A 142,583-nucleotide genomic window follows, 5' to 3' on the forward strand; every position below is an offset into this window, starting at 1 on the left:
CACGTGTGAGTCCCGCCCAATTGGCTGATGGATACACAAGGATCACTCCTAGAGGGGGGAATGGCAGAGGGGAACTTTCTCTGCAACATCTTGGCAGACCTGTAGTTTTCACAAGAGTCTGATGCATCAGGAGCGTCCAGGGTCTCAGGCCCAGAGCACGCGGCTGCGAATGGACTGCTCTGCACCGAGTACCACCAGCCTTTTCTGCCCTGCACAGACCACAAGCAAGGCTGCGAGTCAGTCACAGCTTCTGTGATTTTACGAGACCTCTGCAACTCCAGCCCCGGGGGGCGGGGCTTGGGCTTCTGTGATTTATTGTTCACTGCCTGCATCTCGTCCCTGACTTTTACTAAAAATACCCCTCACAAAAAAACTTAGCTTTGGTGATGATCAGTCCCTGGCCACCAGGGGGCAGCAGGGGAGCAAACAGTGAGCACTGTATCGATGACACCTGGGCCCCTAACCAAATGGGGATTTTCACAACAAAGCAGAGCTCAGGACATGCCTTCTCTTATAGGTAGGGTTGCCAATTCCCGTATTCTCGTATTCCTGGAGGTTTTAGCACATGACAATTTTAAATTAAATGTTAATCTTTAAATCCTGGACACTCTAGGCCAACCCTGGAGGGTTGGCAACCCTAAATTCATAGGCCTTAGGTCACCCCTTCCAGTGCATGCAAGAGGCACATGCACCAACCGTTTGCAACAGCGCAAATCCAGGGGATGGCTCAGGCGCAAATCCAGGGGATGGCTCAGGGTATAAAGATCAGAGCTGAAATACCTTGAATCGCTAGCAATGTAAATGCCATCAGGGCTCATCCAGCTCCGCCTTCCCTGGCATTACTGTAAATTGCACTAGACTGATGAAGCAGTTGCATGTGGAGATTAAGGATCATCCAAACCAGGGTCAACTGCAAAGTTCATCTGTTTGGAGCAGTACCTGCAAACTGATAAATTTTGCCGTTGATCCCGGTTTCTAAAGTCAATGTCTCCAGCCCCCTTTTCCATGCCAGGAAAATTCACATGCAGCTGTGATCAGGCTAGTGTGACTCTTATTATCTGGCAGGACAAAGCCACTAGATGCATGAGTTACTGTAGCAAGCTAAGTAGCACAGATCTGCTTGTGTACACCTTGTGTACATTAACATACATGTGACTTGCTGTCTTCAGTCAGCAGTCTTGTTGGGGTGCTACAGGGAGCAGCAGCTGGAGGTTAGCTGCAAACCAATCATTCCCTCATCTGCATTCTATTGTGACATGGCCAGCAGGACGGCCTGTGCTCACCCACTGAAGAAGTAACGCAGATGGGAAGAGATGCTAAAATAAGCAGCAAGAGCCTCTGGCATGGAGCACATCAAGCATGTTGTTTATTTTAAAGGAAAACCAGCTCCATCCAAATGTGTCGGGGGAGGGAAGATTCCCCTATCAAGATCCAGCTTCTTTCCAAAGCTTCAATATACACCCATGTCCCCATTATCAGCTGGAAGAACTATAAATCAGTGAGGGATGTGATTATCTGCAGGCTGTGCATCCAGGATGAAGCAGCTACTAGTGTTAAGGTCCAGCTCCAACCTGCATTAACATTTAGATGACACAAAAAGAAACCCAGTTTTGTAGGAGCAGTGCTAGTCAGCCCTCTCCTTTTTCCTGTAGAGCAGCAAAAGGAATTGAGATTCAGTTTGCTGGTAGATCCAGCTGCTTTAATATTTGTACATAATAACCCAGCTCCGCTGCTAGTAGACTCCAGGGACTTCACATTACCCTACGCACGGAGCTTGTCTATTATATGATAGAGCAGAGTTAATTTTTGCATGCCTTCTGGAAGCCCATTCCTAGCAGGGCAGAGGGATTCACTAAGGCTGTCCACTCCCCCAGGGGTTCATTTGCAAGGAAGGAGTTCTTGTCTCAGCAGACTGTGATGGATTCCAGAGGGCTGAGTGTCGCTGGCTAGAGACATGCTGTTGAGAAGGGCACTGGCTAATAGTCTGATGGGCCGTGGTAGTATAATGCCTGGTAGAACTTGCTTCCTTGAAAATTTAAGCTGATGGATTGTGGGGGGGGGGGGGGAATGGAGGTTACCTAAAGAGAGCGCTATTGTGGGCCAGAGGCCAGCTACCCAAGTAGTGTAGAACATCCTAGCTCCATTAAGGTCAATAATAGATATACCAATGAGTGCCAGCTAAAGTCTGGCCCGAGATCTGTAAGAGGTGCTCAGATATTACAGGGCGGCGCTCATGTTTGTTACAGGACGTGCAGTGGCATGGAAGGCTCCCCACTAGTGCACACACAAAAAGCCGATCTTTTCATTCATACACAAGATACAACGCTTTTTTAGTGAGGTCTGTGTGTTTAATCAGACAAACTGCAAAGTATTTACACCAATATCAGAGTTTCAAAGAACCCCCGTGTCCCCCTCCACAAATCTGGGGACTTGAGGTTTTTCCAAAAAGTTTTATTATTTAAAAAAAAAAAAGGAGGGGGGGAAGAACTAGATAGTTAGACACTCAAAAGGCAGTGGGGTGGGGAGCAGGGAAGAGAGGCAGATCACTTTGTTCTCTGCATAGTCAGCAGCCGGAGATTTTACAAAACACTGTTAACAAGTTACAATAGCAGAAGAATACCTTCTACGGTGTTATTTATTTCCCTGAATCAATGCAAAAGAGCATCAGACTCATTAGGTAAAGAGATTCCTCTTCAGTTTATTGGCTTAAAAAGTAAAATTGGCAAAACACACTGGTGCGAGAGGACAGTCTCCCCATCCTGCTGTCTCCAGGGTATTAGTGGGTTCCAACGCCAGTATCCAGCCCTGAGACATGAGAGGACCTAGGGTTTGTCATGTCCACACATAGGAGAGTTACCCTGCTCTACCATACTCGAGATCATGCACAGTGGAGAAGGGTTTACTCTGAACCTGGGACAAAAAAAGAATTGAAGGAATCCTGCTCTATTCTTCTTCAAAGCTCGCCAAAGACAGGGAACAACAGCATCCCGTGTTCACTTACATTATTGATCGTCATTATTGCTACACCAGCTGTGGTAAAATCAGACAGAGCTGGAAACAACCAGTATTCAAGTCATTCTGTTCCCCCATCTTTCTTTGAAAAACGTACATATTGAAAAAAAGTCTTTTCGGGCTGTACAGCTGCCGTTGCCTCCCCTCCCCAGCTCCCGCCAGCCTGCTGGGTTTCAGCATATTCCAATTTTTGTTTCTGGAGCAACGATTTCTTCTTGGTGGTAGGTGTGTAAAGTTATATCAATTATACAAGCATCACTGGCACAACACACGCTTAATGTCCCCTCCCCCACATACACTTTCTCTGCATGTTAGAAACCTTACCAAAAATGGGGACGGGAACCTGATCTCGCTAGAAATGAGGATTTCTCCCCAACTGCTCAACGTCGGCAAAAAGACACAGAACCTGACAAAGGGAGCGAGAGTCCTGGCTCATGAATGCAGCAATCTCGCCACAGCAACTTTTATGCTGTGCAGAAAAACTAAAAGGTCCAAGTCCAAAATTCATTTAAAAGACTACAGAAGATTAACCTTCTTCCAACCAAGAAAGGTAGGAACTTTTCTTGGAGAGGAGTGGAAACTCAGCTTTTTCGAGAGAGAAGGAGAGAACCAGGTTTAATAAATTAAGAGTGAGATGCAGGGCTGGGTTTGCATTTTCATCAGTCCCATTTTCCCTGAGCTCCTAGGGGGGAAAAAAAAGAAAAAAAAATGCCTAAAAGGAAGATTCTTGTTTGGGTCACAGCATTTCTGGGAGAAAAGGAACCACCCCTTCCACCATGCCCAGGTTTGGAAGAGAATGGCCGTAAAGCTAAATTTCTAGCTGCATTTAAGGGGACAGGTTGGGAAGTCACAATGATCTCATCCCTCTGCACCTGCTTCTCCCCTGCTGGACTGGGAGGGTTTTATTCTGAGAGGCCAAGGCTGGGGCCACTTCAGTTAATGGGAGTTGTGTCCTGGATTTCCGTGGGGCCTGTACATGGCTGCAAGAGCTCAGGAGAAGGCGGCTTCCAAAAGAGTCTATAAGCCAGGGTGGAGTCACACGCCACCTAATTTTCTGACCCTAATGATTTTTAATCACAAAGTCATACCAGCAATACAGACCAGATACGTGAGTTAAAGATGATCTATAAATACCAGCACGGTTAGACTATCTCCCAAGGTTGCTTGCATTGTAGTATGACCAGCAGAGGTAGAGGGGACTGAAGGACAGATCCCATTGAAGCCAACAGGAGTTTTGGCACAGATGGCTGCAGAAGGAGGATTTAGCTCACATGCAGCCAGTCATCTCCATGAATGCCCCATGACACTTCTCTCACCCCACTAGCTCCACCTGGGGGATTCACCACTGCTGCTAAGACATTTCTGCAACTTGCGACTGTGATACACAAGGACCTGGCACATGGTGGTGGTTTGGCTCAATTGCCCTAAAGATGGGGAACAATCCCAACATTGGAAAAGCATTAGGGTCATGGAGGAAGAAAATGTATGGAAAAATACCAAACCCCATTTTGCTGCAGACCCCATCCTACAGGCTGGGGTGGTCGGGGGGGGGGGGGGCGGCACATCAGAATCAAATCACTTGCTTCCACTTCCAATGTCATGCGTAGCTGGGCCTCCTGCTTTTCAAGGTTTTTTTTTATCCCATGTGCTTCTGAGATTTCACTCTCCCCAGCTGGCATTTCTGCAGGGGAAGGATTTGTGCCTGCCCAGCACTCCTTACCACCCCCCCAGAAAAGAAGAAGTTCTCCTCCGCATCAAGAATGGGCATCTGAGCCAGACCAAACCCAGCCTTGGGCAGAATGGATCATTTCGAGCCATGATGCCAGCCTACAATTCTGGAGTCACTCTCAGCCAGCGTGCCAAAGCGCCCCACAGGGCAGATGCCACCTAAAGGAAGCAATTAGGAGAGCACCTGTTTGGGACAGCTAAACTCTTTGAATAATGCATGGACTAAGTGGGCCACACGTTGGGCTTAGAGCATGGTCCCTCAGTTGCCAAAGGGATTTGGTCCGTGGGGATTTTTGGCACACTGAAGAGCATCCAAAAATACAGACAAAAACGAGCGAGTGATGACAATAACCAAAGCCTTGCGGGCAAATGGCAAAGAATTCCAGTTACATCCAATTGCAGACACGAGCGTTACCTTAGAAAAAACACATGCAACTAATTCAACAGGCGAGTCGAGGGCTATGTACAAAACCAGGCTATTTTACAGCTCGTTAGACATTCTCCCTTTTAAGAAGCCATTACCCCACAGAAAGCTGCTGGGCTTCCCCAGTTGAACAGCGTAACTTTGCTACAAAGAGGCAATTGAAATAGGGCTTCGGTGGCTGCTTGGGTTTTCTAGTTTGTTTAAAGAATCACCCATTATGAGGGGAAGGCAGGAGCGAGATCGGTCATTGAAAACGGTCAAACTCAGAAGCATTTCCAGCCCCTGTATGTGGCATAGGAGAGGGCAGTCCTGCGGCCCCCTTCTGCCACCCCACCGAGCACCCTCCCTTCGAGAGGTTGGCCAAGCGCATCTCGGTCCTGCTCCAAGGACGGGCCCACACCACATGGGGCTTTATGACTGGAACTCATTTAGAACGAGGAAATCCTTAAGGAGAGAGCAGATGGGACCTCGCCTGGCGTATTTGGAGACCTGGGCCGAAGACCAGCCAGCTGTCTTGGCCAAGGATGGGGCAGTGTCTCTCGCATTCTCTCCTGTCTTTGGCACAGCACCTGCCCATTAATGACACTTTGCCCACATGGGCACCATTTGCTATTCCACCCACCTCCCCGTCTCTCTCATTCGGACATTCCAGGTCCACCTCAAAGAGGGATAAAAGCAGCGTGGAGCCTTTCTTCTGCAGCCAAATGAGAAGTGGGCCTGCTGTTCCTTTGGCAGGGCTTTGGCCTCACCTCCAAAACGGGGGTGCACGCTGCCAGCACGCAGCTGCATTAGGGCACCTTACTAACAGGGAGGGAGCCCCATGACATTCTGGAGTTCACGAGAGTTGAGGTTTCCTCCCTCCTTCCACCACTGAAGAGAGTGGTCCTTTTGCTTAGCACAGTCACTGAAAGGCCAGGCTCATTCTCCATTTTAACACTTCCCGCTGTAGATCTCAGCACAGCAGTCCTCCCTTGTCCATTTGGGACCAGTATCTGAGACACAGATCATTCATTTGCAGTGTTGTCCTAGAGTGCAACTAATGACCTGCATTCAAGTGCTGGGCCAGCCCAGCTCTTACTGCCCTGCATACAATCCATCCATCTGCCTGTCAGCTAAAAGCAGATGGAGAGTTATCTCTTGACCCGTGGCTACTGTAATCTCTCCTGCACCATGACTAACTTGGCTGTAAATAGCCTATTAGCTTCTCTGTCAGGGTAAGGGTCACCAGAAAACTCCCCTTGACAGCAGCTTGAGCTAGAACTGGTGTCTGAATCTGCCTTCCACCAGATCTCTCCACCTGAGGAGACAGCAGGAGAGAAGAGATGATCAGCAGTGATCTGGCAAGAAGGGATTCCTTAGAGATTTTAACAACTATATACACACAGGGCAAAGCTTGCAAACTTAAGTCTGCTGTTTATTCACAAGCCTGATGAAAAAATACAACCAGCCACTTGTGTGTTAGCTGCTGTCAAGGCAGCCTCTGCTACCTGGCTGCATAAATACAAGCATGGAAGCCACACATGCACCATCAGAGAGCGTTAACTGGGAGCAACAAGCTGTTTGCTGAAGAAAGTACATAGGATCCAATCCCACAGAGTGCTGAGCAACCTGAGCTCCCAAGGATTTCAGTGGGAAGTGAGGGCTCTTAGCACCTCACGGAATCAGGCCCTTCCTCCTCCCTTTCCCCACCAAGGCTTAGAATAGAGATTTTGCAGGATTTCTGCATTCAGGGGCCCAAGGCCAGCTTGCAGCAAGGGCACAACTAGGCCAGACACCAATACACAATGAGGCAAGGAGGTTGCTTCCCTACCTTACCATGCTGCACACAGAGCAGGTACAAAGATCTCACCAGGATTCCAGAAGATCTCAGCTCTAGCTGCTGAAGAATGGGGTTGAGTAGAAGCCCTGAACTAGTGATCTTCCCCATGGGAGCCCTTTCCCAGACCCTCACCTGCACCCAGAGAAAACAGCCATGGAAGCTGGGCTAAAGCAGGAGACTCCACAGTTTTAACTTTTAGGCAGGGTCTGGAGTTTAGGTGATGCCCCCTGTAGCTCAAGACCTATTATGGAGTGAAGATGGAGGGGAAGGCCCCTCTGCTCTCAGGCAGAATGGAGACTTCACCTCTACCCCAAATGCATCCATAAGTAGTTCTTGAAACCATGCCCCCATGGAATGGGTGATGCTCTCCCAAGCTCAGCAGCCTGCGGAGGATAAGACAATGGGGCATGGCCAGGGCCCCAATTCCCTAGGTAAGCCAGCTCCACATCAGGCCTTGATTCAGACAAAAAGAGCCCTTTGCTGGGCAGAGGCTTTCCTGACTGTGGCAGAGCTGGCATGAACACCAAAGTGTCCCAAGAGTGACCGACCCTGCTTCTCTGGCACTATAAACCTTGGAGTAAACTAAGATGCAACTGAATGAGTGGAATGAGGAGAGGTAGGGAGGGTCTGGCTAGGTGTTCTCCACATGTGCTGCTTAGGGTGGTGGCTGGAAGACCAGGGGTACTTCATTGAAGAATACCCCTCAAACAATAGGGGGTTGGCAGCAAGGGTAGGAAGAAGGAGGGGTATCCTGCCCCATTGGCATTTGCCTTAGTGTGTCTCTAAGAAGTAGTCATCTAGATTAAAGGTTCCCTTTGCTGGGTCAGATGAGACTGGAAGACAGAAACCTGCAGCTCATGATCTAACATGGTCCTGAAACAAGTCAGAAGTCACTAGCACCATGAGCAGCAACACTGAACCCCAGTGCAGCTGCATGTGCAACTCAGCCATGAAGTCCTTCTAGCTCTCCAGTAGAACCTCGCCCAGGGAGAAAAAGTCACCTCAAGAGCCTCCAGGTCTATATGGCACAGTCAGCATCCCTGATCCAAACTCACTTGTGCCTGGGACCTGCAGCAAGGCAAGGGGGCTGGGGCTGGTGTCTCAATGCCACAGCCCTGCACACCAGCAGGATGGGGCAGTGGAGACTGAGTCATGCGAGCACTGAAATGTGAATGTCCTCTCTGGAAGAGTCTCTCAGTCTGAAACCACAAACACTCCTGTACCGAACTGCAGCCAAGTCTGCTCTGGGAACAGGCGTAGGGAGCAGAGAGGTATGGGGGAACCTTGTGCTGGTTTAAAAGAAAAAAGAGAAAGGCTGGAAGCTGCATGATCGGAGATTGAAAGGTGTCCATCTGTAGCACTAGCATCCAGTCCCAGCAGATCCAAGCGTTCCAGTGAGGAAGTCTAGGTCATTGTTAGACAGAGGTTGTCTAATGCCTTTCATTGCACTTCAGAACTACTAGGAGGAAGACCCCTGAAGGTCCCTCCAGCTTCTGCACAAACCTTCCCTCCTGGGTTTCTTCTGGAAAGGCTCCTTCTTCAACCCCCAGTCACTGCACACAGCCAATTCCCTTCAGACTCATCTCCAGGTCAAATGACCACACTTTGTTAAACACAGACCATAAATCAGTAATTAGTGATCAGGAGAACCCAGCCCCCCTCCACCTTGCGGGGCTAAAAAGCACCTAGTGCCACCCTCTGGGAGAAGGGCTAGTCACCAGAACCAGACTCTGCAAGGAGTTCCTGAGATGCCGCGTGTCTTGTGACATGTGCGTGGACACACCAGGAGGAGAGCAAGGTCTTTGGCACCAGGAGCCATCCCCAGGTCTATAGGTTCTCGCCTGGCTGGTACTGGGGCTCTGTCGACGTGAAGTAGTCCTCCAAGAAAGCCTGCAGGTACTCGAAGGTGGGCCTTTCCTCTGGGTCCTTCCTCCAACACTGGCACATCAGATCGTGCAGCGATTCGGGGCACTCTGGAGGACAGGGCATCCGGTAGCCACGTTCCACCTGGTCCAGCACTTCCCGGTTAACCATACCTGATAGCCAAGAGAGGGAATAGTGAGACATACCAAGGCTAGCTGACTTGACTAAAATCATGTAGCTAGTCTGTGACAGAGCTAGGAACTGAACCTTGATCTTCTGCTAGCTAGATCTTCCTCAGCCCTAAATACAGCCAGTCACTCACTCCAAGCATGAATGGGAGGAGAACTTGATCCAAGGCAGGAGGTGTGGGGCTTGACTCAAGGCTCAGAGAACGTCTTCTTCCAAGTACAAGATCCCCTCAGGTCTTTCCCACCATGGGGAAGGCCTCATTATCCACCCCCATCCCTAATCAGTGGCAGAAACCCCACAGCAAGTTTCTCCATTGAGGAGAGGAGCCTAGGAGTCACCATGGCAACTTAGACAGAACACTACTCCATAGATCAGCTGGGATCTGCCACAGCCGGAGCGGATATCAGAGCCTGCAGTGGCCAGCGACTGCATAGGACCTCTTGGTGTCTACAGTCGGTACCTACTCTTACCTGGGTATGGCACTCTGCCCTTAGTGGTCAGCTCAGTCAAGAGGATTCCAAAGGACCAGACATCTGACTTGATCGTAAACCTGCCATACAAAGCAGCTTCTGGGGCTGTCCACTTAATGGGGAACTTGGCACCTAAGCAACAGAGATAGAAAATAAGATTCAGATGCAATCACCCTGTATGTCCACTAGAGGAGCCTACACGTGGAGAACGGAGGGATAGTGATACCACAATGGGTGTGAGCTGAGAGCTACTCTAGGTGGGAGGTTTCACCAGCCGGACTTGCAGACCTCCGTTCAGAGGACTAGGCTACAGAACTAGCACTGGAGAAAAGTAATGTCTGCCCCATCTGCAGTCCGTGGCACTAGTGATTGTGATTGCTTCCCCTCTCACCCCTTACAGGGACAGCAAGTACCTTATTAAGTTTCATACCTAGGCGGGGACAGAGCCTGCATCAGGAGTAAGTCTGAGCATAAGATGGGGTCCCAAGTCCCATCCCCTTCACTTTTCAATAGCACCAGCAGGGAAGGGTGGGTAGAAGCAGGTGAACGGGAGTTAAAGTGCTGGTTTAAAAGTACACAGTATGGAGCAGCAGGGTCACACCATACACATCCGAGTACAGGAGTGAGACTGCAGACTCCTGAGGAGTGCTGGATCAAGAGCCCTGCACAGCTGTGTCCCTCAACACCTGCAGTCTGAGCTGTAGCTGTGCAGACTCCCTCACCGGCTTGGGACAAGGGATACTTCAGCCTTCATGCCCTGTTTAAGTACTTGGCACCTCTGCAGAGGCCACCCGTGCCAATGGGGCAATCTGCAGGGAACCAGACAGGCCCACAAACAGTGGCTGGAAGGAAACAATTTTGAGTCATTCCTGAGCTGGGCTGGGCTGGACTTGAACCTAGGAGCACATACCAATGGCTTGTGCCACCTTGCGCTCACCTGCCCTGCTCTGCAATGCTAAGCAGTTTGGGCCTCACTCATTTCCATTTTCCACAGCTTCCTTTGACACCCGCACATAAAGGCAATGCGCACCCTCCCACTCCCCATACCTTGCCTGGCTGTGTATTCGTTGTCCTCAATCAGCCGGGCCAAGCCGAAGTCGGCTACCTTGCACACCAGGTTTTCCCCCACCAGGATGTTGGCAGCTCGGAGATCCCGATGGACGTAGTTCATCCTCTCCACATATGCCATTCCAGATGCGATCTGTAGCCCACACATGGGACAGTGCGCAGAGAACGTTAGATGCTACAGGACACAGTTTGCCCAAACACTAGACCTCACAACTGTGCTCATGTGAATGCAGAGCTGCTTGCAGCTGCGCTCTGGGCATGGTAAACAGTTGGCACTCCAGCAGCATCCTGGGAGGCTCTGGCTGAGGTGGAATGGAGGTGGTAAAGTGGCAACCCAACATCAGCCCGGGGGCTGGGCCACACTGAGCTGATAGGACTTGGAAGGGTCTTGGAGTTATTTTGCAACACTTCGTCAGGCCAATGCAGGTTTGTGGCCATAAATAAGACACCGATGGGGGAGAAACAAAAGCCTGGCAGTGATGAGGGATTTTCTTCTCCGAGATTCTATGTGAAATACCGCACAGAGCCCCAGACTAGGGTCCTTTTCTATAGCAGCCTTTTCTATAGCAGGTCAGGGCACTAAAACCTGATAGGACCGGTCCAGTGGCAGGAGCCAAGCTAGGGACGATAGCTGCTTTTTGTTTCTGTGTATGCACCATAGACTCAGGGCTACAGATCTAGCACAGGATCCCTCACAGTTTTCCGGAGTACATCTCTAATTTGGTGACCCTCCAGAGCCCTATAAATCTGCTTAGGGCAGGCTGCTATTGACCTTTCACCACGGAGGTTGCCATAACACCAACAGCTGCTGGCAAAGACCCCAGAAGGTAGGCGATCCAAAGTCTAGCACTTTATGGCTCTGGCTGTGCCCTGACCAGCCAGTTCCCAGGCCTCGCTTGAGAGCGCAATTGTGGCAGAGAAACAGAAAGGAGATAAGGGCAAGTGGGACAGAGGCCCTCCCATTCTGAACAGATTCTTCCTCTCTTCCCCGCCCACCCTGCCCCCATGGGATTGCTGGCTTTGGATCAGGTTATCCCCAAATTCAGAGGACAAGGACATCTGAGGCAGCGCCTCAAACTCTGGAGGGCATTTCACTTTGGTGCTAGTAGATTCCTGTTGGCCTTGGATCGCACTCATGAAGGCTAGTATGATGGTCCTGTCCTCTCTGGCAGCTGGAGCCCCACACCCTACCCAGACCAGGCCCGAAGTCCAAGGGCCACAGCAGCCAAGAAGATAAAAGGGAAATTCAAACTGCAGCTCTCCATTGAGCCAGACCCACCTGAGCTGCCATGTCCACCAGCTGGGGCAGCCGCAGATACTTGCCCATCTCCCCCTTCAGGAAATCCAGTAAGCTCCCTAGGGTGGAAAGGCACAACCATCAGCTGCAGTTAGGAAGGAGCAGACACCAGACTCTCGGCCACTTGATGGTGTTTGAGCAGAATAGCAAAGAGGTGTCCTCATGCAGCTGCCCTTGGAGTTAGGAGATGATGGGAAGGGGGCGGGGTGAGGAGTCTTGTGCTAAGCCAACCTGTAGCCACCTGGGATTTCATTGCTCTACATCCACTTGGAACACCATGGCAACAGTAAGGGCAGAATCCAAATTCTCCTGCTCCAAAAAGCACAGTCCCCTGCCTGCTGAGCTGAAGACCAATCTGTTAGCGGGATGGGGCCTATGACACATTGAGCAGCTCCGGTTCCATCCAGGAGAGGGCAGCAGAGTGGGAACATTGTGAGGCAGGAAGTTCCAGCCCAGAACTGGGTGTGGTTATTCCTCTCTTCACAACCTGTGCCCTCCCCCTCCTCAGTCAGCTCCCAAGCAGGCCGTTTCCTTACCCCTCTGCGCTCTAGTGGGCCCCAGCTCCCTTAACTCTATCCCTTCTAGTCGGGAACACTGCACATTGCCCATGGCAGGTGCCGCCAGTAAATCTCCAACACGCCTCCTATGGAGGAATGGGTAAGACTGCTCAGCTGGCTAGGTCTCCACCTCCGCCCACTAGGATCCGGCTTTCCATGTATGGGAGCACTATGGAATCAGTCTTAGGGGAGAGATTCCTTCCAGCTCCCTCAGGTGGCTGCATCTTGCTGCTGCCGGTGGCCAGTGCAGCTTGCCCTACGCGCTTCTCTCTGCTCACACAGTAGGTTCAGTTTCAAATAGGAAGCAGTTCCTCAGTTATCAGAGCCTATGACTGCCCCAGCCCTATCCCCTGGGTGCCAGGCACTGACCTTTGCTCATGTACTCCGTTACAATGTAAATGGGCTCCTCTGACACCACCGCATACAGCTGAACCAGCTTCTCATGTCGGAGTTTCTTCATCACCTGGGCCTCCTGCAGAAATGCCTCTGGAGACATGGTGCCGGGTTTCAGAGTCTTTATGGCCACCCGGGTGGTGCCATTCCAGGTCCCTGGAGCAGAAGCCAGAGACAGTTTATGAAGCAGCCCCTGGCGGATTAGGCGCTGCCTTTACAGGCGCTCACCTAGCACCCCGCCTTCAGGGGCGTGGTGCCCAGCACCCAGTCACCCCGGCACAGCCGGATTATGCCATGACACACTATCAACAGGATGTGCAGGGATGATGCTGCACCAGGCGTGGAAGCCCAAGTGCATGAGCCTGACTAGCACAGGGAGAGCTGCGGACTTCACCGCGCCCCACCCGACTTCCGACACATCAGCATTCCTTGGCCAATGCTCAGTGCACTGGCCACAATCCACGGGTCTCTGCCGGTGCTAGAAGTTATTCCCTCCCATCCCATTTATACGGCCTATTTGGTGGGCAGAGATGCTCCCTCAGAGTGCCCTGGGGGGCACTTTCAGCGCTGGGGAAGCTTTGCATCACTCCAATGGTGGGAGACACCAGCCAGGAAGGAGAGATTACTCAAATCGCTGCAAGGAATAACGAAGGCTGAAATGCCTATTCTCTCATCCAGCCCTGGCTGTCAGAAATCCAGCTGGCTCATTAAGAAGTCAAGATGAGCAGACACTCCATGGCCCAGGCACCTGCTGCCACTGCCGTAGGCGTGTGTGTTTGGAGGAATCCTTACCCATCCACACTTCTCCAAAGCAGCCTTGCCCCAGTTTCACCTCCAGTCGCAGAGACTCCCTGGGGATTTCCCAAGCATCCTTAGCAAGTCCTTGAGTTTGGGGCTTGGCAGTTGGGCACACGTTTGTGAGACGGTGGCACAAGCCATCAGCATGTTCTGGCAAGGGGGAAGATAGACAGGCATCGGGGGAGTTTAGATAGACGACATCTTCACCAGAAGTCCTGCCAGCCTCAAAAGCTGCAGAGTCTGTTCTGATCATCATCCCTTTCCTTCTTACTTAAAATCCCATTATTTGGCTCTTCTCCATTTTATTTCAGTGGGAAGGGTGCCTGGGACCCTTTTGCCTAAAGTGCTACAATCCATGTGGAAGACAACATCCCCTGCCCACTTCAAATGGGGCCTGCCATTCACTGCTTACCTGCTAGGCATTTAGGCCATAGGTCTCTAGGGGGTTGTTCTCTGCATTGCAGATGGGAGGGAGAAAACGGTCTTCCTTCCTTGATAATTTCCCTCCTAACATCTAGTATCCGTCTCCCCTGCTGAGATGCGCCATCTCCTTAGGAGACAAGGGCTAGAGAGGAGGGAGCCTCACGTTTACTCATTCTATCTAAAATCACCAAGTCTCCTGGCATCCTGTATGTTTTCAGGGAAGTGGAAACAGACCTTTGGCTTCTCTTTTTGATTGCTCGACCTGCCAAAATGAAGGCCCAGGCCTCTCACCCCTACCACAATGCAGCCCTAGGGCTTTCTACACTGGGGATTTTTTTATTGGCAAAGTTACCCATCATTGCTAACAATGGTGCAGCTGCGTCAGTGGTAGCTTGGAAGGAAGCACTAAGATAGAAGAGATCAGCAGCCCGGTCTAAAAAACCTGATCAGAGCAAGTCTAGAGTGACACAGTGTTGAATACCAGAAGCTGCAGGAGCCTTGTCCACACCAGGGTCCCACCACTGCAGCCACTTAGGGAGCTGCACCAATCTTCTCCCCCCTCCCCATTGCCAAGAGGGAGGCAGACAGAGCCTCAATTCACATGCAAGGCGTACATCTCTGTGCCTCCGTACACCCCCCTCGGATGTCTCTATCTCCTTCTCCCACTCTCAATGCTGTGCTTTTACCAGGCTGTTCCACAGGTCCCATACACTCGCCCTAACCTCCAGCAGCCTCTCTCCCCTCCTTCAAACCCAACTCTTGGGGCAATACACCCTCTCCTCCATCACTACTAACCCACAGGCCCTGGTTTTCCTGAGTGGCTGTCCCAGGCCTGGCTACACTTTACTTTGCATAGGCCATAAAGGAATGCAGGGCAGGGAATGGGTTCAGCTGCATTCTGTACAAATGCAGGGCGCAAATACTGATCTCTCGACACCTACTGGAGTAATACGCCACCAGCTGCTGCAGGTTGTTGAACTGCGTGCGAGAGGTGATGTAGAAGCCACCACTGTCCAGCTTGCGGATCTTGTAGTGTTTCACGTTGAGCCCCTTGGCGTTGTCAAAGTCAGAGACCGAGAGGCAGTAGGCACCTGTGGGGAGAGCAAGTGCACCTCAGTCCTCCTGCCCTGGTTATGCCCAGGCCCTTGAGGGAACACTCCAAGAGCAGCGGGAAAATGACTGAGTAGGGTACATTAAAAGCGCATGTCTCCTTCCTCTGAGGTTTATAGAAAGGGAATGGTGGGGTCGGGGCCTGGGCAGGGGCACTCATGCTCTTTAGAGATGTAACTCGGTTGATGTGTCATTCTAAGACTGGGACAAGTTGAATAACTCTAAGGTAGCCAGTGTGACAGAGTAAGACAAGGGGAGAACCAATGCAAACAACTATTGGTTGCACGTTGCTTTCTCCCTGGTGCTGTACAGCCGCAGGGCATGGGAATACACACAGCCTTGCGTACAGTCCCATCCCGCTGGGAAGCCTTGATCCTGTGTCCCTGGAAGAGATTCTGGACATGCCAGTGCAACAGGACGGCAACTTCACAGCAGGACCATGGGGAGGGTTGGGGGAAATCGAAGTGTAGAGGCATCATGTCCTTTGAACAAAGCAGCAGGCAAGGCCAACTCCAGTTATGTTTGCTGAAGCAGTGAGGCTGTCAAGCGCCATAAGCTAACCAGTGTGGGATCAAGAGAATACTTGGAGATGGGAGACCACCACAGAACACCTAGACACTAAGGCAGTGATGCTGGTGATTTACTGCCCTGTCAGTGCCAAGCCAGTGTCCCAGCGTGGTGCTAGGATGCACTGTGGGGCTTGTCAGAGATGTCATGGATGAAACATAAGACCTGGCATTACGCCATCACAGGAGGTCCAACGGCAGTATAAGATGGGGTTATTCACCCTCAGTGTCTTGGGAGAAGTGTCAATTCGTGTGTTTACATTCCACCTCCCTAAATTCCCCCCTGCAGTTTCTCCTGGATACTGTTCCCTCACTTCCAGCAGTACTATACAGCAGTTTAGGAAAGGTGTTCCCAGATAGCACATTCCACCCCAGAGTTCCACAAGATCACACGTATCCATCACACCTACTCATATAGGTGTACCCCTGACTACTTCTCTGGCCCATACAGCACGTAATCTTTGTGGATTGGCTTAAGGCAGCAAAATGAGACTGGAGGGGAAGAAACGTGAAATGAGTAGCACCAAAATGAGGAGTACACAAAAGGGCAGGCACAAAAACCAGCCACTTCCCTTGAAATGGGGACATTGCTCTTCAGTGGAACGTACAGGGAGATGCACACTATTTTGGTGAGGTGTCTAGGATCAGCTGGCCCTGCCATCACCTCCCTGTGGGGAAGTGAGAGTAAGAGGAAAAAGGTGCCTCCCTGTGTGATTCCTGGATGCGGTATGAATAGGAAGAGACCCTGCTGGCTTACAGGAGCAAAGCTGCGAGGGGAAACAGCTGGCAAAAGGGAACATGACCTCTGGAGTCTTGCTAGGGCTGGTTGGGTTGGCAACAGGGCAAGCAGCCATGTGAGAGGAGCAAAGATGAATGCACGACTGGGGAAGGCTCCAGATAACAACAAAAGCAACAAAGGAGGAATCTGCCTCGGCAGGAACCAGCCGAGTCCCAATCACCAAAGAGGGGAATAGCTGGATTGTGGGAGCTGGAAGGGTGGGGAGGAGAGCAAGCAACCGGAGGGCTCCAAGCCCCCTCTTTCTGAGAGGAAGTAAGAATGTGCTGCGCTGCCATAGTACCTCAGATGGGTCATTGCTAGATACGAGCGTGACAGACCCCTCAGGCTAAAAATCATGTTTAAAGCCAATCTCAATTTTCTTCATCAGCTTCTCAAAGGAAGGGCCCAGATTAATTCCCAAACCCCAACCCCCTCCAGCTTTGGAGGGCATTGGATTCTGGAGCTCAGTGGGGGCTCCAGCTCAGCTCTTCATGCACCGGCCCAGCACTGCCATGTTTAGGCTGCCAACGCTTCAGGGGATGGCTGGTGCTTTATTCATATAAACTGTTTTCACTGGAATAAAAAAAAAGAAAAAGAAAAAGAAAAAGATCATGCTGATTCTAAGAATTATTGAAGTGTTTTCAGGAGCTCCCAGACCTCCATTTGGGGTGAAAATTTGACCAGTGTCCTGTTCATTAACAGAAGCACCAACCCAAGTGTTCAAAAATGATGACTCAGCCCCCCCCGCAAGCCATAACATTTTTAAAAATAAAAAGAACCAAAAATCTATATGCCTTCTGATTCTTGAACCTTTGGGGGTGGGTGGACAGGTGGAACGGAGAGGAATCACATTTTCCAGTTTTTCTCCACAACCAGGAAGGGCTAATAAAACCACAAATGTTTAAACAAAATAACAACACCACATGACTCCAGGAGCTGGAGCTTCATTGTGAGTCTTGCAAGGGTGGGGCCTCAGGGCAGAGCAGGGGTGGAGTATCCACCCAGACAGGAGGAAGTCAGTGCCTGCGTTTCTTCTCACGCACTCCTACAAACAAGCCTGTGAATTAATCAAGCTATTATGGCTCCTATGGCCTGAGAGGGGAGAGTGTGCACGTGTTATTTCTATTTTTAAATGTCAGGGGGAAACGGGGGCTCCACCAGCACCCAGAATAGATGCGGGCACTCTAGGCAGGCAAGCAGGGTCAGTCCTGGCGAGGGAGCGGTTTGGACTCATTTCAGGGCAGAGAGGCCTCCACACACAAAAATAAAATTCGCAACTTGCATGACCTAGTGAGCTACTGGCAACCTGCTCAACAGACTTGTGCCATTGTGGAGCATCGAAAATCTGCCTCAACACAATCCAAACCAAGACGACTCTCAAGCAGTGAAATGTTCCAGGCTTCCTCTTTTTATTGGTTTAAATGGATTTTTTGCAGCAAGAGTCAGACAGACAGACTCCCTAGAGCAGGGGTGGGCAAACTACGGCCCACGGGCCGGATCCGGCCCCTCAGGGCTTTGGATCTGGCCTGTGGGATTGCCCCCCATGGTCCCTGGGGCTCCCGGAGCGGAGCGGCAAAGCATGGGGCCCCGGCAGGCAGATAGGGAGCCTGCCCTGGCCCTGGTGCGCGCCGCTGCCACCCTGGAGCCGCTTTAGGTAAGTGGCGCCGGGTTGGAGCCCGAACCCCTCCTGCACCCTGCCCCCCCAACTCCCTGCCCTAAGCCCCCTGCTGCACCCTGCACCCCAACCCCCTGCCCTGAGTCCCCGCTGCACCCCTCCTGCACCCCAACTCTCTGCCCTGAGCCCCATCACACCCTGCACCCTAACCACCTGCCCTGAGCCCCCTCCTCTGCCCCAATCCCTTGCCTGCACACTGCACCCCTTCCCACACCCCGCACTCCCTCCTGCACCCCAACCCCCTGCCCCGGACCTGCATACGATTTCCCCACCCAGATGTGGCCCGCAGCCCAAAAAGTTTGCCCACCCCTGCCCTAGAGCCCTGGCCTAATCCTTATTTGGGTGGTGACCCTCTGTTCACATAGGTTCTCCCGGTCGTTGAAGTGGGGGAAGTTAGTCTGAACTTCCCCTCCTGAACATGCTTTCCTGGAACTTGGGAGATGCAGAGCCAGGAACTGAGCTGCTGCAGACATCTCATGTGACCTTGATCAACTCCCTGGGCCTCAGTTCTGACTCTGCAAAATGGGGATAATCTCCCTTCTTCTAATTCTTTAAAGGCTAAAGCCTTCCCATGTTGTTTGTACAATGCCTGCCACACAGCCCTTGTGCAAGGCTTGGGCAAGATCTCGAGGCACTACAAGCATGACGACTGCGTAGCATTGCCACCTTCCACCCCAGAGATGAATGCACAACGGAGGAGGGGGAAGGGAGCCTGCTACACATAGGCTGACTTGGGCTACGCCGCGAAGAAAAGCCATGGAGATGTTGCAGCTCTGGCAGGAGATCGGGCTTTGAAGCCTAGGGATGGGGGTAGCTCCAGCCCACGTCTACACAGTTAATTTTTAATTCAGTGACCTGACCCCCCACGAGCCAGAGTCTGACCCAGGCTCCGAGACTCTCTGTGTAGACTCTCGCTGAGCTAGCTGCAGCAGCACAAGCAGCAATGAGCAGTGGCACGGGCTAGCTGCGAGGGGGACAAACCCGCTCCGGACCCCATGGGTACGAACTCAGGGCAGCTCGCCCGTGTTTCCACGGCTACACTACTTCTCGCGCACTAGCTCAATGAGAGCCAGGGTGAGCATGTCGACGCGCCCAGCTCCAAGCACGGACGGAGCCTACACCTGAAGCACATGGGACTCCATCTAGATGGGAGGTTGCTACGTAAGTTACTATATACCCCTTTTATACCAGTCCTAAACTTCACCATCCCACCCACCATCTTCAGAACATCTCACGTCAGCATGCAGAGAGCTGTTTGGGGCCTTGGATTGCACGCTCCAAACCAGCTTGGAGACAGCACCAGAATCCACTCATGTCAGAGACACAACATTCAGCCCCCCCTCCCCAGTTATCTTAACTAAATACCCCACCCCCAAGTCTCAATCTCTGTCTGACTCAGAGCAATTATGCTGCTTGCACTGAGTGCACCCAGGTCAGAGCAAAGCTGATGAAATCTTAGCAAGCACAAGCATGCAGGGCAGATGTAATTCACAGCCAGGCTCTCTGCCGATGCAGAGGCCACTGCTGCCCGGATATAGGCTAGCCTGCTCCGCCCCGCAGCCAGGTCCTCACACAGTATCCATGAAGCAGCTCAAGCTCAACAGCCCCTGGCACTATAGGAAGGAGGGAACGGCAGAGTTCCCCGTTGCTATTGGTTACCCAGCTATTCCCAGCTCAGTGACCCAGTTTCTGCACAGTTCTCCTGGAGGGGAAAAAAAATAAAAGAGGCGAGCACAAGATCGGAGATTGTTTACACCAGACTTTTCAATCCCACCCAGCTCTCAGCCAATCGGCTGGGGAAAGAGTCGGGGGAACCGCCCATTGGAACAGGCTGGCTGAGCAGGGACAAATTAAAAGCGCAAGGGTTAAAAGCAAGGTGGTCACCGATTAAGGGTCACCTTGATACAGGACAAGGATTCTGGGTGTACTGCAGACAGGCTGCCCCTCCAGGCATAGGATAGGGGGCACTTTAGGGGTTGTGCGCACAGAGAAGTGGGGGCCTCTCAGCAACTCCAGCTAGCATCTCCTCATTCTATCTTTGTGAGAGGAAGCGCAGAGCCTGGGGAGACGCCTGGACCCAGCAGACTGGCCACCCCACTGCCTTGTGCCTCCAGATCCTGACAGGAGCACCGTATAGGGATGGTTCTCCAAGACTTAACCACCCCATAGGCCTTCATCATGGACCTAAGCGCCTGCCGGGGATCCAGTTACCTTTGGTGGTTTCACTCTCCCTGACCAGGAAGGTTCCTCGGGGGTTCTCAGAATTGAGCAGGAGCCGCTCCGACTCCCGGCGAGTGATCTTGCCAAAATACCACCTGGAAGAGCAAGCAACAGATCAGCACAAGGAAAACCCCCTGGATTTAGACCCTCTTCATTAGTGCTACCACGTTTTAAAGAGGGATGCCCCAACATCCCCTCCCCCACAGCACTGATTGCTAGAACCAAGGGTTGCATTAACAGCCAGAGGCATTCGTCAGAGTTCTCAAATCCCAACAGCCAGGGATCTATTCGGAAAGATATAATTAGGTAAACAGCAAAAGCCTCTCCCCTCCCACCCCTCCAGAGCAATTCTGTGTCATAGGCAGTCACTTGTCTTTTTTAATTCAGGCGTCCCCCAGGCATCCCAGCCTAGTGTTACTCCAAGAACTCTGCCCCCCCGCCAGATGTGGAGCAGAAAGCGGGTGTTATTTTCACAGCACAGTGCAGGCTGCATGAGTGCCTGCAGCAGTGTTCAGATGGGAGTCTGTGTGATTTGGGGTTAGCCCTGTCTAGCCTTCCAGCATGGTGCGTGCAACCCGTCAGGGTAGATTTACATAAAAATTAGTGGTGCAGCCAATTGCACATGCCTAATTTGCACAGACCACGAGCGTGATTGCATACACAAATAGGGCCACTGCGGGTGCAAATGTGCCTATTGGCATGCTGCCCCTAATTTGCATAAGCAAATTAGTCAACATCTTGCATATGCAATTAAATGCCTATTTGGTCTAGGAAAAAAAAAAAAATCAGATTCTTTAGGGCCACATCTACTACACAGGCCATCCCTGGGCAGTTGCTCAAGACGGGTTTCACTGTATATGGCACAAAAACATATCTAGTCTTAACATTTGGCTTTGAGCATGTCTGAGGAAAACAACAAAATGTTTAACAGAGTGGCAACCTCAGAAAGCCCAAAGGCCTTTAGGAGGCTACAAAACATGTCGGAAAAAAATATACTTGGCAGGCTGTTTGCATTGTTCTTTTAAAGCATCTAAAAAGATTTCAATTACTCTTCAGCCTGGATGGAGTCTGAGGGTGCGACATAGTTACTGGGGATGTAGCCCGTTTGTCCTGTCGTGAGGGAGTGAGCCAGCCACCAGTCTCCTTCCCTGGAAGAGAAATAAAGAGAGACAGACATTCAGAAAGAGGAACTTCTCTAGCATCTGTCAACCAAGAGTGGACTCCCTAGGCTGGAGGTATTGCCAACAGGCAACCCAGCCCTTTCAGGGAGGTCACTGGCACCAGGGTTATTTCCAAGCTAGTTCTTCTGGATTGTTTTGCTTAGGTCACTGTTGGGTGCCCACAGCTTTACTGAACTGGGAGATGTTCAGAGACCCAAAGCTACAATCAGATTGGATTGAAACTGGATTTAGAGTCAACAGGGCAAGGGACAAGCTCTCGAAGGTTCAGGGCGAGTTAGTTCAGGTTGGGGGCTGGGGGCTGTGAGCCCTACTATATGTCCACCTTCCCATGTTTCCTGTGGTCATTAGTAGGGTTGCCGAGTCTCCAGGATTGTCCTGGAGTCTCCAGGAATTAAAGATGAATCTTTTTAATTAAAGATTGTTGTGTGATGAAACCTCCAGGAATACATCCAACCAAAACTGGCAACCCTACATTACAGATGAGCAGAGGAATTTGTTAGGCCACAGAAAGCATCACTCTTTGCTCTCAATATTATTTTTACCATCAACTACAACTGCTCCCCATGACAGTCACTAGAAATTCACCTTGAAGTACCCTCTCCAAGGGACCATTAGAACCCCGGGGGGCAATAGCCAAGCTGGCAGGGGAACTAATAACGGAGCTTTGCTCACAAAGGGCTGAGTCTAAGGTGCCGAGCACCTGCAATTCCCATCAACACGGGCGGGCGGGGGGGGAAGAGGATTTACAGTTGCTCAGCACCTTGATTTGGCCCTTGTTCTTTTGGGCTTGGATTTACTGCACGAAGCAAGAGGCAGAGTGCAGAACCCTCAACAGGCAGAGCTTTGGAAAGGGGTCTGTCCCTCCACAGCCACAAGAATCTAAGCATTTGCTTAGATATAGTCACTGACCATCATGACAGCCATGGCACCAAGTGCTCTAGGAAATATATTGGCAACAAGGGTCAAATTGCTCCGGTATCAGGGCACCCTAAGTTAATTCAGAAATGCCATTTGACCAGAGATTCCAGTGCGGATACCACGTTGATCCCATAAGGCATGCGATGGCCACGGTCACTGTGCGATCACTCTCACATACACACTCCACAGGTAATAGCCTTTTAAATAAGGAAACTCCTTACTTAAAAAGGCACATCAGATACCCATTGAAAATACCTTTGGAGCCATCTGAATTTGAACCAATTCTGTCTGAAGTGTGAAGCATTGGAAATCCCAGAGAGCAGAAAGAACAGGGAAGCAGAGAAGGAAAAGAAAAAGAAAAAGAAAAAAGCAGAATGACTGTGATAATAAAAAAAAAGTGTGCCAGAAAAGACGGCCAAACAAAGGAGACTTGTTTGTTATATGCAAATCACATAAAAGCAACAAGGAGGAAGAGAGGAAAAAAGGGGAGGGACAGAGCATGAAAAATAAATGATTGAGGCATGAACGTCACTTAGCAGGGCTTGAATGGCACTGCCATTTATTTTGGCGGCAAAACTCCTTTTGAATTCAGTGGGGAAAGGACGGTCATGATTGGCGTCAGGTTTCATGTAATCTCTCCCTATCAGTGATCCTGTATGAGGCGCTTACATGATTGGGTGAGGGGCTCTTCCAGCAGAAGTGGATCCAGGCACAGGTGCCGACTCTGTTCTGTGGGGAGAACCCACGGAAAAAATAGAGGGTGCTCAGCACCCACCAGCCACAGCTGTTTGGCACAAGATTGGCAGCTTGGGGAAGGGCAGAGAACAGCAAGCTGGGGCCAGGAAAAAGCGGAGCGAGGGCAGGGATGGAGCAGGGGATGTGGCCTCGTGGGAGGGGCCGGAGCAACCCTGGGGAAAAGTAAAAGTCGGTGCCTATGGATCCATGCTTAAGTATTGGGCTGCACGGGGAGCTCAGAGCTACTGCGGTGTTATCCCAGGAGTCACCTTAAGAAGCTGTCTCGGAGCTCAGTTATTCATGTGGCCGTGCACAAGTTGCTGGTGCAGCCCTGGTGAGATGCAGTACCCTAAGCTTTATGTGAAGTGAGCAAGAGGGAAGAGGTGAGGAGCAGGCTCCTGCTCCATGTGGTACGCGCTCCTCTCTCTCTAAAGAACTAACCCTGAAAGCACTCCAAATGTCAAGGTGGTTTGGAATGTCTTTATCTTGCAGAATTTCACAAGTGAAGCCACGGCTGCTGGGTAGGCAAACCCTCCATGTGGATTTGAGAATACATTTCCTCAGAACAGAGGTGTCTCAGACTCCACCAAGCTGTTTCATAGACTGCGATGACAGCACGAACTCCCCCAAAAGACCACCTCCCTGCACTTTGAAAGGAACGAGTGTGTGTACCCTTAACACAGTGTATACACAGATCAGATGGCACATGGCAGCCTTGGAAAATGGACAGGAAAATTTTCCAATCCAGACACAAAGCTCAAATGTTCCTAACTGCATGAGCAAAAGTGCATCATTTGCCCATGGGATTATGCATAGACATTTACACGTACAATTACTGCTACAGTGCACACAGGCTTAGTGACTAGATGTAGAAGTTGTTAAAATCTATTTTAAAAAGTGTACTTGCTCATCTGCACCAGGAGGATTGATCCAATGTATATGCCCACAAAAGTGTTACTTGCCCCAAGTACAATTTTACAAGGCTGGAATTTGAGAAGAGTCTATACAGATTGTTCTGGTTCATCACTTTAGGGTCTAAGCACATCTAGGGGCTCTGAGACGGATAACGGGATAGTCAAGCCCACCATCTTGTCACAATAAAGTACGGCTGTCACTTCCATTAGCAGCGATCTCTTGGGATAAGCAGACTGGTGAAGTGAGAAAACAAATCCAGGGCAACGACTTTGTCGCACCAGTTCCCAGATTTTCACTGGGGTGTCTCGGGGGATTCTTGTAAGTGGGTCACAAGCAGAAAGGAGTGCCCGAAGACTGGGGAAGTTTTGTTCTATGGGAGATGGCAGTCATATATTACAGAGACTGTTCTATCAGAGTCAGATGGGAGAGAGGAAGGAAGAGCCTGCGTCTAATTTACTGTGACTGCAGGATAAACAAATCTACAAAGAACTCTGCAGATTCCTGATAAGGGTCTTGAGATACTTTACCAGAGGATTCATATTTTCAGAACAAATAAATAAATATTTAGTTTCAAATAAATGGATAACTTCAGGGTTTTTTTAAAGGCACATTTTAAGAGATGGTCTGAGCTTAACAAAAAGACACCCAACCACACATCTTCCAGATCTGAACTCTCTGCCTCAAACCCTGGGGAAATTCAGATCCCCTGCTAGTCCCTCCCTGCACAATGGCCTAACCCAAAACCTGGATCCAGATCCCTCAGCCTTTGGTAGCTCAGGCCATCTCATGACCCATTTTACAGGTGTTTTCACTCTGTATAATGGGGAAATATTGTGCACCTGCAGATGCACCAATACTGCCCCATTAGCAAGCACATCTATTTAGAAGGCCAATGTAGTGCACGCTTCCCAATGAGATCTTGGGCAAGTCACTTTCTCTCTGTGCCCCACCTGCAAAATGGGGAGATTAGCACTGCCCTGTCTCTCAGGGGTGTGGCATACACATACACTGAAGGTTGTGAGGGGCTTGGATAACACTGGAATGGGGGCCAAATAAGTAACTAAGATAGATACCAACAGTGCATTCTGGGAAACTCAGGTCAACTATGCCATCCTGCCTCAGCAGAGGCTACAGTGCCAGAGGAGATGCATGTAGAGCAAGACAGGGGACAATGCATTTTGGGAGCTCTTTCTAAAGAGAGCTGGGAGGCCCAGGCAAACTGCTTACACACCCGTGATCGGGATCCTGTCTCCGCTGCAACACTAGGACGTTGGCAGATGGTGGCATCCTACCAAACTGTTGCCTAAGTAGGTAGGTATGCTGCCAGTGGGCCACTCTGAAGAGAGATCCCTCTCCATGGAAAGGCATGGGGAATAGCTCAAGGGATTCCACAGCTCCCCCTGTGCTAAGCTGATGCGCCAGCCATGGGTCCGTGCTGTACTGAATCCATTACAGAGGGGACAGACACTGGGGAACAAGGATGAACAAGAGCTGGCTGAAAAGAGAAACTGAGACGGGAAATTCTGAGCTTTCAAAATCTGGTTTCATCCCACATTGGGACAAACAAACCAACCCACCCCAAAATCTGATTTTTAACTCCCCATGAAACAAAAATATCCCAAAATGTTTAATTTCGATAAAGGTTGAAATGTGTTTTTTATTGTTTCAATTATATGATAGTTTGAGTAAAAATGTTTAAATCTAAATAAAATATTTAGATGTTGTTTTTTTTGTTAGTTTCCCTGTCAAAAAACATTTTGCAAGAGCGATTCGATTTCATCGACTCGGCATTTTCCAATGGAGAACTGTTCCGTCAGATAAATTTTTGACCAGCTCTAACAAATGAGCAGGGTAAACCTCAATCTTTCCAGCCTAGCCAATGTGACAGGAAAGTCCAGCTTTGCTGTCTGTCTGTCATGGAGACAATGATGTCAAGTGATTCTAGCTGTATCAAGGTTCCTTAACTGGGCCCCTGTCCCAGGTTACGCCTTGGGTATGCTGCAGCCAAGATTCCTAGAAGTGACTTCTCCTCATGAAGGCCTCAATATCTGAGGCAGATCAGAGGTGTGACTTTTCAGGAAGTGCTGAGCTCCCACCCTCTGAAAACTTTACGAACGTCTTCCTCCCCCCTCCCTCCAAAAATGGAGGCAGCCAAAGTCCCTAGCCACTTTTGTAAATCTTGGCCTATTAATTTAAGCTGCCTTGTAACCAGGTTAGGGATGACAGTGTCATCAGTTATAGCCATGGTACAGAATGGGGCCTGAGTCTCAGAGACCTGCAGCTGAACTGTGAGGTGCTGGCGATCCTGATCGGTAGGTTTGGTTCAGCTCACTATACAGTTAGATTGGAAGCTCCTTGGGGCAGGGGCTCTGTTTGTTGTGTGTTTGTACAGCACCTAGCACAACAGGTCCATGGACAGGGCTCCTAGGTGCTATGAGAACACAAATTATTCTGGCAGTTCTGAACCGGGGCGGATTTCTAACCACATCAAGTTTGGGAGATCCAATTATTCATATGGGGGTGGGGGTGGGGGGTTGTTTGGGGGCCATCTCTACAGTGCGTATCATGAGCATTTTAAATGGTCCAGTCAGCCCTGACATTAGCCTCTCATTGGGGTGTGAGAAGTGGAGCGGGGCAGCTCTCGTTACCAAGTTGCTGTGCTATTCCCCAGTGACTTTGACGGACCCGCACACCTTTTATATGAGCTTTGGCTATAGGCCACCAAAGCTCAGGAGACAGAGGAGAGGCCTTGCCACTTACCACCTTCCCAGCTTTGCAAAGGTGTAGTCACCTCCTGGCTCGCCACCCGAGTCCCTCCTCTTTAACCGAAGGATGGGAGACACTTGGCTGTTTCATTCCACAGAGGTCTACGCAATAGTTCTCTCTCACTCCAAGCCTATGGCTCCTTCTCAAGTTTAACTGAGTCGAAACAAGATCAGCGACTCCAGAAGAAAAGTGCTGAAGACACTGAGCTCTGTGTGGTTTCGAAGCAAACCCATAAACCAACTCAGATTGACTCAAAACCAGGCGTGGGCGGGAGTTTGTAACCTACCTCAACCAGAAGCATTTCCTGAGAGGTTACATGACTCTAGTTCCAATACCAAAGGGCCTGGATGTATCGCTAGGCAGGATTTTCCATCTGCCACATATTTCTCTAATGATACTTCGCAAAAGGAAAACAAAATGACTAGGTTTTGGGCTAACTGCATTCAGAACATGTGGCTAGAATGCCAGCTCCACTGCATGGTCAGCGAGAACGCATGACAAGGTGGGTGGTTATCCCAGGAATGTCTGCACATCTCAGTGTGTTAGGCAGAAGATTAAGTGTTTTCAATCATTCAACACGTGTAGGTTAGTCACTCCCAGGGGTGAAAGTGAGCCAGTACGGGCCGATACTGTGTACCAGTAAGAACCAGCACCACATTAAAGTGCTGCCCTTTTGCCTCCCCTGTCGGCGGCCCCGCTGGTAGGAGGCGGAGGGGGGAGGGAAGGGGCAGCGATGTTAAATCTTTAACGTCGCTGCCCCTTCCCCCACCCTGTCAGCAGCCCTGCCAGTAGTGTCCGTACTGGCAGGGCCGCCTACAGGGGAGGCAAAAGTGGCAGGGACATTAAAGCGTTGCCACGGCAAAGGGCCATGCAGCACTTTAACGTCCCTGCCCCTTTTGCCCCCTGGCCACCGACGGGCGGGGGGGGCCCCAAAGGGAGCACCTACCCTGGGGCCGGCGATTTAAAAGGGCCCAGGGCCCCAGACGCTGCTACTGCGGCAGCGGCATCCGGAGCCCTGGGCCCTTTAAATCAACACGGGAGCCCTGGGCAGCATGGGCCAGGCAGCCCCTTCCGCTGGAGGCCCCGCCCCTTCTGGGGGCCAGAGCCACCCCAGCCCTGTACTGGTAAGTGTCCTCAGTTACTTTCACCCCTGGTCACTCCCCTAACAGCACTGCATGAAGCTGCTTTCTAAAGATGGTTTTTTCCTCTGATAAAGTGAAGGTCACAGCAATGCGGTTACACTGGATACTGTGGGGTATGTAGCTTGAAACGGAGATCTTTTCTCCTGCATAGTGCACCTTAGGATTTCCAAGCACTCTACCTGGCCTGCAGAGATAGCCATTTTGTTCTCAGAGTCCCTGCAGCATGTACAAAGGAGACACACATACTTTGGAATAGTGAGCAAATGTAATTCAGATGGAAAGCAGAGTTGCCTTTTGTGCACGGGAGTAGGGGGAACCTCTCTCAGACATTTGCACAATCCAAAATCCCCAATAGGCAGATTCCTCCTTTTAGGGTACTCATTAGAAACCAAAGCTAGCATTAGTACAAAATTAAGATTCCAAAAGTCAAACGTTCAAAAAGGGGTCAGGAAACTCCCAAAGTTGAGGTTTCTTCTGCAACACTGAACTTAGCCACTTCACACATTAGAGAGAGATTTTATGGCTTGAGTTAATAACCAAAAACACACAGGAGTTGGGAACTGAAAAATTCCATTTGGGCAACACCACACAAGTAACATAGCAGTAGAAACCTCACAGTCAGGGAGTTATTGGACCTGCCAGTGCTTGATGTTGCAATCTTTAAGTGTTTCCTTCACATTTTAAATTTCCTTAGTTTTAAGAAAGTGGCAGGGGAAAGTGTAAGAACCCGGACAGATGTGTCTCCCACAGCACAACCTTTGCCAGAAGAGCATGCACATTCCTTGAAGCATGGCTATTTGGTCGGCGCACCGTAAGAGCTCTGAAACGTATCTACTGATAAGCTTGTCTGTGCATGCACACTTATTAAAAAGCACACACTTGGTTCCAACGAAGAACAAATTCAACACCTCTCCTTCTGCAGCCCTTTGCACTATCCTACTTCCAACTGCATGCGACATGCAGTGTAAAGAGCTGGCAAGAATGCCACTGGGGGAGCTGAGGAGATGAAGGGGTGCAGCACCAGGAATTTCAGAGAGGCAGGGTGGAAGCAGTCCCCACTCTGTCCTGCCTGCCTCCCCCATTGCCATTAGAAAGATTGGTGCACTGGTGGCTTGGATGAATGGGAGAAACAAAAAAGGGGGAGAGAAAACAAACAGGTAGGAAGTGCTTTGTTGGGAAGGGATGGGGGAAGAAGGTGCCAGACCTGGATGAGAAGAGGGGACTGAATTCAGACCACCGCAGTATTGGCACACAGATCTAGGCAGGGCTATTCAGTAGTTAGAAGATGAACCTATAAAAGCTCCACTGGGGGGAAAAACAAAACAAAGGGATCCAAGTGCAACTGTGACCAGGGACCATAAATGGACCACGAAGCAACCCCCTCCCCAGCTGCCCTTTAGCCCACCCGGGAAGGAAGTTGGCTTTAAACAAAAAAGTAAAAACAGATACACACCTGACATCCACTTTTCTCCTAAATGAAAGCATGTTGTGCAGGAGAGAAAGAGACAGGGCTTAGATTAGAGGTACTACACAGGCGCCGGTGCTGCTGAACTGGGAAAGAAGTGTGCGTGGAGAGATCTCACAAGGCAATCAAAAAGGATTTGAGATCCTGTGGCCTCAGTTGAGGCTGTCAGCCAGAAGCAGGGAAGCACAATAAACCCCCGAGAGGTGTGATTTATTTAAAGACTGGGGAGGCTGATGCCACTAGGCAGAGGAGAGATTTGGCAGCCAAGGGGCACCACGAGTAACAGGACAATACTTCCCAATGGGGGTTTGTTTTGGGGAGTGGTGGTGGTGGTGGTGGGGCAGATTCACCCTAGAGAGAACCCTCTGGTTCACCCTAGAGCCTGGCCCCAACACTAGGTCAAACTAAAGGTGATCCTGACGATGCATCTTTCAATAAGAACCTCTAGGTCTGGCTCACCCCAGGAAGCATCTAACCTTTCGCTCTGCCACAGACACCTTAGATGCTCCGAGCAGCCAGAGAAACAACCAACAATCCCTCTCCACAGCGTCAACAGCAGAGGGCCGTTTCCTAGCTTACGGAGGGGAACTGTGAAGTGATCCGAGCACAGAACTCGGAGCCAGGGACTCCCGAGTCAGATGCCTGCTCCCTCTGTGGCCCTGGGCACGTCACTTAACCTCTGTGTGTCTCGCTTTGAGGGGACTGCAGTGACTTTAGTGATAGTTCTAAGGGGAGACGCCACTTGCATTCAACCAGGGGGCCCTTTGCATGCTCGCTGCTCACCTCCCGGTGCTTCCCAGCACCCTTTTGCTGGTCCCCTCCTGGACCTTCCCAGAGCTCAGACTGCCTGAACATCTCACAGCTCAAGATAGGCCTCCTCTAGCTCCAGAACACCAACCCCGCCCTAGCACTGGGGAGAGCAGGCCAGATGCAGGACCCAGCTCTAGTAAGAGAGGGGGACTAACTCAGTAACCCCCAGGATTTCCCAAATGCCTCATTCTGCTGCCCAGCTCCCGCAGCGCAGGCTGCCTGGGTAAATGCAGTTCCCTTGGCACCTAAACCCCGGAAGGCGTCACATCAAGACACAGAGGGCTTCACAATCTTCCCAGTGGATCCTCCGGCAGGGCGAGCAGGTGTCTGTTACCCACTTCCATGGGAGATCCTCTGCATGGACCGTAGGATGCCTGTCAAACCATCTGAGGTGCATTCACTGCCTCTGCCCCGAGATACACATCACATCCAGTCCTCAAGGGGTGGGCAGGACGCTGGGGACTGAGACCCAGCGGCACCATTATGTCACAGAGCAGGGGAGAACCCACCACATGACTCCAGTCACAGGTATGCTCCTTAGAGCAGGTCAGCTTCCCTTCACTACCTCCTTGAAGGGAGGGACTGGAGCCTCTCTAGCGCTCTGGGCAGCGCTGCAGGGAACCATACCAGCCCTCCCCAGTCCTGGGACGGAGGGCTAGGGAGGTAAGAAGGGAGGCTGCTTGAATGGGGCAAGTTGGAGGATCCCACTAGCTGCCCCTCACCACCTAGTGCTGCATGGGCTGCTCCATGGCCCCGAAGCTCCCTATCTGGCAGCAGCCCCAGAGGCAGAGACAGCAGCTCGTGGTACTCTTGATAAATCCCCTGGGTCTAGCTCAGGGGCCCTTCGCTGGCACAGGAGGCACAGCCCACCCCTCTGCAGCTGGACAGGCAGACAGCCACACTACCAGGCTTTGGGAAGGGAAGGATCCCAGAGGAACCACGTGCAAACCCCAGGCAACAGACATGACCAGTCGGGGCTTAAACATAGAAGAAAGAGGAGAAGCAAGAGGGAGAAGAGCAGTTTTGAGGCAGGAATGTTACCAGCGGGGCTCCCCTGAGCAGGAAGGGTCGGAACCTCTCCAAGGGAGATGCCAGCCCAAGCAGCAGAGGTGTCCCCAGCCCAGCGAGCAGGCAGACGCACTTACGTGTTGTTGACAATTTGGAGGCGCTCCCCTTTCTTGAAGGAAAGGTCTGTTTCCGTCCGTGACTCGTAGTCGTAGAGGGCCACAAAGGTGGTGACTCCGCCTGAAACAGACCCAAACTCATCCTGTTAGCCACACTCCCGCTCCAGGAAGCATTTGCTCCCCCATGGCAATTAGCCATGAGCCGTGCTCGGCACAGCCTCTGCTTTCCTCATGGCATTTGCAAGGCTGGATTCTCCACTGCAGCCTTCCTCACAGCTGGCAAAAATGGCACCGACCCGTCATACGGCCCCCACCAGCCTAAGGCTCAGGGTCCAGCACTCCCGCGAGACAGTTCTTCCTCATCTAGCACATGGCTCCCTTCTAACAGCCTCCCTCCCCCAGAACCTCCAGCTGCTCCTCCCACTCTGGCAGGTCAGAGCTGACGTCATACTGACCAGCTAAAGCCCCCGAGCGCTGCGGGGACGTGACTGTGTCGGACGTATTGAAGCCTCCGAAGAGCTTTGGCTCAGCAGCCATGCTCCCGAAGGAGCGGGTGGGGGTCCGATGGGGGTCGGGGACAGGCGTCTTGCTGGGTGTTTGAGAGGAAGGGTAGCCGCCATGGTGGGCATTCTCAGCAGATTCCAGGCTGCGTCTCCTCTGGCTGGGGTCTTTGGGTTTGCTCTTGCTGCTCCCCATGGTCCAAAACTGGAGGAGAAGACAGTGGGGTTAAGCAGATCCCTGTGGTCTGGGTGACACAAACGTCTACCCGCTAGGGTCTGGACGGACTCCTCCAGACCCCTTGTGTACTGGCCAACCAACCACTGTTCAGCTGGCAAACCTCCCATCACGACCACCCGGGGATGGGCTCCACCTCATTATATTCAGGTACAGTCTCCCACTTCTCTGTATTAGCTAGTGAAATAGACTCAATGCACTTAGTAAGCGATATTTCAAGTACCAAAGAGAAGCACACTCAATAGCATTGCAGTAGAATGAATTATGCAGAGCACGTGCCTTTCACAAGTAACCAACTAGACAGACTAGCCTAGCCACAAAGATCAGGTCCAGAGTCCAGAAGCGTTCCGACTCCTCTGTACTACATGGAGATCATTCTCCACCCAACACTGCCAAGCAGCCATCTCTAGGGGGGATGATGCATCAGCAAACACAGAAGAACGCTACAGAAGATCCAATTTCACACTGCAGCAAGCACTTCGACTAAGCTGAACGTACTTACCAGAGTTCAAATTTGGCCCGTGCAATAATAGGACTAGGCACCCCAGGAATTTTATGGGAAATTTAAGGCCTACAAGCAATCAGGACCTCAGGTAGAGGATCCGAAGACCATCTGCCCTAGCTCAGCTAAGGGAAAAAACAAGTGCTGGGCTCCAACATTAGACAGCTCTGAACTCTGCTGCTCCCCTCGGACCACCCCCACTCAGCGTGAAGTGTTCAGACACCAACTCCCTTGTGGGCCCACTTTCCCGAGTGCATCCCCTCACACACACGCCCAGCAGAGGGCCTGCGGGTCCCATCATGGTTGTGCATTACTCTTTGGGAAAACTGGACATTGGGAGCAGATTCAGAATGGTCAGCTGATGTCTAAGGTTCACCATTTCCTTTGGGGGCAGGTAGGATAGCCAGCGCCCACTGCTCATAGGGTACCAGACAGGCACTGGGGAGGTGCGTCTCTAAATCCTAGAGCCATTCAAGATGTGCTACCACCATTGGCTTCCAAAATAAGCCTTTTCCATAATCCTCCTTTGACTTTCCTCTCCCACAAAAAGAAAAGGAGGACTAGTGGCACCTTAGAGACGAACCAATTTAGTTGAACATAAGCTTTTGATGAAGCGAGCTGTAGCTCATGAAAGCTTATGCTCAAACAAATTGGTTCGTCTCTAAGGTGCCACTAGTCCTCCTTTTCTTTTTGCGAATACAGACTAACACAGCTGCTACCCTGAAACCTCTCCCACAAAGGTCGTCTGAACAGCAAGGAAGTTTCCGTTTCAGAGAGGCAGCCCAGCATTCTGAAAGCAGGACTCACAAGACCACGGGGGCGTCACTGACACTTCACCAGGACGACAGCCACCCCACATTGCAACAGCCGCCTTGTGATCCGACAAGAACGTTACGTGGGACACAGCAGAGGGAAGTAATCGCATCCAGCAGGAGACTGTTGCATACAAACACTACATTCAGTGTCCCTATTAGGGGACAGGCAGGAGCAGGCTGGAACAATTTGTATGATGGGGGTGCTGAGAGCCATGGAACCAAACTGTAAACCCTGTATATGATGGAAACCACTTCAAGCCAGGGGGTGTGGAGCACCCCCAGCGCTTTTTGTTCCAGCACCTATGGGCAGGAAGAGAGGAGTCAGATCATCTTACACAAGTTATAACCACATCAGAAGTTCAGACACAAGTGCTGGATCATCACTGGAAAGATGGGATTTTAAACATCCCGAAAGATTGTGGGAGACACCCTACTACCCATAAGTAGCCCATGGGATGCAACAGTTGAGTATTAACACACACACTGCATGTAGATGTGGTTGCCCCATCTCAAAGATATATTGGAATTGGAAAAGGTTCAGAAAAGGGCAACAAAAATGATTAGGGGTATGGAACAGCTGCCATATGAGGAGAGATTAACAAGACTGGTACTTTTCAGCTTGGAAAAGAGAGACAACTGGGGGGGGGGGATATGCTTGAGGTCTATAAAATCATGACTGGTGTGGAGAAAGTAAATAAGGAAGAGTTATTTAATCCTTCTCATAGCACAAGAACTAGGGGTCACCAAATAAAATTGATAAGCAGTAGGTTTAAAACAAACAAAAGGAAATATTTTTTTCACACAATGCACAGTCAACCTGTGGAACTCCTCGCCAGAGGATGTTGTGAAGGCCAAGACTATAACAGGGTTCAAAAAAGAACTAGATGAATTCATGGAGGATAGGTCCATCAATGGCTATTAGCTAGGATGGGCAGGGATGGTATCCCTAGCCTCTGTTTGCCAGAAGCTGGGTATGGGCAACAAGGAACGGATCACTTGATGATTACCTGTTCTGTTCATTCCCTCTGGGGCACCTGTCATTGGCCACTGTCAGAAGACAGGATACTAGGCTAGATGGACCTTTGGTCTGACCCAGTATGGCCATTCTTATATTCTTATGCAACACACACAGAGTTCCGATTCTGAGCATTTTAGGTAGTTAGTAGCTAAGCTCCGTGTGTGTGTGATATATTTATATATATAAAAATAATATTGTGTGTGATATTATATATATATATAAATAAATACAACATTTTTCAACTCAAGATCACATTCTATAAATACGTTCTAAATAGCGATATACATGAAAGAAGGGAATTATTTTGGTCTCTGAAGATGGCAGGATACATAGCAATGTCCTGAAGCTACAGAAGGAAGTATTTAGGCTAGTTCATTTTGGGGGAGAGGGGCAGTTCTTAATAAGTTGAGCAGTTGTGCAAGGGCCAGAGAAGATGGCAGATACACGTGTGGGGCAGAAATCTGAGAGCAGGTTAGATGAAGCAGTGCAGGAGGAAGTTGCAAGGGATTCTGCAAAATGCACGGGGCCAGGTTGGAAGCTCAGAATGATCTTTTCTGAGCAAACTTCTCTCTGACAGAAGCTTAAAGGGTGTGAGCCAACAAGTTCAAGTCTACACTGTGATGGTCATGTCAAGACAGAGAAATTAGATAAAAACAAAAATACTCTGGCTGGAAGGTTGCAACGTAACACTACTTTATTTCTTAGAATTCAGAAATAACGCTCAAGAACCTAAACAGAGAAAACGGGCTACTCCCTCAAGGTAGCCACGCACAACTCAGTGCACCTTGCTTTAAAACAGACTGATGCCAATCAGCTGCACCTTTGCAGTCACATGCTTTGCTACAGAGCTCCCTAACCTGCAAGCAGGGTCAGGAACCCTGTCCATCTCCCTTCTCTTAAAGTGACAGCTTGCAATTCCAGCACTGTCTGGAATACACCACACACCTATACAGAGCCAAGGAGGTTCTGAGACAGTGTTCCAGTTGAGGAACCTCATCTCCACTTATGATTTCTGCAAAGTGGGATCAGATAGGCGTGGGTGTATGGGCCTTTGCTTTAGGGAGCTACCTACCCCTTAAATGGAAAACCCTTCCTCCTAATGGAATGAGTTCTGCTTCTGTAAGCCCCATGTCTTTATTATTAGATCTTGTCTTCAAAATAAACTCCTTTGTTTCTGAAAAAGCTGAGGTCATCTGCTCACTTCCAACCTCTAGATCCAGGGAGCATAATTGTTTTTCTACAAAACCAAAAACCACTCACTTACACATTATTAACCTTTACTATCCTGAATAGCTCCATTGAAATCAATGGAGCTACTCCAATGGAGCTACTCAGGGTAGTAAAGTGGAGCGTACATGTAAACATTTGCAGGATCGGGGCCCTCATCCATAGCTAAAGAACCAGGAGTCAGGAGACCAGAGTTTTCTTTTGGACTCGGACACTGGGAGACCTTGGGCAGGTCACTTCTCCTCAGTTTTTCCTCCCCATCTGGGAAGTGAGGGTAGTATTTCTTTACTTCAAACATTAAGCTGTGCAAAGTGCTTGGACCCCTCAGGCTGAAGGCACAACAGGAACACAAAACAGAATCCTTGGGCAGGCCAAGAGACTTCCGTGGCAATGGCATCTCACAAGGGAGGCAAAGTCATGGCTTGCCTGTGCATGGAGGAAAAACAGGAGCCAGAGACCAAGGGAATAAGGGTCTTTTAAAAATAAATCATGCAGAAGAGCAATACAGAAAATATGATCTAGGAGACTGCTGTTCCTCATACTCTGGAATACTTGTTAATAACAATCGGACAGGGAAAGACAGAAACATTCCCTCTTGCCCCCAGTTCAGCCTTTTATTTTTTCCTACCTTTGTCTCAGGTGATTCAGGTCTCCCGCCACGTGTTCCCGTTACTAGATTCTGCCCTGCTAAATTCCATCTATGCGCAAAGGGAGGAGACGACACGCGCAATGCAGGACAGGGACTAACCACACGGCTCGTTTTCCACCATTACATGGGCAGTCACAGTACCCAAGTCAGCTCAGAATTTCCCCTGGAAACAACACTTCCCCAAACGGAAAAAGACAGAGTCTCGTAACATGGTCTGTGCATAAGAGCAGGGATTTTTCCTAATCATTCTGAGTCACTTTCTTTTGGCCTGGTGAGCGAGCAGGCGAGCATCTGAAAGACAGACATAATGGGCCTAACTTAACCGTGCCGTAATGCAATGCAGTGTCCCCTTTTCAGAGTCCCATAAGAGCCTAGTGTCAGAGTATTTCACTAGGACTTCCCCAGATCAGTGTGTAGTGGGAGGAGAAGACAGACAATGGGCCAAATTCTCTCTTCCTCTGCTGAAATCACTTACACTAGCTGTGAACTTGGTCCAGAGAGAATGACTCCTGGGAAAGACAATGGGCAACGGGTGTAGGAGGTGGGACTGACACTGTACTGCTCACACAGCAATTGGGTCCCCACAGGCGCTTATGGGTACAACATCACCACAACTCATTGAAATGGGTTTCAGAAAAGGGCCAGGCTTTTTACATGAGTAAGATCCGCCCCTGCAGTTGCACTAGTTAAAATACAGTTGAACAAGACCAATCATCCCCTTGCTTCAGGAGCCAACCCCCCACCTTGCGTCAGAGAACTGGTGTATGGGGGGGGGGGCGTGGAGAGGGGAAAGAGGCAGGTCTTCGTCTAAAGCACCCAGCAATGGCCACTCCGACACGTTAGACCCACGGTTACTTGTCACCTCTTGAGACACTTTCTGATCTGCTTAGGCCCCAAACAGGCAGCAGGAGTTTTGATGCCCTTGTTTCAGACTCCTGGGGGTGTTTCTCCTCCACCCCATCCATTCACAAGTGGGGCACACTACAGCAACCTTACTCTCAAGAGAGTCCTTGTCTATCTTCAGGGACTTCATTGGGAGAGAGTCCCCCCGAACTTTCCCTTCCCACACCCACTTTGAACCACTGCCCCCACATCACGAGCCCCGCCAGCAGGCTCCAGCTGAGAAAGCCGCCATGCTGGGCTGGCGTACCTTGGAGCCTATGTCAGGAAGTTGCCTAGGAGAGCAAGAAGCTAGCTGCAGCACACTAGCCAGTGTGGAAGGGTATCCGGCGTCTCCAAGTCAGGGACTATCCAGGCCAAGAGTCTAGGACACAAATTAGCCTCTAGAGGGAGGGCTCCACCCCGAGCACCTTTCACAAGTGCACAGTTTGTGCCTTGGCTTAGAGTCCTAAGTGCTGGAAACCCCCATCCCTCCACGGGTTTACCCCTTTGAAAAAGGGGTCCCACAGACTCGTGCTGAACCACAGCCGGCACTGCTTTGATGAGGCCTAATTTGGCCTCGCGCTCATGTGGGCTTCTAGGGCTTTGGCTGCAGAGACAGGACGCACAGACCAAAAAAGGAAGGGTCGTAGGGCTCTGCCTTTCGTTCTACTGCTCGGCTGGAGAGAGGCAAACAACGGCACATACGGGGCCACTGGCCAGGAGGCACAGAAGAAAAGTCAGTCAGACAGCAGGCTCAGAGTGGGGCAGAATTCAGTGGTGTGGTGGGGGAGAGGTGAACAGCTCAGACCTGTCCTGGGTCCTTCTTCCTTTACTTACACTACATACTTCCCAAGGTCTCCTCTGCCCCGTGTTCGATCCCATCCCCCATGCCACCAGCTCAACTCCCCTTACAGCTAGCCCACCCTCCCATCCCCCATTCCTCTCCTCCCAAGAAACCTCCACCAGTTACACTCTGTAGGATCACAGCATAGATAGGGAAGGGCCATCAGATCAAAGTACCAGCAGCAACTGATACAGTGAGCCTCAACATTCCTTGGATGCCCACTGGCTTCTAAGCAGGCCCAGTGCCCACTGTAAGGTAGTGCCCCAACGTCACTCTTCCCTGCTGGAGATGCTGCCAAAAACATTTTTCTTCCTTCCCTCCCTGTGCGAAATAGAAGTCATGCTGAGTCATTGAATCAACCTTTGGAGAAAGAGCTGTGCCTCTGAAAGAGCGAGAGGCAACACCCACCCTCCAGCTAATGGTGGCCCACCAAGAGCTGGCTGTGGGCAATCAGTAGCCACACTGGCAGAAACCTGACTGCCAATAGCTGGAGGTAGCCACGCTTCCACGCTCAGGCAAAGACAGGGTTAAAATTCCAACCTCTGCCTACAATCCAGGAGGAAGCAGCAGCAGTGTTGTGAAAGCCAGCTGTACAAGGAGATCTCCAGCCACCCCCTTCTGATAAAACCAGGAGGGTCAATGCCTATTCATTAGTCTAGCAAAGGAATTTGTATTGCTAAAAAGAGTGGCACAGGGGAGGCCTGGGGGAAAGGAGTTATTAATGACCTGTCAGGGAATGTGCTGTGTGCAAAGGTCTCGGAGTTAAGGAGAGATCAGACACACTCTGCCAGGCGGGGGAGAGAAAGAATGAGCCACGAAAGAGAAGGGAGTAAAGACAGGCTGCAGGGAGGAAGGAGAGAATACAGTTGAATCTACTGCCGGTTAGCCTAGAGCCTCCCGGAGGCTGGCTCCTCCGCTCCCTCCCACAGCTAGTTCCAGCTCTTCTAGCCTTGTTAAATGAGTTACTGGGCTTAAAGGAAGCTACCAAGCTGAGAAGCTTGTAATATCAGCCCCAGCAGGAAACAGATATTGGACACTTCCCTGGAGAGCCTTTAGTCCTAGCCACAAGATCAGAACTGTGCCAACTTCAGTGTGGTTGCAGCTAAACATGGCTGCTTTCACCTCATGAGAGAGGCCTTTTGCCTTGTGAGTATGGCAGGAGACAAACATCTGCACAGCACCACGGTCTCTGCACTGGTATCAGTAGTTTTCCAGGCTCCCACTACGCTACGAAGGAGATCTGCTTGGAACATGGGTCCAAGCTTCAGGTGCAAGAAGGAAGCTGCCTAAATCATCATCCCCAAAGCCGTTACTACAGCCTACCTGTATTGTGGTAGCACCTTGGAGTCCCAATCCTGACGCGGAGCCCAGTGCACACTGCATCGTACCACATATGAACAAAAAAGATGGTTCCTACCCCAGAGAATTACAGCCTGTCTCATATGGGTTCCAAACCACGTGCAGAGCCATACAATAAGGACACAGAGAAGCAGATTGTGTGGGGAGAGAGGGAACAAAGTGTTGTCACTTTTCAGGAGAGGGACCAGAATCTGTTGACTTGTACATTTCCTGCCTCTCACGCCCATCCTCCCCCAAAACAAAAACCCTCTTGCTTTTCACATCATTTCCCCCAGTTTAAAAAAACAAAACAAACAATGGTAGCGCTACATTGTCATGGGGAAAAACGTATTTGTGGTTCCAGTTCACATCTGGTTTGTGAGCAATTAGGATCTCACAGAATCTTTAATGTGAAAGCCCCCCATCCCCTCTCCATACAAAGGTGAAGTGCAAAAGCAGCCAGCATTCGCAAACGCTTGCTCCTGGCTGATTAGACACGGTAGAATAAGGCAGGCTTTTCCGCAGCTGGATTAGCACAGAAGGCAAGTTCAGGCCTGCTGGAGCTCTCTGATGATTTCAGCTCAAGGGAAGAAATCACAATGGATGAGTTTGAGGCCATTGGTGGGATGAGTTTAAGGCCTCAGCTGTGTCTCCAACAGGCCAGTTAGAACTAAAAGCATCATGCCCAGTTTAGCACAGTCAGTCATGTCTGCTCTGGAAGCACCAGCTGATATGAAGACAAACCAAACCAATAGCTGCACTTTTCTCCACACAGCTTCCATAGGGCAGCAGCCCATTGCACTCGGCACCGAACCACACATATTACTCTGGCAGGACCGGGTTATGTGCGTCATTCCCACGCACGCTGCACTGTACCTGACCTGGGACCTAGCTAAAGTCCACCCCGCTAAAGGTGCCTATTGCCTCGGGATCTAAGTGCCTCTAAGTAGAAGATTTTGCTTTCACTTTGTGATCTGTTCAACAGTCACTGCAGAACTCTCAGACCCTCTTCTCCCCTCTGCCCAAAAAGGAAAAGGGTCTTACCTCAATGTGTCCAGCTACAGCCTTTCTACAGGGGTGGAGTGGCTGTATGTGAAGTCACCTCAGCTCTTCAGGAATCTGAGACACAAATAAAGTGAAAGGTTACCACAGAGTTCTCAACATGCTGCTCACTGCATGCCCCATAGGCAGTGATGCTTCCTGGGCACCTTCCCAGCACAGATAGCCCCAAGCTTGCAGCTTTCAGTACTCCAGCTTGAGATCAGTTTCACACCTCCTCCCTTCACCCCCGCCCTCCCATGAAGGGGGCTTCCCATCAGCCTCCCCATCTGGCCAAGAGGAGCTTATGGGAAGGGCTAATCAAAGCCAGGGAGGCTGTGATCTCCACCCTCCTCACCTTCCCCAAGAACTTTCTAGCTTGGTGGGTCTCTGAAGTCCACAACAGCCAGCCAACTTCTGCCTCTCTGATCAGTCATGTGTAAAGAGGGGACGATTCTCCGCTCCACTTCATCAAGATCAACAGGGTAAGGAAGGGGAGGTTGTCTGTGGCAGCCCAGGGCTACCCAACGCAAGCGTCTGCCTGAATGGGTGTCTGCATTGTCACCAGTGTAAGAAACTGCTCCCTGCATGAGCCAGGTGGGCCAGCGCAGTACCCAGAGCTGCTGGGTCTCTTCAGAGGAACTGTGGGTTTCATCTCAGAGCGTTTAGACACAGATCCGACCCCACCCCGCAACTAGCCTACACAGAGCAGCCTGAGCAGCCCTGTGCACGGATGCAGGTTTCCTACTGGGCAGGCTGGGCAAGGACATCATAGTGCTTGTGAGAGATGCTGCAAGTCCTGCCCCCAGAGAGAGCACAGGTAGCAGCAGAGCAGATAGGCCCAATATGCCATCCCAAACCCCTGGATGAACTGGAGGCTCAGGTCTTAACTGGTTTCTACCACCTAGCTTCCATTTGTTGACCATGCTCAGGCTCTTGGACCCCTTTCGGCTGAATTTATTCTAGTTTGAAAGCAAATCCTTTCAGAAGTGTCACCAGTACTCTCACAGACATGGTGTGTGTCCAATCTCATCATTTCCACAAAGGTCACTCCCTGGAGTAGTCATTAGTTGGAATTCCACTTTCAGGGAGTTATTCCTCTAATCCTCACCCCCCAACAGGGGCACAAAGAGTTAAAAAAATAAATAAATCCACAAGTCACTCATTTTGTACTTCTATAGCAGCTTTCAGAAGATCTCAAAGCACCACACACCTCTTCAATCCACAGGAGAGGAGGGGGGATATACAGAGAATATTTAAGCTACCCTGAAATGCAGCCACTTCTGGGGTGAACACAGCAGCTATAACAATGCTCAACAATTTAAAACTTAGTGGAGGTACAACACCACTACCTATATGAAAATTTAGGGGAAACTCAGACTATAACTACTGAATTTGGGGTTTAGCTAGGGCAACATCTTTACTCAAAGTGCTATGGGATCTTTTGCCATGAGAAAATGGCCAGGCCCATGATTTCACATTTCATCCAAATGACAAAACCTGTATAAAAAAAACTAGTGTAGACAAAGCCAGGAAGTGCCATTGATGTTAGCAATGGCGAGTGCACTAGAATAGATCAAGTCACTGGTGTATTTAACTTGGCTCAGAGCTGGGCTCAATACCAGTGGCTGCCTGTATGTTTTACCTGGGAACTCCCACTTGCAGAGCTGCACAGGTCAAAGGTTTTAGAAAGAATCAGTGTAGACAAGGACCAAATGAGAGCACACAGTGATCCTGAGCATCTAAGATTGCCTTTGAGATCTTCCATAAAAGACCTGACCCAGCCCCCGCTTAGCTGGAGAATTAAAAGGATCCCAAGACAAGGGGGTATGGCAAAGGCTAAAGTCGGGGGATTTTTGTTTTTGTTTTTTAATATTCTGTTGCACTGGGGTGGATATGAAAAAAAAAAAAAGGATTTTATTGCCAGGATCTATGCAGACCCAGCCAACCAAACATCTCCTCCCAGTCCCACTGGGGTATTTTGGCTGGCAGTTTGAGTACGTTGGTTAACATGCTGCAGATGCTCTACAGTGCAGTTTGATATCTCTCCCTTCTCCCTGCTAATAAGTTTTGACACTATTTTTAGTGAGGTTGATTAGGATAACAAGCAGCATTTGATTGACAGCTCTCTAAGACAAGAACAGTTTGTAATTTGTACTTGACTAATATTTGCTAGAAATAATTGCACAGCAGGATGCATGGATTTCAAGTTAGTGTCTCAACTCAGGATTGCAGTACATACAAATAAGATTCCCTTCCCACATCCATACTCCACTGCAGTTGACAGGTCTTCGGAGGCTGCATCCCTTGGCTCTGTCCGATTCCGTTAGAGCCACAGTGAAGTTCTGGAAAGGGAAACTTCCTAGTTGCACTTTTTTTGGCTGATGCTTAGTATTTTATTTTTAAAGACAGTATTACAGTTTCACTGTATTTAGCAAGATGGTTGACTAGTCTGAATCACATTACAAAAAACCCTCATGGCTTGAGCTGATCAGCGTGTCGGATCTGATGACGTGCCACCAGTGAATGAGGTGATATTAAAAAAATTCCACCAAGACACCGAAGAAAAAGCATCCATGGGAAAAGAGATGGATTACAGGTCTGGTCGGGAAGATAGGCAAGGTAGTAACAATTCAGGCACTGGACTAGGACTCTAAAGATTTGGAGTGAAGTCCTAGCGCCACTGAAGTCAGTTGGGCCAGGATTTCATCCTGGGTTCTATACCCATCTCTGCCACTGACCTGCTGTGTGACCTCTTGCAAGTTACTTCCCCTCAGTTTCATACCCTCCTACCCTGCGTCTCTTGTCTGGATTGGTAACTCTTTGGGGCAGGGGCTGCCCCACACCAAGTCCATTCAGTGCCTCTAGGTGCTCCTGTGGTACACAATATTACTAAGGGTGAGAGGACGGCAAAGGAAGGAAAAAAGTTACAGTAGATAATATTGAAAACCCTAGACGAGCTGAACAACACCTCCCACCCCAGCACTGCTGAAGCCTCTACATGAGTACATAAGTATTGCCTACACTAGCTTTCCATGGTCTCTCTTTGTTTGGCATCAGCCACAGTGGGAAGTGTTTGCGAAGTTTGTCTAGCATAGACCAGGCTAATCATGTTCTGGAAGCGGACATCCTTAGTGCCTCTAACTCCTGGGTTAGGTGGGCTCACTCCAGGGCAGATGGTAACACCTTTTCAGAATTTCCCTCTTACTAGCATTGCACTGTCCACTCTTTACAGGTCAGGTTGGAGGTGTGGAAACAAATTTTTGCACCATCCTGTCTGGGGATTTCGAGAAATTATGGACTCTTCTTTAGGCTCAGAGGAAGCCAGTGTACAGAATATTGCTTTGTGTATCTATGGTGCCAAGTGACAAAAGCCCATCCCAAGATCTCAAAGCACTGGAAAAAGTTCCCCCTCCCCCTTTTTTTAAAAAACAGAAGGGGAAACAGAGGCAGTGAAATGACTTGCCCAAGGTCACACACTACATCAATGGCAGAGTTGGGTTCAGATCAGCACCCACGGCCCTTGAATTCAGCCCAGCAGCTGTCCACCAGACCATGCCACAGATGTAAACTGGTCTATGTTGAACTTGAAAGACCTCCATTCTAATTAGGGATGGTTGATAGGCAGAGCAATACTAACAAATAATGCACGCACGTCCCTAGCACCTTCCACCCAAGGATCTTAAGCACTTCAAACTAGCGGATTAGTCACCACCACCAGGTTTAAGCACGATCCACATTTTACACAGAAATCTACTGAGGCACAGACAGGTTAAGAGACTTGCCCAATATCACAGTAAAGCAGTGATGGCGCCGGGATTAGAACAGGCAGTAGCCCAACTTGAGTCTCATGCTCTAACCAGACAGACAACCATGCTACCATCCTGCCTGGCATTAAGACATCAGAGCCTGCTCTGCCCATCTTTACTCTGCCAAACAGTGGCAGCTTGCAATCCCCTATTCAAGAGGCTTAAAACGGCCAGCTCCCATAGACACTGTTGGAGGAGCAGGAGGGAAGCGAGATACCAAGTAGCGAAGGAGTTCATGATCCATGAGAATTGCCCTTTCCTTGGAGCTCTGTAGCATTTTCCAGCAGCCAAGAGGAACATTTCCCTAACGTCCAGTTCCAGGTTTTCACCACAGCTCTTCCCTCCATCCACTACCCTCCGCCCACCCCAAGCTGTGGCACTGATTAAGACCAAACAGGGGGGAGGGAGCTGGAGGGGGAAGCAATGGATAAGCTGAGACATGCAATTCCTGCCCTCAGGAGACAGACCAAGACAGATCTTAGCAAATGGCCTCCACGCCCCCCCCAAAAAAAGCAATTAAAAACAAGGCACTCCACTGCGTAGTTCAGCTTGGTTCAGATCATGGTGCTTAGACAGCACTTCCTCCTGCCCTCCCCCTGGCTTCATCCATGGCAAATCTGGAAGGCTGTGGGGTTGTTAATTGAATGAGCCACAGGACGTGAAAAGAAAGCGTTGGCATATGGAGAGTAAAAATTAACTGTCTGGGAACGCCTCCAGACCTGGCCAGCGCTGCTTCCACTCCTTTGGATCGGCCAGCCCAGAGGCCCCGGAGCGGCTGGCGTTTCGGTTTGTGCTCTGCATCCCATCTGCAAGCCCATCACCGCATTTGTTCTAGAGAGATTCCGTACATGTGGCATGGAGCTTCCCGCCAAGGAGATGGACGCACTGAGCTGTATTGTGCGCTCCCCTCCGACAGGCTATGGGAGCAATGGTTATAGCCCCAGGAAGGAGAAATGGTGGAGAGGGTGAGAAAAAGAGCACTTTGAAGTGAAGATCTCACTAGCAAATCCATGGCCATTAGCTAGGTGTGTTGTGGTAGCACTTAGGAGCCTCAGTCATGGTCCAGGACCTGCACAAACATGAACAAGGCAGTCTCCACCCCAGAGAGCTTGCAAGAGACCCCAGGTGGATGCAGACACAGCGGAACCTAGAAGTTCTGGTGTGCAGCATGCGGATAACGGTCACCAGTGGGGTCAAAGCTTCCTGCTCCAAAGCAGTACCCCTGCCACCTGAACCTAGGGGAATCTCCACTAGCTGGTAACAGAATGGGGCCTATGGCACAGTCAAGAGGGCAGCAGTCTGCACTCACACACTACAGCATGTATTCATCATGGGGCGAGAGGCTGGCTAGGTGCCTACGGGTCTCATCTGGTGCCTCCTACAGAGCCCACAGGGAAGAGAGAATTTCCCGTACAAGTTGAGAGCCACCCCACGGTGGAGCAATGAAAGGGAGAGTCTCCCAGCAGTTTATACTGACCCAGGATCTCCTGCCCTGAATTTCCCCTGGAGCTGCTACTCCACGAGTTTAAAAGGGGCAAGAGAATGACCCCAGTGACTTACATCTCCCTTGGCAGAGTGACACTTCACCAGCTGCAGCCCGAGGAAATCCAGCTGCATTGAAGCCAGCCTGTCTCCTTGAGAAAGACTCGCCCGCCCACCACTCCCAAGTAGAGAGGCTCCTTGTACCCAAATATCTCAAGGCCAGAGTGCTATCAGTGTGGCTTTTACAGCTTTCCAGACTGGTGGTGGAGGGGAAACAGTCTCCTTTCCAGAAGGGCTAAGGAGGAGAGAGAGAGAGAGACAGACAGACCATGTTACCAGACCAAGATCTGGAGATACCACATTCTTGTTTCTCTTACAGGAAAGCAGAGGCCTTGGGAAATAGTGTCATCAAAGCAAAAGTCCCAAAGCACTAGGAATGGTGGGGATTAGGCCCCATAAAGGATGGAATCATGCTCCTCCCTTTGGGGTACTGTACCTAGAGCAGCTAAGCTTACTGTACCTAAGAGGCCGGGGGCGTGAATCCTAGCACTAAAAGAAAAGGAGGACTTGTGGCACCTTAGAGACTAACCAATTTATTTGAGCATGAGCTTTCGTGAGCTACAGCATCCGATGAAGTGAGCTGTAGCTCACGAAAGCTCATGCTCAAATAAATTGGTTAGTCTCTAAGGTGCCACAAGTCCTCCTGTTCTTTTTGCGAATACAGACTAACACGGCTGTTACTCTGAATCCTAGCACTAGTATGCGGATCCTATGCATAACATGAAAACCCTCTCCCCTCATTACTGGCAAGTGCAACCTGTGCCTTCAGCCTATGCAGAACTGAAGCTTTCTGCTAACCAAAAGTCCATGTTTCTAGCCCCCAAGGGTTGCCAGGGACACTTTATATATGGGAGCCAGGTGTGAACGGATGTAGCATTGCCTTCCTGAATCAGCAGATAAGCAGCTCTAGTGCCTCTACTGCAGCCTGGGAAAGCTCTGAGCAGCAGCAGAGTGAAACCTTACCAATGTCTTGCTGTTGTCATGGCTGCTATTCAGAAGAACCCTGTAGGCAAAGGGTCAGTTCCACTTGAAACTAAACACCCAGCAGTAGCTAAAGCAGGCACTGGAGATGACCTCTAAAATGCCACGGCATTAGCAAAGACACCGCCTATTACAGCAGCCAGGGAGTGCAAAATAGAGATGGAGAAACCCTCTGCCCTCCCCAGGGCTGAGGAGATCAGGGAATGAGACCACTCTCAACCTTTCCAGTTGTTGGGAGACAGTGGGCGGAGAGGAAGTTTTTGAGTTAGCACACACTTGCTAGCCCCGAAGAGGATGGAGCCCCCAGTCAGGGTCCAGGGCCAGCACCCTGGTAAGAACTGCAGCATCTCCAGAGGTGAAAGTAAGCCGGAATGCCCCGGCACAGCGTACCGGTAAGAGCCCGTGCGCCGTACCGGGACCGCCTTTCCCAGAGGGCAGTTTAAAGCCCTGGGGTAGCAGCGGTGGCAGCGGCGCTGTGGCGGGGATTTAAAGGGCCCCAGAGCTCCAGCCCCCAATACCCTCCCCAACCAGGTCCCTTTAAATCCCCGCCTGAGCCCTGCTTCCCGAGCCCTGGGGTAGCAGTGGCAGGGATTTAAATGGCCCTGGAGCTCCAGCCTCCGCTACCCCAAGGCTTGGGCAGTAGGGCTCAGGCGGGGATTTAAAGGGCTCAGGGCTCCAGCAGAGCCCCAGGCCCTTTAAAGCTGTGCCAGAGCCCAGAGGTACCGGTGGCAGCCGGGAGCCCCCAGGGCTTCTCAGTGATTTAAAGGGCCCAGGGCGCCGCCGCGGTAGTGGCAGCCTGAGCCCTGGGCCCTTTAAATCGCCCCCGAGCCCCGGGGCTCCCAGCCGCCTCTGCAGCGGGTAGATTGGGGGTGATTTAAAGGGCCCCGGGCTCCCAGCCACCACTACCACAGCTGGAGCCCTGGCCCTTTAAATCAAGATTTAAAGGGCCTGGGGATTTAAGGCCCTGCCTCTTCCGGTTGAGGCCACGCCCCCTGCTCAGGACTCCAGCATACCGGTAAGTCCTCTAACTTACTTTCACCCCTGAGGATCTCCCTCTTGCCCACAGCTTTTTTGTGAGGGGATGGAGAGAAAAGAGAGACTTCTCACAAAGGCAGAGATTGCCTCTGGATAGAGCTGGCTGGGAATTTGACAAACTCCTCTTCACTGAAAAGTGTCAATTCTTCCACACTGAAATTGACCCTGTTTCACAAACAAACCATCAGGTGACTTGGAAACTTTTTGGAAAGGAAAACGTCAAAATGGGAGGCTTTGACAGCTTGGTTTTCTAGTGAATGACTTCATTTTGAAACTTCAGTAAATTAGACTAAAAAATAAAAGCAGAGATGTTTTTATTGATCCAAATTAAAAGCTTATTTTTGGATTTTCAGTGTGAGGTTGAGAGTTTGTGTCTCAAATTTGAATGGTTTCAGATATCTCAAGATGTTCACAGGATGGGAAAATAATTTCTAGCCCAGCTCTACCCCTGTACAGTAGGCTCTGGCTAATAGGAGCAGCTTCAGCTCTTTGGTTAACTGATGTCTGGGAAGTTTTGAGCACTGATCAGCTGGCTGTAATGCTAAAGTCACATGCTGGAATACTAAAATTCGAGCAGTTACATCCCCCTGTCGCCACATCCCTGGGATGGGAGATGCGGAAAGAGAACAGTGTGCATGACTACTAGCTAGGCCCTGTTCAGAGCCTAATTCTGAAGGCAAGTACAGACAGTCAAACTGAGACAGGCTTTCCCTTCAATGGTTTGCAATACCAGAGGTTAATAAATGCCTCTGCCGCATGCCAGACTAAGAAGGGAGTTTTTAGGCTGGCAAGAGGGACAGAGGGGACTATGGCTATATTACACTACAAGTGCTATGTAGACATTTCCTACACCGCAGAAGGAGGTTTTTACGGTCACTGTAAGTAATCCAGCTCCCTCAGTGGCCATGGCTAGATGAGTGGAAGAATTCTTCCATTGATCTAGCCACATCTACGCTGGGGTCCCGGGGTAGCATAGCTCTGGCTCTCTGGGGTGTGGATTTCCCCACCCCAAGGAATGCCATAGCTAGGTTGATCTAAATTTTAAGTGTAGTCCAGGTCTCCATGGAAGAGCGAGTGAAAGTACAAGTCTTACAAGTCAGAGTCTGAGGCAACAGATTGGGGGCAGGGCGGGGGGAATGGTATTTCTCACCCACACTCTCAGCATGCAAGAACTATGCAAGAGAGAGTTCCAAATGTTGCTTGGCTGATCTCTTCTGTTCCATCCCTAAATCTTGAACTTTTGCCTGTTTGGGTCTCAGTCTTCGCAGAAGAGGCCAGAAGAGAGAATTGCCTGGAGCAACTCTAGCCTGTCAAAGTGGACAGTGTGTAATTAAAGGGCAGGATTTCCGATTACAGGTTGGCATGGTGCCAATCCCCCCAGTGTAGCTCTTACAACATCCAAGGCAGTGGCTCCAAGGCAAGAGACATTTTTAGGTCTTCTGGTCTTGCAGGCCATTTGTTAGGGGGAAGTGTTGCAACTGGAAACTTGCTATCCTGTTCCAGAATGCAGTTGGGGTTAACAGCTTTCAGCATCAGTCCCTAACATTTCAGGGTCTCTCACCTGCCATGAAGACATCCGAGTGCTTGGAGTCAAAGACATTGGATGGTTCTCAACTAAATGCTTGTATCTAAGCTGCTGCCAAGACCTTTGGGCAAGTTTAGATCCACACTTTGCAGCCCATAACCAGGGGAAGGGCCACACCAGCCCCATCACAGTAAGAGACAAAACCGCATGATAGGTCAAAGGGTTCTCATGCCAGAGTCATCTGTAGAGTGGGTTGTTCCCAACCTCTCGCGCATCATCATGATGGCTAGCTCAGTCCAACAGGAAGGATAGGCCAATAGTTAATTTGCTGCCTGGGTCTTGGAGACCTGGTTCAATTACCTGCTCCACGACAGACTTCCGACGTAGCCTTGGACAAGTCATTTAGTCTCGGTGTCTCAGTTTCCCAAAATGGGGAGGACTAGCACTGCCCTGCCTCCCAGGGGTATTGTGGGGATAACCGCATTATAGATTGTGAGGCCCTCAGTTACTTTGATGATAGAGGCCACGCAAGTACCATAAATAGAAGATCACATTGCCTCACTAGGCACACGGGGCTGATGAGACTCCACTCTGACCCTGTCAACTGACTGGCAGGGATGCAAATCTGTGCCAAGAAACATTACAAACCACGTCATGATGTTCACAGCATGGCCAACCCCAGGCATTCAAAAAATTCATGAGTCAGGCCCCAAAATACCACAAGGTGTTTAGAGGAAAAATTGCTTCTTTCTCTTTGCACGCTACAGACTCAGACCCGAAGGCACTCAGGGCACATACCAGCTTTTCTCCAAAACCATAACGGGCTAGAAACTTTATTTTTCAAATGCAAGGTGATTCGGGGAGACTCTGCTGACTCCAGGAGCTAGGGCTTAAAGAACACACCAAACATTACAAGGCTCACAAAGCCGCAAAGGTGGGCCACAGGGAGTTAAACAGCCAGCTTCCTTATGAACCCCACCATTCCCTGTGCTGCTGCCTGGAGCGAGAGCTCTGCTTTCGGTAATGTTCAGCAGTTACCCAGCGAAGATGCGAGTGAAGGAACTCCATTCATTAGTCATTCCTGACAATGCAGCTTTCCTCCCCCATCCCTCTTAATCCAGCTAAAATTTCTCCAAGATAAAAGAAATAGACAGGGTGGGGGAATATGGTAAATTACGCTCCTGGAGCTGTCTCACCTCCCACAAGACCCAGACTAGTGTATTAAAGACCCAGACCCACCCACCAGTCCTGTCAGCTCCTGTTAAATTTAAAACCATCTTAATGAAAGCTACATAGCCAAACCTAGCAGGGGCCAATGGGTTATGGAAAGGGATAATTAAAATTAAACAAGCAAATTCACTCTATCCCCTTCCCCACAGAGGGAGAAAGAGGGGCATTCAGAAATGGGAAGGAATTAAATGCCTTAAAAAAATAAGACTGAAGATTGAATCAAGAGTTTTGGATGCTTTATCTGACTAAGCAAACCATGAGCACAAACACACACAAATCTGCATAATCAGGCAGCAACAGATTGGAATCTTCCTCTATTGCATGAGCAGGTGTCGTCTTTGTAGGTTCTGGGCCAATCCTGGCAGTTATTTTGGCTTGTCAAGTAAGTTATGAAACTACTTGCCTAGGCAGGCAGGGTTCCATGTAAGTTATCTGTAAACACCCAGCACTGACTGCAATTGGCAGAGACCCAAGTGAAAACAAGAGGCAGGGAAACATGCACTATCCTAGTCTGGAGGAGGGTTCCTTTCCCAGCAGGAATTTGTGGAATGAGAGTCTCAAAGCATGGGCCAGGTGCGTAAGACTCAGAGGGAGAGGAAAGGGCTTTGAGGGGCTCATAGGAATTTTATTGTATGCAATATTGCCAAGCCCATACAAGCAAAGATTATTAGCTCAGACCCTAAAGGTCATGACATTTAAAAAACCTGGGGGATGCTTTCTGCTTTTTGAGCCCTTAGGGGTTAGAATCCTAGTAGGGACGGCAAGGGGCATCTAGTCTAACCCCCTGCCAAGTTGCAGGATTTGTTGTGTCTAAACCATTCAAGACAGATGGCTATTCAGCCTCTTTTTGAAAACCTCCAGTGAAGGAGCTTCCATAACTTCCCTAGGCAGTTTGTTCCAGGGTTATGTTTTGAGCTTTACTCCACAACCATGCAGGCTAGAATTTTTAGGGGTTTGGGGGCGGGGGGGAAGAGGCAGGAATACAAGATTCTCATATCCCATGACTCCAGGAGCTGGGTGTTTTTTGTTGGTTTGTTTGTTTGTGTTTAAGAGCTCTGGGTGGCTGGGGCTTGCACAGAAGGGCTGTGCACACCTGGGAAGCAAGGATAAAGGGGACAGCTGGAGCCCCGCCATCGCATTCCCTCCCCGCCCCCCCAAAAAAACCACAGTTGGGAGAGAGGGGAAGAAATATCTTCAGCCTCTCACTCGAGGTAGGGGGCAGCATCGCTTCCTGTCACAGTGTCAGGGCAGCTGACGCAGGCCCAGGTTACAGTGACAGCCGTCTGTCACTGCCTCTGTTTCTTTCCCCCCTGGCTCCCAGCCCTGGGAAGGGATCTGGCAGCTGCAGATACAGGGGAGGGACCAATCGGCTCTCTTGCTGAGCCACAACGTCTGCTTGCAAAAATCCCAGACGTTGCCTCTTATTTGAAAAAGCCACCCAGCCAGAGGATCAAAAAAGAGGCAATGTCCAGGAAAACCCATATGTACAGTAACCCTACCCAATCCCTTTATGTCTGAAAAAAATCAAGCCCCTTTACAAGGAACCTGAAGTTGGGTCCCCAAAGTAATTTTTGAAAATTTAGGCCAGGGGTTATAAACCCCACAAGTGCCAAGGAGGGTCACGTAACCAGGGAAGCTGCTGTACTGTGCACAGCTGTTTGGAGAGCTCACAACTACTACACTCGGAGCAGAACGCTCGGCGAGAGAACTTGTCAGGATTGGCGAACACCGAGCACACACCCTGGCACGCCTGTGCCTTTCTCCTATGTTAAACACAGCGTTACATACCATCTTGATGTTTGAGACATAATCTTGAGTGACGAGTGGCTGATTCCCACCTCAGACACCTGACTCACCAGCTTTTTAAAAACAGGCCTTGCCCAGACTTGCCGATTCCTCCTTGTACTTCATGCTGCAATCAGCCATAGGGGTCAAAAAAAAGATAGTGGGTAAATACAACTGACCCCAAAACTCTGGGGCAGAGGGGAACCACTCCCTACCCCCAGATTATTCCCAGTGGTGGAGAAAGCCAGACGGACATTAATGCTACCCCAGCTCTGTCAACACACCTTTGTAACGGGCCCATCCCCATCCCTGGGCAGAGCTAGCCAGTCTTGCTACACTGGAGATCCAGTTACATTAGGAAAATTATGTGCTGCGGACAATGGTTGTCAGCCACCGACACCCTGCTTACCCATCCCCTCAGGCGGGTGCTGAAAGCAGCCTCTAAATTGCTACTGTAGACATAACCAATCCGTTCTCAGAGAGCATTCACCGCCGCCGCCACACAAAGTCCATTGAAGAGCGCACAGAGATCGAGCCTATCCATGCTAGCCCCTGCAAGGAGAGCCTTTGCTAATGAACAGTCAACATCAAGCTACTTTTCTAGCACAGGCAGGGCATGAAGCCACTGGGGTTGGCTTGAGGCAGAGAACCACTGTGCACTAAGGAAGCCTTCCCTTTCATGTTGGTCTTACTCAGGGATTTGAATTCAGATCTGTAGAAGCAGAAGGCTAGTGTATCAGCCTTGTTTATCCAGTCCCACTCAAGGAGAGAAACTGATATTCTGCAGTCCTTTATAGTCACCACACAAATCATGGTTCTTCCCTCTGACCCGCAGCGACCGTTTGCCTCCTTTGTCTTTTGGTAGGCTTGCCCGAGCTCCTTAACTTTCACGCAGCACTGCTGTGTCTCCCTGCTATAGCCTCTGTCCAACACGCCCCGAGAGATTTTGGCAAATATATTTGCATTTCTTCTTTTGGATCAGAGTTCTGCCTGCATGGATTCTTCTCCCCATACAGCGATCAGATCCAGGGTCTCCCTTGAGCTCCAGCATGGACCGAGTTTGCAATTCTGGGACTGCATGGTCACCTATGCTGCTGAGTTCGCCATGCTGACCAAACAGGAAATGAAATTCAAAAGTTCCCGGGGCTTTTCCTGTGCACCTGGCTAGTGCATTGGAGTCAAAAGTGCTGTCCAGAGTGGTCACAATGGAGGACTCTGGGATAGCTCCCGGAGGCCAATACCATCGATTTGCGTCCACACTACCCCAAATTCGACCCAGCAAGGTCGATTTTAGTGCTACTCCCCTCGTCAGGGCTCTTAAAATCAACTTCTGTACATCTCCCTTTAGATCAATGGAACGGGGTTGGTTCTGTGGACAGGGTCATTTTTAAATGACCTAACGCAGCTAAATTTGACCTAACCCCATAGTGTAGACCAGGCCTCAGTCAATAGTCACCCTCGCCTTTAGAAGCAGCCCTCTTGCCACTGTTAAGTGCATACATGCAGATTAGAGACCACAGGAGATTCCATGACAGCTAGAAAACAAGCCTTCCTGGAATTGCTTCCAACATACCCAAGTACCTCCAACCCTCACTTAGAGTAGTCACAGAATCTCTCCCCCTCCTCATAAGGGCCACCATACTGGTCGGACCAATGGTCCTTCTAGCTCAGTATCCTGCCTTCTGACAAAGGCTCATGCCAGATGTTTCAGAGGGAATGAACAGACCAGGGCAATGGAGTGACCCATCCTATCATCCAGTCCCAGTTTTGGCAGTCAGAGGCTAGAGACGCTCAGACTGTGGGATTGAATCCCTGAGCATCTTGGCTAGTAGCCATTGATGGACCTATCCTCCGTGAACTTATCTAATTCTCTTTTGAGCCCTTTGGCCTTCATAACACCCCATGGCAATGAGTTTCACAGTTTGACTGTGTGTTGCAAGGAGAAGTACTTCCTTATGTTTGTTTTAAGCCTGCTGCCTATTAATTTCACCAAGTGACCCCTGGTTCTTGTGTTATGTGAAAGGGTAAATAACATTTCCCTATTCACTTTCTCTGCACCAGTCATGGTTTTATAGACCTCTATCATATTTCCCCCCCCCACCCCAACCCCCTTAGTTATCACTTTTCCAAGCTGAACAGTCTCTGTCTTTTTAATCTCTCCTCACAGGGAAGCTGTCCCATACCAGTAAGTCATTTGTTGCCCTTCTCTGTACCTTTAATAATTCCAATATATTTTTCTGAGATGGGGCAACCAGAAACACATGCAATATTCATGATATGGGTGTACCATGGATTTACACAGTGGCATTATGATATTTTGTGTCTTATTAGCTATCCCTTTCCCAATGGTTCCTAACATGGTTAGCTTGTTTGACTGCCACTGTACATTGTGGATAGTTCTCTGAAAATATCCACTCAATGACTCCAAGATCTCTTTATTGAGCTGTAACAGTTAAATTAGACACCATCAGTTTGTATGTATAGTTGGAATTACATTTTCCCAATGTGTATTGCTTTGCACTTATCAACATTGAATTTCATCTGCCGTTTTGTCGCCCAGTCTCCCACTTTAGTGAGATCCCTTTGTAACTCTTCACAGTCAGCTTTGGACATGGCTATCTTGAATAACTTTGCCACCTCACGGTTCATAAATGGTCTGGAAAAGGGGTGAATATGGTGAACAGCACTGGTCCCAGTACAGATCCTTTGGGGACTTTGCTATTTACCTCTCCATTGTGAAAACTGACCATTTATTCCTGCCCTTTGTTTCCAGTCTTTAACTGGATGGTGATTAGTGAGAGGACTTCCCCTCTTATCCCATGACTGCTTAGTTTGCTTAAGAGCCTTTGGTGAGGAACCTTGTAAGGCTTTCTGAAAGTTCAGGTATGCTATATCCCCTGGACCACCCTTATCCACATGCTTGATGATTCCCTGAAAGAATTCTAATAGATTGGTGACGCATAATTTCCCTTTACAAAAGCCATATTGACTCTTCCGACACATCATGTTCATCTGTGTGCCTGATAAATCTGTTTTTCACTGTAGTTTCAGTCAATTTGTTTAGCACTGAAGTTAGGCTTACCAGCTTGTAACTACCAGGATCGCCTCTGGAGCCTTAAAAAAAAACAAACAAAAAAAAAAAACCCCACAATATTACATTAGCTATCCTCCAATCATCTGGTACAGAGACTGATTTAAGTGATAGGTTACAGCAGTTGTGCAATTTCATATGTGAGTTCCTTCAGAACTCTTGGGTGAATCCCACCTGGTCCTGGTGACTTATTACTGTTGAATTTCTCTCCTTTCAACAGAGTTCAGAGAGATGGATGGAACACTGGTGCTAAAGAGCAATGAAATAGTGGAAGCTAGGCCCTTGTGCCACTCAATGGCTCTTTGTGTGCACTTAACAAGGGGCTTGAAGATGGAAGATTTGATGCAATGGTTTTTGAAGGGGGAAGAGAGGCCCCTAAGGTCTCTATGTGCCAAGGTGCCAAGACTGAGCCCCTCATACTCTGTAGAGGATCAAGTCAGTGATCACTAAAGGGAATCCAAGGAGCTGGCTGTTGCCTAGACAGAGCTGCCTCCTTGCTCCCCGTTTGCAGGGAAAGAAGCCATGAACTCTGCCCGATTTCAGTTCTACCAGGTCAGGCAACACTAACGCATTTTCCCAGCAAACTGCCAGGCTACACTGAAACGGCCCCCTGGGTGTTTCCCAGAGACTGTGTTTCCCTCCAGAGGGCTGTGTGCTGGCAAAGCAGTCTATGTGTAACACTGACAGACCCCAGTTGTCGGCGGGTGGGATCGAACCTAGGACCTCTGGAGCTATATGCATGAGCCTCTACTACATGAGCTAAAAGCCATACGGCCCTTAGCTGAGGCTATAGAGCAGACTCACTCTCTAAGTGGTCTCATGGGCAAGAACACCACACCCAGCATGTGTGTGGGTTACATATGTGAAGTGCACGCAGCCATGCAAGTTCTTTGCAGACACCAGCTAATCTAACCCACACAACACCCACATATGTGAGCCAGACACAACTAGATACCACCTAGGTGAGGAAGGTTAAGAGTAGGTGACGAGATAGAGGGAGGAGAGAGAAGAGGCTTTGCAGGGTGAGACAGTTACTAGGCATGGATTTTTGGAGGGTAGGAAAGGTGGGGAGTGGGAATTTCCCCCATCATCAAGCCAAGCAGTCTTTGGGCTTGAACCAGGAAGGCTGTAAAGTCACAAGCTTTGCTCAGAGTTCCAGGTCTGGACACACAACTGAACAATTTCAGCACAAAGCCAGGTGAAACTCAGCCACTTTGGCCAAGCCAGGAGTCGTTTTAGGGGTCTGAAGTGAAACCTGCCAGCCTGCCCAGTGATCCACAAGGATCTGAGTTTCACCTGCCTCATGACATTTTAAAGCAGACCCAGTTTCCTGCATTTCACTATGAAAACATTTTGCGGGGCTCTCTGCAAAGCCCAGCTGCCTGGGAACAGCTGACGGGCCAGCAAAGCTATCTTTAAAGAGCATCATCTCAGGAGACAGGCTTTAACAGCCAGGAGTGGGAAGCTATAAACCTGTCTAAGAGCAGCTCTGGAATGCCAGGAACAGAAGCGGCCCATTCAGACCACCAGAGAGCACAGACGCCGGAGGAAAAGCAGTGGGCCCGGGCCCTGCACTCAGGATCCTCTAATATGTAGCTACGTTTAGAAAAACCTCCATTTTGTTCTTGTTTCTCTTCTAGCCATTTCCTTTCCCCAGTTTTTGCCTTCCTAATAATGAGCTCCCATTCCCCATGTCTTCACGCCTCCAGGGCCTACCCAGCTCCTGTCACACCTCAAGCAGATGGTGCATGCCAGTAATGCCAGGGGTGCCACAAGTTTTCCAGGAAGAACAAGTGTGTGACTGGAAAACATACACAAACCTAGAGGAAAAGCAGGAAATGTGACCTGGGACCTTTAGCCCCAATGACATGTTGGTTACTGCAGGTCATTAGTCTAGTGCCTGAGGGGAGGGTTGAGGGCAGATGGCTTTAGAGCCTTTGTAACTGAGATTTTCATACCCAGTTGGTGGTGATTTGGACAGAGGAGGTGTCTCACCTCTGCTTCAAGTTCCAACCCTGTCACATTAGGTGAAAGAGCTAGAGAAGCATCAGTGGGCTCGAAACAGTCTCTGATCTGGCTAGGCAAGGATTCCCCCAGTGCAAGAGCTGCAGTGGACAGCCTTCCAAGGATGTCCTTGCAAGCCTTGGCCTAGGGAACTGCAGCACTGTTGAGATTCTGAGCAGCTGAGTCCTTAGGGCAGTCCAGGAGTAGTCCACACCGCACACAGGACACCCCTATTTCTCAGATACCAATGGGCACTCTTGTTGGCAGGGTTAGAGGCCACAGGTAGGCTAGGTTCTGGATTTGGGGCTTTCCTCTCCACTAGGCAGTCCTTATAGGGCAGGGCGAAGGTGCACAGATGGGTTGTGTCTGGGGAGGGAGCCCTCCCAACACCTGTTCAAAGAGAAAACCACAGATCTCAGGACTCAGATTTTGGCACTCTGTTCCCTTTAGAAAAGTGGTTCTCAAGCTTATTTGATCAGGCTCCCCTGTGGCTGCAGTCATTCAGCCCCTCCCCCCAAAGTACATATACCCCCACCCAGCTCTGAAGGCAGTGCCATGCCAGCGCCCTGTTGCCACCCTTACTTCTGCGCTGCTGCTGCCACCCTGGGGCAGATACCCTCCCGGTGAGGGACGGTGGGGCTCTGGCTGTCCCATGTATCCTGGCCTCCCAGGTGTGCAAAGTCCTTCTGTATAAACCCCGGACACCCAGAGCTCCTAAAAAAAAACCAAACCATGCACACACCTTATGCCTCCCTGGACACATTCCAGTGCCTCCCTTGAGAGGCCCACCCCATAGTCTGAGAACAGCTGTTTTAGAAGAAGGAATCTCCTGGTCACCATTCACACCAGACAGAGCACACTTCCTTGGTGAGGCGCCCCATCCCCCTCTCCCCAGAGTGGAGAAGCGGCACAGATAGCAGACCCAGGTTTTGGCACTTTCCACTAGCAGGCCCATGAGCTTTCCCAGCCCTTGTGGAAACACGCCCATCAGCAGGCTCTGGAACCATGCCCAGGGCACCTTTAGAAAGTCTGTCCACTCAAGGTCGAGAGAGGAAAGAAGAACATCAGTGCAAGCTTTGAGTTGAATACTGGTCCTCATGGCACATGGGGAAACTGCTGAAGCCCCAATGAGTTGTTACTGTATTTTACATGCTTGAGTGAGGTCACAGACATTCACCTGAAGTGGGGAGAGGGCTGGGGAGCAAATCCAGATGCAAGTTCCAAGCAAAGTGAGTTCAGTCATCTCAGCCCAGCCCAGAGCAGACACCCCATACCCCCCCCAAACTTCACCAGCCAAAATGGGGTTATGCAAGATCCAGGGACCTTTCCTTCCTGCCACTTCTCCAGTCCTTCAGGTCAGGGGGCCACCTGCAAGAAAGACAGCACAGGGAAGTGTGCACTGCAGCTCAGTCAGCTGCACCACCAGGCCTGGGGATTTCAAAATAAAACAGAAGCACTTCCAGTTTCTGGCCATGGCAGTCTCTTCTCTGTCAGCAGCACTAGTATGCCAAGCAAGAATCTCACATGTGTGTGAAAAGCCAAGAGAAGTAACTCCATTCAATGCAACCCACATCATTTTGCTGGTGTCCACTGATGATGATTAGCATAACAATCATCTCACTGCACTCTAGTGCTCCCCCCATCTGTATCCAGGTGCTGTCTCATCTTAGGCGCAGGCTGTCAGCTCTTTGGGGGCAGAAACGGTCTTTTTGTTCTGTGCTAGGTACCGTACAGACACAAGGGGGTTCTGATCCCCAGTTAATGCCTCTTGGTGGTACTGTAACAATATTCCCTCCCTAGGAAGGGTGTTCAATTGCAGAGACCTCTTCTGCCCCTTTGCTCCTCCCAGGGAGCTGTGTGAACTGCGAAGCCTGAGAGCTTATAGCAGCCAGCCACACATTGAAATCAAACCCTGAATCACCTTGATCCAACACACGAGCGTAACTCTCTGTCGCTAGTAAAAAGTGACCTCATTTACTCCGTGCAGGCAGACCAGCTTCTCTCTAATTCACCAGTTCAAGCCTTCTTATCCCTCTCCTTTCATTTTAATGAAGCTTTTGTTGAGTGGAATGCATTCAGAGGGCAGGAAAGAGCTCCTTGAAGGCTGCACTTGATATTTTGAGGCCCTCATAGACAAGCTCTGTGGAGGAATCCTGCTGTGAGCAAATCTGGAGCATCTCCTCTTGCTGAAGGGCCGGACAATAGGGCTTTCTTTCCCCTTGTTTACCGCAGAAGATTAAAAGAAAAGCCGGGGAGGGGGGAAACCCACTCTGTCCTTCCCCTCCTCCCAGCATGCGGGCTTTGATCTCTGAGCTGGAATACAGAATTGAAAGGCAGGCCATAACGCTACTAATGTACACAGCTCAGCTAAACCCAGATTTCATTCATGCCACCTTAGAGATCCCCTCTCCCCCATTAATGGTAGCCATCATTGCTGCTTTCTTGGCAAGGGTTCCCATAACTCCTCCTCCACCCCCTAAGTGAACCCCCATCAAGCAGGCTTGGCACAGCCCCATTTACACTCACTCTCAGGAAGGCAGAGAGACTAGAGCACAAGCCAGTTCGCCTGGCCTGGCAAGCCAACCAAAAGCAGCATGGTGAGCTCACCCCCTGCAGTTGCACCCCAGGAAAATTCTGACCAGCTCACTTCCAGCAAGTCAGAGTCATTAAGAGATGGAAGAGCCCTAATGGAGCAAGCTAGCCTCTTCCTTGAAGGGGGCATCTCCACTAGCAAGTTGATGCTTAGCCAGCTGAAATAAATAAGTCTCATGTACTTCTAGCATGCTGCATGTTTAAAGCCCTTCGCAAACAAACCGTCTTCGCAGCCCTCCTGTGAGGCAGGTGAATACGGCACCATCCTCCTTTCACAGATGGAGGAAGAGGTTTGTGGCCTGGCTTAGGACCGGGCTGAGCACCTGCAGAGACTCACCATGGACCATATTGAGCCAGCAGCAGCGTTGGAACAAGAAGCCCGACTCTCCATGCCCCGGCCTTGTGCTCTGAACACTGGACTATGCTCCCTCACAGAATGCCACCTCGAAGCTCCAGCCATCCCTGAACCTGGGGGTCTTTCGAGGTTCACTCCATTAGGTTTTTATGGCACACCCATCGCTATGGCACCCGATTCCCTTCGGCCCCCACCCGTTTCCATGGGGAACCCGCTGGGTGACCAAAGCCCTAGTTGAACTAACAATATTCCCCCTCCCACAAAGCCTATGGAATCTACAGGGAGGATCCAAGGGGCCTGTGCTCCTTAGTGCAAAAGCAATTTAGCCGCTTGCTCCTTGGGCATTTCATGGTTCTCTTTGCTAGAGCCCTGTGCACAAATTCATCTCTCCCTTTGCTCCAGCCTCGGAAGAGTCCAATGCTTGATTCCCTTCCCCCCACCCCCGAATCCGCTTTCTCTCTTCCCCTCTCAGGAGTCAGGGTCAGAAAGGCTGGAGGGGCCTGCAAGGTGCTGCTGAGAGCCGGATCAGGAATGGATCCGCTCTTGGAGTTCACCTTGCCCTGCTGCATAGGCAAATGGAGCTCGACTGTCAATGGTAAATTAAAGCTCTCAATGCACAGAGGGACACTTTGCTGACTAGCCCTGCTTGGCAGCTGGCACCTTCTGTTTCACTTCGGTTTGCTGTGAGGAGCAGCTGTGCTGCTGCACCCATTCCTGCGCCTCTAGCAGGGTTCCCTTGCCCTCGTGTTGTATTTCCGCTGGTGACTCGCCCTTCCTCACCCCGCGGCCGCCAGCGACAAGGCGTATCACTCCTGTTTGGAGCCCGCTCTCGCTCTGCTCATGTCAGCACAAAGCTGCTCAGAGCTCCCTTTGATTCCTGCTAGTTGGCACCTGCGATGTGAGATCTTGACCCTATGAACAGAAAACGTTCTCCACGCCCTAGTGGGGAATCTGGTAGGGTTCAGAAGTCACCTGTCTCTGCGGTGACCTCTATTTGGATCGGTCACCTGCTAATGGCGAATGCAGCGCTCTTATAGTGCGGTGCATGTGCAGCGTAGCACCTTTGAGATTCTTTGCGTGCTTTCTGCTGATGGGTGGCCTTGTAATCCTTATACAGAGGGGGAAACTGAGGCAGCGAGGTCACTTATCTGGGCCAAGGCCACACAGCAGGAGAGGCAAATAGAGACGTGACTTGCATTAAACCCACATGACACAGAGGATAGAGTGCTCCGAGAACAACTTCCCTATAGAATGGAATAGCCAATAACCGTATGTCCTTTTGGGATCATCTTTATCTCCGCTATCAGGTTTTGAAGAGTAAGTCCTATAGATCCCTATTGTCTTAATCCCTATTAAAGTCTATAGGGCCCTTCCATAAGGGATCAGCACACTTGTGATGTGTGTGCTCCCCCATCTCTGCATGCATGCCTCTAAGAGCTGGAGTTGCCAGCAGAGGATTTTGAAGCCTGCAGGAGTTCCTCTCCTTGTCAGACTGGCCTGGCTGGTTTTTGGTATTGGAATGCTTGGGCAGTGACATGGCCGGGTTCTTCCTCCCCCTCAAAGGATTCTCCTGCCTGGCTGAGCTGGTATCCTTGCTCTGGCACAAGGCTTTCAAGAATACGAAGTGGCTCCAATGATCTCTGGTGTGTCATTCCCTCTTGGCGCTTCACCTCTGCTCAAACAGGTAGAGAGCAGCACTTTGGCTGCCCACGGGTAATACTGTGGCCGAGTCACTTCCGCCCTCATTCGGAGTGTGTGCTCTCCACAGCTCTCAGGTGTAGGAAGGCATCTCAGACTGAAAGCAGATGCTTCCCCTGTAGGTTCCTGTCACTAACTCTGGGAGAGAGCTTGCCAGCATGTGGGTCTCAGCTCTGTCGAAGCAGCTGCAAGTGGAATTTGCTTCTCTCCTACAGCTGGGAACTAGTTAGCACTGGAAGGAAGTTTCTGCCTCAGGAACAGAAATCCACGCCGCTCCGCCTAGAAATCAGACTCCCGTTGCTAGGTTGCTAAGGTCAAGCTATAGTGTTGCATCTCCATGGGCCACATCACCACCCTAAGAATGGGATGGCTACATTTGGTTCTAGGCCCTGGCAAGCTGCCAATATTGCCCCTTACCCTGGGCAAAACTGGACTCTAGATGGACCATTGGTCTCGTCTGACCCACTATGGCCGTTCTTATCTACATCTAGTGCCTGATTCTTCAGTGTCTCTTCTATCCTATACATCCCTAGCCTCCAGAACACATCAGAGGAGCCAATATCATACCCAAGTGTAATTAACAGACAATTCTGGCAAGTGATATGGGTGCAGTGAAGATTTGAATGGCAATGCAGTGCAGCACAGAGACCACCTAGTACCCTTAAGTGGCCACTGACTCTTTGCATAGTGATAGCAGAGAGAACACAGATCTTCCTGCTTCAAGAGGACAGGCCTCTGCCACTGAAACAAGGAGGAGAATCTCCACTAGCTGGTGGTAGTGTGAGGTCTATGGTAGAGCTTCACATATCCAGTTCAGACCCCTGTACAGGGCAGTGGTACACAGGCATAAACCAGCCAGTTTCAAATCAATATTGTACACGCAGAGAGAGAGAGAGAAAGGGAATCAGATCTAGGTGTTTGCAGGGGTGCTGGAACTAGGGGTGTTGCCGCATCCCCTGACTGGAAAAATACAGAGTTTACAGTTTGGTTCAATGGCTCTCAGCACCCCCACCGTACAAATTGTTCCAGCACCACTGGGTGTTTGTGTACAAAACTACATAAGCCAAGAATCCCCTGGCTGCAGACTTCAAGGGGGTTCCAGGCACGCAAGTGGCTGGGTAAGAGTGAACATCTTGCCCCTGATCTCATGGTAATATGGAGGTAACATTACAACACAGACAACACAATGATTGCCTATTTCAAGGCTGGAGCTAGTGAAATCAATTTGAGGAGCAGCATGAGCCAGTAGGTAGGGCAAGGAGACCCAAGTTTTATTCCCAGTACTGCCACCAGCCAGCTGTTCAACCTTCGGCCTGTCTCAGATGCTGCTTCTACGTTGCTTGTCTTGTTGATTTGGACAGTACGCTCTTTGGGATTGTCACATATGTATTTGTACAGCACCAAGCATAGAAGACCTGATCTTAGCTGGGGCCTATAGTCTCTGTTTTGCATTGTGTTTGTTGCCTGTATTTCCCCACATGTGCAGTATTTACTCCCTCAGACTCTGTATCAGGGAGAGATCTTTTCATATATTGCAACAATAGCACAGACGGACTTATCTGAGCTAGGTTTTCCGGCCCTGGTGGCGGTTTGTTTGTTAAGAGACAGCACAAGCTCAGGTGCATAGGCCATCCTGGCCCACCAGCACCTGCATCTCTAGCAGATCATGGTTGCTCCTAAGATGAGCAAATCAACATCCTGGTTGCATCAGATTCCTCGGAGCTGCTCTGGCTTAGAGAGCCTTGGGAGGCAAGAAGGCAGCGAAGGCTGTACCAGAGCGTGACCAGGCCAACCTCAGAGTAAGAGACAGTTGGACAAGCTGAGAGTTCGTTTCTTTTCCACCCCACCCCTCCTCCAAGATAGGTCAGCTCCATGAATTTCCCAAACACAAGACACTCAGGGCTACCGTGCCAGCCACAGCCATGAGTCAGCCAGTAGATGCTGTGGCAGGACCTACAGGAGATCCAGAGGTTCCAGCAGCACAGGGCTGCCTGGAACTGAAGAGAGGGAAGGGTTTCTCTGAGTGAAGTGAACAATCACTTAACCAGGACAGCTTTCACCAAACTGGCAATGGCAGCAGCTTGCTACATAGGGGCTGGCAACATGCTGGAACCTGTGGGGAGATGAGAGTTGCAGTGACAGGCTACAGACATGGCCTCTCTCCCTGACAGTCCCGGTATTTACGGCTTTCTGCACTAATCGGGACATGCTGTGACACGCTCACTGGCTGCTCACTGGCTAACAGGGCACCGGCGTGGGTGAGGAGTTTGTTAGACCACTCCCTCCATTGTGTCTCCTTCCATTTCTGCTGCCTTCGTTCATGGTGTCCTTTGTGCCCAGCACAGCCACACCTGCACCTCTTGGGCTTCCAAAAAACCCCTGCTGACCCATGAAGCCGTGCAAGGAGAAGGGCCACCGCCCATCCTGTTTGCTATGGCAAAGCAGGCACCGCAGGGCCGGGACTGGCTCTTTGATCTCTGTGCAGCACCATGCACGTCCTCTGCAGCCACTCTCCAGCCTGGAAGCTCTACTGTGCTCTCTGAAGAGAGAAAACTCCCTCCCCCCATGCACACCTCACAATATCAGCCAGTCTCCCAAGGGTTAATACTGCTGCCTCAGTTCTTCCCCCCCCAGTCTGCAGCTGAATGACAATGGGTCCTGGCAGGCCAGGAGTTGAGCTGCTCAAGCACTTGGAGGGAGGGCTGTGAATGCATTAAGATTCCCATCCCTCCTAGATTATGCCCTGGTATTCCTGATGAGCTCTAATGAGAGCACTTTGCCGCTAGCACTGCTGAAGGTGAACAAGGGCACCCAGGACTGTTTTGGTGCAGGGCAGACAAAGAGCAGCGTTCACTGGCGTTTCTCAAATACCTACAACAAACATTAACGCCAGTGAGGCTTCCCAGTCAGACTGCTAAAGTGCAGTTAAAATGAACCCTTATGGAGAAGTCTATACAAGGGCATAGGATTTTTAAGCCAGCCTATAATCGGGATCCAGTTTCCTCTCAGAGTCCACAGGATGGTTCTGGCTCATTTCTGTAGAGCCCTATTGGGTCAATCTCAATCCCCATCACAAATCAAGGGGATTTCTCCTTAAGGGAAGGGCCTAACTTATTGCAATCCCCTTCAAGGCTCAGGGATGGGAGGAGGGGTGCAACATGAAAGGCAGACAGAGATGTCTACTCAGCCACTGCAAACAGGGTCAAACCTGCCCTCCTTACGTGGCTGTTAGTACCCAACTCCGCAGCAAGAACAGTGCCAGATCTGCACCAGACTTTACAGAGAGGCAGCCGGGCAGCACAGCCTGGGAGATGCACGCTCTGAATCTCAGGAGCCGGCCGAGAAGCATACAGCTATTTCCCCTCATGCAGCAGGGTCCCCTGCCATAGGAAGAGGTCACAGAGCTTCCCCAGCATTACTTCTTCCCATCTCCCAAGGCTCAGCAAGTCGGCCCCCTCTAGACCTCTGCCAGGACATGCCTTCTTCTTTGACTCCACGCACTGCTCTGAAGTCACATGCCTTGGCAGCTGCGCCACCTGTGCTCGTCTCACCCAACGATCAGACATTTATCAAACCAGAGTGGCAGCGAGAGGGCCCCCTCCCGGGCCCTGTATTTCCACTCTGCCTGCTTTAGAACTCAATTGCCCATGACATTGGAGCATGAACCTAATCCCGCTTACAAGGGCTCTCCTAGCCCCACACACTCGCTCAGCCCCCTCCAGGCTGGACATCAGCCACCAGCACAGACCTTTGTCTGGTCAAACCGGTCTGAGGCTCTGCTGGGGGGAAGAGGTGGGAGGAGGAGAAGCAGCCTGTCCATATAAATCAGATTGGCTCCAGAGAGGTGTAGTAGAACAAGGCTACAAGCAGCAAGCAGGCTGTACCCACAGGAAACCCTCAGTCCCACTTGCTTGGGGCTGTCATTTGCCATCAGAGGCTTCCATAGCTTCTGCCGCGTCAGAGGGTTGCACAGAGGATCCTGGTGCAAGGCTGGAATAGGCAGAGGAGGACAACACTGCATATGGCTGTGTTCTAGCCCCAGTCACCTCAGTACCACTATCCACCCTCACTCATTCTTTGCTGTAGTCCCAGGTCTCATGAGTAGAACAGATTCCATCCCCCGCACAGACGTCATGGAAGCACCCTATGCAATGCCAAGCATTTCTAGAGCTTCGTCAGTAGGCATCGAAGTACTTCTGAGATGGCAGGTACTAACCGTATTTCACAGATGGGGAAATGAGACACAAAGTGAAGTTAAGTGACTTGGCCACAGTCACAAACACAAGCAGTGACATAGCCAGGAATTAGAAGCGAGGTCTCCTGGTCCAGTGTCCCATCTTCCTACAATCATTTTCTGGGGGAAGTGAGATTCAAGCCCACCAGTAGGAATTCTACAACAGACAAATGCTCAAGGGCTGTAGCTGTTTCTATAAAGTCAATTGGTTTCCTGCCGATTAGAGTTTTTCCTGTTGCATTTCCCTGACACACAGCCAGCCAGGGCTCAAAGCACCCAGTACTCAGACTTTAAGGTCAGAAGGGACCATCATGATCATCTAGTCTGACCTTCTGCACGTTGCAGACCACAGAACCTTGCCCACCCACTCCTATAACAGACCCCTAACCTCTGGCTGAGTTACTGAAATCCTCAAATCATGGTTTATAGACTTCAAGTTACACAGAATCCACTATTTACACCTGTGCCACATGCTGCAGAGGAAGGAGGAAAACCCCAGGGCCGAACATGAGAGAACGGGAATAAAGCAGGACAGGGACAGAGGCATATGGGTTTCACTTCTAATGCATGTTTCATGTTGTACAGGCCCAGTTTCATGCTGGCCCGCATGAGGAGAGGGCATAGCCACGCACAGCAGAACGGAGAATGATTCCACAGTTTGCAGACGTCGAGGACACATTTCTGCACTCCCCACGTTTTGATTCACAAGAGTTTCAGAGTCTGACAAATGCAAAGTAAAACTCATTTGCAGCTGCCTCAGTTCATTGCTTCTACATTCCAGCCACAGACCAGCAGTCATGCAGTGTCAGTGAGAAACCACAAGCTGAGAAGGAGACATGCAGTGTGGAAGCTATTTCTGTAGCGTGCAGTCAGGTTTTCGCCCCTTTGTTTGCACAGCACAGCAAGCCTCGGGCCAGTAAAGTTTACAGTCACGGAAATGAGACCATAATAGGTCAAACATGAGACAGGGCTGAGAAATTTAGAGCCAGCCTCCAGAATTTTCCTACAGTACTAGAGGAAAATCAGGGAGTAAATATTGCACAACTGAAGTCACAAGCAAGAAGAGAAAATGACCCAGCAAAACCTAAGCGGGAGACAAACTCAGTATCACAAGAGATCAGAACTTTCACCTTTGTCAACCCCAAAACAAGCTCCTCCCCAAGGATATCTGAGCACTAGCATGCCTCTTATTGAGAGAAGAGCTGACATTTTCCTTTGCAGTTCCCCTTGGACAGGACACCAGGAGCCAGCTACCATACTTGCCTTGGGGAGAACCATTTACATTACGGAATTTGTAACCTGCAAGGTTAGGGCATAGAAGCAAGTTGGACTAATCTTTACTGAACAAGTCCCTGGAGCTAACCAACCTGCCCATAACATACATGGCACCAGGGAAAGGAACATCTTCCCTCCCCTCAAAATAACATCAGGGCCCCATCTTCAGTTCAGTTAGGATTTAGAACCCCTCAAGCCCCAGAATCTCCGTCTGCCTCCTATCCCAATTCATCCCAGAGTGGGAATAGCAGCAAGAACTAGTCGGCTAAGACTGGTCATACAGGAGCAATGCTAATTACAGCTATCTCAGTGCATCTTGTCATGAAACCAAGAGAGATCTGAGCTGAGACATTCAGACCCTCAGACTTCAAGGGGCGGGTTTCAAATTGGAGACCCGGTGTTTTCTCCTCCAGATGCTCTATGGCATTGTGTTTCCTCTCCATATGCTGTTGCCCCACAGCAACCCCGTCCTCAACTGGTCCGAAGAAACAACCTCAAACAATCGTCACGGACGGCTATTCCAGTTCCAGGCTTCCTCAGTTTCTGGCCTCTCACTTGGGATAGGTCTCAGGCTCCCCAAGACCAGTGGTGAAGAGGAAGGAGCACCAATGTCCTGCATGCAGGATTAGTTTAACCAGACTCCCGTTTGGAGCAGAAGTCTCCCCAAGCACGATGTTTTGTAGGTCCCTCCACAGGATAGCTGGTCACCTAAATGCCTGATCCTGCAGGGCACTGGGACCCTCCCAACTAGGGGCTCTGCTCCCATTGACTTCAGTGGAAGCTGAGGGTGCTAAGCAGCTTGGCTCCCTGGGGCATTGGGACCCCATTCTGCAGAGGACTCAATAAAAATGGACACCTGCTTTTCTCTTTCTAGAATCACAGTTCACTGCATTGGCCCCATCACATGGGGTGGCCATATCCCTGCTTTACGCTAAGCCAGAAACACAGTAACATTTGCAGCATCACACCCTGGGAGCCAGGAATCTGCCTGGTTTAATTAAAGAGATTTGGCAAATGGAACAAGAGCCAGACAGGAAGCAAGCACAGGCCAGCTGGTTCTCCCAAAGGGGATATTCATCCTTAGCCTTTATCTGCAAAGCACTTCACAAACATTAATGAATTAAGTCTCACCATGCCTCTGGATCATCCCCATATTACTCATGGGGAAGCTGAAGGCAAAGAGGTTATAAATGGCCTCAAGGGAATTTGGTGGCAGAGGTGGATTTACACCCCAGGAGTTTCTGTTTCCCAGCCTTGTGCTCAGACCATGCTCTCTCAAAATACCTCCCAGAATGTGTTTTCAAACCACATTTTGAACATTAGAATCTGCAGCCCAGTCAGTTTGCGGCACAGAGTAAAGGCCCGATCCTGAAATAAGATCTTCACCACATCGGCTGCATCTGTGCAGTCTCAGCTGAAGGTAACGGAGCTCTGCCTATTGCAGGATTAGGGCCTTGATGTAGGTCTGGGCATCTAGGTAAAACCCCTGGGAAAATGCGGTGAAGAGCAGCAACTAGATGACATGCAGCTGCATTTCAGAGTTGAATCTCAACTAATTTCTCCCTCCCACACAAAAGAAAGAAATCTACATGTGATTTTACTACAGTGCCCCAGGCTTACTCTTCTCTTCTAGGGAGACCTTGGAGGCTTCTAGTTATTTTGTGGTTCTGTGCCATTTAAAAAAATTAAAGACAAGAGTAATTATTTTTGTAAAGTTTGGTTTAAATAGCACCACATGCTTTAAAATTTTTGCTCCCAGGCAGACTTTTGCTAGCAAATTTCAGCCTGGAGGGATTTTTGTTTTGTTTAGCTAAATGACCCAAAGTTATAAGTCTCAGAAAACAGGGCTTTATTGGAATGGAAACATTGACAATTTTAACTAGAGCAGCATGAATAGCATTAGCAGAGACAGTTATTTCCATGTTAAGTGATTTAAGCTCATATTTCATTTACAAGCATCAACTTAAATGAATCTGCCTCTTCCCTGTTAAAAACAAACAAACACAAACAACACAGCAACTTGGGTGGAGGTACCTCATGTGCTTTCTTCACTGAGCACGGAGGGGAAGGTTGGGGTGGCAAAACGGGCAAGGCGGGGCAGGGAAGAACTTGTTTCACTCTGGGATGTTCTGCACCCGAGTAAGTGAAATGCATCGGAAGAATATCCAACTGGGTTCTATGAAACGAGACACCGCATGTTGAGGAAGTGAGGTCATATGGGAAATTGTTCCATGAGATAAAAAGGAACATGTTAAAAATCAGGCCATAAGACAGACAGTACAGGAAACAATAGTACTTTAGATAGGCTTTCAAACATCCCCAGAATGCCAAAAATACAGACCTTTATAGAAACGACACTGCCTTTTTGTGTTAAGCACTCAGAGGAAGCAGACTAAGGAACTGAAGTCGTCCACTTCAGTCTATGGTTCGCCCCAAACTCAAAACATTATTTGCATTTGTGGGTAGTTAAGAGAGACTTGGGCCCAGTGGTTCTATTCTAGATCATGTTCAGAGAGTTTTACCAATGACTTCAAAGTCCAGGCTTAATCCCATCATTAGCCCTAGCTCCCACCAGGAACAGTGCAATCAGAGACTGGGCAGCTCTCAGCCATCCCCCTCCAGCCACACTTCTGCCAATACACAAATGGGCAGCAACAGCCACAGCTTCTCCAGCTCCAGCTGCCATGGAGCAGGTTTCATTCTGCTATTCAGAGGCTGCTCAATCAAGTCCAACTGGGGAGCCACTGTGGTAAGTGGACAAGTGCCCACTAAGGCCTGGTCGGGCCCACCTGGAAACAAGCGAGGCTTCAGGCATCAAGTGCTGCCGTGGCAGCGACAACAGCATCACTTTCACATGCTATTACATTTCAACACGTGTCCACCAGCAAAGGCCACCACACGCTTTAGTACAAGAGAGGTGACTGTGCCTATTAAACGCAGATTTCGTTTCACACGCTTAGACCTTTGAACATACACCCCTTCCTGTGTAACCAGGCTACAGAAATTAACGACGCCGCTCCTCTGGTTTGTCTCACCAGCCACGCTTCCCATGCACATTGGTCATTTCTAACTGATACCCCCTTTCTAGGTCTCAAAAGAGAAACTTTAACCTCCAGGTGTGTATCTAGGTACTTGCTGGGCCCCCACCACCAGCATACCTGGGCAGCTCATCAAGTTTTAGAGCTGCTTTTGAGGCAACTCTCCTGATTCTGCACAGCACCCTGGCATTTTGCAAGCCCACCATGCCTGCCTAGTGTAAGGCAATCCATGGGCAGGGCATACCATATCTTTCTCTTAAGTCCGGCACATGGCCACACACAAATCAGCCTCCTAAAATGTCAGGCTGATCCACTATTTCAGCAGCAGCCACAGACTAAGTGGAACTGCAAGAGAAATTCCCTTACCTGCCTCCCTTGCTCACAACTTGGAAGCAGATTCCAACTCCAACCGCCTACAGTTCAAAGCGGTTTGGCTCAGGCCATCTTTTTGTTTAACATCCATAATCATTAAAGGCCTGAGTGCAGAGTGGCCAAAACTCTCATCAGGCTGGATCCTCAGTTGGTGAAAAATGGTATAGCTCCATTGACTTCAATGTCTCCAAGGTTCTAGCCCTGCTTGTTTTGGGGATCTTGGTGAGTCTGTCACTATAGATCAGCTAAGGATCCGGCCCATTGACTAACAAGTTGTCGGTGCTGAGCAATTCTCAGGACCAAGTCCCCAAACTTAAACATGACATATTTATATTTAATTGCCACTGCTTTGTTGTCTTCTTCTGCACCTCCCCCAAACACAGGTAATTGCACTGGGATCATCAGACATCCCATACAATTTTGGGGGGCCCCCCTTCAGCAAAGGTGAACTTCATAATGTACTTGAATGCTTTGATGAATGAGGGCCATAGACATTTATAGAGCTATCACCTGCTGAAGGGGAACTCCAGGCTTGGCAGATAGGACATGAATGGCTTTCCAATACAGTATTTGAAAAGAAATTAAAAAACAAAATCTTTGGTTGCTTCTATACTGAAGAAGTTGGTAAGTGGTTACCTGCACTGGTATGGACCACCATGAAGGCTGTGGTGTAGACAGGATGCAGGCATTTCACCATCATGTCCCCTAATCTAGCTCACAGAGTAGCTGCAAGACATGCCTGAATTCTGTCCATGCTACAGCTTCTACTCTTGGAAACACTGGGACAGGTGTATGTGTTGGTGGTGCGGGGGTGGGGGGTGGGGGGGAGGTAGAAGGGGGAACCACCAACAAGCTTTGCATGCTTTTCCAGTGTAGGCAAGGTCTTAGACAGCACTTCTTGGAGGTTCTCAAGTTGTTTTACTAGTGTGGGTCAGGTTTGTTATCGCCCCCACCAGCAGCACTTTGTAGGTGGCACAAAGTGCCTCACCCATGATCCCATAGCAAGTAGGGCTAGAATCCTAGAGACTTCCAAGCACAGCAGCCAGGCTGAGTTCTCCACCCTGCAGCTCCCACACACAAGCCCAGCATGACGGGGAGCATTCAGAAAGCTAACACTCACTGGCAGCAGACAGGCCTGCCCAAAAAGAAAGCCAACCCACACACCTCCAGGTGAGCATTCTGCCGCATGAGCCAAGAGCAGCTACCTGCTTCAAGCCAGCAGAGGCAAACTTTACCAGGGATTTGTTGCATTGTGGGATGACCTAAAATACCCTTCACGGTCTGGTGGGTCATCTGCCGTTTAGCTGTTTTGAGGAACAGGTAAAATAGTTAGCCACCTCTTTTGGGGAAGGAGAACACACACACACACCACAATCACTGACCATCTTCTTTCTTTATGAATGTAGACTACTGGGTGGCTGTTCCTAGTCTATTCTAGTACAAAGAGACTGTGTGAGACAATTCTGGGTTCCCAATGCAGCCTATTCCCCCAAGGACAGTCACCCACCACAGGACAAGAAACTAACAAATGGGCTTCTAAATCCCTAGGTTTTATAAAAATGGAAACCTATTTGGGAGGGCTTAACATCTGCTGGTCTCTAGGTAAAAATACCCCCAACAAAGCTAGGGTAAGTCATTGCACAAGTACTCTGGGATGGGGAGGGGAAGAAATGGGGGAGCCAAGGGAGTGATCCACAGGAAGAGACAGGAGCAGGTTCTCATTCGTTTTTTGCAGAAAGCCATACAGAAGTTCGCTGGTAGACACCACACAGTACCAGGAACATCCAACAGAAGAGGCACCTCACGCCTTGCCAGTGCCAAGATGTATTAAGCACCTCCTGACTGCCCCTTCCATTGGGTCCACTAACATCTTCTTCCAGCAGGTACAAATAAGCAAACCAAGATCACAGCTGGAATTCTTACAGTGTCTCAGAATGATAAAGCAGAGCATGGGCACCACCCACATCCCATACTCCCAGGATAGCTGGGGAGTAAAACAACAACAAAAGCCAATTGAAGTTTGCCAGCTCTGACCCCAGGCGTCTGGCTTCAGAAGAAGGACCTAGGACTCTGTGGAGCTTGAAAGCTTATCTCTTTCGCCAACAGAAGTTGGTCCAATAAAATATATTACCTCCCCCACCTTGTGTACCTAGGACTACAGTGGTTAGCATGGCAGCAACTGATTACTACAGACATGGTCTGAATTATAAAACCTAGCGTGTTACTTTCTTTTTTATATAGGTGTTCTACCAACCTGAAGAAGCAGAAGTTACAGGGCTGGTAAGTAATAAACGGCTTCCCAGTCTTCCACAAAACAAACACTAGTTAAGACAGGACCAGGTTAGAAGGACAGAGGGAGAAAGAAAGAAAGAGTGAGGAGCAGAGCTTCTCCTACACTCCCTGAAGTGATGTAAACACACAAACCCCCAAAGAGCAGCTGCGTGGTTTAAAAAAGAAAAAAATCCCACTGAAATTAATATTTAACAAATAGTAAACGCGAAATGGATCAGAAGACATCAAAGCAACCGAGGTATTAATATTTCATGTTTTGGCCTACATACAGCTCCTGCTCCCCCCCGCCCGGCTTCCCCCAGTGATTTGATTAAATGAACTACAGAAAGTCTTCAGCTAGACAGAGAAGCCCCGACGTTTCAGTCAGCCCTACTCCGCCACCACCACAAAAGAAAGTGAGGGGGCTCTGAACAAGTCACACACACACCCCCCGGCCGCATCACCCTCCCTTTCCAGCCCCACCAGACAATACCTTTCGCGTTTAGCTGCTTCAGCTAGTGCATCCTCAGCCGAAAGGAAGCAGCCCCCCGGTGCCACACACAGGCAGGAATCGCTGCGGTTTGTTGTTCAGAGGCGAAGCGTAACGCGCCTACACGACCCCGCAAATACCACCAAGGCGGGAGCTGAACAAAGCTCCGGGGCCGCTTCATCCCCGGGTTAGTCAAGATCCCCGAGCGGATCACCGGGCAGCCGCTACCGCACAGCGGGCTGCAGCCGGGCGGTTTCTTACCTTGCCTCTCCGCGGGAAAAAACACCCCGAGCCCGGCGGCTCCGTCGCTCTGCTCCGCTCCGCTCCTTCCTTCCCCCCGCATGCAAAGCCCTGGGCGGCTCGCAGGCCCCAGCGGTTACAGGACTCGCCCGCGCCGCTGCCAGACACCATCGCGGAGCGGCCGAGAGCCGGGCAGCCGCGCCGGGGGCACACGGCTCATGGTTGACGCGCCCAGACAGACACAAAAAACCCGGCTCTGGCTTTGTCTCTCTCGGGGGGCGGGGGAAGGGGCGGAATTAACCCCCTCGGCTGCTCAGTCCCCCAGCCCCTGCCCGGTGCGGCTGCGGCGCTAGCAAATGGCCAGAGAGACGGCTCGTAACTCGGAGCCGTGATGTCAGCAGCGGTTCACGCCCGCCTGCGGCTGAGACACCTTCTCCCCACAGTGATTCATGCCGCTGCCTGCTTGGATTCAGCATCGGGGGCCAGGCGAGGCCACCGCTGTAGCCCTCCCCCCGCTCGGGCTCTCACGGCCGGGGCGGCTCCTGGCCCCTGGCCCCTGACCCTCCTCCTCCTCCTCCTCTCGCTGCTGCTTCTGCGGCTACCACCCCCAAACGTTAGCATCGATTCTTATTTATTTGCAAATGCTCCCCTCCCCCAACCCACCCCAAAAGGGGGAATATGGCAGCAAACCGGAAACAGATTAAGGAAAAAGAACCAGCCCTTCCCCCTTGATATGTTCTTCTTCTTCTTTTTTTAATAAGGAAAAAAAGGGCTCCGGGCGCTCTGCCAGCGGCTGGAAACTGGCAACGTCCCGATCGAAGCGGCGACGTTTGCAAGCCAGGGCTGGACGTCGCTTTTCTATGGGGAGAATACGGAGCTCCCGTCCCCAGCCCCCGCCGCAGCTAGATGGGTGGCGGGGCTGGAGCTGCCGCGGCTAAGAGGCTCGGAACAGCCCGCCGCGCTGGGGCGAGCTCTGCACACCCCCAGCGCAGCTGCATCTCTCCTGGCTCTCCAGGGCTGGAGGGAAACCCCGGGACTGCTCGCCTCCCAGGGTCCCCGGAGTGCAAGTATTATTGTTGTTTATTTATTGTACTCCCGTAGCAACTAGGAGACCCCGTCATCATGAACCGGGGCCCTCATTGCACTCAGAGCTGGAAAAACAGAACAAAAAGACTGTCCCTGCCCCAAAGAGCTTCCCTGGTGAATATGAGCTGTGCCAGACTAAACCCATGCAGGAGGCCTGTGTGTTTGCCCATGTGCTTGCCTCTAAGTAGCCTTTTAGAGCACAAATAAAGAGTTGTGTTTAAAAAAAAATCCAGTCCGTAGGTTCCCTAAGATGTCTAGGGGCACCCAAGTAATTACTGAGCAAATCCTGTGTCCCAGAAGTGCTTCCTGTGGGGATATTCCTGGGCTTTCTGTGGCACCCATCTGAGCCCATCACAAGCAGGAATGAGAAGGCCTGGAATTGTTATTATAAGGCCTCAAACAAGTTTAGGGTCTAGAGACAGTCCTTTCCGCTAAGAGTTTGCAATTGAAACATATAAGGCTGACAAGGGAGGAGAAATGAGGACAAAGAAGGAAAGTGACTTGTCCAAGGTCACACAGCAGACCGGGGCTAGAACTCCTAACTCCCAGTTCTATGATGTAGTTACTAGATCATGCTACCTCCCCTGAAAGGGCCTCAGCTACCTGTTCCCCAAAAGGGTGTGGGTGGAGGTTCTGCTTAGACTTTTACATTAGCATTCCAAATGGTATCTGGTTTTTAACACAGAAGGGCAACTGGAGAACTACGCTGTTGACGATATCCCATAAAACTGGAATCTGATTAATGGAGAAGAGAAGTGATTTTCATGCAGTCTGTTTAAAATTCCTTGGTTTTTATTATTTATTTTATTAGTTAACTCTGACACCAAAAAACAGTTGGAAGAAAAGCTCTTTTGTTACTTACTCCAGCCCTTTCAGTTAAGAACTGAGAGAGATCTAAAGCCATGTCTGCATCCTCCAAGAAAGACCTTCAACAAAAGAGGGAAAACCAGCTTTGATACTCCTGATATTTCTAAAGTAAAAAACAAAATCTCTCCTCTAGAAACTAGCATGGAAAAATAAACAACCTTTCAGGCCTTCTTGATGCAACATAGAGAAATGGAAAAGAAGACCAGCCCTAACTGTATGTTATTTTGCAGCTACCTTTAAGGTAGCCAGGGAGTCTAACCGCACCATATTTGAAGCAGTAGTAATGGTACATATCTGAGTGATCTCTAAGACCACTGCTTTAATAGTCTTGTAAGTCTCGCTCTGTCTCCACTTTATTCTCTTTCCCCACTCACCTGGGATCAGGATTTAAAGAACCTGGAGACCTCATTGCATCCCAGGAGGCTGTGGTCTATCAGTTAAAGGTCGAGCTATCTTTGTGACTCCACAGGGGGAAATCATAAATTGCTCCATAACCAAATTCACAGGCTTGAGTAAACACTGAGACTGCATTCCCCTCTCTGCTCACGTGGCCCCTTTAGGTCACTGTTTGGGGAGGTTGGTAAATCACTGGTGGGAAAGACCCCTGCAGACAGGCAAACCAGCTTCCTCTTGGCCCTGGAGAAATGGCCTTTTTGGAGCCAGGCAGAAACATTCAGTAGATCAACATGAGGAAGTGCAGGGCTGAATGTACAGTGAGAACAGAAGTGGAATTGAAATAGGATTCCACCCACACAGCTTAATACCTTTTCTCTTTTAAATGCCCATGCAATCTTCTCAAAGAGGGAAATTTTTCAGCATCTCACCCCAGCCACTAATTGGCACTAATTTATAGATGCAAATTTGCCCAGCTGAGGGTATTGGCAACCATGAGGTCTCCCACACAAGCCAAAACATGGACACATCAAACGATTATTTATATGCACTTTGAGAAAGATACTTGGATTGACAGAGCAGGAGTCCAGATTCCTCTCGTTCTATACAGAAGAACAGATACAGCTCAGGAGAGTAAGCTTTTTCCCTGATAACTTGTCCTTGTGCCTTGCTACTGACCCGGACATACTGTTGTTATTGAGGATCCTGGGAGCTCTTTGAATTCAAGCACTGACATTACAATGATGGTATCTACCTACTTTACTGAGCATGTCCCTGCTGCATGATTATCTATACAGTGCTGACTAACCCCTCCTTCAACAGTTCCCTCCAATCTTTCCCTGTCATATCCAAGGAAGAAATTGGGTCCAGTACTTAAACCACACTTGTAGATTTTCTTGAACCATTAAATCAAAGGCAGAATAAAACAATCTGTTGTCTGTAGCAAACAGCACCTCATGTCCGTAAATCCCATGCAACTCTGAAGTACTTTGATTTTTAAAAAATCACAGTACTTCAGGCAGGAGCTGACACTTGGAGAAAGTTGGAAACGTTAAAGCATTCCATATACCTCCATGGCTGATTTTTTTCTTTTTCTTTATTGAAAAAGCATTTCCTGTGACACAGCAGGAGGCTTACAAGCCTGTGAGTCACAAGGAACAAGGAGTCATACCGAAAGCTAATTCCATTATCTGAGTGCCCAGCACATAGTCACTTGGAGCTACGAGCAGCTGTTCATTTGATAAGTTCCTTATCAGTTTATCATTGGAGCACGCTGTCTGCAATCTCAGTTAATAGTTTTTGATCATGGCCATACCGAGGATAGGCCCCCGCCTTTTCACCGACAAGGGCTGGCTCCCTTACATGGCCTTTAATTCCTGGATGTCTACTAGGCACTGATGCACAGGTAATATTTAGTTATTTGCCTAGTTCACAGGGTTGCTGTGAGGACCAGAGCCATAAAGCAATTTGAACATGAGAAGCACTGCACAAGTGTGCTTATTACTGGATAGCAACTGTTACTTCACTACCTGAAAGCCAACCAACAACCAGATTTATAAAGAGTTTTGGGTTGGGTTTTTTTTGGCTAGGATCATATATGCTGTGCTAATGCCAGCCACCACCTCCCCTAGTTCACTGATGCAGGAGTTGATGACCAGGGGTTCCTTTATCTTTTGGTGACAGACTGTTAGGCTACTATGGGTGCCACTAGCAAGTATGAAAGTTAGGTGCTGTGAGATCTGAATGATGAATTCTTGGCTGGGATCGGGAGTGTTGGTATCTTGTCAACGCCCCTCCTATGATAAACCCTTAACCACTATGGTGATTATCATTAGGGCCATATAAATACCAAGCTAGATAGGATTTTGTCTACATACATTTCAGTTTCTAAATATCTTGGATACAGGTGCAGAGATGCCATTGTGATAGCAGGCTCTCCATTCTCCACATTCCCTCCAGCATAAGCCGTGGCTATAATTCCTTTTCATCTCCCCGTCACATCTTTCTGAATTTTTGGTAACAAAAGGCTGTAGGTTAAGTCCGGCCATTTTTAAGGACCAGATTGGGAGTCCCCGTCTTCTCACTGCTCAGACATGTAGTTCCAATGAAGTCAATGGGAGCAAGTAACTGCTTGTCAGCAAGAGTGAGGGATTCACCCTCAGGCCCAATATGAAGTGGAGTTTGTACAGTCAGGTCTTTTAAGGGATGCTGATCCAATGTAATGGAGAGCCCTTTGGATAGATGAATTTTATTTTCTCTTTTGTAGCCAAATCTGTTACTATAGGGTGTGTTGTCATCACAAAACTCTCCACTTCTGGGAGCTGTTCAGTGTTGCTCAAAGGAGAATAGCAAAGGGTTCTTCTGTCCCATTTAACATGCAATAACCCAGTTTATGTTATGATGAGGGTGATGACGTGTAGATTTAAACATTTGCAAATATATACATTCTGAAATCAATCCACTCCTCCTTCTCTGACTTGCTAAAGCTCCGATTCAGGAACACAACATAGGCACAAGAGCACTTAAACACAAAGCATTGATATTAATGGAACTTAAGCATGTGCTTAAAGCTAAGCATGTGCTTCAGTGCGTTCCTGAATCAGTCTCAAGAGCAGTGGCTTCCCTTGGAGCTGTTCATGCCCCTGCTAGCACCAAATGTCAAGCATTTTTGTTTGCTTTCCATCCTGCTCAAAATGTTTTTCTTGGTCCTTTTAAAATCTAAACATAGATTCTGTTACTAATTGGGGACCCTCAGCTCTTATTTGAACTTTTTTTATTCTCAAATGATTCTTCTGTTCACCTTTATCTGGTGCCAATAAAATTCACAGTTGCGAAAGCCTAAGGAGGGGAAATTGGGCATACCGAGAGGTTTAAATTGACACAGAAAAGAGGCACTTTCAACTTGAATGTAAAAACCAAACAACCAGACTATCTAATTGAAAACAATTCCACTTTCTGACAGGTCCCATTTATAAGAGCATGTCCTGATTTTTTTGTTAATAATTTCTTTAAAAACGTGTAAGTGTTTTTTTGCTCCCCTGCTGGTGTTTATACAAGTCTTTTCCCCAAGAGAGAAACTGATGAAGAGTGAAACTGACTATACACAAAGTGCTGTCAACTGCACAAAATAAACAAGCAGAAAACTACAGAAAAATATATGTATTCTAATGTATTTCTGTTTTCTCCTCCTAGGTGTTACTTATAACCACTAATTGTAGGTGAATATATTTTTCCGACAGAAATTTGAGTGGCAAGGTGAAACGGCCATTTAACATTCATCTAAAGAGGTTTTCATCACTTATTTTTAAGCCCTCTGTTTGACCTGAAGTGCATAGCATCTCTCTTATACACACTACACCTAAGAACCATGCTCTTTCCATGCAGGAGGAGCCCTCAAGATCAGGAGTGAACTAGAGAGCATAGATATGCGAGCTTTCTTCACTCATTGTATAAAGTGAGTAAGAGGAAGCCCACTGAGTCCTGAGCTCTTAATCCATAGCTGTGGATTTACACAGTGCATCTATTCTACTCGAGCCAGATTAATTTTTAAGCATCTTGGCAAATTTTAAAGCTTTGGTAGTGTGGATCCAGTTCCTTGGGCTGGTTGTGTTTTGCTCAGTGCAAAGTCCAGACAGCTCTGCACAAATTGTGATGATTATTTAGAGTGTGATAGTGTCCGAGATGCTGGGCAGACATTGAGATAGACACAGTCCTTGCTCCGAGGAGTTTACACTCTACAGCCCTGATCCTACAAAGACTCATGCACATGCTTCACTTTTAGCCCATGAGTAGTTCTACTGAAGCCAAGCTGAGCTGGTGAGTAGCTGGGCTTGTCTACATGGGAAATTGACTGGACTAGCTTCTGCGGAACATGCTCCACAATTTCTCAGTGTGAACTCTTATTCTGTTCAGTTTCCTCACATGGACATGAGCTATGTTTGCAGGCTGAGGGCTTAAAAAGACAAAGGACAAGGGATTACAACACAGAAGCAAAGGGCTCAAGGAGATGGTTGATATACACTTGTTAGTTCCCTTTTTACTTTTGTATATAATATAGAAATAAAGCATCCCCCATGACCCTGTACTTCACTTTTATTGGTTTGCTGCTGTCTTGCAGGCATTGCAGTAGAAATGGGTCTTTAAGAGCAAAGTGAATGATGAGGTGGCGGTGGCTATGTGGGGCACGCCCGGAAGGCGTAGGATGAAGGAGGCTATCATGAGCTTCAGTGGCATGACAGCCCACGATACTCTTTCTAATGTCATTAGCAGTACTTACAGGTGGGAAAGCAGTAAGGGCCATTACCCTCAACAATGATGTTTCACCCGGCAATATCAATTAGAGCCGGTGGAAAATTTTCCAGTGGAACATTTTCCATCAGAAAATCCTGAATCCACAAAATCGAAATGTTTTGTGAGCCTGTCGATTTCACTCACATTTTTTGATGGGAAAGTATCAAAACATTTTGTTTCACTAAGGCCAAACCAATTAATCTGGTCTTTTCCCTGACACATTACAATAGCATATATATGTCAAAATGATAGTCAAACCTAAACATTTCCATCGGATCAAAATGAAATATTGCAGCTTGCACAAAATTCAGAGATTTTGATTTTTTCTATCCTAATTTGAGACAAAATCAAGCCCATGAAAGTTTATGCTCTAATAAATTTGTTAGTCTCTAAGGTGCCACAAGCACGCCTTTTTCTTTTTGCAGATACAGACTAACACGGCTGCTACTCTGGAACCTGTCAGAATTTCCTGTGGGCCAGAAGTTTTATTATTTATTTATTTATTTATTTTGACCAGCTTTAATATTGCTAGAGAAGAGCAATACCAAAGCCTCAAGGAAATGTTATGGGCCAGATCTTCACCCCTTCTGGCTGATTTGCGAACAGTGAGGCTCAGGAGTCCTCTGGTGCTGGAATTGCAGGGTGGCACAAAGATGGGGAAGCCAGCCTCCATGACCTTCACCTCCAGCATAATGGATGTGGTCTAGAGTGCACTGAGCTCCGGCAATCCTCAGACAGCAGAGCCATCCAAGGCATGGTTCCTATCAGTACAGTGCTGCTCTAAGTTATGGTAGTGGCCGTGTCAGGGAGCGAGAGTGGGTTAAAGCCAACGTCCCTCCCATGCTGGGTATTGTGCCAAATGCAGAACAGGCAGGATGTTGTCCCAGAACTATTGTATATTGCTCCTTCGAGCTTGGGATGGGTTGAGGAGACTAGATTCTGGTTCTGTAAAATTGAAACCAGGTGTGGTTTGGATCCATGGCTACTTTCATCTAAGCTACAGTTTGGGGTGGAGGGAGGAGATATATCATTCCAGCTTTGCCCCATTGCTCTTCTGAACCCAGCACAAATATCACACATCTGAACTGGTGCATAATCCATGCATCTCCCCACAAGAGTTTTTATCAAGGGACAAACAGACATGTATTTCAGCCACTCAAACCAGTCAGATCCAAGGGATTGGGAGTAACGGCGCCACAGGGAACACAGCCTCAGGGAACTTTCTCTACACAAACCCCAATAGCAACAGTAGATCCTTGCTGCGATAACATCCATCAATTAGTAGATGAGCTGATTAAACAGTTGCCCTCTGAAAGGAGGAGAAATGTGTGATAAAAGGCCCCATATACAAGACTCAGCTCTGTGACTGAACCAGCTCCAGCAAAGTGCACAAATAACAACAGGAAGTTGTCCAATTTAGGACTTGAGTCAGCATTAGTCTAGTCACAGAGTTAGGGAGCAGCTTTGTACTCTAACTGCACAGTGATCTCACAGGATTCATTGCACTGAATTCTGCTGGTAGACTGAGGGGTATGTTGTAAGACAGGAGGTTAGAATGGACCTCACAGCAGCTGGGAGCCAGAACGCAGTAGTAATGTAAGCAGGAGAGAGGCATGGCCTAGGCACAAGTCTTGGAGCCAGGAACTCCTGGGTGCTAATTCACACTTGGACAATGACTCTGCCATTGGGGGAAAATCCTAATTTCCTTCTTTGACAAGGTTACTGATGGGGAGAACGCAGGAGATGGCATATAGCTTGATTTTAGTAAGGCTTTTGACACAGTCTCACATGACATTCTCATAAGCAAACATGGTCTAGATTAAATTACTAAAAGGTGGGTGCCAAACTGGTTGAAAGACCGTACTCAAAGAGTATTTATCAATGGTTTGCTGTCTAACTGGGAGGCTGTATCTAGTGGGGTCCCACAGGAGTCTGTCCTGGGTTCAGTACCATTCAGTATTTTCATTAATGACTTGGATAATGGAGAATATGCTTCTAAAACTTGCGGATGCCACGAAGCTGGGAGGATTTGCAAGCACAGTGGAAGACAGGCTTAGAATTCAAAATGACTTTGACAACTTAGAGAATTGGTTGGAACGCAACAAGAAGAAATTCAATAAAGACAATGCAAAATGCTATACTCAGGATGGAAAAATCAACTGCACAGCAGTAAAACAGGGAGTAACTGGCTAGGCGGCACTACTGCTGAGAAGGATCTGGGGGTCAGAGTGGGTCACAAATTGAATATGAGCCAACAATGTGGTGCAGCAGCGAATATCATTCTAGGCTGCATTAACAGGAGTGTCGTATGAAGACACAGGAGGTAATTGTCCCGCTCTACTTGGCATTGATGAGGCCTCAGCTGGAGTACAATGTCCAATTCTGGGACACACTTTAAGAAGAGGTGGACAAATTGGACACAGTCCAGAGGAGAGCAACAAATATGCTGAAAGGTTTAGAAAACCTGACTGATGAGAAAAGGTTTAAAAGAACTGGGCATGTTTAGTCTTGAGAAAAGAAGATGGGGAGAGGGGATCTGATAGTCTGTAAATATGTTAAGGGCTTTTATAAAGAGGACAGTGATCAATTGTTCTCCATGGCAACTAAAGGTAAGACACAAAGTAATCAGCTTAATCTGCAGCAAAGACAATTTCTGTTAGATATTTGGAAAAAGCTTCTAACTACAAGGGTGTTTAAGCTCTGGAATAGGCTTCCAAGGGAGGTTGTGGAATTCCCATCTTTGAACATTTTTAAGGACAGGTTAGACAAACACCTGTCAAGGATGGTCTAGATATACTTGGTCCTTCATCAGTGCAGGGACCTGGACTAGAATCAGTATTTCTCAGCGCTGGGTCCATGGACCAGCATTGGTCCTGTAGCTCTCCTTGACAGTTTAGGAAGGCAGCAATCCGGTCCCTGATATGAAAAGGTTGAGAAACACTGGTTTAGATGACCTCTCAAGGTCTCTTCCAGCTCTAATATCTATGAGTCTGTGAAGTCACTTAGCTTCCCTGTGCCCCAGTTAGTGAAACTGGGGTGCTGATACCCCCTCACAGTGGGGCCATGAGGCTTAATGAGCTATTTGGACAGCACTTTGACAATGGAAAGTGCTAGTTATCATAAGGGCATTTAGGATCAATGGGACTACTTGCAAATTCAGGTACCACTCAGCATGAATAGGGGTGGCACAATCTGGCTCTCAGAGTAAAGTCCTGGCTAAGCAATAACCGTGAGTTGGAGGATGGTAGTGGGAACGTAACAGTTAACATATATTGGATGGGTGGAGACATCAAGAGGGGGAGAGGAGTTAATTAGGATAATGCAAGGAAGGTTAAACTAGGAGGAATGGCATGAAAGTGGGATTCAAAATGGAGGTGAATATCAGGGAAACTTTGAGTTGGTGGGAGGTATTAGACTGTAAAACAGTCTCCCGAGGGAAGAACTTGGAGCCCCATCACTTTTGGGACATTTCAGTCTAGATGGTGGTCAAAATATTAGCAATGTACAATAGGGAATGATTCAGCAGTGGCCCCTGGAAGAGACAAGATCACTAACCTTGTCTTTTCCCTGTCTCCTTTCTTGTGTCTCCTCATTTCCTCATGTGTATCACCTCCAGGCCTAGCACATCCCAGCATTTGAGTCATATTTTTACATTCTTAGCAGCAGAAATGTAGGCGGGGAAATAATCCCAGGCCATACCTTTGGATAGGGAAGGGGGCGGATCTGGGCAGACATCAGTATTCTTCAAAGATGGCTCCAGGCAGTTCATTTCCTATCAGTGGGGAAGCTCACCAGGGTGTATCTGAAGCGAACAGAAGTGTGTGCATTAAAATGAAAGTAAATTAGGTCTGAGTAAGATTAATAGGGATTTAATTGAACTGTGCGAACAGAGACTTCGGTCATGAGCTACTTATTAGCCAGCCTCAAGGGATTGTGCTACTTGTACTGGAGAAGTACAAGGATGTATTGTTGGTGTAATACCTGCGTTCAAAGGGACAGCAGCCGCTGCAGCTCTCAAATGAGGGGAGGAAGCTAGGATGGATTTGCTCTAATACAACCAAATGGCAAATAAAAAACAATCCCAACTCACAAATGTATTTCTACAAAACACAGACCTGCCCGATGGAGTGAAGGGAACTCAGCAACCACAATTAACTGAGGGCATCCAGCTGCCACTTCCTGGGCTTTGGGCTGCCAGGACACTCTGGTGCTGACTAGGGCTCTGCGCAGAGATCGATATTGGGATTCAGACTTTTGGACCAATATTCCTATCTGAAGGCAGGCTCTAAAAGTTTCCTTTACATAAAACAACAGTGACTTAGTCAGGTCTTCAGCTCTCTTTGGGAGGGTAACGACAAACCCACCACAAGGAAAGACTTCAGGGATTAAAGGATTTACCACATAAATGCAGTTGTTCTTTGTACCCTTTCTCTTAGCTTTTCTGCTGAGGATTTGAGCGGTGATGGTCACCAGAACCTTGCCTGAACTACCTATTTCCATCCAACTCAATGAACCGCCATCAGCCAGTACTATACTTCAGCCACTATTAAACTGGTCTAGATTCAAACCAGGGACCTAGAGGCAAAAATCCCCATTATCAATCTACTCAGCCATCCGATCCCCAGTCAGTATCATTAACAAGCAGTATTTTAATCATTACTACACCTTCCCTAGAGCTCTCAGAGCAAAAATATCCCATGAGACACAAATTAATTTAGTCATGGTATTGTTTCCTTTCTCGGGGGGAATGTATATTAAAGGACCGTTTGCCATCTTTCAAAAGGAGCTCAACACAAACATCTACAGTACCTTACAGTATCAATTAACGAATTCCTTACAGGTGAGGGGATCTGAGCAGCTTTTTTCTAACAGTCAGACCATTCTTATGACGAACATTATTTATGCCCCTACCCACTCACTCCCAAATCAATGGCTATTTTCACACTGAATGCTCAAGAGGAGGCAGCAAAGTCTAAAAAGTCCGTCACTGCATTTTCCCAGTTGTCTTTATTACATACACAGTTCAAGAGAAGTTAAAATACAACACATATTGTATTACTCATCTGTGAGCAGAGACTATATGTTTAGCTAATCAGAGGGCTGAACTACATTACTCTAAGGAATAGACTGGAACCTCATCTATTTTTAAAAAACAACCAACTAAATATTCACGATTCCTGTTTACCAAAGAGTGACTAAAATTCGGACTGGCAATAAAATGATGGGTTGACATGGAGGCCTGTCATTTCAGGGCAATGGCCATACAATCCCCATTAACTAGCATGCTATTTAGGATGCAACACAGCCTCTGCCTTTCCAGCTATGTGCATGTTACCACCAAATACTTTGTGCTTCTGTTATAACAAATCAAAAAACCCATCAAATCACAAGAAGCGGGACTGCTTCATTGGGCTAGGACACATGACCAGTGCTGATCTGTCCTCATTTTAAAAAGAATGGCAAACCCTAACTGCACCTACATTGGGACAGCAACAATTATTTTCATTCCCTTGGAGTCTCTGGGCAGGAATATGGAGCAAAACAAGGAATTTGTGGCCTACAAAGATCACTGTTCTCTATCATCTGTTTCATAACATTTCTTTGCTGCATCGAGAGATCATTCTAGCTCTGGAGTTGGGGTAGAGGGTGGGTGGGGTCTTCTTTTGTCTATTAGTGTTTCATTCGGTACTCTGTTGAAAACTGTCTGTAGAATAAATGAAGAGTGAATTCACAGAAGGATTCTCCAAGTCAGGTTTTAACCACCACTAATGTGCTTCCAGCAACCAATGACAGTGACATTCTGTGTAAGCAGGGAGGCAGAGCATCTGGGACAGTACCTACAGCACAGCTGAGAAGTGATCAGAAGTTTGAGTCAGACCCCTCTGAGTCCAAAAAAACCCCAGAAACACAAAAAGGAACAGATGGTTCAGTCTCTCTCTTCAGCAGTGGTAATCTGTAGAAGTGCAAACATATTGTTTTGCTTACGTTGTAGACCAAATGCAGTGTAATATCTGATACCCACTCACAGGCATCAATCCTGCAACTGGATCCTTCCTGTGTCCATTAACATCACTAAGATGCAGCATAGTGGCAGGGATCTGCCCACGTGGATCTGACTGCAGGACTGAGGCATTAATCAATAGAACACTTTCCTTCAAAGCAGATCCTAGTGCTGCTCTGAATTCTGAGTGCATTTAAGCAGTGGTTCTCATACTAATGACCCACTAGTGATCAAACAAGCTGGCATGTGAGCTCTCATCAGGGGGTAGTGCTGCCCTATTGAGGCTCTGCTGCTGTATCACCATGTATGTTTCTAATCCTTTCCAGCCACATTTAAATCTAACATTAGGTCTCTGGCCTCAAAGTGAGAGCCTGGAGGTGCATGGCTATACAGCAACACACACCATCATCTATGCTGTGTTTCATAGCGAGCTTATTGTCCTGTGGATTTTGCATTGCCTCCTTTCCCCAGGGCAGGATAATAGCTGACTTCAGAAGGAGTTCAGTGAGAGGAGACACAGGATACCATGCTAGGCAAAGCTGCATGCACACCCAAAATTTGCCTAAGAGCATTATAGATGGGAGGTCTGATAGAATGATTTCCATGCTTTGCTAGCAGCAGAACGTGGTACATAGAGTTTCTGTTTGTTGTGGGCAGACTGTTTGCAAAACTCCTAACCTCTCTGCTGCTGCTTCCTAGAATGGAACATCTCTGTATTTTTAAGAGCCCAGTAATCACCTAGTCCTTGCATTTTTTCAGCCCTTCTGACCACAGAAAGTTGCGGTTTCCACATTTTTTTCTTTCAGGTTGGAAGCAGAGGGGAAAGGTGTTTCCATGACTAGAGTGGCTAAAGAAAGCAGTCCCAGAGTGGTAGCGATAGGGGCAAGTGAAAGCCCTGAGCTGGGCGACTCTGGACTCAGGGGACTTATTACCTAAGGAGAATTTTTTTTTTTAAAAAACGTAACAAAGCCAAACTAAGCCATAAAATGCAGTGATGTATTTTAGATGTAACAACAATACAAGTGAATATAAAGCTGGGTGGTGTGATGTCCTTGATCCATCGGTCTTTAAAAGAATGACGTAGAAAAAGGTCTCCTCAGTGGCACAACACATGCCCCCCATTCCATGCCCTCACTTCACATCCCAGCCAGCAGGGAGGAGATGCAAGTGTAAGCTTTCCCTCCCCATCGGAGGTGAGATGATCCATGCTGACTAGGACAGTTAAATTAACCATCTGGCTGTGTGCAGTCCACTTGTCTTTAATGCTCCTTTACAAGGCCTTTTATCTCTTTTTCTTGGTTTCCTTCTTGGGTTTCTTGCTCAGCTGCGGAGCAGCCCCCTTTGGCTTCTTCACCACCTCTGAACTTTTAGACTCAAAACTGTCAGAGTCCTACAACAGTCAATTAAGAAAGGAACAGTCAGTAATGTTTTCAGGCATGAGATTTGTATTTCACATCTCATCCCAGTTCAGAATCTGAGTATCTATACCAAAAGGAGCAAGCAACTAATGTAAGGCCTTGTCAACACACACATTGCACCTGTTGGTTTAAACCTAGTCACATCGGTTTAAACATGCAGTCTGTAAATTACTGATGCAAGCTAACCCCTTGTTATCCAGATTTAATTTGATTTAGGAGTATCTATCTTGTTTCTTACACTGGTTTAAAATCATACACTGTTACTGATGCAACTCTGGGTATAGACCAGACCTCAGAAGCCAAGCAGAACCACATTCCATTACCAGTGAATTTGTTACACCCTTTAGGGAACACTTGGAGGAGGAAGAACAAAAGGACGGAGGGCAGGAAACAGAGAAGTGAAAATAAAAAAAATTCCAAATGGGAAGAACAGAAAAAGAATTCTGAAATCAGCTGAACAGGTGCTGAAACATTCAACAGGGATTTTGCAAAAAGAAAAACATCATCATGCATCATACATCATCAGACAACCCCCACTCCTCCAAAAAAACAAAAACAAACCAGCAGCAGGAATTTAAAGCTCAGAGTTTGTAATCAAGCCCCCAGATCTAGGAGAGAAGTTAGAGACAAAGCTCTCTTCACCTGGACTAAGAAGGATAGCTTAGAGACATCCCAATCTCTTCCTTCAAGGGAGATGATAGATAACATTTCTATTATGGGAACCAAACTCTAGTCATCTTGGAAAAATGCAAGGGAGCAGAGCCAGTCTCATCCCAGAAGGCACACACATGCAGATTGCCTCGTTTCATTAGATGAGTTTGGACATAAATATTGCTTATGCTTCTACGTTTCTATCAATCAATATGTGCCAACTGGAAAAGGACACACAAAAATGGCAGAGAAAGATGTGTTAGTTTTAAGCTTCCAAGAGAGAGTTACAGATAATGCAGGGGGAGGGGAGTAGCTGACAGTATCCTTTTGATCAATGAGCTTGGTTCAAATGTTTCTCAAGTTACAATGAGCTTGGTTCAAATGGTTCTTAAGTTGCTGCGCTATTACTATCCATATCTTTGTGGCCTTCCAAGGGAGGAGTCTTGGCTGGCTTGCTGAAGGATGTAATCAGTGCATGGGGAGCTGGGAAACAGTACAGCAATACTGTGGAGAAATAGAGCACTATGCAGCTCCTATTCAGGGACACAGAGTTCACTGCTGCCATATGATGATCACTGCTGCCTTCTAATGTTCAAAGCAAGGTAGTCTTCAAAGCCTGAAGCCTCCTCAAGTGCAGGAGGCTGTTCTGAATTCTACACAGACTCAAGCAGTTGGTGTCACTCCCATGACCAGAGACATCTAATTCTTGTTTATTAGCTTGTAAATTGATCATATGGGACTTGTCTGCAGCTTCTCTAAGAGGGCAGCATATGTGTGTTGAAAATTTAAACACAGCATGTGCACACCAAGGGATGGTTCCTTAAGCATTACAACTCTCATTCAGTGCCTGGCTTTCAGCTCCTTATGACAAAGTGTGAACTCTCCTTATTGTTCACTTTCAAAGTTCAGGCCATTAAACGTTCCCCCCCAAACATAACAGGATCAAGAAAATGAAAGAAACCACATCTCCCTTCAAGCTGCAGCTTGCTCTCACATACATACACACAAACACACCTTGAGCAGGTTCGGCATCTTCCATCTTAGAAATATATCTAAAGATACTTTACATTCAATGCATTATTGCGGTGTTCCAGGCTTCAGACACACGAAGTAGAGTTAATATTGTGATAAAGATACCCCTCATCCTTTCACAACAAGGATCAGATTTTCTAAACCAGGGGTTGGCAACCTTTGAGAAGTGGTGTGCCAAGTCTTCATTTATTTACTGTAATTTAAGGTTTTGCATGCCAGGGGTCGGCGGCTGGAACCCCAGACTGGCAGTGGGCTGAGCGGGGCCGGCAGATGGAACCCCAGACTGGCAGTGGGGGCAGCAGACAGAACCCCAGATCGGCAGCAGACTGAGCTGCTCAGCCTGCTGCCAACTCTGGGTTCCGTCCATCCAGGCTGGCAGCAGGCTGAGTGGGGCCGGCGGCCGGGACCCCGGCTGGCAGCAGAGTGCCACTAAAAATCAGCTCGCATGCCACCTTTGGCACACATGCCGCAGGTTGCCGACCCCTGTTCTAAACAAATCTATTACCAGCAGTAAAGAGAACAAAACTTCCCAAGTTAAGTTGTTCCAGTAAATACTGGCCTCCACCCTACACATCAAGACAAATACATATACATAAAATCACTATGTATTGCGGTCTGATTGCCATCAGGAAAAGTTGGTGTAACGACTAAAGACCCTACAAATACATGGGTTACCAAGTGCATTTGAATCTTGTTCTATCAGAACAGCCAGTTGGACTTTGATCACTCCAGTTTAGCCCATATTTTACATTTTAACTCCATCTCACGTTTGCTTTGTGCCCTGTAGTTTACATTATCATCCCCCACTTGTGCGGACTACAGCCAGGTGGCCTTCCACATGTCTGCACAGAGGTGGGAGTCAGTCCTGAGAGCTGTGTTGCTGGTGCCAGCAAACACCGGGAAATTCAGCTGTATCACATGCAGCGCTACCCTTTATCAAGGATTATGAAAAGGCAGACTCTACTGAGGGTACGCCTTGATTGGCTTCTTGACCAACAGGGTAAAGAATGGACAAGACCAATACTAATATGGCAATGTAGATTTGAGACTGAAGTCACCCCTTTGTCTGTGTGCTGGAAGAAACTGGGAGCAATGCAGAGGCAAGGACACTTAGCCCACATGAAAAGTGCTGCTCCCTTGTGCTGATGCTCAGAGAAGCCCTGGCAGGCTCAGCTGTTCCCACCTTCTGTGGCTGGGGAGTGGGTTGCAGTGACGTGGGACTGTTAAGGCGGAAGAGAGGGAAAGGGATCCTCGCAGAAAAGACAGGAAATGCACTGAACTACAGAATTGCTGATCAACCATTAGGTTCTGGCTACCACCACTCGATTGTGCCCACTCATGCTGGCACTGCAGAGAGCAACTTACTGTCTTATGGGACTTTGAAATTGGGAGGATTATGGCCAGGACACAGATCAGCTGGAAAATGGCTCCAAAAAAGAGTCCATAGCGCAGCAGGTTCTCCATGAATGTGGGCTCTGGGACTTCAGGGGGAGAGAAATCCAGCTCGGCAGCCATGGCAGAAGCTCCTTCCTCCTTCATGAACACTCTCAAGAAGTCAGTTTCTACAGTGAAATAATGACAGAAGATTGTTTACTTTGAGGCATAGTTTCTAGAATTCAGTCAATTTTATTTTCCATTAAAAAACAACCTCACAGAATAAATGATGTTGGTGCCTCTAAAGGCATTGTCATGCTTCAGAGTCAATAACAAGGAGGGGACTGAAATTCACACTTCAGACGCCTTAATCTTTTGCAAGCTGCTGACCAGAATAGCCTTCCAATGACCAGAATAGCTTGCTTATGGGTGGGAGGAGGCTAAACAAATTGCCACGTATGTGCTGGCCATACAGTGATAGCGGGAAAGCAATGAGCAAGTATATATTTACCCCTGAAATGGAACATGTGATTGGACATTTATTACTACTTACATTTTGCATCACAGGAGAGCGTGCAGGTCTCAACCATGAACACAGCCCCATTGTACTAGACTCTGTACATACACATAGCAAAACAGTCCATGCCCTGAAAAGCGTACTAGCTAAATAGACAACACAGAGTATTATTATCCCCATTTGACAGATAGGCCCTGATCCAGCAAAGCACTTAACATGTGAGTTGACCCATAAAGTCAGTGGGACTACTCACATGCTTAAGTGCTTGGCTGAACTGAGACCTCTGTGACTTGTCCAAGGTCACACAGGAAGATTGTGGTGGAGATGGGAATCGAAGTTGGCTAGATTGTCGGGCTCAACAGGTAGTGATCAATGGCTCCATATCTAGTTGGCAGCCGGTATCTAACGGAGTGCCCCAAGGGTCGGTCCTGGGGCCGGTTTTGTTCAATATCTTCATTAATGATCTGGAGGATGGTGTGGATTGCACCCTCAGCAAGTTTGCAGATGACACTAAACTGGGAGGAGAGGTAGATACTCTGGAGGGTAGGGATAGGATACAGAGGGACCTAGACAAATTGGAGGATTGGGCCAAAAGAAAACTGATGAGGTTGAACAAGGACAAGTGCAGAGTCCTGCACTTAGGACGGAAGAATCCCATGCACCGCTACAGACTAGGGACCGAATGGCTAGGCAGCAGTTCTGCAGAGAAAGACGTAGGGGTGACAGTGGACGAGAAGCTGGATATGAGTCAACAGTGTGCCCTTGTTCGAGGGACGTGATCGTTCCCCTCTATTCGACATTGGTGAGGCCTCATCTGGAGTACTGTGTCCAGTTTTGGGCCCCACACTACAAGAAGGATGTGGAAAAATTGGAAAGAGTCCAGCGAAGGGCAACAAAAATGATTAGGGGTCTGGAACACATGACTTGTGAGGAGAGGCTGAGGGAACTGGGATTGTTTAGTCTACGGAAGAGAAGAATGAGGGGGGATTTGATAGCTGCTTTTAACTACCTGAAAGGTGGATCCAAAGAGGATGGTTCTAGACTGTTCTCAGTGGTAGAAGAGGACAGGACAAGGAGTAATGGTCTCAAGTTGCAGTGGGGGAGATTTAGGTTGGATATTAGGAAAAACTTTTTCACTAGGAGGGTGGTGAAACACTGGAATGCGTTACCTAGGGAGGTGGTAGAATCTCCTTCCTTAGAAGTTTTTAAGGTCAGGCTTGACAAAGCCCTGGCTCGGATGACTTAGTTGGGGATTGGTCCTGCTCTGGGCAGGGGGTTGGACCAGATGACCTCCAGAGGTCCCTTCCAACTCTGATATTCTATGATTCTATGATCTCCTGAATCCCAGCTGGGTGCTTAAACCACAAGACCATTCTTCCTCTCCTTAAATTTTATTCCAAATCATTTGTTAATGGAGAAGCCTATTCATTTTGTGAATCAGGGAAACAGCTTTCTATAATAATGATTAAGTCTCTTGCCAGAATTGCTTGATAAATTCAGAGGCTGCACCTGCCATGGTAGTCACAAGAGTGAAGCTTAAGTGATATGAGATGCTATCAGCACCCTGAGAGGCATGCTCACAGTTTTCCTATTTCTACTCGGCAGAGCTGATTTAACGACATCCCGTTATGCTGACATACAACATTAAAGGGGCAAGGTCAACTTAAAAGGTTCCCATGTCCATAGACATGTGCAGGATCAGGGTCTAAAACAGTAGGACCGGTGATTTATTGGCTTGTGCACACAACATTTTCCTGTCCCCAATGTTAAGGCAGTTTGTTTGCGGGATTTCGCTATAGGTGTGTTTTAGTTAGATAGTTATCCCCAAAGCAACCTCTGTGTTTGTCTGACTGGGAGAGATATGACAAAAGAGTAAATGGCTTCTTTAAACTCTGTTTAAAATACAAGAGGCCAGTCCTTCAGCTGGATCTGCCCTCAGAGCAGGGCTGATGGGGCTCTACACAGGCACCTATGCAGATCCAAATGCAGGACTAAGTCCAAGGTGGTGTCAAGCAAGCATGCTCAGAAGTAATTTTTTTCAACTTTCTTATTTTAAAATCACCACGCAAACCAAGCAAAGTCATCAATTCTTAGTGAAGAACTGAGGCAGGGAAAATTTTAAACTTCAGTTATTTTGTTATCTGGCTTTGTTTAAAAAAGAAAAAAAAAGTTAGAACTTTTTTTTTTTTTAAAGATTGTATTCCCTGCCCTCATCCTTCTCATCAAATTGAAAAACAGCAAAAAGGATTTTTGCTCAAGCTTTCAACAAACAACAATAACTTTTTTTATTTTTAAACACACTTCCACTAACCCCCACTGATACGTCAACCTACCAAAAATATATGTGCAAAAATAAACCAAAAAAGGGAACTGATACATACAGTGTGAAAATAGAGAACTCCTGATCTCATACAGCACAAATCTCCCTTCCATCCCTACTTATCTATTTCATATCTCATTGAGGCTTAGGGAAGTTTTCTAAAAATTTCCCCGGGGTGTTAGCAGCATCAGGAGCCCGAGTGTAGAAAGCATATCAGCTGCCACCACCATTTTAAGCACTGTGCCACTAGATCTGCTCACAGCAGATCTAATTTATACAGTTAAAAAAATAAAAAAATCCCACCATAGAAAAGTTTTCTAGTGTAAATAAGGCTCCTGCATCTAACATAAAGCCCAAACCTGCAAACATTTACGTTTATACATGCATTTAACTTTACACACATTAGTACTCCCAGAGGGTCTAAGTTAAATACACGTATAAGTCTTTGCAGGATCAGGGCCTTACTGCTTGGCAGAACACTTCCAGCCCTTTGTCTTCACTGCAAAAAAAGTGAGTCTTTACACCAAATGTAAAGCCTTTACTTTACACCAAGTCTTTACCTCAGTGTAAAATCCTAGTGAAGACAAGGCACAGTAGTTTTTATCTCAAAACGCTAGTCAAGCTAAACCCTAGCGAGCCGTGGGGTTGACTTCAACTAGCTACATCAAGTAGCTACATCAAGGTAAAAACTAGCTGTGCCTTGTCTCATAAGAACGGCCATACCGGTCAGACCAAAAGTCCATCTAGCCCAGTATCCTGTTTTCAGACATTGGCCAATGCCAGGTGCCCCAGAGGGAATGAACAGAACAGGTCATCATCAAGCGATCCACTCTCTGTTGCCCATTCTCAGCCTTTGGCAAACAGAGGCTAGGGACACCATCCCTGCCCATCCTGGCTAATAGCCATTGATGGACCTATCCTCCATGAACTTGTCTCCACTAGGATTTTACATCAAGCTAGCCATCTCAATGTAAAAAACACACTATTTTTGTAGAAGCGAAGACATAGGCACAGAGTTGTAACCCTGAAGCTAACAAGGAACTAGTCACACATAGTGGATTTTAAAGTAGGGATTGGGGGACTGGAAGTAGTGGATACCATGGGCTTAATCTGGCACCCACTGAAGTCAATGGAAGGTATAACAATTGACTTCACTGAGTGCAGGATCAGGCCCTGTGCCCAGTGGTTAAGAGTTTTCAGAATCAGGACCACAGGTTATGAGCTCTACAGAGGAGGGAATGAATTTGACTGTCATTTTATGATGTTTGTATAGTGCCTAAAATAAGGGGGAGGAGGACAATCCCTCATTTGGGGCCTACCACAATATAGCTATACAGCACCACGCACACCAAAACCACTAAGAAACAATGCATCATACATCCATCTATGGGTAAAGACAAAGAATGACAGTGTCAGAGCAAAAGGTGAATGTTTCCAGTGATCTGGCCAGATCTGGGTATCTGAAGCTAGTCAGTAGGCCCCTCAATAGAAACAGCCTGAATTTCAAGGGTGTTGGGAGCCAGCAGCTTCCATTGGCTTCCATGGGATTTCAAGGTGCTCCGCTCTTCTGAAAATGAGACCACTTCTATTTACAGCTATGGGTTTAGGGGCCTAACTTTAGGTACCCATGTTTGACAGTTTTGGCCTGGGACTTTAATGGAAACAGCTAAGCAGCCTTGTAGCTGAGTGACATCCTTCACGTTCAGGGTGTCTATTCAGTCTTTGATAAAGTCGGTTAAGAGGACACCTGGTCCCAGGCAGATTATAAAGAAGAAACGAAGCAAGGGGATTCATTTGGTGCATGTTTTCAATTGTGAGCCATGCACGGGGTGGGCGGGAGGATTCCCATTAACCTGATGAGACTTCTCCTGTCTATAATAAACAAAGGGGAGACATTTTCCAGTCCCCCAATCCCTACTTTAAAAACAAAAATCACTTCCTGATTTAGCTGTGGTGACTCAGACCCCTTCCTTATTCCGTTCTCCTACCAGGCACAGCGCTCTCCTCTGCACCCCCAGCTGCACAAAAACCTTTCTGAGCATCCTGAGTTTGTATCTCACCCTCCCAACCTGTCCTGAGCACCCCCACCATCCCTACATTCCTACCCTGATCCTCTGACCCCCATCCCATCCTCTGAGCCCCCCTCATCCCTACCCTGATCCTCTGACCCGCGTCCCATCCTCTGAGCCCCTCATCCCTACCCCGATCCTCTGAGCCCCGTCCCATCCTCTGAGCCCCCCTTCATCCCTACCCCGATCCTCTGAGCCCCATCCCATCCTCTGAGCCCCCCTCATCCCTACCCCGATCCTCTGAGCTCCGTCCCATCCTCTGAGCCCCCCTCATCCCTACCCCGATCCTCTGAGCCCCGTCCCATCCTCTGAGCCCCCCTCATCCCTACCCCGATCCTCTGACCCCCGTCCCATCCTCTGAGCCCCCCTCATCCCTACCACGATCCTCTGAGCCCCCCATTCCTACCCTGATCCTCTGAGCCCCATCCCATCCTCTGAGCCCCCCTCATCCCTACCCTGATCCTCTGACCCCCGTCCCATCCTCTGAGCCCCCCCCATCCCTACCCTGATCCTCTAAGCCCCCCCATCCCTACCCCGATCCTCTGACCCCCGCCCCATCGTCTGAGCCCCCCTCATCCCCACCCCAATCATCTGACCCCCGCCCCATCGTCTGAGCCCCCCTTCATCCCTACCCTGATCCTCTGACCCCCGTCCCATCCTCTGAGCCCCCCCCATCCCTACCCTGATCCTCTAAGCCCCCCCATCCCTACCCCGATCCTCTGACCCCCGCCCCATCGTCTGAGCCCCCCTCATCCCCACCCCAATCATCTGACCCCCGCCCCATCGTCTGAGCCCCCCTTCATCCCTACCCTGATCCTCTGACCCGTGTCCCATCCTCTGAGCCCCCCTCATCCCTACCCTGATCCTCTGACCCTGTCCCATCCTCTGAGCCCCCCTCATCCCTACCCCGATCCTCTGAGCCCCGTCCCATCCTCTGAGCCCCCCTCATCCCTACCACGATCCTCTGAGCCCCCCCATTCCTACCCCGATCCTCTGAGCCCCATCCCATCCTCTGAGCCCCCCTCATCCCTACCCTGATCCTCTGACCCCCATCCCATCCTCTGAGCCCCCCCCATCCCTACCCTGATCCTCTAAGCCCTCCCATCCCCACCCCAATCATCTGACCCCCGCCCCATCGTCTGAGCCCCCCTTCATCCCTACCCTGATCCTCTGACCCGTGTCCCATCCTCTGAGCCCCCCTCATCCCTGTCCCATCCTCTGAGCCCATCCCATCCTCTGAGCCCCCCTCATCCCTACCCTGATCCTCTGACCCTGTCCCATCCTCTGAGCCCCCCCATTCCTACCCCGATCCTCTGAGCCCCATCCCATCCTCTGAGCCCCCCTCATCCCTACCCTGATCCTCTGACCCCCATCCCATCCTCTGAGCCCCCCCATCCCTACCCTGATCCTCTAAGCCCTCCCATCCCCACCCCAATCATCTGACCCCCGCCCCATCGTCTGAGCCCCCCTTCATCCCTACCCTGATCCTCTGACCCGTGTCCCATCCTCTGAGCCCCCCTCATCCCTGTCCCATCCTCTGAGCCCATCCCATCCTCTGAGCCCCCCTCATCCCTACCCTGATCCTCTGACCCTGTCCCATCCTCTGAGCCCCCCCATTCCTACCCCGATCCTCTGAGCCCCATCCCATCCTCTGAGCCCCCCTCATCCCTACCCTGATCCTCTGACCCCCGCCCCATCCTCTGAGCCCCTCATCCCTACCCCGATCCTCTGAGCCCCCTCATCCCTACCCCGATCCTCTGAGCCCCGTCCCATCCTCTGAGCCCCCCTCATCCCCACTCCGATTCTCTGACCCCCACCCCATCCTCTGAGCCTCTCCTCATTCCCACCCCGATCCTCTGACCCCCGTCCCATCCTCTGAGCCCCCCATCCACCTCCCCGATCCTCTGACCCCCGTCCCATCCTCTGAGCCCCTTCACTCTCCCCCTCCCTCCCGATCCCCCACCCCCGCGCCTCTCACCTCCCGCGCCAGCGGCCAGGCCTCGCCGCCCGGGAAGTGATTCCTCCCAGCGCCGCAGGAAGCGCTTCCTCCCTCCCCTCCCGTAGCAACCAGCTCCGGGCCGGCGTTGCTAGGGACCTCCCACACCCCGCCGCGCCGCATGTGACCCGCCCCCCGCCGCGAGCCTTGTTGGCGTTTAACTGCTTTGTGACGCCGCAGCCACCAGCGGGGAGCGGGGCCGCGCGCTCAGCGCACAGACCCCGGCCGGTCCTTACCCCGGGCCCGGCGCTGCTCTGCCCGGACCGAGTCTGCAGGGTGGAGCTGGGCCCGTGCTGCCGCGCTCAGAGCCCGAGCCACGTACAGGGGTCGGACTCAACTGGGGCCCCCGATCCTGCAGCCAGCCCCCCAGGGGGCAAGGGTGGGGTTGTGTGCGCCAGTGCTATTCCAAGAGTGGGGTGTTTTAAAAGGAGATCTTTGAGCCCGCTCTCTCCTCCACCCTTGTCCTGGCCCTCGACGTCCCGCAGACTCAGGCACTGTTGCAGGGGTGGCTCCTTTACGTGGGGCTGGCGGAGCCCCATCCCACTGCCCCCCATTCTCCACCTATCAGACTGGGGCAGGTGGCGCTCAGGCCTTCTGCCCTGTGGGGATGGGGAGGGTCATGGGGCTTCAGCCCCAGGGCAGGCACCTGCTGGGGCTCGGGGCTTCAGCAGAAGTGGGGCTGAAGCCCCAAACCGCAGCAGGCGCTCGCCGCATGGCTGAAGTCTGGAGCTGTGGCAGGTGCACCCAGCTCTCGAGCTTCCGCAGATTATCGTATGTGGCTCAGAGGGTGAGTACGTTTGGCCACCCCTGTACTATAGAATCATAGAATATCAGGGTTGGAAGGGACCCCAGAAGGTCATCTAGTCCAACCCCCTGCTCAAAGCAGGACCAATTCCCAATTAAATCATCCCAGCCAGGGCTTTGTCAAGCCTGACCTTAAAAACCTCTAAGGAAGGAGATTCTACCACCTCCCTAGGTAAGGAGGACACCAGAGAACCGGAATAGAACAAAGGGTTTAACTCTGTCTCATAAACATACTATGCGAAATCTAAGTGGGGTCCTAATTATCCCCCCCTTCCCTTTGTTTTGGGGTTATTTTTCTTTCTTCCTACTCCTAATTCCTGGTCCCTCCTCTTTCTTCCCTCTCATAGGTTTGCTCAGGTGATGCAGCAGCCTGTCTCCTTTAGATTTATCATCTCCACCCAATTGTTCCGCTTCTGCAATCCCTTATCTCACCGTTAAAATATTTAGCTGTCATTTAAGTTTATTTCTACTGTTTGCTTCAGTGGCCTCAGGCAATTTATTCCAGATGTGTCTTGTTCTGTATATAATTGGCACCCTGTTTAATGCTACTTTCCTGATTTTCAGAAAGCAGGTGGTTTTGGAAACCCCTTCTAGTCTGGCTCTGTCTTATATCAAACCCTTTCATAAGTCTGAATACGCAGGTAAAGTCACTTTGAAGTCCCTCTGCTTCTTCACATTCAAATAGGACCACTATCTCAAGACTTCTCTTTTCAACCATGCATTCAGCCTGAACGCTGTACATTGAGGCCAGCTGTGGAGCAGTACCATCCAGAAGGGCACGTTTCCAAATATCAGGTCCAAAATAGCTTGTGATTCTGTTGTCTGTATTCAACAAACTGCCTAAGGAAGAAATCTTGTACAGTGCTGCCTCCTCAATCTACATGTTCCCCTCAAGATTGTTGTGTTATCTAAATATATATGAATAATTAACACAGGCCACCCTCCCATCTATGATCAATCACCTGACTTTTCCCTTTTCACAGGCTTCTTTTTACCTGTAATTTTCCTGAGCTTGTCTCCTTAAAGTGCTTTGGCACAACCATTATGAATTGCACATCAGTCTGTGCTGCGTCCAAGGAATCTCTCTGTCATTTAGTTGCCCAGATTCAGGGCCCAATCATGAAAGGTAAGGGGGGGAAAAAACAACAACTTTTTCGCTTCTTTGTCACGTATAAAAAGTCTGAAAGATTTTTCTTTTTCTCCCTATTTTTTACCTTTGAAATATCAGTAATGTCAAATCTAGTTTTCCTTGTTTTGTTTTTTTTTCCTTCTGAGAACTCACTGACTATCCTAAATGGGTGTGGGGAGTTTTCTGAGCCCTGTGAAGGGTCAGACAACTGAGTCTGTAATAAATGACTGCTTGTCAAGTGTTTTGAGTTCAATAGGTGTTAGTAAAAACAGGCAAATAAAAATCACTTCCTCCCTCATGTAACAGGTTTCACTTATTTGTTACCTGAGATGTCATAGTCCTACTAGTTCTCTGGTTTTCCATAGAGATATCCATGTTAAAAAGGGTATATAGGACACCTGGATGTATAACGTGAAAAACATTTAGGAAAAAAATCCCTACCTTAGAAACAATTCTGGGAACTGACATCACCCATGGCTGCTTACATTTAGAGTTGAACTGGGGAGGGCAGTGAGATCTGCCACTATTGACCCAAAACACTGAATTAAAAAAATCATCTCTGGGACCGAGAAATCCTTTTACCAATAATTCTGTGGAAATGGAGATCAAGGAATGTCCTGGCAAAGGTGGCCAGATGACATTCCTGACTGAGAGAAGACTCAGGGTCAGGTTGTTAGCTGGTGTAAAGATACCAAATCTATTGAATTCAATAGAGCTCTGCAGATTTACACCACCTGAGAATCTGGCTCTCAGAATCAGAAATTTCTGGCTAAAGGGAGCAAAATACACTATTGTTTGCTTATGTTCAGCCTGATGCAAACAGGTATTACAGGCAAAAGGTCTTTTTTCCAAAAAAGAATTCAACTAGATGTTTTGAAATATCAAATGGAAGTCAATGTGACTCAGAAAACCAAAGTTTACCTTTCCAGGTCTTGCATTTATAACAAGAATCACCACTCTGGATTTATATAATCCCTTTCATCCAAGGATTTGAAAGCCGCATAAAAACTAAAACTCACAACTAGATGATTATCCCAATTCTACCAGTGGAGAAACTCGGCACAGGAACTTGTTTATTCAAGGCCTAAATCCCATTTTTAAAAGTGAGTTATGCCCACAGGACCCTACATCTCATTAAAAGTCAGTAGGACTTGGGCTCCTCAATACCTAACAGCCAGCTCCTCAAAGATATTTAGGTACCTGACTCCCCACTGAGTTCAACTGGGAATTAGACACCTAAATACCTTTGATTGAGGATCTGGGCCTAAGTCACTTTTGGAAATAGGATTTAGGCTCCTAAATTCACTTAGGTACTTTTAGAAACTTTAACCTGGATCTCCTGCCCTAACAATTTCCATGGGATCTTCATGTTCCCATATCACCTTAATACCATCAGAGCTCTCTCTGGTAACAGCATTTCAGATGCCTATAGAGGGAGATCTCTGAGCAGAGGCAGCTATATACAGCTTCCACACTTTATACCAATGTCTGCTTCTCCTCCCCCAGCATTTTGCCATGGCAAAATATCAAGACAACAGCTGCAGGTTTTGGAAAGGCCCCATCCACTCCGTAAGCTAGCAGCCTGACACTTCAGTAGAAACCCAGACATTGAATAGAACCCACCAATTGAAGTGTATTTTAAAAATATAGAAAAAGGAGGGCATTTATCAGATTGAATATACTGTGTGAATGATGGCTTAGCAAAGTCTTGGGAAATTTGAGAGGATTCTCTGTCCATAAACTTGACTTTTACTTTTCAGATACTTTTCAGACACTTAAATAGCACCTTTCATCTGAGGCTCTCAAAGCACGGCTGCTACTCTGAAACCTTTCCAAAGATGGGTATTCAGATCTGCATTTTTACAGATGGGGAAACTGAGGCACAACAGGGTTATGCCAACATCTTGAAAAACAGCCTTTGATTTGGGAGGGGGCTCTATTTCTGGTTCCCTAGCCTGAGACCTTTGGGGCCTGATTTTTAAACAGGCTGAGTACCCACAGCTCCCATTGACTTTCAGTTTGTATATGAGGTTGTCAGTGCCTCTGAAAACTACGATCCGAGGCCTTTCAATCTGGGTTCCCAAAATCTGAGAAACACAAAATCAGAGGCCAGTTTTGAAAACATGGGCAAGGTTACAGAGCAAGAGGAGCTCAGATCCCCTAGCTCCCCATCCAGTGCTGGACTAGGACCTGTCAGCTTTTTGGAAAATTATCTCTCAAAATTGCAATAAGAATGAAAAAAGAAAAGGAGTACTAGTGGCATCTTAGAGACTAACAAATTTATTGAGCATAAGCTTTCGTGAGCTACAGCTCATTTCATCAACTGCATTCAGTGGAAAATACAGTGGGGAGATGAAGTGAGCTGTAGCTCACGAAAGCTTATGCTCAATAAATTTGTTAGTCTCTAAGGTGCCACAAGTCCTCCTGTTCTTTTTGCGAATACAGACTAACACGGCTGCTACTCTGAAACCTGTCAATAAGAATGAAGAGTCAAGTACAATTCTTGATCATCTGAGAAGCATTGCCAGGACCTGAATTTTCTCTCCTTCCCTGAGGAGGAGAGGATACATGCAATGAGTCATTTTGAGAGGCTGAAATACAGAACTGACTGTAGAATACTGACATCTGCTGGCCAATGCTGGGGGCATTTCACCCACCTGCTGGTGAAACATTTCTGTGATTCCATCAGAAAATAAACAGAACCAGACAGGCACAAGCACTAAAAATGGCATCTCGCTCACACTGCCACATCAGGGCTCCTGACAGATTCACATCATGCAGGCTGGTGCCACTTGCTCTATTGTGGTCGAAGTGATATCTTAACACGTGAAGATTAAGCAGGCTTTTCAAACAGGCTTTTAAATGTATGAGACAGTCCTTCATTTTGCTAGCCCCTTCTTTTACTTTTTGCATGCCACCAATTTATTCTGTCAGGTTTTAATCTGATACATTGTTTCACATTCATGATTACAAACGCAAAGTATATGGCCAAGAGCTTGGCTGCTTCTCTTCCATGGTGACCCTTTTCTAAGGAGATTATTTTCTTAAATACTTGTATTCACTGTGCTCCAGCCCCAAATTCATCAAGGGAAATATATTGGTGTTCTAAGCATCAAATCTGGAGATTCCAAGGATCCACAGCCACCAAATCCTGGCCCTTTATCCTTCCAAAGTAGAGAAACGGAGTCCAGTACAATTTACCAAGGATTTTTTTTTAATTAAAAAAAAAAATACATCCTGCTTGCTGTGCTTAGACATTACAGATTCTATGGCTCCTCTGGAAGAACAGGGGATGTTTCCCAATGGCCCTCACCAATATTTCTTTTCCCTCCTTTTGTTCTTGTGTGCTGGGTTGTTGCCATGTCCCGTCCCCCCACCAAGAAGTGCCACATTGCTACATTCCAATGGCTTGTGAAGAACTTTAGACTCCCTTGGATTAAACGTAGTATATAAATACCAATTCATTAGAAACATAATTAAATTCTTGATGATGTGCAATAGCTCTACCATTTGTACTCATATGTAAGATGAGAAATGGATGCTAAAATAGGTCTCCCAGTCAGCTTAATGGGTGCTTTTTAGGCTAACAAGTCATTTGTGGTAACTTAATTGCCTCACTAACTGATGAAAAGAAAAACCACATGGGGTTTGGAAAGTCCTGAGCTGCTGCATAGGGGGTAATGGGGATCAGAGGAGACATGAGCCAACTGCCACGTTCAGGAAAGCTTTGGGGAGGCTGGAGAAAAGGCTAGGACAGTTGGAGATAGCAACAAGGTCCAGGGAAGTTTTTTCTGGCCTTTTAGCTGAATACCCAATGGAGTTAGTTTTAACATCACTAAGTGGGGGGAGGGGGGTCATCTACCATGTAGGTAAAATAATCTGGGAGCATATATGGTACATAGGGAGTGAACAGCAACTATTTTTTAAAAACATGGCATGAAGGACGTAGGTGGCAAGGCTAAAAGGGAATCAATATCTAGGGAATTGCATCAGGATTTTCAGGCTCTGCCCTTTGTCAATGAAGAACAGGAAATAGAACATAATTGCAGCAGGTGTCTGCCTCACACTGTGGGCTACAATCAGACTGGGTGTAAGCAAATGCAACTTCAAACTTCAGCAGAATTTCAGTCAGAAAGGGAACCAGATCCTCTACCAGTGTAAACTGGTGTAGAACCATTAATCCTTGAGGGGGCCATTTCCCCAATCCTTGAGGGATATGGGGAAAATTGGGGATTTGTCCTGCTTTGAGCAGGGGGTTGGACTAGATGACCTCCTGAGGTCCCTTCCAATCCTGATATTCTATGATTCTATGACCTGAGCCAATTTACACCAGCTGAGCTGGCCCATTGTGTACAGGAAGTAATATATCCCGTAATACCCACCTAGCCTGACTGCTGAATTATGGGAGGTAAGTTGCCACATCAATTACATTGTGCTCTGGGGTTGGCTGTAACTCTAATGAAATGAAGGAGATCAAGAGAAAGAGAGAGGTGGGGCAAGAGGGGAAAAGTTCTAGGTACAAATGAAATCATATGACTGCAGACATACACCATACAACTCTCTCTAAAACTACTTATCAGGAAAAAAATACATTAATACCTCTGTCACATTTAATGGCCAAATTTTCACCCACTGAAACAAAAGGAAAAGCTTCTGTTGACTTCAGTGCTTGCAGGATTGATTCCTAAACCCCTTAAGCAGGGGTTTTCCTATAGGTCTGTGCAGTGCCAGATCCGCCTTTGCCACATCCGCCTTTGCCACTATTTTAGTTAAACACTAAAACAGTGATCATAAAATGCTCTCAGTGATGAGCGTCCACTGACTGCAGCAGGGATGAATGCAGGTCAAGCTCTGAACCAGATCACACCCCTTCATAGGCTGTGGTGGATTAAGGCAAAATGCACAGATCCTTGAGATCCAAGCCCCTGTTTGGATAAGCCCCAGCTCAGGAGCAAAGCCAGAACTTCAGGCAACAATACAGATCACAGCCAGTTGTATCCAGGCACCTACTGCAGCCTGCAGTGTCTAGCCAGAGGGTAAGACCAAGGATTCAGGAAAGGGTGTTTAGGCTGACTCCTTTCAGTTCTGGGAACATGGAAGGGATTCTGAGTACAAGCTGGGACAGGAAGTGCGGGTAATATAAGAGCGACTGCCTTTATATTGTTTGTTTAAAGACGCCTAAACGGCATGAAGGGAACATGCTCAGAGACCCTGTATGTTTGTTTTACTTTGTTTGGAACCTGTACATGAATCTGAAATCTTGAGGGGGTTGCTTATTGCTTAACTTGGGCTCCCAGCTGGGTCCAGCTGTGCAGAATAAGACAATGGGATTTTTAAAACCTTCCTTGGAAAGCAGTTGGGATCTGAAATAAAAACAGAGGCTAAGCCCCCAGTCCGAAATGCTTGGTGGATAACTAATAGTATGGCAGTTAAACAGATAACACCCTTCATAAGCATGGATTCTCCTTGTGCAGAGGGTCAGTGTACAAGTCAGTTATCTGCAGCAGCTTGGTCTCAGGCAATAGGCAAGGCTGATATGAAACTCCCTCATAAAATAGAATGGTTGAGAAGCACAAATAAATACCTTGAGACAGCTGATAACTGCTCCAGAGTGGTACAGGGCTTAACAAAATAGTGATTCGTGTGAGAGACAGGGATGCGTAGCACCAATTCACAGCCGGGGAAAAACAATTTGTGCTGAAAAATTGGTGCTACCAGCCTCACCCATGAAAGAGCAGGAGGTTGTGTTTCGGAAACGCTGGCAATGAAGGTAGAGCTGAACGATCCCATTGCAGTGCTGAAAGACAGCACACAGTTGCGTGGCCCAGCACATTGATTTTTAAAGCTCCGCTGTGTGGTATTCAGAACATTTCCCTTATTTGGTGTTAAGACAACAGGAATATCTATATCCAAATGTCTGATTTGCACAGCAGACCTTTTCCTCCTGAACAGGTTTGAGTGGAGACTTCTTTAACTCAGATCTGGAATAAAGAGAATAATTCTTCCTGGGGCTCTTCCCACAGTTGCTGTGCACCTGAATCACATTTTAAGAAATATTTTTATTTTCATAGATCCCAAGGCCAGAAGGGACCATGATGATAGTCTGGTCTGATCTCCTGTCTAACTCAGGCCAGAGAACTTCCCCAAAATAATTCCTAGAGCAAAGCTTTTAGAAAAACCATCCAGTCTTGATTTAAAAATGGTCAGGGATAGAGAGTCCACCACATACCCTGGTAAATTGTTCCAATGGTTAATTACTCTCACTTAAAAAATGTGTGCCTTATTTCCTGTCTGAATTTGTCTATCTTCAACTTCCAGCCATTGGATCATGTTAGACCTTTCTTTGCTACACTGAAGAGCCCATTGTTAAATATTTGTTTCCTTTATAGCTACTTACAGACTAATCAAATCACCACTTAACCTTCTCTTTAGCTTAACAAAGAGAATGAGCTCCTTGAGTTTATCACTACAGGGCATGTTTTCTAATCCTTTAATCATTCTCATGGCTCTTCTCTGAACCCTCTCCAATTTATCAACATCTTTCTTGAACTGTGGACACCAGAACTGGACACAGCATTCCAGCAGCGGTTGCACCAATGCCAAATACAGAGGTAAAATAAACTCTCTATTCCATCTCGAGATTCCCATGTTTAATTATCAGGTTCGCATTTGTCCTTTTGGCCACATCATCACACTGGGAGCTCGTGTTCAGCTGATTATTCACCAAACCCCCAAATCTTTTTCAGAGGCCCTGTTTCTCAGGATAGTCTCCCTCATCTTATAAGTATGGCCTGCATTCTTTGTTCCTAGACGTAGACATTTACACTAAGTCATATTAAAACACCATTTGTGTGCTCCCAGCTTACCAAGCAACCCAGATTGCTCTGAATCAGTGACCTGTCCTCTTGATTATTTACCACTTTTCTTCTATGGCATTAATAAAATGTTAAGTAGCCTAGGGCCAGGAAGGGATCCCAGCAGGACCCCACTAGGAACACCCCTTCAATGATGATTCCCCATTTACAGTTACATTTTGAGACCTATCAACCAGCTTTTAATCCATTTAATGTATCTCATGTTAATTTTGTATCTTTCTAGTTTTTTTTTTTAATCAAAAAGTCATGCAGTACCAAGTCAAAAGCCTTACAGAAGTGCAAGTATATTACATAGATCCCCTTTAGGGACAGATCCTGTTTAGGCCATGGGAGCCTTTCACTGATTTCACTGGGAGTTGGATTGGGCCCATGTCATCGGTTTGACCGTCGTAGGAATGGAAGCATTATATTTATCTACAGAGCAGGTACAGCCCAGGCAGTGGCAATGCAAGCTTTCCTCACACCACCCTGCCAATGTGCATCAACCCTGACAGAGGGACCACCTCTAAGAGCGACAGAGGAGTTTAGTCCTTGCCCTCTACCATGGCTGCAAGAGAAGAGTGAGGATTAGTGTCTATTGGGATGGTGTGTTTTGAGAGGAGGCTGCTGAGCCACTAGGAAAGAGACCACTGAGTAGAGTTAGGCCAACACTGAATGCTTTTGAAAATCCCCTCCTTCCATACCAGAGACGACCAAGTGGGACATCTTGTCCTGCATCCTGTCTGACAGTAGCCAGAACACAGCTGCTCCAGAGGTGCAAGAAACTCTGCAGGAGGCAGCTCTGGGATAACCTGACCCATAGAAAGTTTCCTCCTAACACCCAAAATAGCTGGAGGTTGGCTTATGGTCTGAAGAAGGAGGGGTTAGATTCCTTCCAATCTTTTGGTAGTAACACTTTTCTAGTCTGGGTTCACACTGGTCGTGGAGGAAGGAAAGTCTTGTTACCAGCCCCCAGAGCCATCCAGTTCCCTCCAAAATGAGGCTTCATAAAAAGCATTTCCCTAACAGTTCCTACAGGAATGGAACAGGCCACCGGAGACCAAAATGGAGGGATGACATGGCAAATGGAGCAGGACCTCTGATTTTTTACAGTGCACATGCACAGAGCAAGGTTCTCCAGAAAGATGCTTTGCTTGCCTGGCGTGAGGCTGTGATGTTTGCGAGGGACTGAAGCATGAACTGCCCTGCTAACGACAGCAGGTACCAACAACAAAGGAGAAGGAGGAAAAGCCTGATAATCGGGAGGAAAAGAAAAAGGCCAAGAGATAAACCTTCCTACAAAGGCAGCAGGAGAGAATATTAATGGTTAACCTTCCCCCATTGTGGGTTACAAGGAAAAATGACATTTTAAAGGGAAGAGAAGTTTACCTTGTAAAGCTAATTGGTCATTCATTGTGTCAAATTATTGTTGTTATTCTATATCTGTAAGATAAAGGGAAAGCATGCAAATCATCCTCAAAGTGCAGGCATAACCCCCCCCCTTACCTCCCACCTCCCTGCCTGCAGCCTCATCCGCTAAAAGAGGGGATGCTAAACACAGCCCTTTGAACAACTGGAGGGTAATTGATCCTCTGACGTTGAGAAGCCCACAGAACTCTTAAGGGTGCACAGGTATAAAAAGAGAAGGTGCACCTCTTGCAGCAGGACGACTACCACGGTAGTTGGGGACATCTGAACAAGTCTTGGTCCCAGTCCACTGGGACCCTGCACAGGTAAAGAACTAAGGAGGAAGGAACCCAGTCCAGTTCGTTGAAGCAACAAAAGCTATCAAGAGAGCGAGAGAGAAAGAAGCTGTATTTTTAACAGGGAAAGGAAATCACGTAGAGAGCTGGAAAGATCCCATTTCCTCAGGGAACGGTAAGTTTGATCCTTTGCATGTGTGTTTTAACAAGATACTTGCTATTTGGAAACTGGGGACAATTCAATTACACTAAAGCACAATCAGATTTGGCATTTATCAGCAGCCTCAGTACTAATCTCAAAGGGCTTTGTAGCTTAAGTTATAGACTGAAACAATTATTAGTAACTTAAGTGTCTGATACTTTGTAGATTTACATGTAATGTTATAGAACAGCTTTGCAAAACAGTTTGGAAATTTATGAGCCCAGGCACAGAACCTGCTTCCTGCTCTTACAACATGCATGAAAGCCACCACAAAACCAATAATTTACTCATCCATTAATAACTATTTAGTCGAGCCAACCAAAGGGATGAATAGAAATTTGAAAGACTTACGGGCAACACAAATCCAATTACAGGATAGCAGAGGAAGCAATTGGAAATATCTTTGTACTTTTAATTGCAAGATAGTACGGTATAAAAGTCAACCTTATCAGACTGCAGGAGTGATTAAGGTTTCATTGCATCCCCACAGCAGTATTTTCAGGACTGATTAGACATGTATCCCAGACACAGTAAGGAACAGAAGGAGTGATCGAGCTAATCGATCCATCAGTATTTTCACAAACACTGCAACATTGAAATTTCATGAGGGGGTGTTGGGAGGGTGTTGTGCTTTATCTTTTACAATAACATTAAATGCTTTTCATCTTAAAATTTATTAATTCCCCTGCCCCCCACTGCTAGAATGGAAAGCAGAGAAGTGAAATTAACCCTCCAGGGCTGTCAACTTGGCCATGTTCAGAGTGTGAAACTTAAACATTCTTCTGTTCACCCTCTGAAATAATGCCCACACTTGTGAAGGCGAGCAGGACTTCAGGTTCAGTATCCTTTGTGTATGGGGTGGGAAAAAGATCAAAGGGGAGAGGACCAAGGGGACAGAAATGAAGGGATGAGAGAGAGCGAGAAAGAATGGAGAGGGGAAAGAGAAGATAAGGAAGGTAAAAACAGATGAGGAGAGAAAAAGGAAAATCAAAAAAGCGTCTTTAAGAAACTAATAGGGTCAGAGAGGTGCGGAATAAAGATTTCAAAAGGGATAAAAATAGTCTGGAGGAACACCTGGCACTGAAAAAAAGAGGAGCTGGGTATAGAGTGAAAGTGGGGATAATCATGTGTGGCGGGGTGTCTTACCCTAGGAATACAAACGGGAAGGAAGGGAAAAGCAAAGGGCTATATTCTCCCCTGGTTGCACTTGTGCAACCCCATTGCCATGCTCTCACAGTGGTTTGGCTGTTCATAATATAAAGAACATTGATTGACACTGTCCCAGACTTGGGTGCTAACGCTCCTTTTGGAGTGTATAGATCACCCTCATTTTCTTTATCAGAAGTGGATGGATATAATTTAGGATTCATGTTGGGGTATCAGGGAGGGGGGCATGCTTCCTCCAGAAAACAGCAGTGTAAACCTAAAACCAAAAGCCTTATAATTCTGTCCCACAGGAGTAAGTCCCTGATTCGGTTCTCTGGCATTCTGAGAGTCTTCATGGGGCTGACATGATGGTTTCTAAGAGGCAAGAATTCTTTGGAAGGTGGATTCAGTCCCCTCTTTTGCCAACAGTCAGTTCTGTTCTAAAGTTAGGTCAAGCTGCTTCACTTCCAAAAGAACAACAGATGGAAACAGTGCTGAAGGCTGACCCAGCCTGCAGGTTTGAAGTGTAAGCAGCTGTAAACTGGGAAACCAGAAAGCAGACTGAGGAACTGTTTACAGTAATTAATAGTGCCATCCTGCTCCCTGGGAATCTGATTCTGCTCTCACTGAAGTCAGTGGGGGCTTAAGTTTGGGGCAAGGACTGTCTTTGTGTTCTGTGTTTACACAGCACCTGCCACAATGTGTTCTGGTTCATAACTTGGACTCAGACACTACAATAATAAACAAACATCAATAGCAGAGAGATCAGATCCTATGCCCAGAATACCTTCCTACTCATTTTTCCCCAAATAACTTTCCTCTCCTCAGTCAAATAGCTCCTTAAAACACAATTCGTCCATAAGGATCTTCACCCCTTTGTGTCTATCAAAAGCACAAATACACCCAACGCTGCTGTGTGTCATCACCGTGTTCTCAGATTTCAATTTTGAGCACCTGGGCCCAGGGATCATGTCTGTGCAGTGCCACATGCACTTATGGCACTCCATCAATGATCAACAGTAGAAACAACGCCCTGTCCTTAGGGATAGACAAACCTGCCTGTGCTGGTCAGATATGCAGCCCAGCCTTGCAGACCTGGATCACGTTCACACAACTCTCCACTGAATCTTCGAGGTTCACTCTCCTTCGCCCACACGGTCCTTGGTATTATTTTGCATTTCCATTTCATCTCTCATCCCTTATCATTTCCATGTGCAGTTAGATTCCTTCTCCTTCACTGTCAGCCTCCTGCTGCCGGTTTGATCCTTTCAGGCACTGGAAGAGAGGAAGGATGCCTTTGTGCCTATGGCACAGGGACAGGAGATCTGGGGTCTATCCCTGAATTTGTAAGCAGGTGATAAACAAGCCATTTAGGGCTTGACAGAGGCATGTAGGTGCTGCAGCCTGTTGTGGGCAGCACAGAGGAGTATAGCCCGGTTGGAGCTCTGCAGGAAGGTCTGACGGACCTAGCACAGTATGTCCCAGAGGGCAGGAGGAACTCTGCTGCTGCTCCACCCATGGAAAGGGCACAGCATCCTCTCCTCCTGCAGATGCCAGTGCAGAGACAGGAATAGCCCCATTCCTCAAATCCTCCTGCTCCCCACTGGTCATTGTGTCTCTTTCTACATACAGCTCTGCACCTTCCTTCATTCCTCTGCTTGGAACAACTTCCCCCTCCCCGTGTGCCATGCACCCTCCTTGTTCTTCTTCAGATCCCTTTTCACTCACAGCAGCTCCTTACCTGTATTTTCTTGCTGACAATCACTCCAGGCTCTCTTGTGTCTTGGACGAATACCCTCCATATGAGATCTGTCCCAGTGAGCCTGAAAGCTTCTGAAGTCAGGACTGTGGCTTCTTATGCACTTTGCCGGCTGTTGTCTAGGCTCACAGCTCTAGAAATAAATATGTATTTGTATTTTTACTAAACTACAATAAAATAGCAACCATCTGGTATTCCGGAGCCCTGGGCAACAGATTAAACACACGCACAAGTGCATAAAAAGACCTGTCAGTTACTTCTGATCAAATAAAATAACCCAGCAACATTGTAACTAAACTAATCAACTTCCCCCACAGAATTCCCACCAATGCCACACCCAGCTCTACCCAACCTGTGATTGACACCTAATTAGTTTTGTTTTTGTTTTCTTCAAAAAAAGTAAGCATTTTTCCATTTTGGAATATTTTTGACAACAAATTTCCATCCAAATGATAACATTTTGCAAACATTTTCATTTTGATCACAAAGGTGCTTTTCACCGGAAAAAAGATTTGATGGAAATTTTTCTACCAGCTCTAATTTCCACAAATAAAAGCACAGAGTTCAGTTCACTTTGGTCCATGGACTTGGATTATTCCTCTTCCCAAGTATCCAGACAGCTGCTAAACAATCATGAAAGTGTTCACCTATCCTGAAACATTCATAAGAACGGCCATACTGGGTCAGACCAAAGGTCCATCCAGCCCAGTATCCTGTCTGCCGACAGTGGCCAATGCCAGGTGCCCCAGAGGGAATGAACAGAACAGGTAATCATCAAGTGATCCGTCCGCTGTCACCCATTCCCAGCTTCTGGCAAACAGAGGCTAGGGACACCATCCCTGCCCATACTGCCTTTGGTGAGAGACCTTGTCAAAGGCTTTCTAAAAATCTAAATACACTATATCCACCAGATCCCCTTGTCCACATGGAATGTTATCGCTCCAGAAATATGTTACTTGTTTTCTCGTGTCAGGTGTTGCAGTCATCCATTATGGGAGGAGAACCAGATACTATGCAACTAAGATGACCAACTGCACAACACAAGTAGTGTGTCGGCAGATGCTAGGCTTATGCGCTAGAACCCAGGACACCTTCCTAATTCTGCCTGTGACCTTGGGTGAATCACTCTACTTACCAGAGCCTCTTTTACCCCCTCCGACCCTTTGTCCATCTTGTCTATTTAGCCTGTAAGCTCTTTGGGGCAGGGACTGTCTCTCACTGTGTTTATACAGCACTTGATGCAAAGGAGCGCCAATCTCAGTTGAGGCCCCTAGGTGCTCCTGTAATCCAAACAGCTCCTCAGAGGGTGAAAGTTAGTTGTGCAAACTATCAGGCAAATATTTACAAAGAGCAAATCCATTCAGAGGAAAATCAGGATTGGGTTCACTAGCCCGAAAAAAGAGCTCAGCTCCTAACAAAGTAGTTCAAGCAGTTCTAATTAGGACAATCCCACACTCCCTGCTTCCGGTCTCTGACTCGTCTGGGTAAAACATGCTCCAGAGGAGGCTGGTGAGAGCGGAAGGGCCTGGCGAGAGGGAAGTATGTTCTGATCCCAGCTCACAGGCAGGGGTTTATGGATTCCAGGCCGGCATTTGTATCACCCGCACCATTCCTGGAAATGGGCTCTAGAGTCTGGCCATCAGTCACCAAAGGCAGGGAATCAACTTGCTGGGACAGCGTTCCAGGCAGAGACAGGCATTGGAAGAGGCTTCTTTGTTGAGACGGTGGCTGTTAATTGGGTATTTATATGATAAATACCATGCAATGCCAAGACACTGACATGCCGAGTCCGCTGTCTTGCAAGGTGAAGTATGTCGGGTATTATAAATATAGGCTGCACAGGGTGATTTCTCTCCCATTGATGCCGATGACACAGGGATGCAACGATTTGAGTCTGACTGAGAAAATGGAGATGTAGCTGAGAGCTCCCATGCACATTCAAGAAGCTTTCTCCCAACTCACTGGCAGTGGTGTGCTCAGAGCCCCCAAATGCTGTGTGCGAGGTCAGGAGACACTGGCTGTTACCATCACTGATTTGGATTTCTCTTGATTTCAGGTCACTCCAGAAGGGTGAAGGATGCTGCACAGGGCCATCTTCCTCCTGTTCCTCCATTTAGTCATGTGCTCCATCTCTTCTCCTCTCTATCCAGCTCTCAGGTAGGCTCAAGCCCCTTAACTTCCTGCCTGCCCAAAGATTTCCCCCCATCCCTCTGACTTCACTCCTATTCTCTGGCCTGGGCATTTTGTGGATTTTTGTACCAGGCTCATGACACTGCAGGCAGGATTTTCCAAGTCCCCCCTCCCCCCGCTCTGACAGCACATTCCATACTGTCCGGCAAAGCTCTCTGCTTTTTCAGTCTCCTCACCACCACAAGCTGTGGCAGTTCTTAATCCTGACTAGCAACATCCTCTGCTATTTCAGTCCAGGGCTCCAGGGCCCCCAGGCAACTCTGTCAGCTCACCTCACTCCTGACCTGCGGCGCCCAGTGCTATTTCTGTCCTGATCTCTGCCCCTTGCCTGTAGCCCTGTCAGCTCACCTCAGTCCTGACCCACACCTCCTCCTGCTGTTTCCATCTGGAGTGCCTCCCACACATGGCTCTGGCAGTTCAAGTCAGTCGTGACCTGCAGCCCCTCCTGCTATACCGGGGCTGAACGTCTTCTGTGCCAACCCTGCAGGTTGTGCCAAGTTGTCTTGTTTAAACATTACTTTATGCTTCAGTGAGAACAAGCTTTTCCTCCTCCGCATTCCTCTGGCTGGGACGAGAAAGCGGAGCCTGCAAAGTCTCCATGAGCAGCTGTTTACATGGCTATTATGGGACCCACAGCTTTCTGATTCATCTGGGTCCTTGGCTCACTGAAGACGCACGGAACAATGTAGAGTCCAGTATTCACACCCTGCCCACGCTTTGTTGATGGGCGTGCAGTCAGGAGGTGGTATAATGGACCATACTGGTTTGCTGTCATTGTTAACATACCTTGTGTCTGACAACATGAAGGTAAACATAAGGCTTTTGAGGAGAAAACTGGATGCAGTCAAAACAAGGGACAGCCAGGGTCAAACGCCCCAAACAGTTTTAAAGCTAAATATGTAAGTTCAGGGCTGGTGATAGCAGCCAGGGAAGTAGCCCTGGAGCCTAAGTCCTCTGTTTACTCACAGAACAAGTACACGAACCACAGCACAAACAGCTTACCCACTCACTGCCACAGCAACAGACCCCAGGTCGACCTAGAGTTCAGACTCCACTGAGATGGCCAACTGGGGAACCAATGGGGTAGCAATAGACACTTGCTTGTACGGTGCTCCGATACCACAGGGCTGGGTGCAGGATAAAAATCCATATAGAGCCAGTGGACAATGCCTAGAATCACAAGCTCCTACATATGAGCCAAACTGTCATCAGATAGTAATTGTTTTTTGTTGCTACCAAGCCATGCTGGATTTGAACTGGTGACCTAGAGTGGACTATCTCTATAGTTCATTAGCAGTTCCCCAAGTCATCAGGCAACATCTCTCTCTCACTCCTCTGACATTATTAAGGTTGCAAAGTCAAGCACTCAAAAGTTAGGGTTGCCAGTGTAGCTTTAACGTGGCCCCACTGTGCGTATTCATTAAGTGCTCACAAACTATTTTTTCCATGTTAGCTTCCTCCTATGGGCTTGCTGTCCAAGTCTCGATTGCTGTTCCCCCTACTCCCAACCTCTTCCACTCCTCTCACCCAGTCCCTTTGCCCAGCCAGTCCAAGTTCTCCCCCACACCAAACTTCTTGTCAGGGCCGTCTCTCCTACCCCTGTTGAGCCCCTACGCCGGTTCCTAGTCCCAGTCCAAAGCCAGTGCCAGACTTCATCCATCTAGTCTCAGTCCCTGCCCCCATGTCCTCCACTGGTTCCCAGTCTCAATCTCCTTGCCCAGCTAGTTCATTTGTCTCCCCTACTCTCTTGCCCCAATCTACTCCTTCCCCCACCCCCAGTCTGGCTTTTGTCCCTTCTGCATTTGAATTGGACAGCTTCTTCCTCTGTGCTGGCTGGATGCCAGCAGGGGGATCACTGAAAACACATGAGAGATGGACTCCCTGCTCTCAGTCCCAGTGCCTGGCTGCACCCCAGCACCTGGGAGCAGCCATTACAGGAAAAGGAAAGTCCTTCTGAGCCCCGCATAGCCCTGGGCTGAAACAGGCTCAGCGCTCGCCAACACTTAAAATGCTACAGGGCACAGTTGCGCCATTGCAGCTGATCTGCTGCAGTGCTTCAGTGTAGACACTTCCTACAGCGATGGGAGGGATTCTCCCATTGGCGCAGGCAACTCTTCTCCCTGTGAGGTGGTAGCTGGGTGGATGGAAGAATTCTTCCATCGACCTAGCACTGCCTACACAGGGATTTAGCTCAGCTTAACTATCCACTCAGGAGTGTGGATTTTTCACACCTCTGACTGATGTAGTTAAACCAACCTAATTTTCTAGTGTAGACCAGGCCTCAGTCACTCTGTGGGGACGGCACATGGGCAGTCTGGTCATACACAGGAGCAGCGAGGGGCTGGAGCGTGCTTAGCGAGGACAATCTTTGGTGATTTTAGTTGCTCAAATCAAAGAGGTCTCTGATCATTTCCAAACCCCTGTTTTTCAAATGCTTATAACTTGGCCAACTTTGAGTGGATTTTTATGGGAAGGCAAAAGACACATCCCTGACACAAAGGCCACCCCCTTGCCAAATTTTGAGTCCCTGCTCCAAAGTACAGGGGTGCTAGGACACTTTAAAGGAAAGGTCTCACAAATTTTTTTACACAGGAAAACCACATTTTGCCCTAGCCTCTTCCTTGGAAATAGCTGAATTATTTTGGTTAAATTTTTCAAAACAATTCAGCCTGGCAAGGAAAATTTCAGCCTAAATGGTTGAAGTTTGGCAAAATTATAAAAAATTGAAAACAGGGTCTTATAATGGGCGGTGTTGAGCAACCATAACAATATAGATGGCACAGCCAGACTTTCCTTTAATTAAAAAGTTGTAAGTAAGGTTAACTGTCTTTGCTTCTTCTGTATTATTGTCCACTTGCATTGAAGTGAGAGGTATAGGAGCTTTGGTATTATATGGATTGAAGGGATGTACTAAGGCCTCCCTGTAATTCATTTAAGTATCTCTCTGCCACCTGTTGAAATTATCTTATTTTTGTAAGTTCACAAATCAGTATATCTATGAAACTGAGTGCAGTTGGACTCCGGAGCAAACATTCACATTTTCCCCATGGAAAATGCTTTAGGCTTTGCTTTCAAAAACTGGCACAGGGAGAACCCAATTGGCTATGTTTTTCCTGGGTATGTTGGCATTTTGGAGAGGGGGAACTGTCTGCTGCTTTGTGCCTGGGACTTCTATGTTTCTAATCTCGAAAGGTGCCTAGCATATTGGTATAAGTAGCATCTAGGCAGCTTCCAGATCTGGAGGACAGTAATAGAAAGACAACCTGTGCCATCTCCCTGAGACAGGGAAGGGAAGAAAAGAGAGAATACAAGCCGTACCGAGGTGAACCCAGCAAGTGCTACTTAAGGACTGCTGGTGGTTGGCCCAGTGGAGAAGGCTATGGTGATGGGGGTGGGGGAGATGGTGAGGATTGCAGTTTGGCTGTGCTCAGTGCGGCTGGCTCATTCTTACAGGTACAATCCACTGCCCATCTCTAGCAAGGCAGTGAGCTTTCAGCTACAGGATGGCAGTCCTGTGCAGAGCAACAATCTCTCTGTGGAGGAGCAGCAGCAAGAGGAGGAGGGTTTTCTAGCCAACCCCGCTGAAAAGAGGTAGGTGCCTCATTCTACAATCCCAACACACAAAGGGAGCCTCAGTTAACTTCTTCCTACACTGCAGCCCATGAGGGAAACAGCAAGAGGATTTGAGGGCACTTGAGGGTATTTTGCAGAAATTACCAGTGAGGATTGGGTTCTAGGTCTGATAGAAGTTTTTCCAGCCAAACTGTTTTTTGATGGAAAATTGGGTTTTTGATTAAAGTAAGTTTTTTGCAAAAATTGTCTGCTTTCTGTAGGAGATATTAAAAACCCAAACATTTGAAAATTGAAAAGCTTTCACCTGAAAATGGAAAAGTTTCATATATTCACAGATATTAAGGTCAGAAGGGACCATTATGATCATCTAGTCTGACCTCCTGCACAATGCAGGCCACAGAATCTCACCCACCCACTCCTGCAATAAACCTCTCACCTATGTCTGAGCTATTGAAATCCTCAAATCATGGTTTAAAGACTTCAAGGTGCAGAGAATCCTCCAGCAAGTGACCCATGCTATAGCAGAAGGCAAAAAAACCCCAGGGCCCCTTCCAATATCCCCTGGAGGAAAATTCCTTCCCGACCCCAAATATGGAGATCAGCTGAACTTTGAGCATGTGAGCAAGATTCACCAGCCAGATACCCAGGAAAGAATTCTCTGTAGTAACTCAGATCCCACCCTATCTAACATCCCATCACTGGCAATTAGGCCTATTTACCATGAATAGTTAAAGATCAATTAATTGCCAAAATCATGTTATTCCATTCAATTTGGAAAGGCAGCTAAGGTGCCTCCTGGGAGTTGTAGTAGGGCTGCCTCTTGGTCTCACTCTCTACTGGACAACATACATCTCCCATGATGCACTGTGGTGACTCAGCAAGAAAGGAGATCATGGTGCATTATGGGAGATTTAGCTCAGCCACCACGACCTGCCCACAGAAAAGAAAGGGGGCATAACGCACCTAAAAGACAACTCCCACGAGACACTGCAGCACCATTTCCATAGAAATGTCCAGTCACCTCTTTTTTTTTTTTTTGGCAGGGAGGGGGCGGTTTTGGCCAAGGTTTTTCAGGTTTTAATATTTTGCCAAAAAGTCTAACCATTTTCCAGCCACCTTCATTGATTTCTCTAGTGGTTTAAACACACAGGAATCAAACTGAAAACGGCCATGCTCTGTGGCTCCCTGGACTGTGGCAACTTAGGTCAGGAACAGAATAATTTTAAGTCCAATTGAGGGAAGGGTAGGTAGGAAGCGTGTAATCATGCACACAGAAATTTGATCAAGATGCTTGGAATTATCACCCCAACTCTTGCCAGAAGTCCTACAGCATTTTTACTGAGCTGATGTGAGCAACAGCACAGTTGCACATTCCTGCTGATAGACATCACCAGCGGCACAGAGCTTGCTCCCAGCACACTGCCTCACTGGTCCAGCACTAATGCAGGCAGATCTGAAAGTGCCGGTATCTTCCTTAAAAGGTCTCCCCCGCCTGGTGCTGACTCGACAAAACCTTGCTGTAGTGGATGAAGTCTGTGCTCATAGCCAGACAATGTGTAGTCAGCGGGCTGTGTTTTCTCTCCACTCTTTTAAGGCTGTCTCCCTACACCTGAGTCAGTCACCTGGGGAAGGGGTTAACTCTTCCAACCTTTCCAAAGAGACAGTTATTGACCGATAGCAAAATGAGGCAAGATCAATACTCCTTTCCTGCCCTATTTCATGCAAGCAGCAATTCTGCAGAGCTCCAGGCATCTCTGGGAATTGTAGCAGCATCTGTTCACCTCCAAAACATTCACAAATTTATCCTCACAGCACCCCCATCAGGCACGGAAGTATAGTTAGTCCTGTTTAAGCAAGTGGGGGAACTGAGGCAGACAAGAGCCATGGGGTTGGGTTGGTGGATTCATCCCTGTCCTGGTGCAGAGCCAGGATGTGGGGACTGAGGGGGAGGCTTGCACCTCCCCTCTCCTGAGACTTCCGGGACCCAGATCCCAGTGAACATTAGAGCACCTCTGAGGGCTTCTCGGAAACTCATGTCCCAGCTGCATTCACTCCTAACGGTCCCATGGCATTGCTGGGGAATAGCCAGGGCATAAGAACATCCTAGCCACCCCCCACTTCCCCAGCCCAGCCTCCTCCCTGCCCCCCCCCCCAAACTTTTAGGCCCTTTACAACATTTTTTATTTAAATGTGAAGCCACTTTTCCCCAGCAGTTCCTGATTGGTTGGTAGATTTTTCCTGCTGTTTCCATGTCAGGACTTTTTAAAAAACAATTGCTTTACTGCTGGAGAAAAAAAAAAGTCAGATACTGGGATTCTGGGATGGTTGTTTGGCCCTTAATCAACTCCCCTCTCAGCACTATCAGATGTGAATTTTTTTTGGTATTTTTGAAGTTGATTTCTTACCAAAAGGGTGGATTATCCAGGGTGTTTTATGCATCCAGCATCTGTCTCTCATCTTTAGGATGCAGCGCCATGCTGATGCCATATTCACTGACCACTACCGAAAGGTCCTGGGGCAGATCTCTGCCCGGAAGATCTTACAAACCATTATAGGCAAACGGCTGGGGTAAGACCACTTTTCCTGTTTGTCTATTGTTACCGAGTTAGGACTTTGCGTGTCACACCAGGTAATTTCTTCCATGCACATGGCTCAAGTAGAAATCTTTCCATCCAGTCTGATGGAATCATCATCTCTCCTAGTCACATTAATTTCTCACTGTTTCACCAGTACAAGAACAAGCCTCTTCCCCTTTGGTCTAAGAGAGCCCTGCATCCCCATATTTTGTAATGATCCCCACAATCACAGTTTTCTTTGGGCATTGTATTTAATCCTTTCCTTCCCAACCTATTAGCTTCAGGGTTATTCTTAACCTCCACCGCCTTAGGAACCAGCTAGAACCTTTGTGTGAAACATTAACTGCTATTGCTCACTGAAAGAAAGAAACTTGGCTTCACCCTGCCCCAAAGCAGGGAGGTGCGGGAAATCAAAATCCACATTGCTGCTCCCCCAGCTTTGACCACATACACTAGTGTTGCTAAACAAGACAGGAGACCCTTGTCAACTGCAGCTCATCATTGGTCTCCCACTCGACCAACCCCATTCCTACTCAAGAGACTGAGCAATGAGCTCAGTTATTTCATCTTAGCAATGGATGGGCAAATGATTTGCAAATCAGAAGTAAGATGCTGCAACAACCTGATCCATCAGGCAATAGCTAAGCCATCCCTGCAAGTGCAGCAGGTTCCCCATCCTTCCAGCAAGAGATGGAGAAACTGTTTGTAAAAAACCTGTCTGCAGAGAGCCATTCTAGCAGCCCATTCTTGTTCTTTGCATAACCGAAGCAGCGAACGCAGCCCAGGAGAAGGGGAGCATGAATTTTTGACCAGACGTCAGTCTGAGAGCATCTTGATGGACAGCCGCTACCACCAGCAGATGGTATTAAGGAATTTCTTGGGAGCCATATTGCATAATCAAAGGTAGGTAGAAAGCTTTACCTTGAAATGTAGGGCCCTATAATCCTAACCCCATTTCAGTCAACAGGAGTTTTGCTGTACACTTCAATGGGAGTGGGAATAGGTCCTTATTCCTATCTGACTTATGCGGGTGAAAAGATGGCAGTAGGTAATATTCCTCCAGTATATTCCTGGTCAGAATAAAGCTTCTACTGTGCATCAAAGCCTGCATCTTTCTTTCCAATAAGCATAGCACAGCTGCATTGGGGGAAACTTGGATGGAGCCTCCCCTCTACAGCATGGCTGATACTAGTCCTGTACCTCATCAACTTGTCTCTTCTCCCAACTCTATTTTCTGAGAGCAATCACAATAGTGAGTTGCTTTCCACACAGAATTATGTCAGAACCTACCCAGCTCTCTCCTCTTATTCAGGCCTCAGGATGTCAACAGTGAGCATGTAGAGGACTTTACCAACACCCTGGCCAAGCTCATGAAACTGTAAATCTCTCTCCTTTCTCCCCACTGTGCTCTGGTGAGTACCAATCCCTAGCTGCTGAGCTCTGTGCAACATCCTGCTTTTGCAGTGCTCTGTAGTGGAAAAAGAAAGGCTTAAGACAAGCGTTACTGTGCAGATAGATGATTAAGCTTCCATCTCACCACGGACAGTGCCCACTGAAGGCAATGAGTGGTGAGTTCTTGTGTATGAAAAACATGGATTTAGAGCCTAACTTTAGTTTGAAAATGATGGCCATGAAGACCGGTACTGTTTAGAAGAACTGTTTCAAAATCAACTGCTTCCATGAATGGAGGGCTACAGCAAACTTGGGCACCCTCCTTACCCACCTCGCTTCCCTTCAATTCTTTCGCCTGATTTACTTACGTCTGACTCTTGCAGCCAAGTGATGACAGCTCTGGCGAGCCTGTGGTTGACGTCTCACACATTTGTTATGTCTTTACTCACAAACAGCTGCCTCATAATTTTCTTTTTTTCCCTTCCGCACAGGAGTCATTCAGAGATCATGGACCCGGCTGTAGAGTAAACAACCCACAGCAGCAAAGAGAAGATCCTGGACATGAACAGCTGTAATTCATGCATATTCTTCTTGGAACCTAGAGACTTTTCCTAAAGGAATAAGATTGTTTTAAAAGTTACTATGCCCAGGTTAATTTTAATCAGTCCTTAAATTAATTTCTCCCTACTTCCCTTCAGGTGTACTTGACCAAACAGATCTCTCACTGTTATCTGCTACTGGTCTGTACCCTGGATAGGGCTACTCAATCCTGTGCACACCTCGCCCAGGGTAGAGATTTGATTATCTACAATCGCAACATAAAATTTTTGAATCAAATGCTATCGAAAAATCTGCTGAGTTACCGCTCTGTCTGAAAGTTTGTTCACTCAATAAACATGCAGGCTACTAAAAACTACTTTCTGGTATCCACATAGATTTAGTCTATACATTGATTTGACTCTTCCCCCTTATGGATACACGTCCAATGGAGATCAGACCAAGCATTACATGACTGCACACTAATGAACAATTTATTTTTTCTTAAGAAAACATACACATACACAATGTACTGGAAACAGCACTGGCCTCAAACATGGCTATTTTGTCCTGTCCAGAACTCTTGCAGCAGGGTTGAACTTACCAGCAAGTCCAGCCTGGGGTTGGTTTGGTATAAATGAGACTCCTGTGCATCATCAGAGGGGAATTTCAGATTGTACTGGTCAATATATTTTAACTTTCATGATGGAGCATTATTAATTCTACTCCTAACTCCATTGCAACATTATTTCCCACATTTAGGGTGATGTCTGTAATACTCCTCACTGCCCTTTAGAAGGGGAAATATTTTAGTATGTTCCCAGTGCCACAAAACCCCTCTCTACAGTGTCCGAGAGGCAGAACAAGAACATTATTCTGCTTCCTACTCTGGCATCATGACACTCCTACTACTACTGAAGTTATGCCTTCAGATATGTAAATAATTCCGGGTGGGTTTCGCTTTTCCATCATCACAGCAGAAATAAAAGTTGTTCTGAATAAACCTGTCCAACAGCAAGTCAAGATTTCTCCTTGTCTCTTGAGATGTGCCTGTTTCTTGGTCATGAGCTACATTTTCTGTCCAATGCCCATTAAGGACCCAGTGTTTGCCAACTGGTTTTGCAGGGGCTAATTCTAACAGCTGTGCTAGACTATTAAAAGAGCACATGGTGGTATCTGCACTTGCCAACTCTAGGCACAGGTATAATTTTGTACATACGAGTGGAGATGAGGTCTTTGTAGAGGTCTCATTATATTAGACCTTTACCAAGGTCAAATTTGGGTTGGAGAATCTTTTCTCTGCTTTTCTTCATGGCCCTCTGCTCAGCACAGTTCATGAGGTGACATATGAAAATGGGGTCTAGCCTACATGCCTGAAAGCGAATGTTTATATCACACATCGTGGACACAAAGAGCTAAATATCTGAAACTGGCTTCAACTCGGCCTCTAGTTTTGTGGGAACAATTTTTCCCTTCCAACTAATAGCAGCCACATTCCACTGCGGGCATTAATGGCAGACAGCTAAATTATCACCCACATGTGCAATCAAGGAGGTAGGAAGCTAAAGCCTATCAATCATCTGTTCCCAGTTATGGATGTAACTGATGGTGGATGCAAGTTTACATTTCCCGTCTATAAATGTAGACGAGGACCACCCTGATCCTTGGTGTAGTTCCATGTAAGTCAGTTGAGGTACTACGGAGTGTTTCCTTGAGCCATCCTGCCCTCTGGTAGCTGAGTGTCTCCTCGACCCTTGGTCCTACGGCTGCAGCAATAGGCGACAGCTGCAAGAAGGGAAACTGAAGAGTTCAGGCAGAGTACTAACATTAAACAAACCATATATATTTTCAAAACAGGAAAGGTGTCTCTAAAATAAATAAATAAATAAAAGCAGGGTTCAATTTATTCCTATGCTAGGAGTTGTCGATTGAAGAGGAAGGATGGAGATAAAACTCCACCCAAACCTGTTTTCCAATTCCATGTTCTCACAAAAAGGTGAAGATAATGGAGCTAAAAGACCAGTGTGATAAGTCACGACGGGGGTGTGGATTGCTAGGGCACCACTCAGGTATTTAAAAGCTTCTAACCTTTGGCCTTCCAGTGCACTCAGACTGGGCTCCAATGGCCCAGGAATATATAGCCAGAGTGGCTTAGTGTTTAACCAGTCCTTCAGACTTCAAAACAAATCCATCAGACATCGCTATGTAACAGCCAGCGAGCCCACTGCAGACTCCTGATATTCATTTAATTTATCAGAAAAACACTCTCTCTGTCTCACTCACACACAGAAATTAATCTACTATAAAAAGACACAAAACAAAGAAATGACCCTTGAAGTGGCAAGGTCTGTACCCAGTATTGGAATGGAAACAGAGCTAGGCTAACAAAACTGCTGATGGCAGAGCTTTAGGCTGAACATCCCTCCCTGGAGTTTCATTGATGCTGCATGGGACCCATTAAAAATAATTAATAATTGAGAGTAAAAGGGAGGATGCACTTTAGTCTTCATGTTTCAGCACCATGGACAGTTTCTTCCCCAGTTTAGGCACAGAACTGGCTCTTGACTCTTGGTTCTAGGATCAGGGAATCTAACATTAATACAAACAAACAGAGGCTCTGTCTACACAGCCTTCCAGTGCAAGCAGCAGGACACTGGAATAGAATAGGGCGAGGCCAAGGAAGGACCTGAAAGCAAGTGCCAGGCAAACTGCAGGAGCAGCAGCATGAAAAGATGCTTCACACAACATAATGCCTTGCCTAGAATAAAGACATTATGGGCTAAGCAAAGCTAGCGAAAACATGTTTCACTCTCAAACGGAACCCAATGTTACATCACAGCCTCTGAAGCAGCTGGGAATAAAACACTGAACCCTTCTTTCCTCTCATCATCCTCTTTATTCCACAAGGGGGGAAAATGTCAGAATTACAAAATTTGCATTGTCAGAATTTAAACACTTGGATTGGGGATGGGGGTGGGAGGGGGGGAGAGGGAGGGAAGAAAAGACATGGGCTTTGCTGATTTAATTCCAAAATTGCTCAAACAGCCACTAAAAACAAATGAGGGTAAACATTAAAAAAAGAAAAAAGTATAACCACAATTCTCTTGACTTCATAAAAAAAATTCTTTTCTGCCTTCCAACTTCTGGCCTTTGGACTGTTTCTTGGCCACTTTTCTGTATAGATTTGAGTTTTTTCCCTCCTATTTCATCCATTCTTCCGGTACTAATGTGTCCTGAAAGGAAAGAGAAATCCGAACAAAATTAACATTTTCAATGCAAGGTTGAAATTCCTTGCTCATTAAGTTTCCCATGCTCTTTTGAAGGAAGATATGGGATTTCTTTTTACATGGCAAAGATGTAATAAACTGTATCATAACATAGCAAGGCGGGGACAAACAGAAGGAACAGTGAAATGTCCAGAAAACGCAAAGGTGGATTACTGGCAAATGGCAGAGGTGACCAGCCTTGCAAAACAAAAACTGAATTAAAAAATGGTGGCTGAGTGCAAAGCTTTCAACAGGCTTTGCCCAATTCTTAAACTTACCAAGAAACTGCTGGTTTATGCAATTAGAATGAGTGGGTTTGGCTCTTAAAAGGAAGAATTAAAATGTCTTCTCCAAATTAACACCCACCTCCATGTGAACTGAAGAGTAAAGCCTGAGCCAAGAGAAATCTAACACATACATGACAAACCCATGTCCTGAGAAGGGACAAGACCCAAGGTGCTGCACACCTGCAGGATTCACTGACTTCAATTAGAGCTTTGGGTGCTCAGCACTTTTGCACGTACACCGAACTCTGTTACAGGAAAGTGCAAACTGATGCATTCTTGGAGTATCAGAGCAACCCTGGCTGTGGTTTTTGAGGGGCTGCATTTAGCTCTGGCTAAGGGAGAAGTGTTCAAAGGGGACACAGTGCCATTCCTTGCCTACTACACACTGGGGCACCAAGAATTTAATGTTACGAACATTCACCAGCCAGACAAACTGACACTAAGCTCACATATGGTCATCAAGCCAATACCTCTCTAGTTATATCCGCTTTTTTGTATGTGCAGTCCAAGGTTCAAAAGCACCCACGAGGGAGTGGAGAGGTTGTGATTGGGGTGTCTTGAAAGGGTCTGAAAAGGGACATGAGGCCAAATCTTCAATGTTGTGGACACTAAATGTACTCATGCACATATAACTGCCCGCACAAAGCACACTTGATACAGATCGGGCAATTACAAACGTAAACAGGAATTTGTACTCACAAGTAACAGTGCTTTGGTTTAAGGATACAGTGACCTGTGCCCATACTTTTGCATATAAAATTTAGTCCCCTCTTTGAAAATTTGAATCCTGGGTCCTAGTTATGTGTGCCTAGAGCACTGGGTAGGTACAACTGTATATACTTCAAAACAATCAAATAGAAGCTTGAGAGATCTTTCAACAGTGTATTCTGCAAGGGTTTCAATTCTATCAGATAAATGGTATTACAGTCTGATTCTCTCTCTTTTCTCACTCTCAGCCCGGAAAGAATGCACAGTGTAGGAGAAATGAAGGATATCACACAGGCACAGAAACAAGAGACACGCAGAAAGACCGGCAGCATGCTGGGCAGTCTGACCCCCACAGGACTATTGCATGGTAAATCCAACGTGGACATGGTAAATGAGAACCTTCCCCACTCCAAATTAACAGCAGAAATGAAGGGCTTTATACTGGGAAAGTGATGTGGGGGAGATCTGAAAATGATTTCATATACGGAAGGGACTGACCTCTGATGCAGAAAGCCAGGAAGGGATTTTCATAGTTTTTTGGGAGTTTTGTTTTTTAACTGTATCTCCTTCCTCAAGGATGGCCATGGCTGAAGAGGGGACAGCGGACATGGGGGCCAGGGCTCTGAGGTGGCATGGAACATTCTCTCTCGCAGGTGCCTGGCTGGCTGGCTTTGGCTCACATGCTCCAGGTCTAACTGCTCGCCATGTGGGGTCAGGAAGGAATTTGGGTTTTTTCTCCACCTTCCTCTGCAGTGTGGAGGGCAAGTCACTTGGAGGATTATCTGGCTGTATCTTATTTATTTTCCTACCATTACATAGGCCATGAGCACTGGTGCACCTTGGTCCTGCCTGTGGCACATAACAGTCTAGTCTCCTGTGGGCTGTAATGCTTTGGCCTAATTTGGGTTGCTGGGTTTAGTGTGTGGGTGCTGGGAGGTGTTGGTGGCCTGTGATATACAGGCAGTCAACTAGATGTAGCAGTCCCTTCTGGCCATAAACTCTATGATGCCACAGTGGGAGCCATCAAATCTAGTCTGATTTGATACTTGTATAAATCACGGCTTGGGTCACAAGTCAAAAGAGGTGGGTGGTCTGGCCTTGCTGCTACTGGATATCTGATTACCCACTCCTCAAAGCCACACCCAGTTCAGCCTGACTGGCAAGTCTCTGGTAAAGATGCCCAGGAATGAAATAGCAGAAACAGTGCAGGTCAGGACCAGGGAAATGACAGCTGTGTGAGAGAAGTTTGTACAGCGAATACTTTCACTACACTCACCTCTAGACGACATTCTCCATTCATTTAGAGGCATGATAACCCCGCCACGCCCCCCCCCTGGTTTCCATGGTTAATTTAGCTTTTGTTTCATTGTTGTATAGAATCCTTAGGCCCACAATAAAAAAAGCACGTGTGTTTGTATATGTATGTGTCACATAAACTTGGGAGAATGAAGGCTTCACACAGAAGTCATTTTCTCTTAATGCACGTAGATAACAGAACATTTAAAGACAGCTGTAATACACCCCCACCCCAGATTCAAAGCCGTACGTGACAGGTTGGAAAGTGGCTTCAGCTAAGATTTCTTTTGGCTGAGGAGCAAGCGAGCGATGAGAATGAAATGAAGCAGCCAGAATGCCTGGGAAAGGCAAATTCCAGAAGAGCCCTTACTTCTAGGAAGAGCAACCCCCTTTTACCGCAGTGTTCTATACTTTGCCAACCTACTGCTCTGTTCTGCAGCAATCCTGCCGAAAGGAAAGAGGGAAAAGATTCAGAGGACAGTGAGGAGGAGAGCAGCCCGGCTCCAGGAACTGGAGCAGATGAAAGAAAATGCAAAAAGTAAAACCAGGGCTTCCAATACCTTCAATAAAGACACAGGGGTGGGCCAAACATTACTGTTGCTACCTCTCCTGCACGGCCCACACCAGGAGAGTGGCTTTGACTCAAAGTCTGTGTCAGATAGCCTATGTCAGATACTCAGAGCAATGGCTAACAACAAGGGTTACACTGGGGTGGTAGTAAGCCAACAAAAGATGCATTTTAGCAGCTTATTCTCATATGAGAACCTGAAGAGAGGCCACCTCCACCGTTAGGTGGAAGTACTATTTTAAAGTTGGCATTTTGGTAAAAGCTCTTATTTGTCACAACCAATGAAACTATATGGCTCAACATGGAGAGGCTGTTGAGAGGGGTAGGGAGTAAGCCATCCCCCATTTATCTGCTAACAGAAGCCCTGGTAGAGCTGAAACAGTCAGATAAGCTTCAATGAATCTCCTTTCCCTGATTCTCAAGATTTCTTAATATAGACACCAACAATTTCTGGTTTTACTTTTACCATTTATATTTATCGTCTTAGCAAGATGCAAACTTCAGACTAACAACTGAAATACAGGAATGACAAAATACAGCTCCATCAGAAAAGAACTCTTGCTAGAGAACTCTATGCAAAGAAGGAGAGGGGAAATACCATATTGAGCATCCCGAGCATGGCTGGAAAATGCTGCTTTGAGAAGGGACTGAGCTCTGTTAATCTAGCTGATTATCTTTGCCCAGCTGCAGTATCTGAATACTGCTTATTTTTAAAGGCAATAAATCAGTATAAAGTTACTGAAAATACTATTTTTCTCTCAGGTTTTATGGTTCAGATTGCTTTGTAAAAAATGTGTAAACATGCATGTGCAAACTCCTTCCAGGGGACTATCAAGGGCAAGGTAAGAAAAAGAGAACAAGTTTGACTAAAAACATGTCAAGGGGTAAGCCCAGCAGCCAGGCATTGCACTAGCAAGACAGGGATCAAAGCCTGACTCTTTAAATTAGACTCAAAGTGACAGCACTTGAGTCTGGCAATTGAGGGGACCTGAGGCTCTGAGAAAGAAAATGGCTGAGATTCAGTCTGTAGTGATGCTGGGGTCAGGGAGCAACAACCTGAAGGCAGCCTAAGTGCATGTGTGTTTGCAAGATGACTTTGCAGTAGCGAGGTATGTATGAGAAGGATCTACGGATACTCTGATTAGAGGGCCAAGGATACATCTACAGGGTCAGGACAACTAACTAAGCTTTAGATTTATGTTCTTATAAAGGTTTGCTTCCACTAGGAAGGTTTGTGCAGATGGGTAAGCCACAGGGAAGAATGAAAGCAATTGTGCAGGCTAGGGACGGTCTTGCATAGGACATCAGGAATGTAGCTGGTTACATGCTCACATTTCCAACTTTCTTGGGAAGTGTGGTCTTTATAATAGTGGGGAAGGGAGGGAAATTCCACATGCACAGCAAGTTAGAACAGTGGTCTCATGGCTGATGACTTTTAAAGGCCAATCCAACAGGAGTCTTTCCAGTGGCTTTAATGGGAATTGAATCAACCCTATACCAGTACAGGAAGTCAAAGCAACATCCCCTTCACCACAAAAGCATTTACCCAGTAAGTGGAGCTGTGGAAGGTTGAAACTTCAGAGTACCCTTACAATGCAAGTTACTGTAAATGTTTGATGTAAAGCATCCACAGAGTTTAATACACCATGGAGTGAACACTCTTCAGAGCATGTGCTTTGTTGTAAGTACAGTTTTTCCAAGGAAAGCGTTATGGCCGAGACTTTCAAACCTGGATACCTCAGATCTCTAGGCTCCCAAGTCTGCATTTAGGCATCTAAATGAGCGGGCTGGCTCTCACAAGTGCTAAGCCACCAACAGCTTCAGTGAAATCCTTAGAATCATAGACGTATGGTGCCTAAAACAGTTCTCCAGCTGAGGTCTCACCAATGCTGAATAGAGCCATACAAATACCTCCCGTGTCTTACATACGACTCTCCTGTTAATACAATCCAGAAAGATATTAGCCTTTTTTGCAACTGCATTACACTGTTGGCTCATATTCAATGTCATCCACTATAACCCCCAAATCCTTTTCTGCAGTACTACCGCCTAGCCAGTTATTCCTCATTTTGTAGTTGTACATCTGATTTTTCCTTCCTAAATGAAGTATTCTGCACTTGTTTTACTGAATTTCATCTCGTTGATTTCAGACCAATTCTCTAATTTGTCAAGGTCATTTTGAATTCTAATCCTGTCCTCCTAAGTGCTTGTGGCTTGGTGTCATTCACAAAATTTTCTACACATACTGTCCACTCCATTATCCAAGTGATTAATGAAAATATTGAATAGTACCAGACACGAGAGAGACCCACCATGTGGGGCCGCACTAGACGCGGCCTCCCAGTTTGACAGCGAACCTCTGATCACTACTCTGAGTAGTCTCTCAATTAGTTTTGTACCCACCTTATATTTCATCTACACCACACTTCCCTAGTTTGTGTATGAGAATGTCATGTGGGATTGTGTCAAAAGCAATACTAAAAATCAAGATATATCGCGTCTACTGCTCCCCCCATCCACCAGGCCGGTAACCCTGTCCAAGAAGGAAATTAGGTTGGTTTGGCATGATTTGTTCTGGACAAATCCATGCCGGCTATTCCTTATAACCCTACTATCCGCCATGCTTACTGCTGGCTGTTCTGCACTTCTGAGAAACAGCCCATTCATTTAGGTGCCTTAATTTAGGCCCCAAGTTGAAAAGTCTTGGCCTATGAGGAAAACCCATGTTCTGTCAATGCCAAAGGAAAAGCACAAACTCCATCTCAAAATTCAAAGTATTTGATCAATTCATTGAGCTGCTTTATAATCCACTCTCCTCAAAACCCTACAGCTGGTAATTCTCCAGTGACAGCCACCCCCACTGCAAGCAGCTAGACTACTTGCTATTTAGCACTCCATCAGGTGTTTGTGCTGAAAATGGCCAGTGGAACATGGCAGAGCTGCCCGCTTCTAAATATGACAGGAACTGGAAACTAGTAACTTGGTGCTCAGCACTAGATCATCTGCTGATGTCCAACATGGCCGTCTTCCTTCCCCTGGCTTTTTGGAAACCAGACCCTACACAGTTACAGCCACCTCCCTTCCTCTTACCTCTTTACTGCTTTCTGGGCCAACATTCTGTTGCCTGCCAGGAATGTGACACTGCCCAAGATGGCCAGGTACTTCAGAGTCTGGAACATGTTAAGTTGAGTCCAATAGACATACATGAGCCCCAACATGGCTATGAAGAGATAAGACAGGAAGTCTCATTTTAAAGCAAGACCCTAGTTAAAACTGCTCATGGCACTAGACTAGACAAATCACACACTGTGCTGCCACCCCTAAGCCTTGGATTCCAGTCTCTCCCTGGCACCTTGGCCCAGGAGAACCAGAGGGCCTCTGCAGTCAGTTCCATGGGAACAAGGGCCTTGTGCCATTGTGGGTGATGAAAGAGTAGCACTGGTGAGTTATGTCTAATTCTCTTCAAATGGAAGATTGGTGGATGCAATAAGAACATCTGAGTGTGTTAGAGGAGGAGGATCTTCCAGGGTTCTGTGAGGGACCAAAAAACAAATGAGAACTCGGAGCTCTCAGAGAAAACTAGGTCCCATCCATTCCTGACCAGGACAAGTTGGTCTACAGTGTGTGCGTGTGTGTATAAATAGACTCAGGAAGGAGTACAGGGAGATCCCATAGGCCTTCGTCCCCACTCCACTGCCACAAAAAAATTCCCCATCTACCAAAGGGTGAACACACAACAAAAATAGTGACCTCTGATATGAAGAGTGCTATTAAGTGTAGGTAAGTGGTGTGCAAGAGGAGCCCAGTATAATGACAGCTGTTATAAGCAGATGGACAAAACAAGTTTATCACCATATTAACAATTCTGAAAGGCAGAAAGAGGAAAACGAGAGAGAAATGTTATGCTATTAAGTCATTACAGTTAATAGGTTGTGAGTCCATTTATCATCAGAGTACTCATCTGTAAAGTCCATGTGGGAAGGAGGTCATACAAAGCAGAGAGCATCTGACACTTACCAGCATGTCCCAGGTGAAAGATAATGGTGCTGGGAGCAAAGCTGAAATTGGAGATGTTGGCACCAATCTTTATCCACTGAAAGAAAAAAATAAAACCCCAATCACAATGGCTTTATTAGACACCAGCTTTTATTTGTCATCAGTTAACCACAAAGTTCTTCAATATGCCTTTTAAACTGGAGTTACTTCAAATGCATCAATTAAAATGGCCAAGACTGCAAAACCAACATGTTTGTTACTGCTTGTCCACAGGAGGAAACAGCCTGGAGTAGTTGCTGTGGGAGAGCGACTACAGAACCGCTATTCCACAATAGCTCCCCACACCGCACTAACAGTGTCTTTGTGTGGTGTAGCTTTCATTCACACCTGAGTTTATTTCACAACAGCTTCCTCGTGTAGACAAGCCCTTAAACAGTGGTCAACCCAAGATACCATCTCGCTTCTGCCAAGCTGTTAAGGCAGAAGACACTGCTCCTAGTTGCGATAACAAATCTGTTTCTGATTTCATGAAAGCAGCCAGTCAGTTAGTATTTCTTTAAGAGTTAGATACCAGCTATCTTGGAGTCTGCAGGATCTCACAAGTATTTTGCTAAACAAAGCCTCCAAACCCATCCTTCTCTCAGAAAAATCTGATGTGCCTTGAATTCATATGAATAAAACTGGTAAAAGTGAACATGATGTTCTGTTACTGAACCCAGGATGAAACTAGCTACAGTTCTAGAAGAAATAAAAGGTTATGAATGACCATGTAATAATGTCAGTTTGAAGGGAGTAGAAGAGACGATGAAAAGGAGAATCATCGCTGAGGGGGCGTTGGGTAAGTCATCAACAAGTGCACCATGGATTCTGAAGGTAACTGGACACGGCTCTATCTGATTGCCCCCCAGCCTTCAGAAGAGGAGAGGTTGCATTTGGAACACACTATGAGGTAAGGGTGAGGGTTCAAAGAGGAGCCATATGTTTTTCCCACCAAATCAGGTATAATTTAACTTGATGAGCAGAGAGATTGTAAAGTATAGTAAGCAAGTTCTAAAGTGGTGTTTAATTGATGACAGGTGCTTGGCTGATGCTGTACATTTCAGCTCCAGCAATAGGGACTCAAATGCTGATTAGGTCCACAAGAGGGAATCAATCTGGTGGTCTCTCAGCCTCTTTTAGCATGTCCACATCACAAAAAATCACCATGCAGTTTGGTATGACTGTCTTTGTTCTAGAAGAATCTAAACCTGGAACAGCAGGGGCAACTGAGGTCAGAACTGAGAATGTCAGCAGAGCCACGTGGGAGAAGCTTAAACTGTACAATGCCTCATCCTAATCAGTGCTATTAGTTTTCTAACTGGAGCATAAACAATTTAGGGACAGGGAGTTAGAACTGACAAGCTAGTCCAACCCTTTGCACATAGATTGGGACCAGAGTAGCTCCATTAATTTGCTTGTAACATCCCATTTCCATAATGCCCTGCCTTGTTAACATCAGGCTCCTCCTAAGGACTGGAGAGAAGCTATATCTGTCAACAAGTAATGCTAGTGAGTGAGGCAAGAAAGCCTCTCACTTGATGCCTGGGAATCAAAACTGCACTTCTACCAAGGCCAAGGAACTTTATTACATTTTCTTTAACCTGTTCAGTGCCTTAAGATGATTTGCTGGGAGACCAGCATAGAATGAAACAGAACCAGAGAGTTATCTGAATTAGAAGGGACCGCTAGAAAGTCATTGCTCTTCCCTCTGTATCAAAGCAAGACTGGATTACTCCTAACCAGAGAATAGGTAAGAGGTGTGGCTGAAGTTGTTTACTGTGCTAGTTTTGGGTTGTGGGCAGAAGAGAAATTCTATATGGAATCTATTCAACTTACCAGAATTAAGAGCAAAAACAGCGGGGAGAGGATCAAGGCTGTGAATGTGTTGGATACCACTGTAGGAGGCCTCTTTTCAGGTTCCCTGAACAGGTGCTGTAGAGAGAAGTCCTTTTAGAAGCACTTCACAAGAATAGCTTTCACCTCAACAGTTTCTGTCCTGGTCACAGGTCCCACACACTAATTTTGATTGGGGTGGCCCCTTTAAGTATCAAAGGCCCTCTCCATGTCTTTCTTGTGAAAGTGTCTCCCTCCTCCAAAACGTAATCCCTTGCTTTCTTGCGATGTCAATTTTCCCTTGTAGTCTGTAAAACAGGGAATCTCCTTCTACTCAGCATGCATCATGGATGCTACTCCATGAGCTGACCTGAAGGGAGAGTGTGTGAGAGAGAGAGAAAGATCGATCTTTAGGAGCTGGAAGCTTTCGTTGGTCTCCATTTGATGAAGCATAGAAAGTGTGATCTCTAACAAAACTATGTGTTCCCATTGCTCAGATCTGGATCTCCTCAATGATGGCACAATATTTTGTTGCCACACCACTGGGACACAGAGCTTATTTCTGCCTACTGATAAGTAATGCAAGCCCCTATCCACCAAGAAGTTATTTTTGTTTTCCTCCAATGGGCATCACTAACATGGTGACGATGCTCTCATATGGAAGGCTACGTTTTAAGACGGTCACTGATAAGGGTAAAAGTGAAACTGGGTATCAAAAATAGAATTCATTCCCATCTTTTGAGCTGTACCTGGATTTCTGGCTTGGGAATGAAAAGCTTCTTTGACTGGACTGTGGATGGAGTCTCTTCCTCTGGGAATTTGATAACAACATCAGCCTGAAATGGAATTGAACAAACTTACAAAGCCATGACCCTGGTGTATGATCTATAAAGACTATTACACCCCCCCTTCACACACCCCCCCGAGACAGATTCCCCAACATAATGAAAGCATTAAAGACGACTAAGAAATTCAGCCACACTACAACGAACAACTTACCACACAGACCTACTGAATTGCATTTTAAACTGACATTTCCTTTTCTGAACAGGGAAGGGAATGCCCTTCATTTAGCACTATACAGCTGGATATGTTCAAATCCCAGCTGGTACACACAAGTTACTTCCAGGGAAGGCTTGCCTCTGAGCCTATGCCCAGTCAGTACAAGACTGATCTCAGAGAGCCTGTTCCATGGCTGCTCAACCATGATACCCAGAACTGAAAAGTCATTCTAGTCTTGCTTTTGCACTGATTCAGTATGTATATATTATATTTTTTAAAACCAAGAGTCTACATATGCCATCAAAGGAAGCAAGATCAGCCACACAAAACTACAGCATTTGTCTCTTTATTCTTCTAGGCGTCTATTATTGCGTCTCGCTACACTGTCAGTGATCCCACAACCATGTCACTGCACAGTCGGCAACATACCACATTCCACAGGATTGGATTTTCCAGAGTGGCATCTCCAATTATCAAGTAAAGGGTGTAGGTACCAGAGGCAGAATCAAACTCTGTCTTTCTCTCAGCAGTGTCCAGTTCAAACTTGTACACATTCTTGCTGTCTGGTTCTGCGACAAACACCACCTCCTGCCCAGTCTTTGGGTTGTGAAGACGGACAAATGTCTGAGAAGGAAAGTGATAATGGCTTAATACTTAGAGAGAGATTTTCATCACAGGAAGAAATCTTGGTTTTGACACAAATGAGGCAGGCAAGTATTCATATTTTACAGATGGGGAAACTGAGGCACATGGTAGCAAGTGATTTGCCTAAAGTTAGTGACTCAGTGGCAGAGCTAGAAATAGAATTCACGAGTCCTGACTACTGGGCACCTTACTGAATCGCTTCAGCACAATCCTTCCCAATGTAGCCACACTCTAATACAGGAACCAGAGCAGTCCACAAAGTCTCTTGGGTGCCAGGCATTTCCTGCTGTGGCTGCAATTAGCTCTACGTGCAATGTTCTACGATCGACACATGCCTGGTCTATGGACCACAAGGTTGCTACATCGAATGCAACCCTTAGGCATCAGAGTTTCAGGGAACATTCTGTGTCCAAGGTAGAAATGCACTTTTACAGCACAGGATGAAACTTCCTCCTCTCTGTATTTGTTTCTCTAAATAAGCCATGAAGTAAAGCTTAGCAGAGGCTTATTTAAAATGAAACAAAATAAGAGAACTAGATTCACTCTGTTCAGATCCAATCTTATTTCCCTCCCTTTTGGGTGCACAAAGTATTTATCTACAATTTTCCTATCACAATTTGTTTCAAACACAGACAACAGGATGGTTTTCAAACCTAAGAAAGCTTTTCAAAGAGCAACTGCTGCCTAAGATGCCTCAAGAGGCAGCATCCAGATGACAGGATAACTACATAAATTAATTCTGACCTGGTGAGGGATGAGCTCAGCTCCACTGTTCACATCCACCAGCTGGAAGGACAAGGCAAAATTCTGATGGCTGTCAGCTGTGAATGATCCTTTGGCTTTGGCTGGATAAGCTACCCTAGGGAGGAGGCGGCGGAATAAAAAAATGATTAGAGATGGTTTTCCAACAGAGTGTTTGGAGTGACTGACATGCAAGTCGTCTGGCTAACAGTGTCATGATTTACTCATGGGGGACTTACTGCAGATTACTTGATAAAACAGACCATCAGTTCAGAGAATTAAAATGGATCTCTGTTCCATCACTACCCTCCCACAAAACTGAGGGGGGGAAAAGTAATGATTTAGCATGATTTATTTCTGCAAGCTATTTGTATAGTGTGTATTTTAAGGGGAAAAATATTGGATTTAAAGAAACCCCACAAAAAATGATTTACAGTTAGGGCTGTGCAAATAATGGATTTCTTGGTTTGCTGGCAGTTCAAAAAAACCAACAACCCTGAAAACTAAATTTCCAGAAAAGTGAAAAGTAAAAAAAAATTTGGTTTGGGTGAAACGAAACTATTTGTTTGACCAGAAACAAAATGTTTCGTTTGCATTTTAAAAATATAAAATTGAAGAAAAATTCAAAATGAAAATTTACCACCCCCAACTCAATGTTTTGGAAATGACAAAACAAGAGGTTTTAACTTCCAGAATTTTTTGGCTGAAACAATTTGGCAAAACATTTCAGAGTCGCCGAATCTGCATTTTTCCCTGAAAATAAAGTTTCAGCTGACAAGTTTCACCCAGCTCTATTTGCAGTAGCATGACCCTACACCACACATTCATCTCAGAGGTTCCTCTAGATGAAATCTGCCAATACCACGAGCACTTAAGCCATTATTTTAACTAGTTATATCTGCTAACTTGAGCATTGTCAATATGAAATAGCTGCATAGAAATAACTGAGGGCTTGTCTAGCTTCTGTCATCACTTTCTTCAGTTAAAAAAAGCCACTTCCCCCCAGTGAGCTCTCAAGGATTTGTGAGTTGAAAGGAGAAGGCACAGATACACTTCTGATGATGTTTAGAAACAAAAGACTACTTGAGCTTCCATAGCAGAAGATTAGGAGGTACTGAGCAGTGGCCTCAGCTCAATATTGTTATTTACCAGTGCATCTCACACACTATTGCCTTACCTTGTAGTTTTTGGTGCAATGCTTTGATCCTTATCCACAGTAGAAAGATCCACATTTGTAATGCCAACTTCTGTGGAGACCTTTACTTTCAACTGCAGCCAAGCATAATAGGGAAATTAACAGTACACGTACACAGACAGTTCATGCCAGCGTTTTCCTTTATAAGTCTAGAAATCCCCCTTACTCCCAGATGCTTAAGAGGTAATCAAAAACAGGTTTGAAATACCCCCTTTGCCAGAATTTGGGGGTGGGGTAGAGAGGAAAGAAGGGCAGAAACAAATCTGACCAGGACTGATCATTCATTAAGAATATACTCCCATACCAACCCCTGCACTCATGCGCCAACAATCCAGACCTCACACTGAGATCAGTAAAGTACAGCTTGTCTATTATGGTCAGGTGGTTACTTGACCCTTTTTAGATAACAGTACCCCTCTTCAAAGGGCAGGATAGGAAGATGGTTCAGGCAACTAGATCCCACTATAAGTTTTTTAAAATTAATGGAAACTATGCATGTTACTCTGCTCGCAGTTTTTAAAATACATTTCTACCTTTCTCAGTTCCTATTAATATCTAGCCAACAAGTCTGACAGTAACCTGCTATACTTTTCTTGCCTTAGACCTCTGGTAGGTCTTTCTACACAATCTCCTACCACCAGGCAAAGCCAAAGGACTCAGAAATGCAACTGGCCTCTACTTCGATTTAGCAAATTCTCCTTTATGATTAAAGTCAAGTTATTATTTGTACTGCCGTGGTCCCAAGGAGCCCCAGTCACAGACCAGGACCCTGCTGTGCTAGGTGCTGTACAAATAGAACAGCCCCTGCCCCAAGAGTTGACAATCCAAGTAATCAAACAAATCAAGTGGGATTTACATCCAGCTTCCTCCCAATCATAAATAGTCACTACAGAGTAGAGCTTTTAATTAGCACATTTGTTCTCCTCACATAAGAATGGCCACACTGGGTCAGAGCTCTGGTCCATCTAGCCCAGTATCCTGTCTTCCAACAGTGGTCAATACAAAGTGCTTCAGAGGGAATGATCAGAACAGGCAGTCATTGAGTGATCCATCCCCTGTCGTCCAGTCCTAGCTCCTGGCAGTCACAGGCTAGGGACACTCAGAGTGTGGAGTTGCATCCCTGATCACATTGGCTAATAGCCATTGATGGACCTATCCTCCATGAACTTCTAGAATTCTTTTTTGAACCCTGTTATAATTTTGGCCTTCACATCATCTTATAAAAGCATTCCTTGGAGAGTTAAAAATCTGTTCATTGCCAAGATGATTTCCCAGCATGTACTACGGTTTGTTACTGTATGGTTGCTCATGAGCGCCAGACCCTGCTACACAAGCGAATTTTTTTACATAAAGAACTTTATTTGCACTGTTCGAAGTGAAAAAAAGATTGGCTCTGCCAATCTTGACTGTTTCTTTACAGCTGAGAATTAGAGATTTCAATAGGGATGTTACCCATAAGATTTCTCCTTGTTAGTGGATCCTGCCCCAAACTAGCCAGAGAACAGAACTTCATATAGGTTCTAGGACAGGAACAAAGGAAGTGAGAATCCGATCCACTTCTAGTTTTAAAGGCAACTGAGAGCACCTCAGTGCTATTCTGTAAAGTTCCCTTTACTGACTATTACACACAAGCCCATCTCACAAATATTTTAATGCCAGGAAATGCAGTCTTTCCACATGGAGTAATAACCCTGCAGTTTAGCTCATTACAGTCAAAAACTACTGTGCATTAGGGACAATTAATGGTAATGACAGCCTCCGAACACACAGCTCCCCCGCAGCCCTCCCTGCTAACAATGAGTCTTATTATTAGGAGACAATCACACAAAGCCATGGGCATTAATGCATTCCCCCTGGCGCCACATGCCTCTAGAGAGTTTAAGCGAGACCATCAATCCCTTCCTGACACTCTAAGTGCGATTATTACTACAATTACAATGCCAATTTGATATGCATGGCAGAGGCCAGCACTTGTAAATAAGTGTCCTCCTCCCTGCCATTCTGTGCCGACTGAACGGTAAGATTTTAAATGCTAATTTTTTCATTAGCAGCAACTGAGGGCAAAAAGTTAACCCCCCAGAATACACATCATCACTTGAGGAGAGTGACAATTGTTCCCAACTGTCACCACTGCAGTGACTTTGTGAATGGAACGTTCTCCCTGGAGCAAATCTGGAGAAAAAGTAGAATCCCAAACATTTATTCACAACTACATTTCCTTGAACAGGTAGCGGGCGACTGTTTCTACTAGCAGAGGTGTGTTTGAACAAGCGCTTTTTAATTTGCACCCACAACTTGACTCTCTCAGTCTTGCTCTGACACGAACCGAACATCCATGTCTCCCTCTTTTCAGGATGAAAGGAACATAAGTTTGACTGTAGATGTAGAGTACATACAAAGACAAAAAAAGATCAACTACTTAATTTTCAAGTTATATAAGGAACTGTGTAACATGGCTCTTTAACCACATCCTGAAGTTTATGGGCTCAAATTCTGAACAGCTTGGAGAACCAACATTTCTAGTGAGTTTTTCCCTTATTTCATACTAATAGATGTTATGCAAACAGTTGCTTTACATCGCCAACATTACTAATCTTTGCTCTGTATCTGATGTACAAATATTACCTATTAAGTGATTAATAATCAGTGAAATAACTAATTGATCCCCTTCCTTGCCCCCTCCAGATCTAGTTTCTGATCCTGAGGCAAAGCCATAACAATAATAATACCCAACTCTTAGACCGTACTTTGCATCAGTAGATTTCCAGGCTCTTTATGCCCATTTTACACAAAGGGAAACAAACAGGTGAAGCGACTTGCCCCAAGGTCACAGAGCAGGCCAGTGGCAGAGGAATTCACACCCCTCTGCCCCCAGTTTCCTGACTCTGAGCCCCATGCTCAACCCCCTTAGGCTAAATCAAAGTCTGTTGCTTTGCAGAAGATTGTGATGGCACACATTCAGTACAATGGGACAGATCTTCATATGGTCTAAATTAAAAGTAGTTCCATTGAATAAACACTTCACAATTAGACAGCAATCAAAACACACGCACCTCAACTTTGTTTGCAATTAATCGACTGTCACCATCAACGCTGATGGAGAAATCATAATATCCACTGGCAGGTTTGACATTCATGAAGTTCAGCTCAAAGATGTCTCTGTGACAACAAGAGCAGAGATATAAAGAACAGAAAACACATGCTCTACAATACCCATATGGGAAACTTGTGCAACTATACAGAAGTGAAAGACTCCAAAGAGCAAGGTATACTAGATTTTCCTCTACTACAGCTTACAAGTATCTGAGAGAAGCAGCATATAAAAATTGAAAAATATTAGCATGAATACAGCATTTCTGGGTGAGAAGAGACTTTCACCCTTCCAAAAATAAAGATATCTTCTACATTTAAGTCTGATATTTTCTAGGTACACTACATTGTAGTTTTATTACAGCATTTTTTCTTGTAGGCAAAGACGTACGAGATGCTCTATCTACAGCAACTGCAATGGTTAACGGTCATGAGCAGAGGAACAGTAAGTTTATAACAGAGTGGATGTACACAGTAAAATGGAGGTCAGGAATGATCATTTCTTTTGAAGGTGGGGCAACTTCATCTCACCCTCACAAACCCTTGCTAGATGAGTCTGAATGGATAGATTATGGCAGTAACCCCAAACGTGGTTGTTTAGAGCACCATATGTGGCTCTCATTAAGTCCACATCCCAGGTGCAAGTCTGGTGTCAGAGCAAACAGTTAGGATAAGCATATACCACACTACCCAAAATAAGTAAAGCAGTCCTAAGCAGACAGCTCAGTACTGCCAAAATCATTCTTCATCCATCCAAGGAGTTAGGGAAAGAGGAGAAGCACCATATGTTCCCTCCCAGCAGTCAGAAATATTGTTGGGAGGGGAGAATTGCATCAGTGGGGAAATGACATGTGGCAATGATTCAGTATCATTACTAAAGAGCACTCTAAAAGTCACTACGCTCACCAAAAAATCATTATTGTGTCTTGAGTATTCCATCATTTAAGAAGCGTTTCTTTCTTATGAGAGGCAGAGAAGAGGGGAAAAAATCCACTATTATAATAATAGAGGTTGCTCCTTTATGTCAAACAGCAGAAACAGGTTTGTTCCTTACCCTGAAATGGCAAACGGCATCTGGTGAAGGACAGTGGCTTTGGTAGAAGCAGACTTGGCATGGTCTAGCTTCACAGCTGCTTGAGTCAGTGGCTGTGACATGACATTGGTCACTTGCAGCTAGAAAGAGAAAACGTGATTAGTAAGAGTACGATTCACATTTCTGGGAAGGCTACCCCTCAGGGAGCTAATTCTTGGAAGACGGAGAAGCATCCAAAGACAACTCACTTGTAGGAATCCCCTGCCCTCTACTACTATTCCCCATGATTTGATTGACAAACATGTCAAGTTTGAAACACAGCATCCTCAATCTACCTAGTTCCTTATGATGCCTTCATATCATGATCAGAAACATTATTAATTCTCCTAATAAAAGCAATTACACGGAACACTGTGGTGCTTTTTGTGGTAGTGTCTCTGCTTAATCCCCAGTACACAGGGGTCCATAAGACTCATTTCACATAGGTACTAAATGTGGGTTTTAGGAATTAAGTATGCACTTGAGCCCTGGTGCCAGAAGTGAAAGCAGTTATCCAATGCACTAAGGCTTCCCATCCCTGTAACACTGCAGATTGAGCCAAGAAGATTATGGACAAATGCAAGTCTAGGAGCTCACCCTGAGAATGGGTTGATGATGAGACACAGCTGCTGGCCCATCAGGGACGACGATGATGGGCAAGTGATAGCGGTTCTGGGATAAAGAACCTGCAGCACAAGCCACGCTGAAGGCCTCAGAGAGTGTCTCAAAGTTCTTCTTGCTAAAAATTGCATTCATCAGCTGGATTATCTGATCCTGAAACAAAGAGGAACCAATCATGTCAGCCAAACATGGGGGGGTGGCGGGTAAGGAAGGAGAGGGAGGGCCACTTTCCCCAACATTTGAGAAGGGCCCAGCCTAACAAAGTGCTAAAAACCTCCTTGTGC

General features: G+C 47.6%; 4 protein-coding genes across 16 annotated transcripts in view; 1 reads left to right on the top strand and 3 right to left on the bottom strand.

Moving 5' to 3' along the window:
- Positions 1 to 2,326: 2,326 nt before the first annotated feature.
- SRC (SRC proto-oncogene, non-receptor tyrosine kinase) lies at positions 2,327 to 74,657 on the bottom strand. 7 transcript variants are annotated; one of them, XM_073309678.1, is made up of 16 exons: positions 74,083 to 74,655; positions 40,501 to 40,575; positions 36,372 to 36,683; positions 31,902 to 32,151; positions 31,468 to 31,567; positions 29,501 to 29,518; positions 22,745 to 22,777; positions 21,440 to 21,538; positions 20,382 to 20,485; positions 14,983 to 15,132; positions 13,613 to 13,768; positions 12,797 to 12,976; positions 11,853 to 11,929; positions 10,553 to 10,706; positions 9,506 to 9,637; positions 2,327 to 9,019 (listed from the first exon to the last, which is right to left on the bottom strand). In XM_073309678.1, exons 4-16 carry the CDS (start codon positions 32,140 to 32,142, stop codon positions 8,811 to 8,813), a joined length of 1,653 nt encoding a protein of 550 aa, XP_073165779.1. In that variant the 5' UTR covers positions 32,143 to 32,151; positions 36,372 to 36,683; positions 40,501 to 40,575; positions 74,083 to 74,655; the 3' UTR covers positions 2,327 to 8,810. The 7 variants fall into 7 exon arrangements, with proteins under 7 accessions (XP_073165779.1, XP_073165778.1, XP_073165780.1 ...); XM_073309677.1 differs by lacking the exon at positions 36,372 to 36,683; XM_073309679.1 differs by lacking the exons at positions 36,372 to 36,683; positions 74,083 to 74,655 and adding an exon at positions 73,825 to 73,971.
- Positions 74,658 to 87,673: 13,016 nt separating this feature from the next.
- On the bottom strand, positions 87,674 to 98,149 carry MANBAL (mannosidase beta like). Its single transcript, XM_073309697.1, has 3 exons — positions 98,058 to 98,149; positions 91,165 to 91,361; positions 87,674 to 88,088 (listed from the first exon to the last, which is right to left on the bottom strand). The coding sequence occupies exons 2-3, from the start codon at positions 91,336 to 91,338 to the stop codon at positions 87,981 to 87,983; spliced, it is 282 nt and encodes a 93-aa protein (XP_073165798.1). The 5' UTR covers positions 91,339 to 91,361; positions 98,058 to 98,149; the 3' UTR covers positions 87,674 to 87,980.
- Positions 98,150 to 108,552: 10,403 nt separating this feature from the next.
- Positions 108,553 to 122,954, top strand: GHRH (growth hormone releasing hormone). 2 transcript variants are annotated; one of them, XM_073309054.1, is made up of 6 exons: positions 108,553 to 108,740; positions 113,729 to 113,829; positions 117,316 to 117,453; positions 119,899 to 120,003; positions 120,783 to 120,914; positions 121,895 to 122,954. In XM_073309054.1, exons 2-6 carry the CDS (start codon positions 113,750 to 113,752, stop codon positions 121,929 to 121,931), a joined length of 492 nt encoding a protein of 163 aa, XP_073165155.1. In that variant the 5' UTR covers positions 108,553 to 108,740; positions 113,729 to 113,749; the 3' UTR covers positions 121,932 to 122,954. The 2 variants fall into 2 exon arrangements, with proteins under 2 accessions (XP_073165155.1, XP_073165156.1); XM_073309055.1 differs by lacking the exon at positions 121,895 to 122,954 and adding an exon at positions 121,324 to 121,412.
- Positions 122,955 to 124,813: 1,859 nt separating this feature from the next.
- The window catches only part of RPN2 (ribophorin II), a 32,339-nt gene continuing 14,569 nt past the window's right edge, over positions 124,814 to 142,583 (bottom strand). For 4 of the 6 annotated variants that reach the window (XM_073309704.1, XM_073309701.1, XM_073309698.1 and 1 more), the window contains 10 exons: positions 142,276 to 142,452; positions 141,661 to 141,779; positions 140,570 to 140,675; positions 137,499 to 137,590; positions 136,325 to 136,439; positions 135,365 to 135,559; positions 134,683 to 134,769; positions 133,937 to 134,032; positions 132,083 to 132,158; positions 124,814 to 125,173 (listed from right to left, as the gene is read on the bottom strand). In XM_073309704.1, the coding sequence (XP_073165805.1) occupies positions 124,989 to 125,173; positions 132,083 to 132,158; positions 133,937 to 134,032; positions 134,683 to 134,769; positions 135,365 to 135,559; positions 136,325 to 136,439; positions 137,499 to 137,590; positions 140,570 to 140,675; positions 141,661 to 141,779; positions 142,276 to 142,452 (1,248 nt within the window). In that variant the 3' untranslated portion in view covers positions 124,814 to 124,988. Of the gene's footprint in view, positions 125,174 to 127,867; positions 127,942 to 131,155; positions 131,286 to 132,082; positions 132,159 to 133,936; positions 134,033 to 134,682; positions 134,770 to 135,364; positions 135,560 to 136,324; positions 136,440 to 137,498; positions 137,591 to 140,569; positions 140,676 to 141,660; positions 141,780 to 142,275; positions 142,453 to 142,583 lie in introns of all 6 variants that reach the window. The other 2 variants (XM_073309699.1, XM_073309700.1) reach the window with 2 other exon arrangements.

This window comes from Lepidochelys kempii, chromosome 13 (assembly GCF_965140265.1).
Source record: "Lepidochelys kempii isolate rLepKem1 chromosome 13, rLepKem1.hap2, whole genome shotgun sequence".
NCBI lineage: Eukaryota > Metazoa > Chordata > Testudines > Cheloniidae > Lepidochelys > Lepidochelys kempii.

Bases quoted from the DNA above. Each gene is read 5' to 3' on its own strand.
- SRC (XM_073309677.1), bottom strand. From the start codon at position 32,142: ATGGGGAGCAGCAAGAGCAAACCCAAAGACCCCAGCCAGAGGAGACGC. The intron at 21,539-22,744 runs GTATTTTCAATG...TTTCTCTTCCAG, and splicing joins AAATTCAGATGGCTCCAAAG to GGAAGGAGACTGGTGGCTGG. The intron at 13,769-14,982 runs GTAGGTGTCGAG...CCCCCTTGCCAG, and splicing joins GCTGGTGGCGTATTACTCCA to AACATGCTGATGGCTTGTGC.
- MANBAL (XM_073309697.1), bottom strand. From the start codon at position 91,338: ATGAAGGAGGAAGGAGCTTCTGCCATGGCTGCCGAGCTGGATTTCTCT. The intron at 88,089-91,164 runs GTAAGTTGCTCT...TGACTGTTGTAG, and splicing joins TTTCAAAGTCCCATAAGACA to GACTCTGACAGTTTTGAGTC.
- GHRH (XM_073309055.1), top strand. From the start codon at position 113,750: ATGCTGCACAGGGCCATCTTCCTCCTGTTCCTCCATTTAGTCATGTGC. The intron at 117,454-119,898 runs GTAGGTGCCTCA...TCTCATCTTTAG, and splicing joins GCCAACCCCGCTGAAAAGAG to GATGCAGCGCCATGCTGATG. The intron at 120,915-121,323 runs GTAGGTAGAAAG...CCTCTTATTCAG, and splicing joins GCCATATTGCATAATCAAAG to GCCTCAGGATGTCAACAGTG.